Raw genomic sequence first — 144179 nt, 5'->3', positions numbered from 1 at the left:
CTTATAATCACTTAAAATCTATCTTTTGTAGTCAATAAACATGTTTTATTGTTTATCTTTACCAGTGAGTTTGCCTGAAGTGTTTGGCAAATTTTCTCAGTTTTACAAAGGCTGGTATATATTCACTTTCCATTGATGAAGTGAGGAACCAATTAATAAACTTGCACTGCTCATCTTGAGCAGTACAAGATGGTATATCCCTGAGGTACAAGGCTGGGAGCTGGGGGGATTTGGCTGATGCCTTTCTCTGTGGGATTCATGAGTGGATCTGGGAGCATTCTTGCAATCTAGCTGTGTGGGGGGGCTCCACATGAGGTTGTGCTGAGCGATAACAGCGCCTGGAGGGGTTTGGTGTTTGTCACTAGCGAAGCATTGTGAGAGACTGCCCAGGCTGGAGAGTTAAGGGGGCTCAGCAGTCCCACAGTCCCAGGCTGCACCCTGGGGATCCTGTCACACTGATCTTAAAGCATTTCAAACCCTAGCCCTGTTTGGGCCTCAAACCCACACCCTATGAACACCTCCCTCAGTCAGCTCTACCTCTGATACAACCAGCACACTCAGTATTAATATTTGAGTCCTGTGACTTCCTCCACCAAGTTTCTCTAATGTCAACATGTCCGCTAGGTTTTACTCCCCCCAATGCTATCGCATCGTAATCCTCTTATTTGTTTCTCATGAACATTTGTATATGGAGTAAGATGTTTGAATCCTTCTCTGATGGCATAATGTCCCTTCCTTTTGCTGCTCTTCATTCTTTACTTTTATCTTTTGGACCATCACAATCTTTACCCAATTTGTCTGCCTGAACTTTGATGGTCTGATTATTAAAAGCAATTGAAACTTTTTCTTCCTCACACATCCAGCCTAGTTTAAATAGCCATATCCCTCCATAAAATGAAAACAAAAGTCGTAAAAACAGCTCTTACCTAATCTTTGCCACTCACTATATTAGATAAAAGCAATAACTCCAATCTAAACAATAAAAAGCTTTCATTGTTTTTTAAACTCTAGTATATGATGTTTCAGTTCCCAGGACGGAGTGGGCGGGCAGGGATGGATGGGCTAGCACTATCAGGGTCTAGTCAAGCTCAGACCACAGCATGCTTTCCACAAACAGAAGGAGAAAGACAGTAAAAAACATTTCTGTCAAGTGTCTCTAAACAACTTGGGCCAGATATTGTCATTTTTAACCATGGCCAGTACTCGAGAGGATGCAGAGGTCGTGGGCTGCAGTGAGAAGTCACCAGGAGAATATCTGGCTACTGGGATCCCCAAGGAGCACATGTTACAGCAGCAGCTCCACCATCCCTTCAATGGATGCAGTGCATGCTCCCCTCTCCACCATGACACTTTTCTCACTGTCCCTCCCTGCCCTCTTTCAGGTCACTGGCATCTGTGGGAGCACAAGCATGGAGTAATGTCTGCACTCCACAGTATATTGTGACTTGAGCCTGTTCAGGGATGCAAAGAGTATAAAAGACTTGGTGCACCCTCTCCATCACCCTTTGAGCACTTTATTAGTAGCAATATTTTATTATTAATTATTATTATTATTGGTATTATGGCAGTGCCTAGCAGCCCCAGTTGTGGACCAGGACCCCTGTGCTGTGCACAGAACAAAAGGATGGCCCCTGTCCCAAAGAATTTACAATCTAAGGGGTTCTCTGCACAGCTAGTTAGTTCATGGCAAGCTGGAGTGTGAATGTACACTATACCAGCATGCTGCGCACTAACTGCCATGTAGACCCTGCTGCCGTGCATTGAAAGTTCCATGATGCACTTGACCTACTGCTGTTTGAAACGGGAGTAGGTCAAAGCACACTACAGAACTTTTAGTGCATGGTAGCAGGGTCCACACAACCTGCAGGCAGACTAGTGCATTGTACATTCATACCCCAGCTTGCCACACACTAATAGGTCTTGTCTATATGGCCAAAGTATCAAGAGACAACAGATGGGTACAGCTAGGCTGACAAAGGGTGCAAAAACCAATGAGTCAGTACTGGTCAGCATGAGAGGCAACCTAACCGTTGTCAAGGTGCACTGACGCAACACCACCCAAAATACAGCATTTAGGATTGGAATTACCCCAGCTGTGCTATGTGAGATGAGTGCCCTCAGCATCTAAATATGGCCTGCCTTGATTAGGCACATTTCACTGCTGAGAAGAAGCAGGTGGGTTCAGGGGAAGTTTTTGGAAATGGGAGATAAAAGGAAGTTGTGAGTCTTGTTTCACTTTCACTGCTGTAAATTGTGACTATCTCCATTGTAAATCCATTGTGCTACACTGATGTAAAACTGGTATAAGTGAGAAGACCTCGGAGAAGTAAGGGGCCAGGGGATAGTTATCTTGTTTGGAAATTACTATTTGCCTACACTAGGGGCGAAATTGTGTTAGTTAACACATTTTAAAGCACCACTCATTTTCCTAATGTACAGAAACCCTAAAGGTATTGGTACTTGAAGGACAGGGACTAAGAACTAAAGAATGAGGTTCGAGATATTTGTCTGTGGTTTAGTCAGTGTCAATGCCATCACTGTTGTTCCTTTTGTGCAGGGATTCATGATCATGAACATGATCAAGAACAAATGATACCAAAGCAACCTAATTTCCTTTTTTGAGAGAGTTACAGATGGAAATTAGGTTGCTCTGGCATGATTTGAGAGGGTTACTGAGTGAGGTATGGTGGCTGAGTGATTAAGCACTCCTGAAGATCGGGGCTTGAGACTTGCTTGATCTCATACTGAAAGGCTGCTGCAAAATGGGTATTTGTCTCTGTCTCTGGCTCCCTCACTTTTTCAGCTGAGAAGAGAAAGGAACCAGCCTTTAGACTTTGGGAGGGATTCTGACTTGAGAATTTGGTCCGCTCTATTGCTGAGAACATGGGATAAGGATTTTATCTTGAACCAAGTCTAGTTTGTTAAGTTTTAGTTTACAGGAAAGCATTTTAGTTTTATTTCTCTTGTAACCATTTCTGACTTTAGTGCCTTAGATGTGTACTCACTTAAAACATATCTCTTCGTAGTTAAATAAACTTGTTTTATTCTTTAAACAAAACTAATCCAGTGCTGTCTTTAAACTGAATTGTTTGGTAGCAAACAGAAGAGGACTGGACAGTGCAGAACACATGGTTTTCGGGGTGGAAATTGGGACTGGGGGTGTGTTGGGTCACCCTGGAAGTAGTAAGCCAGGCTGGAAGAAGCCAGAGAGTGACTCATGTGTGGCTGGCAGGCTGCAGCTATACACAGACACTCAGGGTGTTACCTGAATGCTGGAGGGCTGTTTGTGAGTGTTCCAAGTAGGAGCTACAGCAGCAAAGCATTGTGAGGCACCCAAGGTTGCAGGGCAGGTGGTGACACCCCGGAATGTCATAGTGGGTACACAACTGGTTGAAAAAGCACAATCAGAGAGTAGGTTTCAGAGTAGCAGCCGTGTTAGTCTGTATCCGCAAAAAGAAAAGGAGTACTTGTGGCACTTAGAGACTAACAAATTTATTTGAGCATAAGCTTTCATGAGCCACAGCTCACTTCATCGGATGCATTCTGTGGAAAATACAGTGGGGAGATTTATATACATAGAGAACATGAAACAATGAGTGTTACCATACACACTGTAACGAGAGTGATCAGGTAAGGTGAGCTATTACCAGCAGGAGAGCTGGGGGGGGGGGAAGCCTTTTGTAGTGATAATCAAGGTGGGCCATTTCCAACAGTTGACAAGAAGGTCTGAGGAACAGTGTGGGGGGGAATAAACATGGGGAAATAGTTTTACTTTGTGTAATGACCCATCCACTCCCAGTCTTTATTCAAGCCTAAATTAATTGTATCCAGTTTGCAAATTAATTCCAATTCAGCAGTCTCTCACTGGAGTCTGTTTCTGAAGATTTTTTTGTTCCAAAATTGCCACTTTTAGGTCTGTAATCAAGTGGCCAAAGAGACTGAAGTGTTCTCCGACTGGTTTTTTAATGTTATAATTCTTGACGTCTGATTTGTGTCCATTTATTCTGTTAAATAGAGACTGTCCAGTTTGGCCAATGTACATGGCAGAGGAGCATTGCTGGCACGTGATGGCATATATCACATTGGTAGATGTGCAGGTGAACGAGCCTCTGATGGTGTGGCTGATGTGATTAGGCCTTATGATAGTGTCCCCTGAATAGATATGTGGACACAATTGGCAACGGGCTTTGTTGCAAGGATAGGTTCCTGGGTTAGTGGTTCTGTTGTGTGGTATGTGGTTGCTGGTGAGTATTTGCTTCACTTTGGGGGGCCGTCTGTAGGCAAGGACTGGCCTGTTTCCCAAGATCTGTGAGAGTGATGGGTCGTCCTTCAGGATAGGTTGTAGATCCTTGATGATGCATTGGAGAGGTTTTAGTTGGGGGCTGAAGGTGATGGCTAGTGGCATTCTGTTATTTTCTTTGTTGGGCCTGTCCTGTAGTAGGTAACTTCTGGGTACTCTTCTGGCTCTGTCAATCTGTTTCTTCACTTCAGCAGGTGGGTATTGTAGTTGTAAGAAAGCTTGGTAGAGATCTTGTAGGTGTTTGTCTCTGTCGGAGGGGTTGGAGCAAATGTGGTTGTATCGTAGAGCTTGGCTGTAGACAATGGATCATGTTGTGTGGTCTGGATGAAAGCTGGAGGCATGTAGGTAGGCATAGCAGTCAGTAGGTTTCTGGTATAGGGTGGTGTTTATGTGACCATCGCTTATTAGCACCGTAGTGTCCAGGAAGTGGATCTCTTGTGTGGACTGGTCCAGGCTGAGGCTGATGGTGGGATGGAAATTGTTGAAATCATGGTGGAATTCCTCAAGGGCTTCTTTTCCATGGGTCCAGATGATGAAGATGTCATCAATATAGCGCAAGTAGAGTAGGGGCATTAGGGGACGAGAGCTGAGGAAGCGTTGTTCTAATTCAGCCATAAAAATGTTAGCATACTGTGGGACCATGCAGGTACCCATAGCAGTGCTGCTGATTTGAAGGTATACATTGTCCCCAAATGTGAAATAGTTGTGGATGAGGACAAAGTCACAAAGTTCAGCCACCAGGTTTGCTGTGACATTATCGGGGATCCTGTTCCTGATTGCTTGTAGTCCATATTTGTGTGGAACGTTGGTGTAGAGGGCTTCTACATCCATAGTGGCTAGGACGGTGTTTTCAGGAAGATCACCGATGGATTGTAGTTTCCTCAGCAAGTCAGTGGTGTCTCGAAAATAGCTGGGAGTGCTGGGAACGTAAGGCCTGAGGAAGAAGTCTACGTAGCCAGACAATCCTGCTGTCAGGGTGCCAATGCCTGAGATGATGGGGCATCCAGAATTTCCAGGTTTATGGATCTTGGGTAGTAGATAGAATATCCCTGGTTGGAGTTCCAGGGGTGTGTCTGTGCAGATTTGTTCTTGTGCTTTTTCAGGGAGTTTCTTGAGCAGATGCTGTAGTTTCTTTGGTAGCCCTCAATGGGATCAGAGGGTAATGGCTTGTAGAAAGTGGTGTTGGAGAGCTGCCTAGCAGCCTCTTGTTCGTATTCCAACCTATTCATGATGACAACAGCACCTCCTTTGTCAGCCTTTTTGATTATGATGTCAGAGTTGTTTCTGAGGCTGTGGATGGCATTGTGTTCTGCATGGCTGAGGTTATGGGGCAAGTGACGCTGCTTTTCCACAATTTCAGCCTGAGCACGTCGGCGGAAGCACTCTATGTAGAAGTCCAGTCTGTTGTTTCGACCTTCAGGAGGAGTCCACCCAGAATCCTTCTTTTTGTAGTATTGGTAGGAAGGTCTCTGTGGGTTAGTATGTTGTTCAGAGGTGTGTTGGATATATTCCTTGAGTCAGAGACGTCGAAAATAGGATTCTAGGTCACCACAGAACTGTATCTTGTTCGTGGGGGTGGAGGAGCAGAAGGAGAGGCCCCGAGATAGGACAGATTCTTCTGCTGGGCTAAGAGTATAGTTGGATAGATTACATTGGCCAAACTGGACAGTCTCTACATAAAAGAATAAATGGACACAAATCAGACGTCAAGAATTATAACATTCAAAAACCAGTCGGAGAACACTTCAATCTCTTTGGTCACTTGATTACAGACCTAAAAGTGGCAATTCTTCAACAAAAAAACTTCAAAAACAGACTCCAATGGGAGACTGCTGAACTGGAATTAATTTGCAAACTGGATACAATTAATTTAGGCTTGAATAAAGACTGGGAGTGGATGGGTCATTACACAAAGTAAAACTATTTCCCCATGTTTCTTCCCCCCCTTCCCGCCCCCCCACTGTTCCTCAGATGTTCTTGTCAACTGCTGGAAATGGCCCACCTTGATTATCACTACAAAATGTTCCCCCCGCCTCCTGCTGGTAATAGCTCACCTTAAGTGATCACTCTCATTACAATGTGTATGGTAACACCCATTGTTTCATGTTCTCTATGTATATAAATCTCCCCACTGTATTTTCCACTGAATGCATCTGATGAAGTGAGCTGTGGCTCATGAAAGCTTATGCTCAAATACATTTGTTATCTCTAAGGTGCCACAAGTAATCAAAGAGTAGTTATCAATGGTTTGCTGTCAAACTGGGAGGATGTATCCAGTGAGGTCCCACAGGGCTCTGTACTACATCCAGTACTATTTTCATTAAATGACTTGGCTCATGGAGTGGACAGTATACTTATAAATTTGCAGATGACACCAAGCTGGGAATGGTGTGAGCACTTCGAAGGACAGGATTAGAATTCTTGATAAATTGGAGAATTAGTCTGAAAGCAACAAGATGAAATTCAGTAAAGATCAGTGAAAAGTATTACACTTAGGAAGAAAAAATCAAATGTACAAATACAAAATGGGGAATAACTCGCAAGGAGGTAGTACTGCTGAAAAAGATCAGGGGTTATAGTGGATCACAACTGAATATGCACCAGCAATGAGATGCACTTGCAAAAAAGGCGAATAGCAGTCTGGCGAATAGCATTAACAGGAGTGTCATAGTAAGGAGTAAGTCACAGAGGTAATTGTCCCACTCTACTTGGCACTGGTGAGGTCCCAGCTGGAGTACTGTGTCCAGTTTTGGCCACCACTAGTTCTAGACAAATTAGAGATCAATTGTTCTCCATATACACTGAAAATAAGACAACCCCTAAATAATCTGCTTAATCTGCAGCAAGTGAGATTTAGGTTAGATATTAGGAAAAAATGTCTAACTATAATGATACTTAAGAACTGGAATAGGCCTGCAAGGGCGGTTGGGGGATCCCCATAATTGGAGATTTTTAAGAACAGGTTGGACAAACACCAGTCAGGGATGGTCTAAGCATGTTTGGTCCTGCCTCAGCAAAAGGGAGCTGTACTAGATGACCTCCCAAGTTCTCTTTCAGCCCTATGTTTCTGTGATAATATCATTGTCAGAGCTGGTGGATGTAGACCCAAAAGCTGACTACAAGAGAATTTATTTTATAATTTCAGAAAGAAAATTGAACGAATCACATTGTCTTGATAAAATTACCATTTCATTTATAGTCAGTGGTCCAAATGATCCCTCTAAAGATAACATGTTTCTTTCCCTCTAGCAAATGCTTTGAGAGAAGTCACAGTAGATTGAGCTTCCCTCCTTCCTGAATTACTGATCCTGATAATTATTATCAGCAGATACAAATGATGTACATACACTAGCAATAATGGTACCAAATATCCAACAATGGTGTTAGCTCAAGTGTTGCCTGGATACAGACATTTTTACCACCATGTCATCAGTTTAAAAGAGATATAAATCCTCCTGTAGAATTTACTGCTATAGGAATCTAGTGAATGATTTAAAACCTAAAGAAAACCTATTATTAAATTCTATAGTTTTTTTTAATAATACTATTAAATTCTGTTATATTTTTATAGAACCTGCTTGGGTTCTTCATAGATTCTTAGATTTTAAGGCCATAAGGAACCATTAAATCATCTAGTCCAGGGGTTCTCACAACAAATTTTTGGGTGGCCTCAGATTGCGGCCACCAACTGTTGCTGGTGGCCACTCTGACTATTTTTCCTAAAATTGGTTAGTCTCTAAGGTGCCACAAGTACTCCTTTTCTTTTTGCGAATGCAGACTAACACGGCTGCTACTCTGAAACCTAAAATACTTAATTAACTTTAGGAAAAACAAATAAATATGTACATAGACATGTCCAGATCACTGTTATTTATTTATGTGGGTTTTTTATTGCAAACTCAGTAATAAAAATAATGTACAGTTGTCTCTATTCTTTACTGGACTTAAACAGAACAGAAACACAAATAAGGTGCTTTGCATATTTTGCATTTTTGGTTGCTTTTTATTTTAGACTTGCTGGCTAGTACATCTGCTACTGTGAAAGTTATATTTGTATAATTGTCAATATCACATTTCACAGCAGACTTACTAGCTAGCTGGGAGGCTGTGAAAGTGATAGTAACAAACATACAAATATCATTTTCACAGCAGACTTACTCAGCCCCAGCAAGTTGGGGGGCAAATTAAGCCCTGGATGACGAGGAGGGTAGGGAGGCAGGAGGAGCAGGGGCAATGGGGGGATAAAGGAGGCAGCCGGGGAGAGGGGTGATGAAACCAGGGTTGGAGCCTGGGGTCCCGCTGCATGGCTGGGGACTAGATGAGGCAGTGGGGGCCATGGATGACGTGCGGGGGGTGAACCCAGGGCCAGACCCCTGGGATCAGAACCCAAAGCCCTGTGGTTGGGGGACAGAGCCTGCTGCCACATGGCCAGAGCCTGCTGCCCATTACCCCAGGGTTGAAGCCTGAAGCCCGAGCCCCACCTCCCCCAGGAAAGTGGGGAACTCACACTGGCTGCCTGCTTCTACAGTGTTCGTGGCTCCAGAAGGGCGTAGGGATCAGCCCCTCCTGCTGGCCCCTGGAGAGAAGTGCTGCTTCCCCACCCACTCCCAATCACCAGCCAGGAGGCTGTGGCCACAAGAATAGTGCCTGGTAGCTGCATGCAGCCACAGTGGCTGCATTTGAGAACCACTGAATTCTAGGCTGACCTTCTGCGTAACATAGGCCAAAGAATTTCATCCAGTTACCCCTACATATAGTGTGATAACTTTTGTTTCACTGAAGCAAATCTTCCAGTTTCCATCCCAATTAATTCTAAATAATTTTAATATAAAGGAGTTCTGGGTAGAATCCTTTTCAAAGTATGGAAAGAAAGTGAGTAGTTTGAACTGGGAAGAAAGGAGTCCTGGAATAGTGAGCAAAGGTCAACTTATGGCTTCACTTAAATGGGACCTCTCAAGTAAAATACCTCAACAGGAAGGAATCATATCTCATTATTATTACTGAAATGCCTTTTAATGGCAATAAACTGAGCTGGGCTGAGGCAGGTCACTGCCAGTCTGAAAGAAGATTTTTAATATTGATAGAACAAATTCCAATTCATTGCACAACACTGCATAGAGTTAATAATATTTAGACACAAATATGAAAATAACTTTATGTGGCTACCCTACAGCCCTCCTGGAGAGGAACAGATAGGAGGTTATCAAAGACATGCTTTTGAGAGAATGAGCACATAATGTGGTCTATTTAATTCAAATTACCCAGCTAGGGTGCAATAATGAAACAGGTTGTCAAGGTTCCTTCCCCACTCTGAACACTAGGGCACAGATGTGGGGACCTGCATGAAAGACCCCCTAAGCTTATTCTTACCAGCTTAGGTTAAAAACTTCTCCAAGGTACAAACTTTGCCTTGGCCTTGAACCCTATGCTGCCACCACCAAGCATGTTAAACAAAGAACAGGGAAATAGACCACTTGGAGATGTCTTCCCACAAAATATCCCCCCAAGCCCTACACCCCCTTTCCTGGGGAAGGCTTGATAAAAATTCTCACCAATTTATACAGGTGATCACAGCGTCAAACCCTTGAATCTTAAGAACAATGAAAAATCAATCAGGTTCTTAAAAGACGAATTTTAATTAAAGAAAAGATAAAAGAATCACCTCTGTAAAATCAGGATGGTAAATACCTTACAGGGTAATCAGATTCAAAACATGAATCCCTCTAGGCAAAACCTTAAGTTACAAAAAGACACAAAAACAGGAATATACATTCTATTCAGCACAGCGTATTTTACCAGCCATTAAACAAAAGGAAATCTAACGCATTTCTAGCTAGATTACTTACGAACTTTACAGAAGTTCTGAGACTGCATTCCTGATCTGTTCCCAGCAAAAGCATCACCCAGACAGGCAGACCATTTGTTTCCCCCCTCTCCAGATTTGAAAATATCTTGTCTCCTCATTGGTCATTTTGGTCAGGTGCCAGTGATGTTATCTTAGCTTCTTAACCCTTTACAGGTGAAAGGGTTTTGCCTCTGGCCAGGAAGGATTTTATAGCACTGTATACAGAAAGGTGGTTACCCTTCCCTTTATTTTTATGACATAGGTATTCAGGCAGCCTTTGGACATAGTTCTATTTGAACACAAGTTGACCTAATGTAGTGTCAAAAGAAACAAAAACCAGATGGACTTCATAAAGCATATAAAGCACTTCATATAAAACCCAAAGTATCTTCAGTGGTCATATTTATGTTTTACACCATGAACATGAGATCTCAATCAGGCACAGAGATCCTGGGATAGGATGCAGAGCTGTCCTGGTTCTGTGTCCATGATATACTGCCATGACATGTAAGACCAATGGCAGAGGTCCAGGGGCAAGCGCGAAAATGGTTTAACTCTTTCCTGGAGGGATGCTCCCAGAGTAGTGGAGAAGCTGCACCTCCATCACTAGACTCCCTCACTTGTGAGATCCCACCATGATCAGTTCTTTCCTTGTCCTATTCAATATCTACATGCAGCCACTAGATGAGTAGATTAGATGACATGACCTCAAGTGCCAGCAATGCACAGATGATACACAGCTCTACCTATTCTTCACCATATATGACCATATTACCACTACCAAGATGGCTCAGTGCTTATATGAGACCGGCTCATGGATAAAGAGCAGTTGGTCAAAGCTGAACCTTAGAAAAACTGAAGTGATGCTGGTGGGGAGAGGAAAGCATTTTGAAGTTTGCAGTCTTGGCGCAGTCTCTTTTGGTTAAAGGCACACACCCATAACTGGTCAATTTGGTTGTAGTTTAAGAGTGTTCCTGGATCCCTCACTAGTGTCAAACTCTCAAACAGCAGGCTGGCTAGGAGAGTCCATCCCATCCTGGAGAATGATGACCTGACCTCAGTTATATATCCCTTCATCACCTCCCATCAGAACCACATAATGCAATATACCTGGGCATAAAACCTTCAGCAGTTAGAAAAAATTTGGGCTAGTATGGTACACAGCAGCACATCTCAGCAACTTTGGTTACTGGAGCACATCAGCTCTGTCCTCCAGCTCTGATACCTGCCAGAACTTTGGTTGGAGTTGGAGAGGAGGTGGGGATCTCAGGTAAGCTTATTAGCATGGGTGTAAGTTCTACTCTTGTTTTTAATGTTTTCTCTGTAACATTTTCACCTTAAGAATAAATGTGCTTGCTTAGAAAGATCTGTGTGGTAACTTATAACTGGGGGCAATTAAACTGGCCACAGCCTTCGAAGAGAAGCAAAGCATACCCCTCTGGGGAGGGATAGCTCAGTGGTTTGACCATTGGCCTGCTAAACCCAGGGTTGTGAGTTCAATCCTTGAGGGAGCCATTTAGGGATCTGGGGCAAAGATTGGGGATTGGTCCTGCTTCGAGCAGGGGGTTGGAGTAGATGACCTCCTGAGGTCCCTTCCAACCCTGATAGTCTATGATTCTATGATAGACACAGTCTGGCTTGGTGAGGAATTCAGGCCAAGAACTGTGCAGCTTGAGAATACCCCAGTCAGGAGGGAGAGAGATGCGTGTCTCATAAGAGGTGACAGCTGGGGAGCTGTCCTGACAGTGGGTGCCCTCAGCTGTTCTGACAGTGGGTGCCCTCAGTGGACCACAGAGGTGGGGACTGCCAGTTATATCCACTTAGAACTCATTGTTCATGAAGCCTGCTTAACAGGGAGCACGCCATGGAAATAACAAATGTTGCTGAAATGAAACACATTGAAGTCATCAATGTCCTCGCTAGCTGAGCTGTATTGCTTCCAGCAGGTTTATTAATTATTATTAAATTTATTTATTTATTAAATAGTGCTTTACATTGCTAGACACCTTGCCAGTCACCAAGGGCTTAGGATCTAAATTAATCAAGACAAACATAAGACAAAACAACATTTATAGCGATTGTATGAGGGGATTACTAATGAGGAGAAGAAATCGTTTGAAGAGGTTGGTTTTAAGTCAGTATTTGAAGGAAAATGCATAGATTTTGAGGCCAGAGGGACCATTATGACCTGCACAGACCAAACTGTAGTAATGTACACACCACACAATCACAGAAATAGCTCAAAGACAGGATTTGAGGACAGGATTTGTGAATCCACAGCCTTAGGATGGTACTTAGATTCAGTGTCTAATTACCTGTTGCCCTGAGGTTTCAGCTGAGGGCTTGTCTACATTATCCACTGGATCAACGAGCAGCAACCGATCCAGCGGGGGTCGATTTATCTCATCTAGTCTAGAAGCAATAAATCAACCGCTGAGCACTCTCCCGTCAACTCCAGTACTCCACCAGGGTGAGAGGCGCAGGCAGAGTCGACAGGAGAGCGTCAGCCGTAGACTTACCACAGTGAAGACACCCCAGTAAGTATATCGGAACAATAGAAAAGAAGAAGAATTTTATCAACAAAGTATTTTGTAAATATAGGAGGGGCTAGAGGGGAGAGGCAGTGAGGCCAGTGAGGTCTATAACATCTTAGGCTCTACCATGAAGGAAGCCTTGCATCTGAGCCACGTGTAGCATAGTCTTTTATATTTCCTTTGTCTGGATGGGACAAGCTTGAACTTTTAATACTTTATTAGAGAGACAAAGTGGGTGAGGTAATATCTTTTGTTGGACCAACTGCTGTTGGCTAAAGAGTCAAGCTTTCAAGCTACACAGAGCTCTTCTTCAGGTCTGGGAAAGGCTCTCAGAAAGTCACAATTAAATGCAAGGTGGAGCAGATTGTTAAGGATAAGGCGTTAACAAAAGATGAAGTGGGTATTTAACACTTCTGCAGTCATAGAATAAAGGAGAGTAGTAGGTTACAGATCGTTGTAATGAGACATAAAACCACTGTCTCTATTGAGTCCATGATTTTTAGTGTCTAGCAAAGTTATAAGCTCCCAGGCTTGTCTTTTACAGGTGTTTTGTAGGCTTCCTTTGAGGACGAGGACTGAGAGGTGTTACGAATTACACCTTGTAGGACACGCACACAAGTGCTACGAATTACACCTGGTAGGACACGCACACAAGTGCTACAAATTACACCTTGTAGGACACGCACACAAGTGCTACGAATTACACCTGGTAGGACACGCACACAAGTGCTACGAATTACACCTTGTAGGACACGCACACAATTGCTGCGAATTATACCTGATAGGACACGCACACCAGTGCTGCGAATTATACCTGATAGGTCACGCACAGTTCGAATCTAGGCTGAGGCACAGAAACAAAGTCCACAACCGCAGAGTTCCCAAAAGACACTAAGTTTATTACGCTCGAGCGTGGTGCCCCCCTGCTAGCCAGGAGGGGACCCTGAATGCAGATTATACAAAGGTTATATACCTTTTAGCAAAGCATGTTGCCCTCGTGCATCGGAAACCTTAGCCAATAAACAAACCCTTGTCTTATCTACCACCTATCCCTGCTTGGTGCATTCCTCGTGCTATACCAGTATGTTAATTACACAGCATGGTCCTAAAGCCATGCATCAGTAACTTTTATTATCAGGATGGGAGGCCTCACATCAGGGCCAAGAGACAGGGAGTTAGAGACTGACAAAAACCAGATACTGGGAGTCAAGGCAGGCTGGAGACAAGGAGGAGGATTTTCACAGGGATTCAATATCTAAGGATTACTCCTCCTGGTGTATGATGTGCTGGCATTTAAACAATGGTGGGCCCCAAACCAAAATGGAGTCACATGTGCTAACTTTTCCTTAACAGAGGTCAGATATGGAGCAATCATTTTCTGAAAAGTGAAAAACTCCTCTTGTGGCCTTCAAACAAACCCCCAACATCAGACACAACATCAACTCAACTCAACGTCAGAAACAAACTTCCTACAGACCATGACACACCAACACAAAGCAGCAACAGATCCTGCCATGACAACAGGTGAAAACCCTGCAGACATGTCTTTATTGCTATGATGATCAACACCCCCTACAACACACCTTTTAAGATCCAAGGATCCTACACATACCTATCACAACATTTGGTGTACCTCATCCAGTGTATCAAATGCCCCAACAACAACAACAACATGGGTGAAACCAGACAATCACTACGCTCTCAAATGAATTCACACAGAAAAAGGATAAAAGAAAAAAATGCCTTATCACCTGTGGAAAACACTTTTCACAAAACGATTACTCTATATCTGACCTCTCAGCCCTCAAAGGAAACCTGCACAACACCTTCAAAAGATGAATCTGGGAGCTTCAATTCATAACTTTGCTAGACACCAAAACTCAAGGACTCAGTACAGACACTAGTTTTATGTCTTATTACAACAATCTGTAACCCACTAACTCTCCTTCCTCTTATAACTGCAGAGGTGTTAATTGCCCATTTCATCTTGATTGGTCTCTTGCAACATGTGCTAACTCCTTATGCTTAACAATCCGTTACACCTTGTATTTATCTGTGATACTCTGATTACCTTTCCCAGACCTGAAGAAGAGCTCTGTGTAGCTTGAAAGCTTGTCTCTTTAACCAACAGAAGTTGATCCAATAAAAGATATTACCTCACCCACCTTGCCTCTCTCATATATTGGGACTAACAGAGCTACAATAACACCGAAAACAATCATTTATTAGAAAGCCTAGTGTCTCTATTTTTCAGATGGTGATTTGATCTTACATTTGGACTCTTTTCAAGGATGATCAACCAATCATCTCAAGAGGAAAACATATGCACTCCCAATCTGTGCACATTTACCCCTTCTTCACCCTTCAGCACTGTGTAAACATGTGCAGCATCAACATCTGTCAAAGAGAATAAGTGAGAATAAGAGATCATTCCTAAGAGAATTGTTCCTGATACTTAAGTACCTTCTAGAATTAAGAAATGTGTAACACTTCTCCTAAAGTTGGTCTTGCAGTCCTCTAACCTTCTTTTTATGGTATCAAAGGTGTGGAAGTGTAATAGAAGAAATTCAGCAAAACTCAAAATAGCTCACAGACTATCGAAGCCTTTAGTCACATAAAGTTGGAATCTGTGGGTGTTTCAAATAATGTTAGAGGTTCAATCAGGTTTGTGAGGTGACAACACTATCTTAGCTGCCTCCTTATGCTTCATGGGAGGCAGTGCTTAGACATGTGAATTAAAGTTGAAATGCACAGGACAGATGTTTCAAGTATCCATTAATCTCATTGATGCTTCACTGTTCTGCATTACAAAGTGTGATAATTTGATCCCCAAAACTCTTTGAAAGGTCTTCCACTCCCACTGTGAACTACGTTCTTGAGAAGACAAAAGCGCGATCAGGGAAAAACCTCAAAACATTCTAGTCAGGATCTGATGCCTTGAACTAGGATTCTTAATTTTGTTTTATTTTATAGTGTGCACCATATTTTAATAAAAACATTGTTTAGTGGAATACGTCCTCTTCCATCAGTGGTGCAAACAGAATTCATTTCTTACCAGTACACTACACCAGCTAAAGGGGGGGGGGAAATGTGACTCCCCCCCATGTGACTCCTCACATGACCCCTGTAACAATAGCCAGTTCACAGTCACACTTGCTTTGGGAATTGCCAGCAGAAGAGCTTCAAACCAGCTCCCTCTGACAGCAAAGAATATTTTTTTCAGACACCCTGGCAACCGAGCCCCACGCCGGCAGCTCTTCTGCTATGGCTGTACCACCCCCAGCCCTTCCACGCAGCTGCGTCTCCTGAGTCCTGTCTGGGGGATCTGTACAGCAGCCCCGCCAGAGGACAGGGCTGCGGCCACGAGGCTGGGGGCAGTACAGCTTCCGGTGTGGGGTTCTACTCCTTTTGCTGCTGCGGTTCCCGGGAGAGCCCTGTACCATAGGGCTTTCCCAGGAACTGCAGCAGCAAAAGGAGCAGAATGTGGGACCACCAGGCAGCCCCATGCTGGCAGTTCCTCTGGCACGGCATATTGCCCCAGCCTCGCCCCCAGCCCTGTCGTCCGGTGGGGCTGCTGTACAGACCCCAGACAGGAGATGCAGACATGCTGGAAGGGCTGGGGGCGAGGCTGGGGCAATATGCTGTGCCAGAGGAGCTGCCAGCATGGGGCCGCCGAGCGGCCCCACGTTCTGCTCCTCTTGTGTCTTTCCAGTACCCTGTACCAGCTATAAATAGCTTACTGGTATGGCATACCGGAACGGACCGCCCTACTTGCACCACTCTCTCCTATTCACAACTGTGCAGACCAACTTCCTCCCCATCCTTGATAACATAGCGTCCCTGTGGCCAATTTCTTACATGAAAATACAATGTTAGAAAATTATTTGATATGTTTTTAGCCGCTTTTAATAAGATACAAGTGCTCTTTGTGGTCTGGTAGGGCCACAGATTACAATTTGGGAACCATTCCCTTTAACATATATCTTCTATCTGACAATGCCACAATCCTTCCTAAGATAGCTGCTTGTTCTTGTTTTGTCAGAGACTTCTTCCAAACACAACTTAAGGCTTATTGTACTGGGACACCTAGTTAGGGCACTAGTCATATTTTCCTCTGAAGAAGAAAACTATCTTAACTGCCCACGAGAAGAAATATTGAAAACCTGAGAGGGCTTGGAAGAGGTGATATTACTGGCACGGACAGTTATAAGAAAACTTTCTAAAATGGAAACAAATATACTGAGAGCTTTAAAGGAATTCAGTGTAAAAGTGTGAGGGAAATAAGGGAAGAAGAAAAATCTTAATTAACAACAATCTGATGATGCTGATCATCCAAGAATAGAACCAAGGATAGTGGGTGCATGTTACTACTATGCCACCCCAACAGGTGTTTATGCACCATCTACTGGTGAGTTTCTTTTGCCACATCCATTAATATCTGAGAACCCCATCCTGAAACTGGCTCTGGGAGCAAGGGGGATTCCTTTGCCTGCATGGCTCTAGTTGCAGTATCATGACCTAACACTGAGCATTAGTTCCAAAAATGGTATACTATTTTATAGAAATTTTGAAAACATAATAACCATATACAGCCCTCAGATATGTTCCTTGGAAATGTGTATATCTAAATAATATTTATAGAAAAGACTAGTGAAAAACACTAGAATAGTGCAGAGGTCACTATTTCCTAAAAATGTTTTCAAAAATAGCAACTAAATTTAAATCTGAATTTGTGTAAGCGGAGTCACTTTGATCCTTTGTCCCTGCTTTCTAATAAGGGCCACACCGGGTCTTGTAAAATCAGCATCTGGACAATAGCTGTTCCAACAAGATACACTATAATACATGCCTGGATACTAGGTGTCAGGATTAAGTCCTTAGCACTAGGATGAATAAAAGTAGTAGAAAAAGCAGGAATGTTACAGACACTAATTTACGGAAAATAAAGCTCAACCCTGCAAGGAGCATTCTGGGTCAGATCCAGAAAATCACTTAAGCACATTCTGAACTTTAAGCATGTCTATAGTTCCATTGGCTTCAGTGGGACAATGCATGTCCGTAAGTGCTTTGCTTTGAATCAGGGCCAGAGTGCTCCATACCTTGCAGAATCAAACCCCAAGGATCTGATCCAAAGGCTATATAAGTCAATAGAAGGACTCCCATTGATTTCCATGGGGTTTGGATCAGCCAATTGTGGTTTTGATATCATAATTGGCAGGAGATCTGTTCTGGGGAGAGAAGTTTGTGTTCTGCTGGCTGTTCAATTTGATTTAACTTTTTGTTGTTTGTTTTTGGAATTAATGTCAGGTTTTTACTTTTTTTACTTTTTTTTTTAATTTTGTGCAAATCTAAAGCCAATGAGTTAGAGATCAGTTTCTAACTAAACTTACAGTAAATATTGTTCACGTGCACAGGTTTGGCGGAGAAAACACTTTTAAATGGTCTGACTGGACAAATAAAAGGACTGCCCATAAAAGGTTAAGAAATTAAAACCAATATTGAGAAACCGTTCCAACAATTCTATCTTGTAATAAAAAAAATTTTTTTTAAAGAAGTGAAAAGCAAGGAGAAGCGAGCACACTGAAAACAGACTCAATAGAGACTCAGCAGAACTTCTGAATAAGAAACTTTGTCTTGCAACTGCCTTCTGTGCTTTCAAGTGATTGAGTCTTCCATCCTAGATCAAAACCTATCCTAAAAACACTTGCAGAAGCTTTACAGAAAAAAATTAAACAACGCCAACAATGGGATTTCTATAACAGAAGTACCACAGTACCACCTTGTGGGGAAATAAAAATGTATTTATCTTGAGTGCTGACTTCCTTCCCTGAACAGTTAGTTACAGAAAAGGGAGAAATAAATTAAAAATCCCAATTTAGGAAAAAAATATTTAGGCAGCATGAACACGTTTAAAGTATTATTTCTGCCAATATCAAATTACTTTTTAAAAAAACAAACATGTTTTCATCAAAATCTTTGGTAGGTCTTCAGTAAAAGCTTTCAAAAAGAAAAATATCTCCTTTTATATATGTTTGGATTCTTTTCTTAACTTCCATTCATTGTACATTTATTTTACTTGGAATATGGAATAGAAAGAACTAGAGATTAGGTAGTACAAATACCCCACCCCCACCAAAAGTAGTTTAAAAATACTGACATAAACCAACTAAGTCCAAGATGTTGAGACTGATTTTTCTTATTGCTCCTCTGGAATTGATGTAGAGATTGGAACCAGTCGTATTTCTGAGCAACTCTGAAGTAATATGAAAATTTGTCTAGCACCATTGGCATCAGAAGATAACTACATCGACTTCTGCCCATCTCTAATATAAAACACTTATTCAGAGAAAGAGATTTGCGATTGTCAGAAGGAACTGCTGCCCACTACCCAGAATTTAAGGGCTCTGTCGGGCATGTTTTTTCTTAATTTGTTTTTTCTTAAATTCATGAGTGGATTCAATGCTCCTAATTGTGAGAGATAAATAGCACTGACTTATGTAAGTATACTTCATGCTGGGCAAATACTGTGCAGGCTTCCCCACAAAGTTTTATCGATGTACATGATTACTGACATAAGATACTTCTGCTTTTTCATTTCCCAGCATTTCTTTAGTGGGTACTGACGAGTGTATTAATTTGTGAAAAACTGCTGTGAATTTTTTAATATGTACAGAAAAGACTTGCTTCTGTTCCCATTCAAGCCAATGGAAAAACTCCCATTGATTTGTATGGTCAAGATCAAGCCCATTAGAAGTAGAATGAGACTAAAATCATTCTCACTTTTCACTGAACTACAGTTTGAAGTCAGATATCTAGAGCTTAAAAACTGCATTAATAAGAGGTTGCTCCAACTCCCATTAAATTCCATGGAAAGATTGCCAGTGACTTTAGGATGACGCCCTAAATGCACTACCTATTATATAGGCTTTATCTCTATCTTTGAAAACTGATAAAACAATTTATAATGGAGAAATGGTCTGAAGTAAATAGGATGACATTCAATAAGGACAAATGCAAAGTACTCCACTTAGGAAGGAACAATCAGTTGCATACATACAAGATTGGGAAATGACTGCCTAGGAAGGAGTACTGCAGAAAGGGATCTGGATGTCACAGCGGATCACAAGCTAAATATGAGTGAATGGTATAACACTGTTGCAAAAAAAAGTAATCATTCTGGGATGTATTAGCAGGAGTGTGGTAAGTGTTGTATCCTCATGGAGGATAGGTCCATCAAGGACTATTAACCAGGATGGGCAGAGACAGTGTCCCTAGCCTCTGTTTGCCAGAAGCTGGGAATGGGTCAGAGTCAGGCCAGGGTCAGAGATCAGAGATTGTTACCAGCCTGGAATCACGAGGCAAGAGTCCAGGTCACAGTCAAGCTGAGGTCAGAGACTGGAGATAAGAAAGCAAGGTGAGGGCAGGAGTCAGAGCAAGCCAGGAGTCTGTATGGTTGCCCAGACAACTTTCTGGACCCCTACTGGGTAACATAATGAGCAAGAACCAATCAGAAGGCCACACGGTGCTGTCACTCCGGACCCTTTGCGTGGTACTTCCTGCAGCATCTAATCTCCACAGTAGTCCCTCAATGTAGCTCTGCATGACTTCCTGGTGTTGATGTGAACATCAGCTGTCCCAGAACCCTACAGAATTGGGTTCTAGTCCTTACCCCCATTCCCTTCAAGTAGCCTTTTAAAGGTTATTGCCTCAGCACCTATTTTGCTAGGTTTATGTTAAAATGTAGGGCTCTGTGAGGTCATTGGTTTAACACTTCTATCTTGCTGGGATTATTTGAAGACCCAGAATTCTGTAAGATCTCTACTTTCAGCACCTCGAGCTTGCTGGCTTGGTACCCCAGAACTAGATGGTTTTATGTCATGGGGTTAGCTAGTATGATGCCAAGGGGCAGTCCCCTGACATCATTGGCTCTGCACCTGTAGCTTGGTGGTCTGATGTCAAGAGGAAGTACTCTATGATGTCATTGGCTCAACACCTCTGGCTTGCTAGTCTGATATCAATCTTTGTGCTCCATATGAGTTTACTGGTTCAAAAGCCACAACTTGCTGAGGTGATACCAAGGGTCAGGCTCTGTCACTTCTATCATGCTGGGTTATGTTTATGAGCCAAAGTAATGTCAGAAGAACAACTGTTCCTGTAAATAATTTCTTCACTGATTGGTCAGGAAGCATCTAACTGGAAGGTTTCAAAAACAATGGTTAAATTTCAGAGGGCAATTTTTCAGTTCCTGTAGCATTGTGCTCTGTGGTCCTATCTGCTACCACTGCCTGGGGAGCCAAAAATTATAGCACTCTGGTAGTGTCATGAATCTTATGCTTGGGAGCAGAGACTCAATAATGAGAATCCCACAATATCATGTCTTCAAACAAGTAGAATTGCAATGTAAGCAACTTCTCTTTTTATTCCATGATCATATTAGCTTTATTCTTTATTAATGAGAATAAGAAATATAGCTGTTTTTAAGGTTCATTTCCTTTCAGATATTGTTCAGAAGGATATACCATATGAATAATGAATTCTCTGTTAGCAAAATAAAAATTATAGTCATTATCACAGTATTCTACAACATGTTTATTTTCACCACTTTTATTTGGTAAAATATGTAGATCAAATATTAACTAGAAATGGCTCAAAGAGGCACTATTCAGTTAGGGATACAATTTAAGGGTAGGTTAAGGTTCAGTGTCCAGGTTCAAAATAGAATCAGGGTTAGGATTTGGATTCAAGTTGAGGTTTGACATCTACAAAATCTCACAAGCTATTCTTTTGAAATTTTAGCACAAAATTGAAGTTACACAAGGACAGTTGATTATGTAAGATTTCCACCATGTTGAATGGCAGAAATCTTGCAAGAATATATATGTTCTCATGATCTAAATTGGCATCAGAAACACTCTTCTTTCAATTCCAGATCCCAAATGGAGCTAAAACTTTAGAAATGGATTTGAATGCAGGGATCTGAATCACACCTGACTCCCCATAATCTGAAAGGACCTGGTTTCAAAGTTCCAGTTTTGGCTCATCTCTAATATTCAAAATCAACAAGAGAAAACAAAATTAGTCTTGTGGTCTTCCAGGACTATTCGCATTCTTAAAATTAGAACCTTATTATCAGAATCGTAGAAATGTAGGGCTGGAAAGGACTTCAAGAGGTCATCTAGTCCAGCACCCAGTGCTGAGGCAGGACCAAGTAAAGCTAGACCATCCCTAACCTGTTCTTAAAAATTGCCAATAACAGGGATTCCAGAACCTCCCTTGGAAGCTTATTTCAGTGCTTAACTATCCTTACAGTTAGAAAGTTTTTCTTAATACAAAACCTAAATCCCCGCTGCTGCAGATTAAGTCCATTACTTCTTTTTCTACCTGCAGCGGACATGGAGAACAATTGATCACCACGCTCTTTATAACAGCTCTTAACATATTTGAAGACTATTATCTGGTCTCTCCTCCGTCATCTTTTCTCAAGATTAAACATGCTCAGTTTCTTTAACCTTTTCTCATAGATCAGGTTTTCTAAACATGTTCTCATTTTTGTTGCTCTTCTCTGGAATCTCTTCACTGTTTCCACATTTTTCTTAATGTGTGATGCCCAGAATTGGAAACTGTACTCCAGCTGAGGCCTCACCTATGCCAAGTAGAGCAGAACAATTACCTTTCATGTCTTACATACGATGTTTCTGTTAATACTCTCCAGAATTGTAGTAGCCTTATTCTCAACTTCATGATATTGCTGACTCATAATTGATTTATGATTCACTATAACCCCCAGATCTTTTTCAGCCGTACTACAGCCTAGCCAGTTATTCCCAATTTTGAATTTGTACATTTGATTTTTTCCTTCTGTCATGGAGTCGCAGGCCTGATGCTCTGGAACTGCTCTGTATGAAGCCAGATAGGACTCTAGGCTAGCATGACTCCACTCAGGGCACGCTGTCCAGGGCAAGAAGCTTTCTCGGTTATGACCTTCATGGGTCTGACCTTGGAGCATTCAGCATCCCTGTTCTCACCATGCACTTCTCGCAGCAGGTCCACCTGGACGGGACCTCTGGGCAAGCCAGTGGGGCCCTGCATCCCACTTCACCGTCAGCAATGAGTCTCAGCCAGCGTGTAAAACAGAAGGTTTATTAGTCAACAGGAACACAGCGTAGAACAGAGGTTGCTATGTTATGCTATACAAAGCACACAGGATCTTTTATAAGAGAGAAGGCAAATACACCATACTTATTCAAAATACAACAGTTAGCATATGCTTTTCAGTCACACAACATACACACAAACACACACACACAAGTCCTGCAGATGGTCTTTATAGTTACCAGTCTGTTGTAGCTCAGGTCAATCTAATGGCCAGTTAGATTGAGCATGAGTGAGGAGCTAGACTCTGTCGGTCATGATCCGATGCTCTGAGGCTTTGCAGGACTGAACCCAGAGTTCCATGGCAAAACACCCCATCTTTATAGTTCTAAATTCGCATTTGAGTCCATGAATTTTGCAATGTCATCCTGTAATCATTAGTCCTTAAGTGGTGTTAAACTTGGGGTTTTCTGCTGTTATCATTTGATGGTTATTGTCGGGCTTCCCATCGTTATCTCCTATTTGTTGTCTCGCCTTCGGGAGTGCCTGCCTCACCTCTGAGGTCGTCCATGCTGCTAACATGTTTAGCCTCAGATACAATGGATATTTTCTGATTGTCTCCTGGTGTTTCCAAGTCTCTCACTTTTTCTTGACCATCTGGACATTTGTGATGGCTTTCACACCTTATCTTTTCCTGATGCATGCATTCTTCATTCACACAGTCTCTCACAGAAACCTTCAAAGGTATACAGAATACATTGTAAATTAAGAGTATGTCTACACTGCGAAATTAGGTCGAATTTATAGAAGTCGGTTTTGTAGAAAGCGTTTTTATACAGTTGATTGTGTGTGTCCCCACACAAATGCTCTAAGTGCATGTAGTCGGCCGAGTGTGTCCACAGTACCAAGGCAACCGTCAACTTCCGGAGCGTTGCACTGGGGGTGGCTATCCCACAGCTCCCGCAGTCTCCGCCACCCATTTGAATTCTGCGTAGAAATCCCAGTGCCTGATGAGGCTAAAACATTGTCACGGGTGTTTCTGGGTACATATCATCAGGCCCCCGTTCCCTCCCTCCGTGAAAGCAAGGGCAAACAATCGTTTTGCGCCTTTTTTCTTGAGTTACCTGTGCAGACGCCATACCACGGCAAGCATGGAGCCCGCTCAGCTAACCGTCACCATATGTCTCCTGGGTGCTGGCAGACGTGGTACTGCATTGCTACACAGCAGCAGTTTATTGCCTTTTGGCAGCAGACAGTGCAGTATGACTGGTAGCTGTCATCGACGTAGTCCTGGGTGCTCTTTTAACCGGGCACCTGGGCAAACATGGGAGTGACTCAGCCAGGTCATTTCCCTTGTTTCGTCTCATGGCGATTGAGTCCAACCAGCAGTGCACTGTCTTTTAACCTGCAGCTAGCAGAAGATGATGGCTAGTCATCATACTGCACTGTCTTCTGCCGAGCATCCAGATGTTGACGATGGCTAGCCATCGTACTGCACAGTCTGCTGTCAGCAAAATGTATAAAGATAGATGAAGTGGCTCAAAACAAGAAATAGACCAGATTTGTTTTGTATTAATTTTCTCCTCCCTCCCACCCTCCCTCTGTGAAATCAGCTAAACCCAGTTTTGTGTTCTATCCTTGAGGTTTTGAGTTCTATCCTTGAGGGAGCCATTCAGTTTCTCGCAAAGCCACCCCCTTTGTTGATTTTAATTCCCTGTAAGCCAACCTGTAAGCCATGTCATCAGTCGCCCCTCCCTCCGTCAGGGCAACAGCAGACAATCGTTCCGCACCTTTTTTCTGTGCAGACGCCATACCACAGCAAGCATGGAGCCCGCTCAGATCACTCTGGCAATTAGGAGCACATTAAACACCACACGCATTATCCAGCAGTATATGCAGCACCAGAACCTGGCAAAGCGATACTGGGCGAGTAGGCGATGTCAGCACGGTGACATGAGTGATGAGGACATGGACACAGACTTCTCTCAAAGCACGGGCCCTGGCAATGTGGGCATCATGGCGTTAATGGGCCAGGTTTGTGCAGAGGAACGCCGATTCTGGGCTCGGGAAACAAGCACAGACTGCTGGGATCGCATAGTGTTGCAGGTCTGGGACAATTCCCAGTGGTTGCGAAACTTTCGCATACGTAAGGGCACTTTCATGGAACTTTGTGACTTGCCTTCCCCTGCCCTGAGGTGCAAGAATACCAAGATGAGAGCAGCTCTCACAGTTGAGAAGAGAGTGGCAATAGCCCTGTGGAAGCTTGCAACACCAGACAGCTACTGGTCAGTCAGGAATCAATTTGGAGTGGGCAAATCTACTGTGGGGGCTGCTGTGATGCAAGTAGCCAACGCAATCAAAGATCTGCTGATATCAAGGGTAGTGACACTGGGAAATGTGCAGGTCATAGTGGATGGCTTTGCCATAGTGGATGGGATTCCCTAACTGTGGTGGGGCCATAGACAGAACCCATATCCCTATCTTGGCACCAGAGCACCAAGCCAGCGAGTACATAAAGGGAAAGGGGTACTTTTCAATAGTGCTGCAAGCACTGGTGGATCACAAGGGACGTTTCACCAACATCAACGTGGGATGGCCGGGAAAGGTACATGACGCTTGCATCTTCAGGAACTCTGGTCTGTTTCAAAAGCTGCAGGAAGGGAATTTATTCCCAGACCAGAAAATAACAGTTGGGGATGTTGAAATGCCTATAGTTATCCTTGGGGACCTAGCCTACCCCTTAATGCCATGGCTCATGAAGCCATACACAGGCAGCCTGGACAGTAGTCAGGAGCTATTCAGCTACAGGCTGAGCAAGTGCAGAATGGTGGTAGAATGTGCATTTGGACATTTAAAAGCACGCTGGCGCGGTTTACTGACTTGGTTAGACCTCAGCGAAACCAATATTCCCACTGTTATTACTGCTTGCTGTGCGCTCCACAATATCAGTGAGAGTAAAGGGGAGACGTTTATGGCGGGGTGGGAGGTTGAGGCAAATCGTCTGGCTGCTAGTTACGCACAACCAGACACCGGGGCAGTTAGAAGAGCACAGGAGGGCACGGTGCGCATCAGAGAAGCTTTGAAAACCAGTTTCATGACTGGACAGGCTACGGTGTGAAAGTTCTGTTTGTTTCTCCTTGATGAAACCCCCCGCCCCTTGGTTCACTCTACTTCCCTGTAAGCTAACCACCCTCCCCTCCTCCCTTCGATCACCGCTGTCAGAGGCAATAAAGTCATTGTTGCTTCACATTCATGCATTCTTTATTCATTCGTCACACAAATAGGGGGATAACTACCAAGGTAGCCCAGAAGGGGTGGTGGAGGAGAGAAGCACCAGGAGGGGTGATGGAGGAGGAGGGAAGGACAAGGCCACACAGCACTTTAAAAGTTTAAAACCCCTTAAAACTTATTGAATGCCAGCCTTCTGTTGCTTGGGCAATCCTCTGGGATGGAGTGGCCGGGTGGCCGGAGGCCCCCCCACCGCGTTCTTGGGCGTCTGGGTGAGGAGGCTATGGAACTTGGGGAGGAGGGCGGTTGGTTACACAGGGGCTGTAGCGGCGGTCTGTGCTCCTGCTGCCTTTCCTGCAGCTCAACCATACCCTGGAGCATATTGGTTTGATCCTCCAGCAGCCCCAGCATTGAATCCTGCCTCCTTTCATCACGCTGCTGCCACCTTTCAGCTTCAGCCCTCTCTTCAGCCTGCCACTTACTCTCTTCAGCCCGCCACCTCTCCTCCCAGTCATTTTGTGCTTTCCTGCACTCTGACATTGTCTGCTCCACGCATTTGTCTGTGCTCTGTCAGTGTGGGAGGACAGCATGAGCTCAGAGAACATTTCATCACGAGAGTGTTTTTTTCGCCTTCTAATCTTCACTAGCCTCTCTGGGAAGGAGAAGATCCTGTGATCCTTGAAACACATGCAGCTGGTGGAGAAAAAAAAAGAGACAGTGGTATTTAAAAAGACACATTTTCTAGAACAATGGGTACACTCTTTCACGGTAAACCTTGCTGTTAACATTACATATACAGCACATGTGCTTTCGTTCCAAGGTCACATTTTGCCTCCCCCCACCACGTGGCTAACCTCTCACCCCTCCCCGTGGCTAACAGTGGGGAACATTTCTGTTCAGCCATAGGCAAACAGCCCAGCAGGAACAGGCACCTCTGAATGTCCCCTTAAGAAAAGCACCCTATTTCAACCAGGTGACCATGAATGATATCACTCTCCTGAGGATAACACAGAGAGATAAAGAACGGATGTTGTTTGAATGCCAGCAAAAATACACTAAAAGAAAAGGAGTACTTGTGACACCTTAGAGACTAACCAATTTATCTGAGCATAAACTTTCGTGAGCTACAGCTCACTTCATCGGATATATACTGTGGAAAATACAGAAGATGTTTTTATACACACAAATCATGAAAAATGGGTGTTTATCACTACAAAAGGTTTTCTCTCCCCCACCCCATTCTCCTGCTGGTAATAGCTTTTGTAAAGTGATCACTCTCCTTACAATTACACAATGTGTAAGGAGAGTGATCCCTTTACATAAGCTATTACCAGCAGGAGAGTGGGGTGGGGGGAGAGAAAACCTTTTGTAGTGATAAATGTGTAAGGAGAGTGATCACTTTACATAAGCTATTACCAGCAGGAGAGTGGGGTGGGGGGAGAGAAAACCTTTTGTAGTAATAAACACCCATTTTTTTCATGATTTGTGTGTATAAAAACATCTTCTGTATTTTCCACAGTATGCATCTGTCAAGGTTCCTCCCCCACTCTGAACTCTAGGGTACAGATGTGGGGACCTGCATGAAAAACCTCCTAAGCTTATCTTTACCAGCTTAGGTCAAAACTTCCCCAAGGTACAAAATATTCCACCCGTTGTCCTTGGACTGGCCGCTACCACCACCAAACTAATACTGGTTACTGGGGAAGAGCTGTTTGGATGCGTCTTTCCCCCCAAAATACTTCCCAAAACCTTGCACCCCACTTCCTGGACAAGGTTTGGTAAAAAGCCTCACCAATTTGCCTAGGTGACTACAGACCCTTGGATCTTAAGAACAATGAACAATCCTCCCAACACTTGCACCCCCCCTTTCCTGGGAAATGTTGGATAAAAAGCCTCACCAATTTGCATAGGTGACCACAGACCCAAACCCTTGGATCTGAGAACAATGAAAAAGCATTCAGTTTTCTTACAAGAAGACTTTTAATAAAAATAGGAGTAAATAGAAATAAAGAAATCCCCCCTGTAAAATCAGGATGGTAGATATCTTACAGGGTAATTAGATTCAAAAACATAGAGAACCCCTCTAGGCAAAACCTTAAGTTACAAAAAAGATACACAGACAGAAATAGTTATTCTATTCAGCACAATTCTTTTCTCAGCCATTTAAAGAAATCATAATCTAACACATACCTAGCTAGATTACTTACTAAAAGTTCTAAGACTCCATTCCTGGTCTATCCCCGACAAAGACAGACTATAGACAGACACACAGACCCTTTGTTTCTCTCCCTCCTCCCAGCTTTTGAAAGTATCTTGTCTCCTCATTGGTCATTTTGGTCAGGTGCCAGCGAGGTTACCTTTAGCTTCTTAACCCTTTACAGGTGAGAGGAGCTTTCCCCTGGCCAGGAGGGATTTCAAAGGGGTTTACCCTTCCCTTTATATTTATGACAGCATCCGATGAAGTGAGCTGTAGCTCATGAAAGCTTATGCTCAAATAAATTGGTTAGTCTCTAAGGTGCCACAAGTACTCCTTTTCTTTTTGCGAATACAGACTAACACAGCTGTTACTCTGAAGCAAACATACACTGCAATGCTTTGTTCTACAATGATTCCCGAGTACATGCTACTGGCCTGGTGTGGTAAAGTGTCCTACTATGGTGGATGGAATAAGGCTGCCCTCCCCAGAAACCTTTTGCAAAGGCTTTGGGAGTATATCCAGGAGAGCCGTGAATGCCAGGGCAAATTAATCATTAAACATGCTTGCTTTTAAACCATGTATAGTATTTTAAAAGGTACACTCACCAGAGGTCCCTTCTCCGCCTGGCGGGTCCGAGAGACAGCCTTGGATGGGTTCGGGGGTGACTGCCTCCAGGTCCAGGGTGAGAAACAGTTCCTGGCTGTCGGGAAAACCGGTTTCTCCGCTTGCTTGCTGTGTGCTATCTACAACTTCATCATCATCATCTTCCTCGTCCCCAAAACCTGCTTCTGTGTTGCCTCCATCTCCATTGAAGGAGTCAAACAACAAGGCTGGGGTAGTGGTGGTTGAACCCCCTAAAATGGCATGCAGCTCATCATAGAAGCAGCATGTTTTGGGCTCTGAACCGGAGCGGCCGTTTGCCTCTCTGGTTTTCTGGTAGGCTTGCCTCAGCTCCTTAAGTTTCATGCGGCTTTGCTTCAGGTCCCTGTTATGGCCTCTGTCCTTCATGCCCTGGGAGATTTTGACAAATGTTTTGGCATTTCGAAAACTGGAATGGAGTTCTGATAGCACGGATTCCTCTCCCCATACAGTGATTAGATCCCATACCTCCTGTTCGGTCTATGCTGGAGTTCTTTTGCGATTCTGGGACTCCATCATGGTCACCTCTGCTGATGAGCTATGCATGATCACCTCTGCTGATGAGCTCTGGCCAGCATGGCAAGCTGCAGGTGACCATGCAAACATGAAATTGAAATTCAAAAGTTTGTGGGCCTTTTCCTGTCTACCTGGCCAGTGCATCTGAGTTGAGAGTGCTGTCCAGAGCAGTCACAATAGAGCACTCTGGGATAGCTCCCAGAGGCCAATACCATCTAATTGCATCCACAGTACCCCAAATTCGACCCAGCAAGGCCGATTTAAGCGCTAATCCCCTTGTCAGAGGTGGAGTAAGGAAATTGATTTTAAGAGCCCTTTAAGTCAAAAAAAAGGGCTTCGTCGTGTGGACAGGTGCAGGATTAAATCGATTTAACGCTGCTAAATTCAACCTCAACTCTTAGTGTAGACCAGGGCTAAGTCTTGCTAAATCTTATAACTAAAACAATTCACATTGGGGCTTCAGGCCCCCAACATTTCTCTAATCTATTTATCATAGACACAATACAAAATCCTGCCTTTTATTAACTAAACTTTATAACAGGTCCTAATTATAATGCATATGGGAAACAGGATCCCAGTCTCAGACAGTCATTCCTTTCTGTAATTCAAAAAGGGTGGCTGTCAGAATGAAATCAAAGTTTACATCAATTCTTATAGTACAAGTATAAAATTTAGCCCTTACAGCTAGAACAGAAATCAGGACCTTTCAATAAAGTCCGTATTGGGGGGATCCAGGGCCTGGGGTCCCTGGACTCTCCTGTCTGAGTACCAAACAGGAGACTGACTCGCTTCCAGCGGCCTGATCTCAGAAATGCCCATTGCCCCTCCTCCAGTCTTTGTCTTGCTTCCTGGGCAACGTGTCACCTGGTCTTATCTCCCTCCTGGTTCTCAGGTTATGAAGGGATTCGGCCATCACTTACCTGCAAGCAGCTGAAGCAGCCTCACCTACCCCTGAGGGTCACAGAAAAAGTCACACACCCTTATTTCCACCACGTAGGCATTGATATAATACACAGGGAAACTGAGGTACACACAATATTCATGCAAAACAGTAAGACTCACATAGGCCTACCTACAACATAACAAGGGGGAAAACCCACTTCATCACACCTTCCAAAGTGACATATTTTGCACTTGTTTTTATTGAATTTCATCCAATTGATTTCAGACCAATTCTCCAATTTGTCAAGGTTGTTTTGAATTCTAATCCTGTCCTCCAAATTGCTAGCAACCCCTACTAGCTTTATAAAATTTGTGTATGACACAAACATGCTCTCCACTCCATTATCCATGTCATTATTGAAAATATTGAATAGTGCCAGACCCAGCACAGACCCCTGAGGGACCTCACTTCCACTTTATAATCATTTCAACTTCTAGATCACATTTTCCTAATTTTCTTATGAGACTGTCATGCGAGACTACATCAAAAGCACTGGTGCTGGAATCAGGGGAGCTATGGGGCCATGCTCCCCACTTTTTAATAAATGAAACATAAGCACAGAATTCATGTCCCCCACAGATTTTTCCCTCCTGCAGAATAATAGATTCTGCTGGGGAAGCACTGTAATTACACCTTTTGCCCACCAGTGACTGCTGTGGCACCAGAAGAGAGGGCAGATGGCTTACCGCCAGAGCAGCCGGCGTGGAAAGGGAGGGGGCACTATGGCCTTGCCTCCACCCCTCACTTCTACAAAGGTTCCAGCGCCCTTGATCAACAGCCTTACTAAAATCAAGATATATCACATCTACTGCTTTCCTGAATCTACTAGGCTAGTAACCTTGTCAAATAAGGTAATTAGGTTGGTTTGGTCCAATTTGTTCTAAACAAATCCATGTTAGCTATTACTTATAACCCTATTATCCTCTAGGTGCTTACAAATTAATTGTTTAATCATTTGTTTTAGTATCTTTCCAGGTATCAAAGTTAGGCAGACTGGTCTATAATTGTCCAGGTTCTCTGTTCCCTTCTCCAATCCTCTAAGACCTCACCCATCCTCCACGAGGTCTCAAAGATAACCACTAATGGTTCACAGAGTGTTTGAGCTAGTTCCTTAAGAACCCTGAAATGGGACCTTAAACTGGTTTACCTAGGGTGACCATATTTTCCCAAAAGCAAAACAGGACACCCCTGGTTCCAAATGGAAAATGGCACACCCCTGGGCCAGCCTGCTCTCTCCCCCGCAGACGGGGCCATCCCAAGCCCTCCCTGAGGTCCCCCAGCCTCCCCATTTTCAGGGCTGCCAGAGGCCCCCCTTAGCCCCCCAGCACTTGGGCCAGCCCGAGCCCTCCCTGCCTCCCGCCCATGCGGGGCCAGCCTGAGGTGCTCCTCCCCACTGGCACCCAGGGTTGGCCTGAGCCACCCTGCCGCCTGCCCATGTGCTGGGCTGTTCCTCCGAGCCCCCCACCACCCGCTGCCCATTTGTGATCCCCCCGCGGTCCCCTTTCCCCCCAGGTGCAGGGCTGGTCCGAGCCCCCCCACCACACAAACTCCAGTGGGGCTGGTGGTCTGAGCCCTACCCCCATCGCACGGCCGCACATGGGGCTGCTTGAGCCCCTGTCCCTAGCCCTCCCTTCAGCATGGGGCTGCCACTGCCACTCCCCACCACCCCATACCTCCATACCCTACTAGGGGTCCCACCTGCAGTGGGGGGGTCAGCAGTGAGATGAAATGCTGCTTTCAGCCTGCTCCCCCTGCCAGAGGGCCAGCGGAGCTTCATCCCCGCGGACTTCCCCAAGCACCAGGCAGGGTGCACAGCAGGTGCACGGAGGAAGTGGGGGCTGGCTACTCACCCATGCAAGGAGGGAGCTGACAGCAGGGAGGAAGCAGCAATGGGAATGGCGGAGCCTGGACTGATCCTGGGCGTGTTCTCGCTGCCCATCCTTAGCACTGCTGCCGCTGCCAATGCTGCTGCCGCTGGAGGAGGCGGCAAGGGAGACTCCAGCATGGGTGCAAGGTGGCGCGAGCGAAGGAGTGGGGGCACAGCTGCTGGTGGCTTTATGCTGTGATCCCAGAAAATATGGGACTATTTGCTAGTATTTAACAAAAAATCAGGACGCCTGGAAGAATGCTTAAATAGGGGACTGTCCCATTAAAAATGGGACATCTGGTCACCCTAGGTTTACCTTTACCCTTGCTTTTTATAGGTGGCAGAGGAAGCAATGCGTATTGTTAAGACCATTCAACTCTTTTCAGTATAATACCCTGTTTACAGTTGCTATAACTTAGTCAAACTTTAACTATTTGGGCTGAAAATTTCTACGCAGGGTGTCTGCCTCCGGCTGATTTTTTAAAATTTAATTTAAACAAAAATAACTCAGCTGTTTCTTTTGAAGGGGGTTTGGGGAGGGATTGGTTTTTTGGAATGAGATTAGAGAAAAATACATTGTTTTGCCCCCGTTAAAAAATTCCTATAATTGTGAACTGGTGCCTCCATGCTTTGGGGCTGGGACTTCAAATTTGGCAAGGGGAGAGCAGGATAGCTCTGGTGTCAAAGATGTGTTTTTTGCTCTCCCCATGAAAATTTGCCCAAATTTGCCTAAGGTATGTGTGACACTGAATCCCATATTCTTCACAGTGATATTATTATGGTATGGTTATAGCATAATTATGATGCATTTTATGCAAGATGGGTCATGTGAGATGTCATTGAAAAGGTTATGATTTGCTGACTATGATTATCCTATTTGTATGCATGTATCATTTTAGTATCTGAAGTTATGAATATTGACTATGCATCTGTACTTCAAATGTAGTTACACCTGCATAATGCCCACTAGACAAGACGTTTTCAGTCTAGATAGCTGGTTGGGAAGGGCCTATTCAGGGAAATGGGCCATTAAAAAGAACAACAGACCTTAGGAGAAGCTTATTTCCCACCTGGTGAGACTTCCTGAGAACCCTACAGACAGGCTGTGAGTGATGGCTGCTATGACTCTACAAGGACATTTGATCAGGCCACATGATGCTGGACTCCATCTTGGGATGTCAGTATTTTTCCACAGACTGGTCTGGGAACTGACCTTTGGAACAAAGGGTTCCTGCCATATGCAAATGCGATATAAGGGAGGGAGTAACATCATCTGTGGTTCTTCACTCCCCACACAAGAAGTCTCCTGGAAACATCTGAGGAACAAAGACTGAACTGGGGGAAGTGCTAGACCCAGGCTAAAGGGATTTCTAGCCTGTATATGAAACACCTGGGGAATCCAAGCTGTAAAGCAAGTGCAGCTTGCCCCTTAAGAATCTGCAGCCTGCTTGTATCATCTTTTAGGGTGAGAATCTGCTAATTCATATCCAGTCTATCTAATATATTAAGTTTAGTTTGTGGTTTTTGTTTATTTTCTAGGTAATATGCTTTGATCTGTTTGCTATCCCTTATTATCACTTAAAACCTATCTTTTGTAGTTAATAAACTTGTTTTTGTTTTAATCTAAACCAGTGAGCTTTGACTGGAGTTCCTGGGGAAAATCTCAGCTTGGTTACCACAAGTGTGCATTGTTCTCTTCACATTGAGGGAGAGGCAGACCGGGTATTAAACCCATATACTGGCCAGATTTGACAAAGACAGGGCGGTACTGTTCTGGGGTCCCAGGCTGGGAATCTGGTGGTTAGAGAGCCTGTGTATAACTGAAGATGGGTATGTCCCTACCTGTATGAACGCTGGTCAAAGTGCAGGCTTTGGAACTTATCACAGCAGTACAGTGTGAGAGGGAGACCAGGCTGGTGAGTCAGGGAGCTTAGTGGTATCCCAGTTCCAGGGGGCACCCCGGGGGGAACCCATCACAGTATGAACCTCTGAAAATCTCAATTTGCACATACATGGTAGAAATGTTTTAGAGTCTGGCACTGAATTTGCCAAAGATTTCATCGGCATGGAGCCCCTGTCCAGGGCTTAAGGGACTAACCAGTACTTACCTTGAAGTAATCAGGGATGCAGCCCTGCCCCTGCCTTGCCTCTTCGCCACCTCCTCCTCTGAGCACACCGCAACCCTGCTCCTCCCCCCCCCCAGAAAGTCCTAAGTGCCACCAAACAGCTGTTAGGTGGCAGGGGGAGGAGACACGGTGCACTGGAAGGGGGAGAAGGAGGCAAGGAGTGGGGAGCTTGACTGCCAGTGGTGAGGAGCACGCGCTAATTTTTCCCCCTGGGTGCTCCAGCCCTGGAGCACCCACAGAGTCGGCGCCTATGCCTCAGCATACCAGTTTCACTTTAGGATCACTGCTCCACTTACTCACAGCACTTAGATTGGTTTATAGTGAAAACTAGTATAAGTATATTTAACAAGGAACAGAGATCAAGTAATAACAAGGAGGTAGAAGTATTGGAAACAATTGGTTACATCTAAAAAAAATCGTGATATGTCTTCTAGAGCCTGGACTTAAATAATAAGACATCCTCCTGTCTCATAAAAGTTAACTCACTCAAAGTCTTTCTCCCAGCCAGGACAGCTGTGACCCTCTATTCATATGACAAGATATTGGAAGCTTGTCCCATAGATGAAGGATACTATGTGTCTCCTTATGCATTCTCCTGATACACCAGACTAACTCTTTAATCTTCATCATAAACAGGGCACCCACCTTTTCTGTAGTTTCTGTAATCTCTTGAAAAATTCACAGTCTTCATTAGTATGCAAATAGAGATACATTGCAAGATACCCAACACACAATGACCAGCCAGGGAGATAAATGTCTACTACCCCTGCCTGATCAGAACTTATTTATCACCTACTGGTGACCTGTATTAACTTACATACAATAAGAACACAGTTTTCAGTATAGATACATAACTTTTTAAATAATATTCTTGCATACATTTTGCACAGTGATGTTGGAACAATTTTTATAGTGGGGGTGCTGTTGGTGTTTAATAAATTTTTAAATGTCCTTTTTCAGTGCTGTACAAGCAATACTTAGACCCTGGCAACAGCGCTCCAAACTCATCATACTTTTGCCAGTCAAAATGTTTTAAAAAAACAGTAACTTAGACATTATAACATCTTGTCTGATCTTCATTACAGGGACATTCTATGATAACGATTATGATTTTGCGTTTGCAAACCGAGAACTCATTATTAGGGTAATATATTCTACATCAATTTCTTACCTTACAAACAACTATAACTGGAATTCATTCCTCTGTGTTCCTTGCTCTCATCAACAAAAATAAAGATAGCATGATCACAGAAGAAAAGCACAGCTAAAATATGAAAGGTAATAACTGTTACTTCCTTGATAAGTAGCCTCAAAAGAGGCCAAACCTAACAAGTCTAGTCTGCAATTAATGTGATGAGTGCCTCTGTTTTTCTAGAATATCTGGTTTTATATTTTCTGGAAAGAAATCCATACTCTAAATCTTATATAAATTGATTACCTACCCTGGTTTACTAAACCACCTGGGCAGAATTCATGGGGCACCAGATGCATAAAGACTCACCTCTCAGACTCCGTGTTATATATTAAAAATAATGCAAATGGTTATGCCACAGTCTGCCAGAGAAGTGAAAGGGATGTGTTCTTATAAATTTTGCTTCTGAAATGAAAGAAGGGGACTCAGGTGAGCAGCTTGACAGATGCTGGAATGGAAAAATATCTAACAGACATTTAAATAAACAGGATATTGCAATTTATTGTCATGTGGCTGTGAGCTGTTAATCTACAGACGCATTATTTAGAGTGAATGTAGAAGAGTAATCTGTATTTGCCATTTTGTAATAACTTTGAAGAATGGCAAATATTGCCCACATTTTTTCTATTTTGACTAAATTTCAAACTCTTCAAAATGTTAAAAAACTTTGTTATAAAGTACAGGAGTTATTCCAATGCCATCTGACTGTATTGTGCCAACTCATAACAACTGGTAGATGGCACTGGGACAAAAAAATGTGGAACCACACCATGGGACAGTGCAGGAAAATAGCTCAAGATCTACGGCTGGAATTTCAAAAGAACTCAGAACCTGCTGTTGGGGCCAGATTCTCAAAAGAAGTCAACTTCCATTTAGGCACCAAAATAAGTGGCCAGATTTCCAAAAAGAATTCATCATGTTGGCTCTTTCGATAAGTTTCACAATGAGAACTGCTAGGTGCTGAGCACTTGAAAGTTTGGTCTTCGTTGACCTAATGGGATTGGAAATGGCACAAAGACTTGAAAGATTGGATGGGAAAATCAACGACCTGCCTCATAATGAAGAAAAAAAAAAACTGTTGTAGAAAAGAATACATACTTTGTATATATTTCAAAGCACCATGACACATTTAATGGGATCTGACTGGAAGTACTTTTTTCTTTTCTTTGTGACTTTTCATGAGGAGAAAAGTCTTTTATTAATAATAATTATTATCCTGTTAGCTGTGGTAACACCCACTACTAGGTAGGTGCTTTCCAAACATTCAAAAAGAGTGGTCTCTCCCTGCTCCATACTGTCTTCCTTCCTTCCCCTGCTCCCCTCCCCCATGACATCACACCATAAACTAAGGACAGACAGACAAGCAGGCAGAGAATAGGGGAAGGTGAACACGTGAAAGTGTCTAACCCTTAACATGCCAGTCCAGACTGCAGGGTGGGAATCTAAGTGTAGGGCCCCACACCTGGTGATGACACAAAGACAGGCAGCCAGTCACAGCCCTCCTTTTATAGGGGAACTGACACTGGTTGATTCCCAATGTTTCTTACAAGTTATGGGCTTGGCTGTCAGGGTCTGAGTACAGTCAATAAAAGGGAGATGCAGGAGGACATTCCACTCCAACTTCACTTTCTTCTACCCTAAACAACAGTGAAAAAGGATATAAGAAGTGTTGCTAAAAAGGCAGAGGGCCTGATTTATCGCTGTATTACGCTAGTGTTATGCTGGTGTACGTCCATTGATTTTGCTGGAATTAATCTGGAGTAATATAATGATGGATCAGGCCCAAAAGAAGAGTGCCTGTGGGAAGGCAAAGCTCCCTATCCAATCACCAACTAGAGCTTGGCAACATTTTTCAGTCAAACCTTTTTTTCACTGAAAAATGTTGATTAGGATCAACTGAAACATTTCACTGATTTGTGCCAACTTCAATATAGAATCATAGAATATCAGGGTTGGAAGGGACCTCAGGAGGTCATCTAGTCCAACCCCCTGCTCAAAGCAGGACCAATCCCCAACTAAATCATCCCAGCCAAGGCTCTGTCAAGCCTGACCTTAAAAATATCTAAGGAAGGAGATTCCACCACCTCCCTAGGTAACACAATCCAGTGTTTCACCACCCTCCTAGTGAAAAAGTTTTTCCTAATATCCAACCTAAACCTCCCCCACTGCAACTTGAGACCATTACTCCTTGTTCTGTCATCAGCTACCACTGAGAACAGTCTAGATCCATCCTCTTTGGAACCCCCTTTCAGGTAGTTGAAAGCAGCTATCAAATCCCCTCTCATTCTTCTCTTCCACAGACTAAACAATCCCAGTTCCCTCAGCCTCTTCTCATAAGTCATGTGTTCCAGTCCCCTAATCATTTTTGTTGCCCTCCGCTGGACTCTTTCCAATTTTTCCACATCCTTCTTGTAGTGTGGGGCTCAAAACTGGACACAGTACTCCAGATGAGGCCTCACAATGTCAAATAGAGGGGAATGATCACATCCCTCGATCTGCTGGCAATGCCCCTACATATACATCCCAAAATGCCATTGGCCTTCTTGGCAACAAGGCACACTGTTGACTCATATCCAGCTTCTCGTCCACTGTAACCCCAGGTCCTTTTCTGCAGAACTGCTGCCGAGCCATTCGGTCCCTAGTCTGTAATGGTGCATGGGATTCTTCTGTCCTAGGTGCAGGACTCTGCACTTGTCCTTGTTGAATATAGCTTCAGTCTAAACAAAAAGGAAAAGTGTCTGCCAAAATGAAACATTTTGATTTTTTGTGTTAGATTCACAAGGAGATTTAGGTGCTATTCACAAATTTTGAGGAGGTCCCCTTATATCAACAGGCAGTGCACTCATTTGGGAGACCTAGCTTTAAATCCCTGTTCTGGAGCAGAGAGTTTAACCCAGGTTTTCCCATGCTAGGGAGTATCTTAACAACTGGGCCACTGTGGGATCTGTTTTCTTTAATAGCTCCTGTTAAAGCTGTTCCACTTTGTATAAAATACTTCAGTACTTCTTAAGCCAAGGAGTATGACAATGACTCTAGCCAGCTGGTTACGGCACTTATCTAGAGAGATGCAGGTTTTAGTCCCTGCTTTCGTGAATCGTTAATTATTTATACAAAGTGCAATAGTTTCAACAGGAGAGATTTCCCCCCTCAGAATAGCCTAGTGCCTTATTATTAGAGTACTCATCTGTAAGAGGGAAGATTCAGGTTCAAATTTCTGCTGCAGAGTAATGATTTAAATCTGGATATCCCACATTTCAGATGAGTGCCCTAACCACTGATAAGGGGAGGGGTACCATCTTCTCTGTTTTGTAAAGGGCACCTAAATCCCATTGTGAATCTAGCCAGAAAAATTGAAACATTTCATTCGACATTTCAGAATTTTTTTCTTTTTTCATTTTGACTGAAACTATTTGTCAAAATTGATATGATTTAGTGCCCTAATCTGTGTGCTATTAGGTATAACGGGGGCACCATCACCTCCTCCTCAATTCTGTGATTCTAGACCTTAATTTCCTTTACTTTTATTTAAAAAAAACTTTAAAATGCTCAAAATGAAAAAGTAATTTTCATAATCATGAAATCCTGGAATACAAAGGGCCCTGCGAGTGGTGTTGATGTGTCTATGAGATATATATGCTAGGAAAGTGGATAGCACTACATCTGGGACAGGAAGAGCCAAGATTTGTTTTTCAGGAGCCTAGGAAGGGCACAATCATTGCCTCTGTCCCTCAACAGAATATGACTGTGTGGCATCCTGTACTTAGGAGGCACACACTTCCACTGTACATGAGGGATATGTAATTCCCATTATAATTAATGGGGTTGAGATTGAGACTAAACATGTATAAAGGTGCAGTCAGTGGCCTCTGATGTACAGCTGTCTGATACACTCCATGGTAACATCATCCCACCACATTCAGTAACAGTCCACACCATGGGTTGGCAGCAGGATGGAACCCAGGATCTAAGCACTACCTGAGGTAAAAGGCTACATATACATGTTAGTACTGGTAGGCTCTTATCATTTAGGTGGGCTATCTATGCTTAGCTATTGTGCTATAGTCTCTCCCTATGTAGGACAGAGGGATGGAGGGGTGGTCACCACTGCATGCATTTGTGGCTTCCCCCTCTTTTTATTCTGCCTTCCCATCTCTCCCTCTCTCTTTTGAGCTCTAAAGGGAAGGAAGAAAGGTGGCTGTATGGGTTACAGCCTTTTTCCTCTGTGTCCAAAAGCACCCCTCTATTCATACCCTACGCATTATTATAATAATCTTTGTATAAAATATGCCTTGCGAGGTATCATTTGAAAACTAATAACTTGGTGGTCAATAATAACATGGTGAAATGTATGCAGCAATATTATATGTAAAGTTATGAAATCCTTCTGTATGATGTTCTCAGCACAGATTCAAAACCACACAGCCTTGTGTCAAAGTCAGATTCAGGACTCACATAATTTGTCAGACCACTCTGTTTATTAGCAAAGCGCTTTGCTAATACACCCAGATGTGAGCCCCTCTCTGAGGCTCAAGATAACTTATTTATACAGCTAAGCCAAAGCCAATTTAACATAAGAGACAAAAGGAAGCAGAAACTGACAAATACATATCTTATTTGCATACTAACGTTTACCAATTTCCTAGCTCAGTAGGAGCTCTAAGTTAATTAGTTTGAGGACCCATTGTCTCACACCCCTTAATGTTTCTCTTCCTGACAACTATATTTCAACAAACCCTTCAAGTAGCATTTCTTTATTGAATTATAATTTCAATATAATTCATTCTACTTTCACACTTGCCTAGGCAAAGATTGATAAACAAATCTATCCTAAACAGAGGAAAGTTTGCTTACCTCAATCTACATAAAAGTAGTAAACAGATTTCTCGAGAGAGCAGGGAAAGGAAAATGGCAGAAGACAAAGCATTTCAGCAAATGCAGCTGGGAAGAAAGATCATGGAGTCTTCTTCACCACCAGACTCCATATCACCTCCTTTACTGTTTGAATAAACTTTGCTTTGAGGGTAATCTTCAAAAGAATCCACTTCAAGGGTTCACTGGAGTATAAAAGAAAGGGGAAGAAACTCCCAAGTTATATTTCTCTCTTGCACAGAAGAAAACAAAGGCACAAGCACCTTTGGGCCTCTGGAAGAGATCTTGACTGAAGAGAGGCTCAGTCACCATCTTGCTGGAAGACTGTGGATAAGGAAGTCTATCTTGAACAAAGCCTTGAGTAGGGTTGCCAACTTTCTAATCACAGAAAACCGAATACCCTAGCCCCGCCCCTTCCCCAAGACCCTGCCCACAGCTCATTACATTCCCCCTCCCTCAGTGACTCGCTCTCTCCTACCCTCACTCATTTTCACTGTGCTGTAGCAGGGGGCTTGGGTGTAAGAGGGGGTGTGGGCTCTTGTGTGGGGCTGTGGATGAGGTGTTCAGGGTGCAGGAGGGGGCTGTGGGCTGAGGGAAGGGGTTGGGGTGCAGATGGGGGTGAGGGCTCTAACCGGGGGTGCGGACTCTGGGGTGGGGCCAGAAATGAGGTGCTTGGGGTACAGGAGGGGTCTCCAGGCTGGGGGGGGTGCAGAGGGTTTCAGGGTGTGAGAGGGGGCTCTAGGTTGGGGCAAGGGGTTGAGGTGCAGTGGGGGTGAAGGCTCCATCTGGGGGTGCAGACTCTGGGGTGGGGCCAGAGATGAGGGGTTTGGGGTGCAGGAGAAGGCTCCAGGTTTGGGGGGGCTCAGGGTCAGTGGTGCAGTAGAGCGGCTAAGGCAAGCTTCCTGCCTGTCCTGACTCTATGCTGTGCCCCGGAAGCGGTCAGCAGGTCTGACTCCTAGGAGGAGGCACAACAGGTGGCTCTGCACGCAGCTCTTGCCCCGATTCTCAACCAATGGGATTGCAGAGCCAGTGCTCAGGGTGGGGGCAGCCCCATGGCCCCACACCTGGCCACTTCCGTGGTGCAGCAGGGAGCCAGGATAGGTAGGGACTAGCCTGCCTTAGCTCCGCAGCACCGCCGACCGGACTTTTAATGGCCCAGTCAGCAGTGCTGACTGGAGCCACCTGGATCTCTTTTCGACCAGGTGTTCCAGTCAAAAACCAGACACCTGGTCACCCTAGCCTTGAGCCAAAACTTGCTAGATTAAGTTTTAGACTTTTAGATGTGTATCTTTACTTTTATTTGCTTGTAACCATTTCTAACTTTATCGCCTATACTTGAGTTCACTTAAAAGCCCAACTTCTTTGAATAATAAACTTGTTTTATTTTCTAATCTAAACCAATCCAGTGTTCTGTTTAAACCGAACTCTTTAGTAACAGCAATTAAAGTAGCAAACTGTTGAATATTGACTCTGCACAGGAGCAACAAACCTTCAATTTCTGACCTGTCCAGGAGAGGGCTGAACAGTGCAAAACACGGGGAAAAGCTAGGACTGGGAGCATGTTGTGATAACTCTACAAGTAATAATCAAGGCTGGTGGAAGCCAGAGTGTGACTGCAGTGTTATTGACAGGCTGCTGAAGTCAGACCCGCTGGACCAGGATTGCAGCTATACCCAGACACTCAGGGTGTGACTTGCACGCTAGTAGGCTCACTAGGCTGGTCGTGAGCAGCCCAGGCTAGGTGTTACAGAAGCAAAGCATTGTGAGGCACCCACGGTCACAGGGCAAGCAGTGTTGCAACCCCTCACTGGGCTGAACTGCATCCTGGAATGTGACACCCTCTCTCTGTGAGGCGGATGACTGGGGGAGCGTGCGGAGGTATTGGTACAGACTGTGTGTCAGGAAACGATACTACCTCGCATCCGCCTTTCTGTTTGCTGGGGGGTGGGGTCGGACGGTTGCTGTGTGTGTGTTGCAGCCCCTCCCACGGAGGGTTGGGATGCCACTTGTCAATCAATCCCCTAGTGTATGTGCTGCGCGCGTGCGCCCGCGGGTGGGAGTATTACGACGTCTTCCCCCAGCCTTTGCTGTGCACATTACACCACGCCCCCACTTCGCGGGATCCCGGCCGCCCCGCGCCTATGACGCGGGGCGGGGCCCTTCCAAGGCGCTCTGCGGTGCGTGTCCCAGCCGCCTGTGCGGCTCGGGGGGCGGCTCTCCCTGGCGGGAGGGCGGTCGCCGGCGGGGCGGGAAGGGGGGCGGGGCCGGAGCTGGGACGCCGCCGGCCTTGCGCGGGGGGAGGAGCAGCAGCCGCCGCCAGGCCATGGCCCCGCTTCGGCGGCCTTAGCAGCAGCCGCCGCCGCAGACCCACCCCCGCCCCTTCGCGCCCGGGCAGCAGGAAGCGGCTCCTCTGTCAGTAGCGGCGGCCGGAGCTCGGCTCTGAGCGGCTCCTTCCCGTCTCGTTCCCTCGCCGCCGGGGCAGGCGGAGGCGGCGGGCCCCCGCCCCCGGGGCCGTCCCGTCTCCTCTGCTGGGGACGTGCCGCCCAGGCGACTCCCAGGCTCCGGGGAGGCCGCGGCCTAGGGCGGGCGGAGCGCGCCAGGCGCGGGATGCGGAGCGAGGCCCCCCCGGCCGGGGGCTCCGCGCAGCCCCAGTAGCCCGGGAGCGCCGCGGATGCGGCCTCGCCCTGCGCGGCGGCCCAGGAGGCGCCTCCGCCAGGCCCTCGCTCCCCAGAGCCTGTGCAGCTGGGGGCGCCGCGGCGGCCCGCCTGAGCCGCTCCTTTGCCCCGGGCCGGCCGGCCCTGCTTTCTCCTGCCGCGGTTGACAGTGAAGGGATGTCTGCTGCCACCTCCGCTGAAATGATTGAAACGCCCCCGGTCCTCAACTTCGAAGAAATTGACTATAAGGAGATTGAGGTGGAAGAGGTGAGCGAGCCCCGTGCGGAGCCGGGGATGTTCAGAGACTCCCCACCACCACTTTCCTGGACCTGGCTCGTGGGGCGATCCACTAGCTATACAGCTCCCTAGAGCTTGTAGGGCAGTTTTTACCCATCAGGGCCCCAAAGCACTTTATAAACTACATAGGTATTCCAGCCCGGGCACTGGTAGGCGGGGGTGGGGGGTGGAAGGAGAGTGGCCGTCAGCTGGCACAAAGGTGTGGGGGTGGGAGGAAAGATTCTGCTCTTAGAGACTGAGACAAAACCCTACACTTATGAGAGAGGCTGTGGGACCACTAACAGGCACGTAGAGCTGTCCCTCTCTGATCTGTGTGGTAAATTCTGTGCTATTCTCCCTCTCAGAAATGCCTAAATAGTGCAATAATGGGCACAGTAAATATATATAGATAAACGAAGGTCTGTAAACCTGAGCTGCTAGGGAGCTTAGGTGTTCCAAACCTGAGGCACTGATCAGCTTTTTTAAGGTGAATTTTGAGTTAGTCTAAATTTAATCCAAACTTTGGTGGCAGTTGATAAGTTTGAATTAACTTATCACAGTCAAATGGAGAATTTTTAAACTATATTGTAATGCTTCCATATAATGTGTCTATTTTGTAGGTCTCTGTTCTCCCCCCCATCCATCCTATTTGATGCACTTATAATACATCCATTAATATGGTATCTAGCTGCTGATCATTATTATCCAAATTTTATATGCATACATCATCATGTTTACGCATAAAAGACTCTTTAAAAAAATTTATTAAACTAACTTAAATGATGCTACAATCCAGTGGCTGTTACACTAACATCAGTACTGCATTTGTGACCCATATTGCATCTTTGGTATTGATTACCCATGAAGTAAATTCAATTGTCCATTTATGTTTTACTTAATTTTAAGAAAAATTTTTTCCCGCTTGAGTATTATGTTGAAAGGTTAGCTATAGAAGAATTGCTTTAAATTCTTTGCAGTTGGTATGTAATTGATTAAGAAGGAGTTCCTAAGAGTATTTGTGGATCAGTTCGGTTTTTTCTGTGGAGGCAGAGTGGATTTTCTCAAGAGCAATCTATGTGCTTTCCAAAAAGGTTCAATGGAGATACAATATATTAACTTAATCATTAAGGCCCTTATCTTGCAAGTTGTTCCATTCAGCTGGATCCCGCTGCCCTTGTGAAGTCCTTACTTATGTCAAGGTGTTGTGTGCATGAGCAGATCCCCATTTAACTCAGTAGGATTTACACATGCAGAACGACTTGCAGAATCTAGACTTAACAAACATTGGCATCATTACAGTCTTTGTGCTGTTAACTCCTTAGCAGATTAATTACTGCTGAAAGAACAAGATCTTTTCCTCTAAACAGAGTAACCATACAGAAGTGAACTTTGCCTCCTATAGGACCTTTCATATATAAGATAACCAGTAGCTCAGAACTTTAGAGAGTCATTTGCTAAATACTGATAGTTCGCCTGTATCTACTGAATTTTGGTCCACATACAGTCTTGGAGACTATAAACAGTTTTAATGAGAAGGAATGTTTTCTAAAAACTGTATGTTCAAAAAGCAACATGGTATCTTTGACTTCCACCTTGAGAGTCACCAGAAATCTGTAGAAGGTACTTTGGCTTTAATCTCTCTTCCAAAGGATTTCCTTTTCTATAAACACAATAATCTAGGTTAGAGGTTCTCAAACTGGGCGAATAGACCCCCTCTGGCAGGGGGACTGCAGAATGTATTCTGGGGGGGCGGCATGAGACACTTTAAGGGAAAAAAAACTTACTGCACACACTTACCCACAGCAATGAATACAGTAGAACCTTCGTTACGAATACCTCAGGAATGGAAGTTGGTCACAACTCTGAAACGTTCGTAACTCTGAACAAAACATTATGGTTTGTTCTAAAGTTTACAACTGAACATTGACTTAATACAGCTTTGAAACTTTACTATGCAGAAGAAAAATGCACAGTCAACCTGTGGAACTCTTTGCCAGAGGATGTTGTGAAGGCCAAGACACTAACAGGGTTCAAAAAAGAACTAGATAAAGTCATGGAAGATAGGTCCATCAATGGCTATTAGCCAGGGTGGACAGGGATGGTGTCCCTAGCCTCTGTTTGCCCTAGCCTCTGGGAATGGGCGACAGAAGATGAATCACTTGATGATTACCTATTCTGCTCATTCCCTCTGGGGCACCTGGCATTGGCTGCTGTTGGAAGACAGGATACTGGGCTAGATGGACCTTTGGTCTGACCCAGTATGGCTGTTCTTATGCTGCTTTCCCTTTTTTTTTAGTAGTTTACATTTAACACAGTACAGTACTGTATTTGCTTTTTGAGTGTGTGTGTCTGCTGCCGCCTGATTGTGCACTTCCAGTTCCAAATGAGATGTGTGGTTAACTGGTCAGTTTGTAATTCTGGTGTTCCTAACTCTGAGGTTCTACTATAGTCCATGCCACCCTCACTTCTGTGCTGTTCCATCCAGGGCTTAATTTTGTCCCCCAGCTTGCTGGGGCCGAGTATATCTGCTGTGAAAAGTGATTTTTGTATATTTGTTAATATCGCTTTTCACTGTCTCCCAGCTAGCTAGCAAGTCTGCTTCTGTGAAAAATATTAACAAACATATAAATATCACTTTTCACAGTAGCAGACTTACTAGCTAGCAAGTCTTTAAAACAAAACAAAAAAACCCCCAAAAAGGCAAAAGAAAACAACATGCAAAGCACCTTATTTTTGTTTCTGTTCTGTCTTGATCCAGTAAAGAATAGAGCTGCTGATCATTATTATTATTAACTATACGTTGTTGTTGTTGAGTTTGCAAATAAAACCCTGCATAAAACCCTGTATGTAAATACAAAATCATTGTAAATGTGAATATTTATTTTTTTCCTAAAGTTAATTAAGTATTTTAGGAAAAATTGACAGAGTGGCCACTAGAAAGAGTTGGTGGCCACGCTGTGAGACCACCAAAAAAATTGTTGTGAGAACCCCTGGACGAAATAGTCTTACCTCTGTGCAGGGGACTGGACTAGATGACTTACTGATGTCCCTTCCAGTTCTATGTTTCTGTGACTCTATGAAATGTCTTGTGTCAGAATTACACACATCTCTTCCTTTTTAAACATTTAATTCCATCATTTCTAAACAGTTTTTCTGTTTTAAGGAATTGGAAGTACTTTTGTATTTGAAGAAGACTCTGAAATTTGTTTAACATTCGCCTACGGTCAGTAATCAAACAATTAAGTGTCTTTTGAGATATGGCTTGTAGCTAGCCCTTACCCTATGCAAAAAGTTAAGGTTGTGGTAATTTTAGAGATCATAAACAGGTGCCCAGTGAAGACCCATAAAAGTGAGTATCACATAGCAAATATAATGTTGTACTTAGCACTTTGAACAAGTAAAATACTACACAAATGTTGAATCCTCACAACACCTGAGGACTGTAAGAATTACGACCTCATTTTACAGGTGGGGAAATGCAAAGCTACACTGTGTCTAACTGGCAAAACTGGGAGGTAGAACTCTGAGGCTTGATATACAAATCTTGGCATCCTCTTATGTATGTACTTCTGTATGCATGCTGACACCTGCACAGGCAGGATTTGGTGCACCAAAAATGTGTGCCCAGATGGTGCCTAGATTGAGGCCTCAGCAAGAATTAAACTATAGGAGTCTTGAGTCCTAATATACTAATTGGTTTACTATATCACACTGTCATCCTGAGACTTGCCTCTCAATCTGAGGAAAAAATGAAGATGATCCATTCGTTTTAAGACCCAGGGAAGGGGACTTTTGTCAAAGGGTAGGGAGAAATTTTGGTAACAGTTGATTTAGCATTTTGAGTTAAATGTATGTGGCCCCTGGATACCACAATGCTGAGTGTAGTAAAAATACCTAGAGGATAAACTCATATTACAGTGGAAGCAACAAAAACTGCTTTCCAATGGAACAGGTGAACTAGAAATAGAACTTGTCCACTATTATGAAATTCTAAGATATATGAACCCCTTCCTTGACACCCCTTTCTTGTTGTGCCTTCATTGATTTCACAATTGCTAGTAACCATATGCTGTAACTAACGACATAGCATTGTGCAGTAGAAGAAAACTGGGAATACTTTACACCTAGAGATCAAGAATTCCAAAATAATCACCCTTTACAAAGAGTTAAAATGGTTGTTTTATTATAGTATGTAGACATCAGTTAGATGTCCCAAGATGAACATCAACAACTCTAAACTGAAAAATGCAAAAGAATTCTTGTATAATCCCAGCTTTGCTCTTGTATTATCAAGGTTGTCTGGTCAGCAGATAGCACTGCCACTAGTTTATTAATAGATTTAAGTTCTGGAATAGTTACAGGCCCCAAGTCCTAGCTAATAAACATAAGATCTGTGCTTGTGCTTTCAGTTTGGTTTGGGTAAGTTTTACTGGATAACACACTAATATACCGTATTTTGTTCATCTGCATGGCTATAATTTGAGAGGTGAGAGGCATACACACGCCAAACATATATCCAACTTCCAAGTGGCATTTTGTTGTTTAAAGTTCTCGAGTTGGGATCAGATGGGTGAATAAAAGTCAACCCAAAATTAATGTGCCGTAAAAGAATATTCAAAGCAAGAATGTAGAACAACCTAAAACTCAGGCTCAGCAGCAACCTTCTTTTCCTTTACCCCTGGGAAACTTCTGATTGCTTCTGTGATTCTTATTTTTAACTTAAGCCTTCAGATACAAAATAGTCTGAAAAAGCATTAATAACTAGGGAACAAAACTATAGATTTTACCCTAGATTTCAAACAGCAAGCAAAACAGCTAATTTTTCTATATTTTGTGTTCTCCACACATCTGTTTTATGATGCTAACTAAATTACAGAGGTCTCGTTTTAGTATTTTAGGAGTTGCTTGGAAAATGTGGCTTTAAATTTTCTTGAAAAATTGTGGATAAATAAGCCTTTAAAGGAATGATATGAAGTGCTTTATGCTAGAAAAGTCCAGAAGGATTTATAAAACAATATATAATTCTGAAAGTTTGGAAATGAACTGAAAAGTTTTGTCTAGAAAGTAGTGGTGATAGCAGTGCAGATTCAGTTGTCGAATAAAGGCCCATCTGATTAAATACTTAGTAATCTCTCTATTTGGGAAGTTCAGTTAACAGATGCTTTGCAATACAGTGTGTGGGGTTTTTTAAATTTTTTTTTGTTGATAAAACCTAATCTTAAGGGAACACATAGAAAAAGGTAAACTTGGCTTCTAATTATTTTATTTGTTAAAGTATACTTGCCTTCCTTTTTTGATGCTTTGTTTCTGGAGTATTGTCCTCATGACTCTGTTCCATTCTTTTCCCTAATTAATTTGCTTCTGTCACCACACATCCACTGTAACTAAATACCATCTGACTGATTTGTGCACATGTTTTGGTTGTTGTCTGTTGTTGGTTTGAATAGTGCGGAATGTACACAGCTCTCTTTTATGTTATATGAGCCTTGGCACCCAAATCCGACAATGCTGACCACCCCACTATGGAAAAATCTAAGCCCAGTACTAGGAGTGGGTGGGTGTGTGGTGATACAGCATGACCAGAAGGCAGCAGGAGAGTCATATAGGAGAGATGTGTAAGCCCCAGGATGAGGAGAAGCCTTATTCCCTGTAGAGGGAAGAAAGGTTTCTGTAGATTAATTAAAAGCACCTGAAGCTAGTCACCTGATAAACTTCTGCTTCAATCAGCTAGGGGAAGGAGTTGGAGCAGAGTGGTTTGGAGTTGGAGCAGAGAGCAATTTGAAGGAGTGCTGTGGCTGGCTAGAAGACTAAGACCCTAGGTAAAGAGACACCCGGCTTGTGCAGAGAGAGAGGGCAGGAAGCCCCACAAGCTGAAGAGCAGGAGAGGGAAGTAGCCCAGGGGAAGGAAGCACTAGTTCAAGTGGTTGACCACTATCCCTAGGGCCCCTGGGCTGGGACCCGGAGTAGAGGGCGGGCCCGGGTCCCTCCCTCTCCACTACCCTTCTCTGGCTTACTAGTGGGACAGTAAATACCCTAGTTCAGGGGCAGGAAACTGCACCCTGAACCCCCCCAAGAAGAGGAAGCGCGGGACCCATCATAATCGTACCAGCAATTTGCCCGTGTGTGTGTATACAGATATATATGTGTGGGTGTATGCAATATTATATATTTTTCTTAAAGTGACTTTAAAGCATATACTATTTGAAAGCTTCTGTTATCCTCAAGTACAGTAATCTGTGATCTACAGGGTGCTGGTGGCGTCTCCGCCAAGTATTCTATGCAGGTTGTTGCAGAAGTGCCAGTTCTCCAACACAATACCAGATCTATTGTTGCTCTCCCTAACCTTGTAGAATTCCTGGCAAATTTCCTTTACTCTCCCATAGTACTGCTGATGATCCCTGTCAGACCCCTTTGCCTGCACCTCCCCCATGCAATCTACTTATAGATGTCCGTGTTTCTGTGTCTGGTCCGTAGCTGTGCTTGCATAGCCTCATCTCCCCACTGGTTCAAGAGATCCAGGCAGGAGTGTGTCTAGTACCTCTCTGTGTGCATGGAGCTTGCATGGTCTATTGCAGTGGTTCTCAAACTTTTGTATTGGTGATCCCTTTCACATGGAAAGCCTCTGAGTGCGACCCCTCCTTATAAATTAAAAACACTTTTTATATATTTAACATCATTAGAAATGCTGGAGGCAAAGTGGAGTTTGGGTTAGAGGCTGACAGCTCGCGACCCCATATGTAAGAACCTTGTGACCCCCTGAGGGGCTCTCAAACTGGGGGTCAGGACACCCCGGTCTATTGGGTGGTTGCACACAACAAAGCTGGTCTGCTCGCCAAGTTGGGCAATGAGAAAAATGCATTTCAAGGACATGGAAGGCTTTAAGGGGGTGGCTTCTGGTCTCTCTGATCCCTGGTCAGTGGAGTTTCTAATTGTGATCAGAGTGGTCACTCTTGCAGAGAATGGGGCATTGTGGGACAGTAGCTAGAAGACTGTTAGTCAACACACATCATGCAGTGTCTTCACTCATATTGCATTGACCTAAGCCATAGTTGAACTACTTTACGCTGTTCGGTGGAGGGGCAGGGGTACTGTGTTGATGTAATAAGGCACTTGTGCTGGCTAGAGACGAATTTGATGTAGACACAACCTAACTTTGTAGCGTAGCCGAAGCCTTAATTTCAACAGTCCACTTGAACAAAGGTAGTTGATAACTAGAGTATTTTGAGGGAATCCTCTTACAAAGAAGAACTGATAAGCTTTCTAAATATATATTTAAGAATAGCTATTTAAGATTCCACACCACTAAGAGGACATATTTGTAATGTGTACACCTATACATAATACATTTTTGGAAACAGCTGAATATGATTTCATCTGCCCACTGGGGCCTGAATTTAGGGTTCTTTATCTTCTACAGCTAGGCAGGAAATGGTTTTCTAGTCCCATGAAATATAGAATATTTTTCTTGTCCTGAATCAGGACAAGAAGTCAATCTCAAATTTTTGTGAACCAATAATCCAAAAACATTTCAGATCAGGTTAATTGAAATACTTAATTTTGATTTCTCATCTTATTTTTAAATTCTTTTTAGTATAAATTAAAATTTCCAATGGAGGTTATTTAGAAACAAACCCCTTCATTTAGAAAATGTCAAAACATCCCATTTTAACAATTTTGAATTTTTTTCCAAAAAGTTTTAGAATCAGGGTATTCATCAAAGCTGATCCTTTTTCCTGCTAAAAATTTTGGTTTTGACAAATTGTCATTTTCTGATTTATAAAAAAAAATTCTGAAAATTCCTGACCAACTCTAATGTTTTCCTCGCAGCTGTTGATGGCCTGGAGTCTGAACTGTGGTCCAAAGTCTTGATCCTGTAATCACAGAATCATAGGACTGGATGGGACCTCAAGAGGTCATCTAGTCCAGTCCCTTGCACTCATGGCAGGACTAGGTATTATCTAGACCAGAGCTTCTCAAACTATCTGATGTGGGGACCGGCGATTTTTTTTTTTCCAATGTGCACACAGACTGGCAGCCGATGGCTCGCTGACCGGCACTGGTCCTCTGACCACCACTTTGAGTAGCACTGATCTAGACCATCTCTGACAGGTGTTTGGCTAACCTGCTCTTAAAAAATCTCTAAAAAGAAAAGGAGTACTTGTGGCACCTTAGATTCCACAACCTCTCTAGACCATCTATGCCAGTGCTTAACTCCCCTGACAGGAAGTTTCTCCCACTCTGTTTATGCCACAGTGGCAGCTCCTGTCCCACAGGGCTGGGTTTGGCTCCCTACTCTGGGCATTGCAACCTAATGCACGTAGTCACAGTGCCACTGAAGTTTGGCACATCCGCCCTGCCATAGATGGACACGGAGGAGTGGAGGGCTATATTGCAATGCCACTTAGTTTGGGGACGTTTTACTCTGATTGTGGATATTTCACAGACTTTATTCAAATTAATCGTTTCCATGATTAGTGTGGCAAAATCATATCCCTATTCATGTTCGATAACCAAAAGAATGTGAGCCCCCATTGAAGTGCTGTGGCTAAAAACTAATATAGTTCCTTGTGTATCCAGGAATATTGAGCAGGAGTATGGAGGTGATATTAAGTTAGTATATAGCATTGCTGAGACAACTGCTGGAATATTGTAGCCACACTCTTTAAAAAGATATTGAAAATTTGGAAAATCATTCAGAAAAGATACAAAAATTATTTGAGGTCTGGAAAACAAATGACAACTGACTTCCTGTATGCCCAGTTTGAGACAATCAGGTCCTGGTTTTGAGGAGTGCAGTGTACTCCAGTTGAAGTCAATGATAGCCATAAGTGTTCAGCATCTCTGAAATATTAAGCTCTTGATGTTTTAAGCTGGGCAGCACGAAACAAAAACACAGGAAATTAGACACTTGAAAATTTTGGTTTTGATTTCTGTGGCCTTGGTTAAATTCAGACATTTCACTGGTTTAACTTAAAATCAGTTTTTAAACTTATTGAGTTAAACTGTTGGGAGTTTGTGTGAAGACACTTAATCAGTTTTTTTTTTTTTTTTTTAAGTTTCAGCTGAAATAAGCAATTATTGAACCAAAATAGTATTGTCGTGGCATGGCTCCCACCTGGGCTGCCCTCTTGCAGCAGGCTGCACCATGATAGGCAAACCTGCCTCAGCTTCCTTCCTTCAGAGGCGCCGGTAACTCCATGAGCACTCCCTTGCATAATAATACACTTCCTTAGGCTGGTTTATTATAAAAATATAGTGCAAAATAGTCCATAACAAGTCCCCAAATATAGTCCATTTATCATTGTCTGCGAATGTGCATGGCATGTAGTCTTTAAAATCCAACATCTTCTAGTCCATCCACATAGCACGTATCATTCTACTGTGTATTCCACCACACCCAAGCTCTTTGATCCCCTCCTGTCCTTTTACCAGGACAGCCACTCCAGCCCATCCAGCTTGAGTGCAACCCTTCCCTTCCCAGCAGGAATCCCCCACAGCTTCCCTGCTGGGAGTTCATCCTCACTAAGGGAGCATCCCTAACTGTCCCTGGCTCTCTCATTGTTTCCCTGGATGCAGCTCCCAAGGTGTGGAGACATGAGCATGTAGGCCCCTGTGCTAAATACTAAATACTAAAGCTGTGCTGTTCCCGTCTTTCCAGCCCTCAGCATTGGCTTTTAGCCTTAGAAGTCAGCAAGCAATTCCCTCTTGCTGTTCTGCTCCCTTCAGCCCTCTCCAGCCCCCTGGCTCCTCTTCTCCTAACTCAGGCAGTTCTTACCTGCTCCTTTTCCTGACTGACTTGGGCAGCTCTTAGCTGACCCATTTCCTCACTGGGCCTTCTGTCTCAGTCTATATCCATTTATATGGCTCAGGTGCCTTTTCTTAAAAGCCAATTAGCAGTCAGTTGACCATTACAATTGTCAAATTGTCTTAAAGGGCCAGTGTCATCCTGCAAGGAAGTGTCTCTACACAAGCTTGCACCAGTTTAACTAATCTGATTTTAAAACATAGTTATGAGTGTAATTTTTTGTGTGAAGTTCCCTGTCTGTAAAATGTGGATAAAACATCTCTCTATGTTAGGGTGCTAGAAAGTTGAATTCAACAATGAATGCAGGGCACTCAATATTATGGTGATGAATGCAAGACAAGTGTTTGAGGAAATAATAAATTCTGTGTTCAGTGTAGTGAATGATGAGAGGATAAAAGAAAATCTTGAACGAATGCCTTATTCTCTGAGCACTGTCCGTCTTATGCATGGAATGTGCACAGGGTCCTGTGGGGGGAAAAAAAATGTGATTTGGGGCCTTTGGGTATCACTGAAATAGTAGTAATAACAATAAAGTGCACCCTTTTTTTATAAAGCTCTGGAGGTGTATACATAACGTACACACATACAAACAACTTCACCTCTGTTGTAATAGAGATCCCCTTACAAAAAAATCCCCCTTCTTCCTACCCAACTTCCCTCTGAGAAATGCCTGCAAAATGAAATGGATCCTGCAGTGTGCATTGAAGGCCTGTAATGTTGGCTCTGTCAGACCAGCAAGGGGACTGAGTTCCAGAGTTGAGTCCTCTGTCAATACCTAGGCACCAGCCTTTAATGTTTAAATCTAGGGCCTGTTAGTTTGAGCACCTCAGATATCATGACAGAGGATAATGATCCATTCCAATATATGGAAAACAGATTTTACCCCAATATATTTAAATTACTACTGGGTATAGTGAGTTTAATCCTTAAAACATGTTACTGTACATTAAGTTTTCAGTTAACTTATTTTTTTAACTGTCTTTTTATGAGGTTTTACCCAGCCTCTTTTGAATACATAAAATGTACTGGGTTCTAAAATAACCCTTTGCTGATAAATTGTTACCTCAGTCTGGGATACAGATGCTTCCTGGAATGAGTAAACTACCCAAATGCTAATAAACTCTTCAAAAAGAATTGAGTTTAGACCAAGCAGGGAAATGGCTGCTGTTTTAGGAATGCTCCACAGAATGTTTAGATAATGATTAATTGCATATTCACTAGACTCTTTAATATGAGCATGTAAGCCTTCATATACAATTACACTTTGAAAAGGAAACTCCATTGGAAAGTATGGATTTGGGTGTTCTTAAACCCCCACTAAGTCCTCAAGATGATAATTAAGTTGATGTCTTATGGGCCTTCTTTTGTACATACTGCAGTTAATAAGTAGAATTTTCCAAAGAATACTAAAGCTGTTAACTGGAGAAGTATTCTATTTTATTGTCCCTCTTATGCCCAGCAAGGCCTCTTTAGAACAAACAGCACTGTGCATCTGAATAAGAGTCGAAAGTGAAGAGTTGTTCTTATTAATGAAGATATGAAATCTGTTAGTCTCTCAAATTTTGGAGAATAGTAAAAGTATATGTATTGGCTAATACAGTTCAGAAACAGCTGAATGCTATTTATTTTTCTTTACTCCTGGGCTTGAGAACTGGGATCTAAATAAACATGAGTTCATTTTTCTTGTTTGTAGTATGAGTAACTAGCATTAAGAATATCCTTTTAAGATGAGAGAGAATTTTAAAGACCTTTAACCTAGGACCTCTAAAATATATATATCACCCATGGTTTATACTCCACGTATTTTCAAATCAATGTGTGTTGTTAAGCAGCATTGGCAGTGTGCTTAATACTGTGTAAACACAAAGAAAGATACAGTCTCTGCCCCAAGCACCTTATATAGTTTCTAATTCAAGGCTTTATTTAGATGATTTTTTAAAAAATGTTAGAATGAATTACATTGGAAAAAGTACAAATACAACTCTTTTAAGTTGTATGTAATTGCAGTTTTGTTAGTGTAGTAAAAGAGGATATTCCTCTGGAATTCTTTTTTTTTGTAGGAGATCCAATAAGGAGCAGAGAGCGAAAGGGAGAGAACTAAAAAACAAGTTATGTAGATTAATGACTCTTTAAAACTTTCTAAACAGCCTACACTTGTTTCTTGAACCACCTATTTTATTATTGACAAACATTTGCTACAGAAAAAGTAAGAGGATTTCCACTATACACTGCACATTTCCTCCCCTTCTCCCACCCCCCCCCCCCTTCTCTTATGGTACCCGAAGGTAAAGGTGAAGAATCTTTTTCAGACCAGTATGTTTATTTTTAGATCATTTTCCAAGACTCCAGTGCCACAGAGCAACTGCTGTTAATGGAACTACTTAAGTAACAAGTCAATAATGTGGGGTTCATGTAAATTGAGAATGTGTACTGTTACCCAAACAAGTGTAGTTGTACCAGCAGTAGGAGATATGAAGGAATCAGCGTGAAGAAACTAAACTTTAGACAACTCTTCTCTCCTGTGGTATTAAAATAATTGGTTCTTGTGCATATCAGAAATGAAAGCTTTATTTCTAATGTTTAAATTATTCAGGCAACTTTTAAGACTTTCCTTTCAAAAGAAAATTGGAGGGAGAATGCTAAAAGTAACTAGCTATTTTGCTGTTGTTAGTTTCTCTCTCATAAAAATTGTCCGTGAATAAAATAGTTCTGCCACATACTCCAGTGTCATCTTCTGCTCTATCATACTATAAATCTGTGGGTCTTATTGGATCTATCACTACTTCTGTTTGTTAATTTGTAATGGTGTCCCAGAGCTCCTTTCTTTCATGGCTGGCCAAGAAGCTGAGAATGTCTTTCTAATGTGGACCTAAAAATGGTAATTCCTTTATCTGTAGCCTAGATCAACATATGCATCTGTGTGCTCTCCTTAGAGCTCAAGTTTTGGCATTAGCTTACAGCTCGCTTCTAGGTGCAATGAAGATGTTAACACATTGTTTCAAAACCCTGACCAATCTTGTACACAGTCATCCAGTAATTTATATTGGCGAACACTTGGATGCTATATATTTCTCTGACTTCCTCTCATGGTTCTCCATTGTGCCCATTAAGAGATTCTGTGAGAGTCTTCCTCTTGGCTCCTGACACTGACCTCTCCAGAGCCATTGGCTGGACTTAGTAAAGGGGGTCTGCCTTTTAGAATTTATTCTCCTTTTCCACTAGAGCCTTTTTGTAGTGCATTTCATGGCACAAAGCAAAGCTGGTTGAGTTAGCATGCACAACCGGAAGACAAGTTTCTTTTTTCCTTTCTTAACAGCATGGTTATTTGTGTTTCTGGCAGCAAATGTTTTAATTATTACTCAGTTGAAGCAGATTTATTTAAACTTAGAAGCTTTAACGTAAATGTTTAGGTTCCCTGGTGATGAATGCTCTTAAGGGGCAAATTTTATCATAACTAACACAGTATGCAACTGACTGGGTTGCAGAATTTGTCCATTAGTCACTTACAATTAAATTAAAGGGACACTGTCATCTTTTTTTAAATTGACTAATAAAAACAAGTTTGAGTTAACATAGTAAGTTTCAAAACTTTGTAACTCACTCCTTTTAAAAAAGAAATATATATATAAAATCACTTTTTTCTGCTGCAGTGCTGATTTTTGTAAGGGCCTTCTCAGCAGGAAAGGAGTGAACTGACGACTAAACAGTAAAACTGACTACTCCAAAGTCTGTCAAATGCACAGTGCAAACAAACTGAAAAATAAATAACATTTTCACTAAATTCTTCCAGTTACAATCAGTAGTCCCTCTAATTTTTCCCACTCATATGCAGAATGAATTTTGTTACGTGCACCAATATGACGGATATGTGTAACACATCACCTCCATATTGGTGCACGTAACAAAATTCATGTGGTGGCGATGGGGCCAAAGAGGTTCAGAGTGTGGGAGGGTGCTTAGGGCTAGGGCAGAGAGTTGGGTTGCAGGATTGTGAGGGTTCCTGCTGAGGGTGCGGGCTCTGGGGTGGGGCCGGGGATGAAGGGTTTGGGGTGCAGGAGGGTGTTCTTGAGCTACAGCGGGGAGAGAAGATTCCCCCAGCGCTCTGCTCCCGCAGCAGCACCTGGGTTGTGGGGGAAAGGCTTCTCTCCCCACCATGGGAGCTCTGGGGCTGCAGGATAGGCGCCCTTTCCTGGGCCCCAGCAGGTCAACACCTGGGTTGAGCGGAGATGTGCCTAGGGCCATGCCACTTCAGGGTTGGGCTGCTCCAGCTGTGCCGCAGGCTGAATTGGTGGCTGGGGGAGGGGTGCCCCTCCAATGGTTGGTTGGGAGCCGGGGGAGGGGCGCCCCTCCCGTGGTTGCGGCAGGTCCCCAGGCGGGTTCCCTGAGTGCCTGTGCTGTGCAAAATAGGCTGCTTTGTGGCCCCGCAGCTTATAGGGATCACTTGTAACTATACTGTGTACAACATTTTCAGACAGTGATTTTTTTTTCGAGTTGGTGTCCATCAAATGTTTAAATTAGCATTAAAGCAACAAAAAAGAGAGGAGGATAAAGAGAGGAGAAATCTTTTTTAAAAGGCTATTTTCTAAGACATGCTCACCAAGTAAAATACTAGAGAGAGTTATGTCTTTGAACATGTTTTATTACTGTTGATATGTACTCATACCCAATGTATACAGCTTGGAAAGGAGGAGAAATCAGGAATTTCCAAACATTGTTTCCACTGAATCATTAAACTCATTACATAGTAATTTGTGTATGTTATGTAACATTAATAGTAATAAGGCCTTGCATTTAATAAGGATATGAGAAATAGAAATTACTGCCTTTATGCAGTGTAGTAGAAGTAACTTTTCTGTAGAAAACTTACTTTGCATTTCAAAACTTTTTTATAGTGTTTGATTTCTTTGCAACTTAAATAACGTTCATTTTTGTTTTGTAATTTCTTTTTTAAGGCAAATGGTAAAATCAGATTCTATTGTATGTAATTATAGTAACCCCCAATCATGTATAGCATTTGAAGCATTGGCCTTCATCACTGCAGCACAAATTGCTACAACTTGAACTATAGGATTAACTGTGTTAGCCGGCATCAGCAGAAAGCTGTGATCCAGGAGGCTGGGATGGACTTCTGGGGCCAGGTGTTAGGTTTCAGTGGTGGTTGGTGGTGGTTATTTTGGCATGCTTCCAGGACTTTTCCTGAGGAATGCGAGCAAGAAAAGGGAAATTGAACTTTTCAATAGTTTATATCGCCACCAAACCTGAATAGAATTGGATGGGTCCAAGGAAAAGGCATTTCTATTGCTAGGGGGCCCCCCTGCTGAATTTCAAGGGCCTGCTCCAAAAATGGAGGTGTTAGAGCTTCTCCCCAAAAAAAAAAAAAGACTCAAGAATCTCTTATGGGAAGTATTGTGAAATCTAAATATAGGGATCTCTATCTAACCCCTTCTAGTGAAGTCAAAGTGCAGGATTATATCATCTACCCACTCTTACAGAAATAATAGTAAAAGTTAAAATTCAGTATTATGGCTTCATTAGAGGGTTAATTGGAGGTAAACTACTAACTGGAGAACTGGTTTTAGTGCACATTTTGCTCATGAGAGGGAGTGTTAAAGGAAATGACTGGGTAAAGTTCTCATTAGTCTGAAAATATCAGTATTGAAAGTATTGGGCGGGGGGGGGGGGATACCTTGGCCGTATCTGACATATATCCCTTACTCTGTCTTCTGCTACACTTCAGCATAGTGCCAGAATACATGCATTTATGTACTTTTATTCCAGAGGTCAAACTTTATATAACTAATAAGCAGGAATATGTGCAATAAGATACTATTTCCCAGAGCGAGTTTTATAAAAGTAAACTCTATGTAGGAAGGATGAAGAAAAGAATAAGGGGGAAGCAACTATTCTTCCTTTTTTCCCAGGTTCTTTTTGAGTAGAACTTGTGTGAAATAAGTAACTTTACAAATTTGTATGCAATATAAATATTTCAGAAAAAATGTGAAGAATTTAATGCATATAGTTTACTGTTTTTCCCTGTAGGTGATCTATGGGAGAAGCCTTATGCACATGCCATTTATCAGAATAACCCTATAATTTGTAACTGTGCTTTATGACTGCATAAAATTAAAGTTTTGTTATAAACTTGGACTTCACTTCATATGCCTGATATCTTTATATTAAATTTTTGATGCTGCGTAACATGTTTCTTTAAATATTTGTGAAGTGCTACAGGCAAGCTGGAATTGTTTTCTTAACTACAGTATTCCTTGCTATCTTGATCTAGGTTGTTGGAAGAGGAGCCTTTGGTGTGGTCTGCAAGGCAAAATGGCGAGGAAAAGATGTAGCCATTAAACAAATAGAAAGTGAATCTGAAAGAAAGGCCTTCATTGTGGAGGTACAGTAAGCTTCCTTGAAAAGAAGTTATGGGATTCGGTATGTTCCCCCCCCTCCCCCAACTAGTAATGTGGTATGGCTTTGCCACTGACATACCCCACACCCAGCCACGCCACTTCCACCAGAACTTGTAAGAGGGTCCTCAGAGGATGGCCTGTGGCTGTCTTCTCCAGTTCCTGCACTGAAGGAATTCTTCCCAGTGAGGTCTGGGGTATTTAGAGCTTCTTTATGCCACTCCAACCCTTTTTAATCTGTGTAGAGAGACCAAAGGAGGAGTGAGAATCTCATCCAGTGTCATTTAACATTGGGTGGGGGGGGGCATACTATGAAAAGTTTGGTTTATGTTTCCATTAATGTAGTAATTTATTTTTAATTAAAATTGTAAAAATCTAGAAGAAAATACATGTAACTCATGTATTTGAGAACACATCCCTCATTTTCTCCATTCCACCTCTTAATTTAGCACCTCACACATAATTCGTACATTTCCGAAAGGAGAGAACATTCTAGGATCCAGTGTTGTTACTACATAACTTCAGTGAACTTTCATTATGCCAGAGTTCTGTTTGTTTGCATTTAAAACACAGTAGATAAACATTTAGGGTACCCAGGATATATGGAGTAAAATAAGAATAAATCCCTAACGTGTTACAGTTTCTTTAACCATACGACAATTTTGTGACTAAAATGTATTTATAATAATCTCTCTGCTAACAGAATATGTATACTGTGCTCATTGTCATTGTATGTGAGTGCAGAATAACGTTCACATAAATCTAAACATGGTTGAATGGTAAGTCATTTTGGTTGGGCTTTATATGAGAGAGAATCTAAGAGAAAATCCTCAAATTATTTTGAATTGGTTTCAAGATATTACATTTTTGAGTTCTCGCACTGTGTAGATTCAGTTCTTTTTCTAATATCACTTCAGACTATATATAAAGAATTTCTAGGAACATAGGGTCATGTGCTCTATCGACTGGATAGTGAAATTCAGAGGGTACTATTAAAAACTCCCTCAAAAGTCTGTGAAAGTCAAAACTTCCCACAAGTTGGTTTATTTTCTGCCAACTTGCAAATAAAAAATGGTTCTTAATTTCTTCAGTGGGTGTATCAACACATGCCTACTATGAATTACTACAAGCAATTTTTTCTCGTGACTGGATGGCATAAATGTTAACTTGTAGAATTTATTTTATAGTTCATTTTTGTGGCATTACTCCATTTTGCATTAAAGTGAAGTATTTTGCCCATAAGATTTTCTGTAGTAATTCAGACCATTTGTCCCTGAAGTCAGGTAACCTTGCTTCCAACTGTGAGCAATAAACAGTGCTACAGAAATATTGCAAAATCCTCAGAATGTCATATCTAGTTGCACAATGCTGTACTTGGAAAGTGGATGATCTGCTTGTTCAGCAGCTTACACTCTGGCCCTGAAGCATGAGACTTAATTATGTTCTTAACATGCATAATTAAAAATTTGATTTCAGTCATGACATTTTCTAACCCAGTTTAATAGGTCTGCCTGGCTAATATAATCTGTTATGAGACAGGGGAGTGCTATTATCTCCATTTTACAGATGGAGACCTGAGGCACAGGAAAACTCTGATTTGTCTTTCCAAGGTCATGCGCGAAGTCTGTGGCAGAGCCAGGGTCCCAGGTCTCCCAAGTTCTAGGCTAGTGCCCTAAGTATTAGATTTTTAGAGGATGGTCCAGTTTTAAAATCCAGGCACAGTATGTGACATAAATTTGCTAGTTTACAACCTAATTTAATTATCTAAGACATCAACTTTTTCACACGAACGAACCATGCTATGTAAATAATTGTGTTGATTTAATTGTTAACTGTGTATATGAAACCAAATGGTAACTTGAAGTATTTTGTGGTTGAAAAAAAGTGGTGAACTTTTGTGTTGCAGCTTCGACAGTTGTCACGTGTGAACCATCCTAATATTGTCAAGTTATATGGAGCCTGTCTGAATCCAGTAAGTTGTAATCCTCCAGTTTTTGTCACCTTGATAAAGCTCACTATAATCAAGCAATAATGCAAGAAATACATTCAGCCAATATATTCACCTTAGTATTGTGTCTCTAAAATGGTTTCTGGTTTTCTTATTAATGGGTTGATTTTTTCTAAATATTAATTTTTTTTTTACTTGAAGCAAAGTGTAGCCTCTAAAAACCTATTCACACTTCATCTTGTTCATTTGCTCTCCCTATGCTGATTTTTTTGATTGCAAAGAAATTAGTGTGGTATATATGTATGTAGTGTGCAGCCCCCATATTGAATCCAAATCAGCACTACAAAAAATGATTTATTTACAGATGACGCACATGATTGGAAATCAATTCCTTTACATTTACCTGCCAAGGTCAGGATTCTGTTTTTACCCTGCAACAGCTGAGAACCCTACAAATGCCTCAGGTGATGCAGCAAGTACTGTAGCAGGACAGATATGAAATCTTGAACTCACAACGTGGTAGGCTAACTTAGACGTATTTTATTAGTGGTCTGGGATATTAAATTGATTAAAATAGTTTATTCAGGTCTAATAAAAATTGGCAATTTTAGTTAATTTTTCTAATCCACTCTTACAGTACATCCATTCTAACTGTAATTTAAAGGCAACCTTAGCCTTAAGGGGTATACAGTGATGCATCCTCTCCTCTTTGCTACCCTTTAATAGGATCTCAGCATCAATTTAATTCTGCATCTGATAGATCAGTGCATCAATTATGGACACTTTGCAGTTCTTCTCAAAGAACTTTCCTTTCAAATTACAAAACCTATTGTCCGCCCCTACACTGCACTTTAAAACATCCCTATTTTTTGTCCCCTCCCCAAAAGGTGTGTCTTGTTATGGAGTATGCTGAAGGAGGTTCTCTGTACAATGGTGAGTATCATTTAAACATGGTGTCTCCCTGCAGCTAAAGTGTTAGTGTTAGGAGAACCTTTTCTTAAAATATAAAATGGGTTTAATATTTATTTTAAAGAGCATTTTACAACCAGCATAGTTTAAAAACATGTTTTAATCATCTGATCTTTTGGTATCAAATAAATGGCTTAAATTTTCTGACTCCTTTCATTTTTCCCTGTAAAAATCTGACTTTATTAAGTGACCACCTTCAACTTGTTGTCAATTTCTTGAGTGATCATTTAATACAGGCCACAGTAGATACAGCTGAAAATGAGTGATTTTATTTTATAACTAGCCATTAAGTGGCAGAATTTGTGTGTGTAAATATTTGCTAATGAACTAAGTACCCTTTTAAAAACTTTGGAAATCACTATTCAGGTAACTTCCATTAATAGTGATATATAAAGTTAAACAATGTAAAGAGAGATTTCAACAGCAACGCTAAAGGATGAGAGTAAATAACTAGTTGAATGTCATACAGCTTGTTACTGGTGTGTTAACTCCATTGTTTCCATGGTAATATGCAATAAAGTTCTTTTTAGTTTGTGCCTTTGTTTTGCAGTACTGCATGGTGCTGAGCCTCTGCCTTATTATACTGCTGCACATGCAATGAGTTGGTGTTTACAGTGTTCCCAAGGAGTGGCATACCTCCACAGCATGAAACCAAAGGCTCTAATTCACAGGGACCTGAAACCGCCAAAGTAGGTTTCTAGTCAGTGTTAAACCTTTTTTTCTTAAAAGTGCAATTTGGGGTTTCTCATTGTCCTGTTACTTCCAGTGGATTTGGAGGAAAACTTTTAATTGATAACTTTTATTTATTAGCTATAAAGTAAATGAATCTAAATAAAGACTATGGGTTTTAAATTTCAGTTATAAAATCAAGACACGCTGATTGTTTTGTGTACCACTAACTGTGTGTTCAGCACTGCGTGTTGTGCAGACATAAAGCCTGTTCTTGCCCCATATCATGGAAGTGGGTTTTTAGCAGGGACTTGGTTACCTGAATGGGGAAACTAAAAAGGCCTTAAGGTCTACTTCTAGTGACCTGCACTGTTTTGCAGGAGAACCTACATTTGATGCTCCAGTTCCTTCTTCCTTCCCCAATGCTCATCCATAGGCACTGAGACCACATGGTCAATAGCAACCCTTCCATTTGAAGAAAAAGCAGCATTGGCTGGCTCTAATGAGAGTCCTGATCATTCCCCTTCTGGCAAGATAGCAGCCATGATGACTGGGCTTCTGTCTGCAGAGCCTGTATAAAATGTTTATGAATCAGCATATAAAAGGCTAATTTTGTCTCCATTGGGTGCTTAGTGGATTGAAATAATTATGCCTAAAGAAACTGTTTTCTGTTTAAACATATTTCAAATAGAGCTATAAAGATTAAAAATTAAAATTCAGCAGTTTATCATAATTAGGAAGTCACAACCTACTGACATACTATAGTAAATTTTAAGAATATTTTTATACTTAGATGAACAAGTTACTGCCAAGTTACTGTACACTACTGTGAAGCAAGGCCTCAAGTGAAAGTTGTTGGAATAAAATAGTAATGTTTTATTATTGTAACAAGACTACTGAATTCTATTAAAAAAAAAAAATCTGGGATTTTCTTGACAGCTTGCTGTTGGTAGCTGGGGGGACAGTTCTAAAAATCTGTGACTTTGGTACAGCCTGTGATATTCAAACGCACATGACCAACAATAAGGGAAGTGCTGCTTGGATGGCACCTGAAGTTTTTGAAGGTAACAAAATAATGTACAGTTTGACATGTATTCCTCTACTTAAGGACATTATTTTGAATGATTTGATATAAGAAATCAGTTGAGAGCATCATTTACATGCATTGTTTCTGTTAAGTTGCATTAAATACAGAAATAAATTTTAAAGATTAAAAATAACTTGGGGGAAGTCTTTAATTTACATTTAAAAACTAGGGACAAAGACTGCTGTACAAGTATCTTTAGGAAAGGAATTCACACACATGGGGAAAGTTTGATACTTGAAGTTCACAAATGCCAAAACTGAATAGACTGTAACAGTAAATTATGCATCTTGTTTGGTGTTACCATTGTGGGATATTGTTGTTTCTGAGATTACAAAATAATCCCAGATTCTGATTGCACTGAAATATGCTGTCATTCCTTCCACCCCATATTCTGATTCCCCATGGTCTTCAGAATTCACCATGTATGTGTCGAACAAGCATAGCCACCTCCATTTTTGATCCCTCCCTAACTTGTAACTCCGCCTATCCCCTTTTTTCCCCATATCTCCCTTCTCTTCCTTATCCCGTGAAGTTTAGTTCACCTCCTCTTCTCCTCTCACCCTATACGTAATTCATGTTTAAAAATTAATTTGTATTTAATATTTAAGTGGGGAGAGGAATCAAAAGCAATTTGTTGGCATATGGTGGGGAAGCCCAGTGATGGTAAACAATAAAATCACAAGGATTTGTATAATTACTGTGTGGTTAAATGGTGAATAGCTTGGTTGTTATGCACATCAGACCAGTGATTAACTGGTGCTGATTTTGCCCCCTGTGAGTGAGTAAAAGTTTCATTAAGAGTTTAGTTGTGGATGGATAGAGTGAGTTTTTTGAGTATGTGTTTTGTTTTTTCCCTAGAGGTCTTAATAGTGAATTAAGTTCTCCAGAAAGGTATCAAATTGATAATACTGTAAAAAGAAGGTCTGGGTAGCCACCTGAAAAAAACACAGACAACCACCAGGCTTTAAAGCTTCTCCACAACAATATTAGTAGGCTCTGGTCAGATGTTCTGGACTTCTGAGCATGAACATTTTAGAGTACGTCTATACTACTGAGACTATACTGTCATACTGACATCACCATAGCTATGCCAGCATAAACCTGTAATGTAGACATAACCTACACTGATGGAAAGGGGTGTTTCCATTGGTGCAGAAGCACCACCTGCCGGTAGTTAGGTCAATGGAAGTATTCCTCCATCAGCATAGCTGTATCTACACTTGGGGTTAGGTCAGCAAAGCTACATTGATCTGGAATCAGTTTGACACCCCTGACCAATGTAGGTATGTCAACCTAAATTTTAAGTATAGATTATGCCTCTAGTTAAATCACCATGGTCATTCAGTGCTTGATCTCTCTAAGACTTGCAATTGTATGTCAGTTTCTGTGCTACAGATACCAGTTTACTAGAAACTGTCCTTGTTCACTTCAGATATTGGCCATAATTTATTCTTAACGTTCATTTACCACTAGAAGTTAGTTTCTTTTCCTTTATTTAAAAAAAAAAAAAAAAGGTTGAAGATCTGATTTTAGAAAAGGGAAAAAAACCACAGGAAATCCTGATTTTAAATTGGATTAAGGGCTACATTTAAAAGCCTTGCTGTTACAAGGAATTCCAGTGCAAATGCTAAGTCATCCATTTCTTAGTGACTCTCCAGTCCATAAATTATACTAAGTAGGAACATGTAAAATTTCAGTTCTAAATTTCCTGCTTTTAGTACTGCAGCAAGCCTTCTATACAGCAATTTTTATATATTTTTGTTTCCCCAAATTTGTATTGGCACCATTGAAACACATTACACAGAACGATTGAATACCTTATGTCCAAAAACGGTAAAATTTCAAATGAATATCTTGAAATAAAATTGTCATTCAGCTTTATTAAACCAGTGTTATAAATTGTTCAATTTTAAAATTTTATGCATTAATTACTATCTCAGATATCGACAATAAAATCAGAACAAAACCTAGGCCTATATACATCTAACTCAACAATTTCTAAATTTTCTCATCTGTTTGGTAGGTCTTTGGAGAACACTGAAGGTATTCTTATCAAAATAAGAGTAGAAAAAAGCTTTTATTTTGTAAATGGTAGTCTGTCAAAATTCCTTTTGAAATAATTACTTCAATGGGGCTGGGGTTTTGTTGCAATATTAAATGCGCGTCTGGGTTCCTAGAGATTTATATTTGTGCCTTTTTATTATTTAAATTTAAATAAATAAATGTCATTCTAAAGTAAGGAGGGAGGAAGTACTATAATCTCAAAACTATAAAAGTAAAATAGTTGAGCAAGCTGTAGTGCAGTGTGTATATGCCACTATCCTATGTCACATGGTGTCTTCCTATATAAAGAAATTCTGTATAGAAGTGTCTCTTTAAATTATTAGATTGTTTTTCCATATGCTTCCTGAGAAAATAGAACAGACTATTTATTAGGTTCTTAATGTCATTCTTGTTTCAGATATTGACCAGAAAGGATAAATCATAGTGCTGACTGTTGTTTACATACTTTCTATCTTGAATTTGTTTATCATTCATGTCTATTTAAGAAGTTCATGGCTTTCTTTAATTAACAAAGTATTTATCATTTTGTAGTCTCTTGTCTCCTTCTCTGAGCTTTATTATTATTCATTATTTTATATCACCCAACATCTGCTGTGTGCTTCATGAGAGACCGAGAAAGGCTCAATCCCAGCCCCAAAGAACTTAAAACTAAATTTTAGGCATGACAAAATGAGTGAGAATAATAAACGGGGAGGCACTGGGGTGATGGAGATACAGTGAGATGATCACATGGTTACTTAGCATAGGCCTGGGCACATCTTGCTAGTTCTTTTAAGGACGTCTTGTTTTTAAATATGAAAGTGATAGGTGATGGTGAATGATGACTGATTTACTGTGGCCATCATGGAAGAAGTGAGTTTAGGAGAAAGATTTAAAGGAGGACAGGTAGTCAAAATGACAATGAAATAATGCTAAATTTTGAGAGATTGATCATAATATCACATTTGATATTTCAAAACGAGACTGTCCTAAGCATTGTGTTTTATAATTTCAGTGCAGGTCCAAGCTGAAGGAACTAGTTTGCAAAGAGGAGAGCTCTTGCGTAAACATATTGGCAATAATAGCAAAAGGGTTTTTTAAAACCTTGAAAAGTTTTCTATAAATTTTTTTCAAATTTACTTTGGGTGAATTAGAAGTTTTAAAAAATTGGTGTCAGACGGCCTTACAACTGCTGTTTTCTGTGTGTGAAAAACAAGAAGACGTTCTACTCTGAAGGTAAACTGAACCATGCATAGCTATTTCTCTAAACTTGTAGGCACATTTCATGTAGAAAAGACCAATTATATTGATTATTTTTTTCCAGGTAGCAATTACAGTGAAAAATGTGATGTATTCAGTTGGGGTATTATTCTTTGGGAAGTGATCACCCGTAGGAAACCTTTTGATGAGATTGGTGGCCCTGCTTTCCGCATAATGTGGGCAGTTCACAATGGTGAGTTGAAAATAATTTTTCATTTTAGTGCATTTAAAGTTAAATTGTATATTTGACATGTAACATTATTAAATATTTAATCTTTGCAAAATTAGTCATTATTCAGTAGGTGGCAGTTTGATACCTCACTGTAGATTGCATTGTCATTAATAATTAATACTTAAGCACTCTTGCTTCTGAACCAGTTCGTTTTTGGTTTTCTTTCTTGTCTGTTAGACTGTGCTTACTGACAGTGCTACATGTAATTAGCATATATGAATTAATAAGGAGAAGAACCATCAATTTATTTTTGTTGTGATAATGAAGTATTCCATTCATCCTGAGTGAACAATAAGTGAGATCCAGATCACCTACCTCAAAAAATAAAATGGCCAAAATTGAAGTTGAATGTAATGCTAGCTAAGATTTTCAAACCAGGACACCAAAATTTTGTGTCCAAAGTGCTAAATAACTGGCTTGGTTTTTCAAAAATGCTTATTTGATTACGTTACTGGGAAATCTTGTTGCTCATCACTTCTGAAAATCCAGCCATTTACCTAGGAGACATTCCCTGCAGAGATCCACTAAACTAACTCATTTTCCTCCTTCAAATCGCTCCTTAAAACTCTACTTTTCTGAGAGACCTATTAAAAAAAACCTGACACAGTTAGACTACTGTTGTACTGAAACCACTGGTTATCATGATGACCAATATTGTCTCATTGTTTCCCTGTATCTTCCCAACTCTCTGTATCGATCTATTGTCTCTTGTTTTAGACGAAGTTCTTTGGGTCAGGGACTATCTGTCTGTTCTGTGTTTGGACATCACCTAGCACAATGGGATCCTGGTCCATGACTTGAGGCTCCTAGGTGCAACAATAATATAAATATTAGTTTGAAGAAGTAAAGCACTGTTAAATTTTCCACTGTGTCTGCAGGGGAAGCTAGGTGAGGAAAACACTATCTAAAGTGCTGCTGTTACTATTTTTTCTGTTTTCCTCTTGTCATTTAAATATGTTCATAAACTGACCAGACATATAGTGCATTCAGAGCATTATTGAAAGACAGCTCTTTTTACTTATGCTTACCTAGATATAATTTTCTAATTTGTATGTAATATAAACAAATAAGAAAAAATAGAATAAATGATTGGTGACACTATATTTTTTTTTTTAAATACAGGTTGGTTTTCTCCAGACTATAGTTATCATGCATCTTTAATGCTATAGTTTAAATAGCAAAATAGGTTGTTTAAAAAATTCAGGCAATGACAGAATTTTCAAGAATAGTTTGATTATATAAATTAAGATTTGTCTAATTTTAATTGTAGGTACTCGGCCACCACTGATCAAAAATTTACCTAAACCTATTGAGAGTTTAATGACTCGTTGTTGGTCTAAGGATCCTTCACAACGACCTTCCATGGAAGAAATTGTCAAAATAATGACACATTTGATGCGGGTATAACCTTTTCTTTTAATCTGTAAATATTTTAACAGGGGTTATGTTGTAGTATTGGCTTTTGAAGGTATGCCTTTCATGAGCCCAGTGTTAATCTGTTGTTCTAAGTTGTATCTCCAGTCTCTAAAGATTTTTCCTCAATGCTTACATCACATGACTTGCTGAAAAGACTCTAAAAACAGTTACAGGCTGTAGGATCATGTGTGAGGTTTTTTACAGATGTTCTGGTTTGACCTTACAAAGTTGTAGTTACTCAAGTATTTTACTATTTTAGTTTCTCTGCCATTTTTGTGAGCACTGAGATGTTGATAGCTGCTCTGTAGTTTCAGGACCTTTATTGGCTCCTTTAAGGAAAAAATAGGCACTAGCATGGTAACTTTGCAAATGTCAAGGAATAGAATCTATCTAAGGGTATATTACCTATCTTTGTCAGTATCACTGCTATTTCAACTTCATTTCCTTCAGAAATCTGATCCTGAAGAATAACAGTATTCATTTGTTTTGCTAAATCTCAGAAATACAAATCAAAATCAAAATACATTAGCTAAACCAAACAAAATGCTCTTCATAGAGGTAGCACATGTATTACTCAGACATTTGCCAATATGAATATCTTTACACTGAATGCAAGTGAACAAGAATAATTGGAAGTTTAAAAGTAGTTTTTATTTGCATTATTAACCCCAGCAGATTTGTTTGTATTAGTCATATTGGTGATCAGGTTCACAGAAATTTAGCCATTTTTTAGGTAGTGAACACTACTTAAGCTAACTGCCAGGTGTCTAAATAAGCTAAACGAAAACAGTGTTTGAATGGCTCGTTCCATTAAGCCATAGAGGGTTTATTCACAGACACTTTCAATTCTCCATCCTCTCTTCTTAACTGCTACCTTACTTTCCCTGACAAAACTCCCTAATATCCACTAGAATTGAATGTGATTCATTCCATCCTTATGCTGAATTAAACTGTACGTTGCCTGATTTATGCCATTGTAAATGGCTTCCATTATGCTGCATTGTTCTTAAAATACATTACATATCTGTCTGAAGGCACTTAATAAAGATAGGTTTCTGTGCTTTGTTTTTGGGAGGTGTGGGGAAGGAATGTTACTGAAAAGCAAGATGTTGCAGATGGTTCTGCAGTTAAACAAAATAGCATTCTCAAATTACCTTTTTTTCCTCTGCATTTATTCAGACAACCAGGATCTGTTGAGGTGTATGCTATCTCTGTAGCTGCTATATGTGCTCTGAAAGCATTAATTATGTTAATATATAACAATTTACTCTCTACACAGTACTTTCCTGGAGCTGATGAACCTCTGCAGTATCCTTGTCAGTATTCAGATGAAGGCCAAAGCAACTCTGCCACTAGTACAGGTATGATTGTGTAAATATGGGGGGGGGGTGCCATGAGGAAGGCAAAAATACCCACCAGACATTCTACCAATCTTGCCCCAAGAGAAAAATTCTTTCCTGGTGCACAAAACTGATGATCACTCAGACCCACAGCATTTTGCATAGGAAAAAATTTAAATGCTTCCTTTATGAAATTTTGCCCTATTTTCCTCATTCCCTTAGGTTCTTGTAACTTAACAACTACAGTTGTCCATACGTGCCTTCTTCCCTCTGCCCCAAACTCTAAATTTCTCTCACACAGAATATTTTGGACATAAGGTACTTTTGAATTCACCTGTACATTTTATTGCAAAATCCCATCAACTTTGTCATATACTTGATGGTCTTCTTTAGCCAGACTACATGAAACATGTTTAGCACATAAATTTAAAACATACTTAAGAAAATAAAGTCTTAAATCTATTACTTGCAATTTGTAAAGCAGTGTTTTAATTTGTTTATCCTACAAATATATTTTCATTATACGTAGGATTCATAATGGATTTTATGAGCAAAACTGCCAGTCGTGTTCATAATCGAAGATTTTTGTTAATGATTTGGGATTGATAGCTAAAGCTTGTCTTTAGGATCTGGGTAAACTTGCTGTTCAACATCTTGTTCTGAATTGGGTTTTTTGGTTTTTGGTTTTTTTTTTGCTTTTGAGGTATATTCTGAATTTTTTTTGTCAAATGTTTTAAAAATTTACTTTAAAATTATAAGGTTGGTATTGGGGAATGAAGAATGGGTAGCTAAAGAATTTTAGTTTGATTTAATGTTTTCAAAGAAGTGATTTAAATACAAAAAATGTTTATTTTGGGGGGGGTGGGCGTTTAAATAGGCTCATTCATGGACATGACTTCTACAAACACCAGTAACAAGAGTGATGCTAACATGGAACCAAGTGACTTTCAAGGAACTGCTACCAATGATACCATTAAACGCTTAGAATCAAAACTGGCACAGCAAATGAAAAATCCAGCGAAGCAGTCGGTAAGCAAGTGAATAAAATCTTGTGCCTTAATGAAGAAATTGCCATTAGATGGATAAAATCACTATAGTAAAATCACACTGCTCTAAAATACAGGAGGTTTTCTTTCTTAATAAGCTTTCCTATTCAATAAAGGGCAGTAAGTAAGTAACGCTAAGGATAATGTAGTACATCAGCATCTCTAAATCTGTGGTCCACTCTGTACTTATGGTCCATGGAGAACATATGATGCTGACTCCCATTTACAGCTTTTTACAGAAAAATTCTTATCAGTGGTGAGGCTATCTGTAAAAGCAGATAGAAATAAGGAGCACATCTAGTTGTCTCCATAGAACCTAGGGGTGCAAAGGGGGAAGAGAGGAATGTAAACAGTTGTCCCCTTCAGGGTCTTTGGCCACCACTGAGAGAAGAGCCAAGAGATTCCTCAAGGGAGGTATATGAGTGTGGGCAGTGGGAGAGTAGAGTACAGTGCCAGCCAGCCAGTTAGCTAGCATGACTATGGTAGTGGGGAAGGAGCAGGCAGAAAGCAGCAAGTGCAGGGGAGCAGAAAGAGAGAAGATGAGAAAGTCAGGGTGAAATTAAGAGCAAAAGGAGACTGTTCCTTTGGTGGAGAGAACAAAATACATCCTATTACATAGCTAATCATGGAAGCATGGGATCTCTTAGTTCAGGGAGGAGAGGAATAAGGGGACATGAAAGAGGTATGCCAAATCAGAAATGATACTGAAAAGATAAATCTGGGAGCACCTAGTTATCTTTTCTCATAGTACACATTCAGTGAAAGCTTCAGTCAGCAAATTTAAATTGATGACTGGAAATGCTTTATAAACAGTATGTAAGTGACGTGGAACTCATTGCTACAAGAAGGCATTATGACAAGAGATTGGTACGAGTCAAAAAAAAATTAGACATGTATTTGAATAATGAAAATATGTCCACAGTTTGTTAGGATGGAAAAATAGAGCTACAGTAGAACCTCAGCGTTACAAACACCTCGGGAATGGAGGTTGTTTTTAACTCTGAAATGTTCGTAATTGAACAAAATGTTATAGTTGGTCTTTCAAAACTTTACAACTGAACATTGAGTTAATACAGCTTTAAAACTTTATTATACAGAAGAAAAATGCTGTTTTCCCTTTTTTCAGTAGTTTACGTATAACACAGAACTGTATTTGTGTTTGTGTCTGCTACTGCCTGATTGTGTATTTCCTGTTCCAAATGAAGTGTCTGGTCGACTGGTCAATTTGTAACTCTGCTGTTCATAACTTTGAGGTTCTACTGTATATCTTCAATCAGAAGATATTAGTGAGAGCAGAGTTAGGTCAATGTTGAGTGCTTTTCAAAATCACAACATATATGGTGCTGTCTATATATACTATAATTATTGGTTACACAGTTTTTGTTTAAAAAAGTACAATTTAATTAAAAATACCACAGTATAGGGGTTCTCAAACTGGGGGTCGGGACCCCTCAGGGGGTCGCGAGGTTATTACCTGGGCGGTCGCGAGCTGTCAGCCTCCACCCCAAACCCCACTTTGCCTCCAGCATTTGTAATGGTGTTAAATGTATAAAAAAGTATTTTTAATTTATTAGTGGGGGTCGCACTCAGCAGCTTGCTATGTGAAAGGGGTCACCAGTACAAAAGTTTGAGAACCAGTGGTATAAGTATTTACTACAGAAATATACTGGGGATATTTCTCTTATCACTATTCTTAGCTGCTGATTTCTGAATACAGGTGTAAGCTCAGAAGTCACTTGTTAAATCTTCTGGAGAAACATTTGTTTTAAAATTAGGGCTGTCGATTAATCACAGTTAACTAACTCAAGAAACTCAAAAAATTGGTCTTGATTTAAAAAAATCAATCATGATTAATTACAGTTTTAATTGCACTGTTAAACAGTAGAATACCAATTGAAATTTATTAAATATTTTGGATGGCTTTCTATATTTTCAAATATATTGTTTTCAGTTAAAATACAGAATACAAAGTAGACAGTGCTCACTTTATATTTTTATTACAAATATTTGCACTGTAAAAATGATAAACAGAAGAAATAGCATTTTTCAATTAACCTCATACAAGTACTGTAATGTAATCTTTGTCCTGAAAGTGCAACTTACAAATGTAGATTTTTTTTGTTACATAACTGCACTCCAAAACAAAACAATGTAAAACTTTTTAGAACCTACAAGTCCACTCAGTCCTCCTTCTTCAGTCAATCACTAAGACAAATAAGTTTGTTTACATTTACGGGAGATAATGCTGCCTGCTGCTTCTTAACAATGTCACCCGAAAGTGAGAACAGGCATTCACGTGGCACTTTTGTAACCAGGATCTCAAAGTATTTATGTGGTGTATATGCTAAACATTTATACGGATGCCCCTTTGTGCTTCAGCCACCATTCCAGGGGACATGCTTGCATGCTAATGAAAAAATGTGTTGTTTTAAATTTGTGACTGAATTCCTTGGGAGAAAATTGTATGTCTCCTGCTCTGTTTTACCTGCATTCTGACATATATTTCATGTTATAGCAGTCTCAGATGGTGACCCAGCACATGTTGTTAGTTTTAAGAACACTTTCACTGCAAAAGGCAAAAAAGGTACCAATGTGAGATTTCTAATGATAGCTACACCACTTAACCCAAGGTTTAAGAATCTGAAGTACCTTCCAAAATCTGAGAGGGATGAGGTGTGGAGCATGCTTTCAGAAGTCTTAAAAGCGTAACACTCTGATGCGGAAACCCATAGAACCAGAACCACCAAAAAAAATAAATATATCAACCTTCTGCTGGTGGCATCTGACTCAGATGATGAAAATGAACATGCACCGGTCTGCACTGCTTTGGATCTTTATCGAGCAGAACCCAACATCAGCATGGACGCGTCTCCTCTGGTATGGCGGTTGAAGCATAAAGGGACATGTGAATATTTAGTGCATCTAGCACGTAAATATCTTGCAATGCCAGCTACAGCAGTGCCATACGAATGCCTGTTCTCACGTTCAGTACACAAGAAGCAGGCACCATTTTCTCCTGCGAATCATAGAATAGAATCATACAACTGGAAGGGACCTTGAGAGGTCATTTAGTCCTGCCATGAATGCAGGGGTCTGGACTAAAGTATTATCTAGACCAGTGCTACTCAAAGTGCTGGTCCGTGGAACAGTGCTGGTCCGCAAGCCATCGGCTGCTGGTCTGCGCACACATTGGGGGAAAAAAAAATTGCCCGTCCCCCACATCAGATAGCTGGAGAAGCAGAGATCTAGACCATTCCTAACGGGTGTTTGTCTAACCTGCTCTTAAAAATCTCCAATGACGGAGACTCCACAACCTCCCTAGGTAATTTATTGCACCCTGCTTAATGACAGGAAGTTTTTCCTAATGTCCAACCTAAACCTCCCATGCTGCACTTTAAGCCCACTGCTTCTTGTCCTATCCTCAGAGGTTAAGAAAAACAATTTTTCTTCCTCCTCCTTGTAACAACCCTTTACATACTTGAAAACTGTTATCATGTCCCCTCTCAGTCTTCTCTTTGCCAGACTAAACAAACCCAAGTTTTTCAATCTTCCCTCATAGGTCTTGTTTTGTAGACCTTTAATCATTTTTGTTGCTTTTCTCTGGACTCTCTCAATTTGTCCACATCCTTCCTGAAATGCGGCGCCCAGAACTGGACACCATATTGTAGCTGAGGCCTAATCAGCACGGAGTAGAGCGGAAGAATTACTTCTCATGTCTTTCTTACAACACTCCTGCTAATACATCCCCAGAATGATGTTCCCTTTTTTTGCAACAATGTTACACTGTTGACTCATATTTAGTTTGTGGTCCACTATGACCCCCAGATCCCTTTTACGCAGTACTCCTTCCTACGCAGTCATTTCCCATTTTCTACGTGTGCAACTGATAGCTCCTTCCTGAGTGGAGTACTTTGCATTTGTCCTTATTGAATTTCATCCTCTTTACTTCAGACCATTTCTCCAGTTTGTCCAGATCATTTTGAAATTTAATCCTATCCTCCAAAGCACTTGCAAAGCACTCCTCCCAGTTTGGTATTGTCTGCAAACTTTAAGTATACTCTGTGTGCCATTATCTAAATATTGAACAGAACCGGACCCCTGCAGGACCCCCTCTCTCCCCCCTCATTATACCCTAGCTCCATCTAGGTTACATTTCCCTAGTTTGAGAAAGTCATGTGAGACAGGTTTCAGAGTAACAGCCGTGTTAGTCTGTATTCGCAAAAAGAAAAGGAGTCCTTGTGGCACCTTAGAGACTAACCAATTTATTTGAGCATGAGCTTTCGTGAGCTACAGCTCACTTCATCAGATGCATACCGTGGAAACTGCAGCAGACTTTATATATACACAGAGAATATGAAACAATACCTCCTCCCACCCCACTGTCCTGCTGGTAATAGCTTATCTAAAATGAGCATCAGGTTAGGCCATTTCCAGCACAAATCCAGGTTTTCTCACCCTCCACCCCCCCACACAAGTTCACTCTCCTGCTGGTGATAGCCCATCCAAAGTGACAACTCTTTACACAATGTGCATGATAATGAAGTTAGGCCATTTCCTGCACAAATCCAGGTTCTCTCACTCCCTCACCCCCCTCCAAAAACCCACCCCCATACACACACAGACTCACTCTCCTGCTGGTAATAGTGAAGTGAGCTGTAGCTCACGAAAGCTCATGCTCAAATAAATTGGTTAGTCTCTAAGGTGCCACAAGGACTCCTTTTCATGTGAGACAGTATCAAAAGCTTTACTAAAGTCAAGAGCTACCACTTCCCCTCCATCAACAAGCCTTGTTACCCTGTCAAAGAAAGCTATCAGGTTGGTTTGACATGATTTGTTTTTAACAAATCCATGCTGATTGTTACTTATCACCTTATGTTCTAGATGTTTGCAAATTGCTTAAATATTTGCTCCATTATCTGTCCAGGTACAGAAGTTAAGCTGACTGGTTTGTAATTCCCTGAGTTGTCCTTATTTCCCTTTTTATAGATTGGCACTATATTTGCCCTTTTTTCAGTCTTCAGGAATCTCTCCCGTCTTCCATGACTTTTCAAAGATAATTGCTAATGGCTCAGATATCTCCTCAGTCAGCTCCTTCAGGATTCTAGGATGCATTTCATCAGGCCCTGGTGACTTGAAGACATCTAATTTGTCTAAGTAATTTTTAACTTGCTCTTTTCCTATTTTAGCCTCTTCTGGTCCTAACTTATTTTCACTGGCATTCACTACATTAGATGTGCAATCACCACCAACCTGTTGGTGAAAACCAAAACAAAGAAGTCATTAAGCACCTGTGCCATTTCCACATTTTCTGTTTTTCCTCCCTCATTGAGTAACGGGCCTACCATGTCCTTGGTCTTCCTCCTGCTTCTAATGTACTTGTAGAATATTTTCTTGCTGTCCTGTATGTCTCTAGCTAGTTTGATTTCATTTTCTGCCTTGACCTTTCTAATTTTGTCATTTTATGTAAATAAACTTGTTTGTCTGAGCGATTGGTTGAACAAGTAGTAGAACTGAGTGGACCTGTAGGCTATAAAATTTTACATTGTTTGTTTTTTTAATTCACTTATTTTTTGTACATAATTCTACATTTGTAATTTCAACTTTCATGATAGAGATTGCACTACAGTACTAGGTGAATGAAAAATACTATTTTTACAGTGCAAATATTTGTAATATAAAGTGAGCACTGTACAGTTTTTTCTGTATTATAATTGAAATCAGTATATTTGAAAATGTAGAAAACATCTAAAAATATTTAAATTAAAAGGCATTCTATTGTTTAACAGCACAATTAATGCAATTAATTTTTTTAATCACTTAACAGCCCTGTTGAAAATGTAACACTGTTTCAACAGGGTGACCCTGGCCGTTTGAGTTTACCTCCATCTCGCGGGAGCAGTGTGGAAAGCTTATCAGATGTTCGTGGGAGACCACAGTCAACCCTTGTTTCAGGAGAAGGCAAGAGGATGAGTGCTGACATGTCTGAAATAGAAGCAAGAATTACTGCTACCGCAGGTAAAAATAAATAAAGTAGGGGGCAGAGAAAGGTGAAAGGAGCTACTTTTACTAAGATGAGCTCTGTGAGGTAACTCTTAACTGGGCTTGGATTCTTTATTATTAACTTGTTATATTTTAAGAATTTATATGAATAGGCTTGGCAGAATTTGACTTATTTTTTTGTAATTTTGACAGTTCTTGTACTTTTTTTTATTTTTTATTCTATTTTTTACTCTTTATTTTTACAGTTGCAGGAAATTAAGGGTGGGTTAGAGTTAGGGCAGTGCTGAAAACAGAGTTGCAGGAGGCTCCCTGCATGGCTAAGGGGCCCAAGACACCCTAGTACATGGTGCAGATGAGGTTGTGGTCCTGGCCAAGGTCTCTGCTCCACTGGGACAGGGCTCTGAGGAAGAAAAGACCCTTCAGCTGTCAGGGAGGCCACACCTTTGCTGAACAGCTCTTGCCCAGAAATGGCCCTGGTGCTCCTGGCTGCTGAGTGAGTGAGCAAGGTCAGGAGGGCCTACCTGCAGAGGACTCCCAGCGCTGCTGTGGAGCCAGGGACACCCAATCTCTGCAGGCACAATGTGCGGGGAGGCTATGGTCCTGGTGAGGCTGAGCAGAGACCCCTTGCACTCCCAGCTGGTGAAAGAGCATAGCTGTGACAGTAGGGCTGTAGAGGGCTCCCTACACTGCTGAAGGGCAGGTGACTCCCAGTCTGTGCAGGCCCAAGGTGCAAGGAAAGTTGTGGTCCTAGCCAGGCAAAGCAGAGAGCTCCTCACCAGGACTGTGGGGAGGAGGAGGATTCCTTGAGGGAGGGCTACCCCACTGCTGAATGGCTCCTACCTAAGGACAGGTTTCAGAGTAGCAGCCGTGTTAGTCTGTATTTGCAAAAAGAAAAGGAGTTCTTGTGGCACCTTAGAGACTAACCAATTTATTTGAGCATAATCTTTCGTGAGCTACAGCTCACTTCATCGGATTGTTAGTTTCTAAGGTGCCACAAGTACTCCTTTTCTTTTTACCTAAGGACAGACATTCAGCAGCAGGTTAGCTTCCTCCCCAGCCGGGGGCTTGTCCTCTTCCTCTTTGCAGTCCTGGCCATGGGTCTCCACTCTGCCCCACATGGACCACAGCCTACAAGGATCCAGTGTCATGGGCCCCACATCCTTGCAGAGGTGCCCTCTGCAGCTCTACTGTCATGACCCCACTTGCTCCCTCCCATGACAGCAGGGCTGCAGCAAGCTCTCTGCTGCTGTAGCGCCAGTGAGATCAATTCCTGCAGGCACAAAGTGTGGGGGAGAAGCCAACTGTTACTGATGGATATTTTTTCCTCAGTTTTAGTGTGTCAGCTGATCTCTGTCGAATTTAAATCAAATCCTGCAAAGTCTAGATATAAAGAGACCAGCTCCTTTCACATTTGTGCACTCAGGTCTGAGAGGAATTTTTTTAAATGCGTGTAGTTTGAGATTACAGAAAAGATTACTTTTGATTGCCTTTAAAATGGTTAAATTACATTTTGCTTATATTACATAAATTTGGGATTCTTTGGTATGAGCCTTGTTTCATTAATACAAGTTTCTCTTTGCTTCTGACTGAGTGTTGTTCTCCATCCATTGTCATTTTTATTATTTGAATTACATTTCATTCAAAACTACATTCAAACTATTTTAATATTTTAAAACGCAGCAGGTGGATTTAAAAGCAGTATTATTTCCACCGGTAAATTGAAAAACCAGTTTTGACAGAAAATAGGTGCAAACTGATAATTTAGTTATGTCGTTGGAAAGATCAGATATGAATATAACCCTCTGATTTCTCCCCAGAGAAGCAGAACCTGGATGTCTTTGTAAAGCATTTTAGCTATACACAATTTGCCAGGTTGCAAAAGCTGCTCCTTTTATTTACGTGGTGGATCATTGATGTAAGATGAAGTTTAGGATACTAGCAACATTAAATGCATAATTTTATGGTGAAAGCTGAGCAAGTGAGTGTGTTTTTCCCAATAAGCAAATTAATAAAACGTTATACCTGGTGGGCAAAAACTGCTTTCTAGTCCCCATTTTCACTGTTTGTTAACTTGTTTCATAATTTTAAATGGTCCTTTTTATTGACCTACATCCTTAGATTTACAGAATCCAGGCATAATAACTACCACTGCTAGTCAGACTTTATCTAGTTGAGTCAATATTTTTCCATCACTCTGAAAATTTGTGTATTTACTTTTTTTACATATTGGGTATATTTGGTGTGCTGACTCTCTTGTGCACCATGACTAAACTTTTATTCAACTCAAAAAAAAAAAAAAAAAAAAAAAAAAGTTTTTTACTTTGGTAATGTCTAAAGGCATATTGTGATAGGCACTGTACATACACATGGGATGACCTAGTTCCTCTCCTAAAGAGTTTACAATCTTACTTGAACATTATAGTATCAATCCAGGATGGATTATTTTGTTTTTTTATTACTCTTATAGCTAGTTGACTGCAAATACTTCTTGATAGCCTTTGCCCCTATATCGTTCAGATATGTATTCATCAAGGGTCTAGCCACCACAAGGCAATTGTGTCCTTACCCAACAATAGTCTGCGGTGTTTTGATTTATTTTAATATTCTGGGCCTCATTCAAGTCTCTCATTGGTTCAGAACAAATGAAACTCATTTGACCACCCAGTGTGAGTATGGAATCAGTCCAGTCTGCCTTCCTTCACTAGATTCTTTTAAGTACTGCCAGTAATTATCTCCAAGTACGTTGTTCGGAGATTTTGCTATGGCTGTTTTTGTTTTTTTTATTTAATTTCTTCTTCGAACAAAAGATACTTGTCCCATTCAAATCAACTATAAGGGAACAGAGTTCATTTCAGGCAATGGCAAACTAGTAGAAATCAGGCCACATTAGTCTAAACAAGTTTTTGTGACTTAGGTTGAAAATAGCAAAAACAATGGTGGTTTCTTAGTCTCATTAACTACGTTACAGAGAACAACATACTATGATCCTGGACAAAAAAAATTGTGTTGCTATGTGAGGATAAGGCTATTGTCAAGAATAAATACACTGAAAATTATTTTAAGAATTATCTAATCCTCTTGTTCCGTCTATTATTAGACTGGTCATAGAAACAAATCAGGCAGTGCACATTTATGTCAGTCACTGAGAGTTCTTTCAGGTAAACATGCCAGAGCAGTTTTCTTTTGGGAGCTGCATTCATAAATCTATTTCAAATGGGACAGTTATTTAATTTTTAAACTACAGACCTTTATTTTGCCACCGCTTCCTCTTACTAACTGTGGCAAAATTAACATTTGTAAGTATGTTTTATGATGTTTGATGTGATTAGAATAGATACAAATTCCACTTCAACAAATATGGGGGTTTTGGGGTTTTGTTTTCAATAGTTCCATGAATGGGATGCTTAATTCTAAAGTATTTAGGTTGGTATGCAAATTGCTATTTTTACAAAACAGCAAACATTTAGTCAGAGGGCACCTTACCAACGCTTGAAGCAATTCTTCAAATTTTCTCATATTAAAGTGAGCTTATCTTAGACATTGATTTGATTTCACTTTACAGGAGATGTCAATTAAAGAAAATGAAAGCATCCAACATGAAAATGTAACTTATTTATAAACAATTTTAGCCTGAGACTAGAATAAAACTATGGAGGAAGTATTCTATAACTTAAAACAATTAAGGAAATACATTTATTAGTAATATGCAGGTGAACTGGAAGAAGTCAATATTTGTCTTCCATTCTGATGGTTGCACTTTTCCCTTCCTCATTGCCATGCTGCTTTGTCTGTTTGAGTTTTGTGTTGCTAACTACAGCTAATTATGTTGTATTGACAGCCAGTTCTGTTTTGCTTTTAACAATTTCTTTACTATTTTTAAGCATGAATAGAAAGCTATGCAGTTTGTTGTGTGTGACATGTTTTGCATGTACTTTAGTTTAACAGTATATGAGAATTGCAGTGTTAGGTATTTAATAATTTGTTGTGTTACCATTGTAGCTGTTTGCATGTGTATTGTGTATGTGTATTTTTTCAGCCTATTCCAAGCCTAAACGGGGCCATCGTAAAACTGCTTCATTTGGCAACATTCTGGATGTCCCTTCAGTCATCATACCAGGTATCACAGACCATGTGAACGGCTCTATTGACTAAGATGCTGGAATAATGATCACATTATTAAAATAAAAAAATACTTTTTGCTCCAATTCATATAGGGTGCAGATGGAGACCATCCAGTAAGATTTTTCATGATGTCCTTCTTTTTTTAAGAAAAGAGGAGGGGGGGGAAAAAAAAAGCTTGCCAGTGTGCAGTCCTCTTCGCCTTGTGTCTCATAGATAGGACTGAGCCCTTGGCTGGACCGATCTCTTGGTACTAAAAACTATCTCACATATAAAGAAAAGGAGGACTTGTGGCACCTTAAAGACTAACCAATTTATTTGAGCATGAGCTTTCGTGAGCTCATGCTCAAATAAATTGGTTAGTCTCTAAGGTGCCACAAGTACTCCTTTTCTTTTTGCGAATACAGACTAACACGGCTGTTACTCTGAAACCTATCTCACATATGAAGCAAAATTGCAGAGAAATCCTGTATGTGCAGTATTTTATATATACATGTACATATATATGTATAGTCATTGAAGCAGGGATGTGAACTTGTCTCCCACATCCTAGGTGAGTGCCTACCCACCACATTGTAGAATCATTCTCACACTCTGGCCCAATAGCTATTCACTGTCCTCATGAATGACCACACTGCACTTTTAAGCAGGGGGGGTGTATTTTTGGCTGGCTGGCCAAATGAAGGGAACAGTGCTTTATGGCTGGAGGGGATGAAAACTGCTGCAAAAGGGTCAGCGTAGTCACTGACTCATCCCCTGGGAATGCAAGGTTTACAAGGAGCAGCTCAGTGCCTGAAGCCTCCCTTTTACATGGAGCGGCTGAGGCAGGACCCTCCCTCCCTCTACTTTAGTTGGTAAAATTCCATGTTTGGTCAAGACCTGCTGTGGGTATTACGTTAGCCACCCCTTTTTAGGGGGGTTGGGAAGGATTTCCCCCTTCCCCCCCCCCCCCCCCCGCCTTCCCGACAGCGAGTTCAGGAAGGGCTCTGTTCATGCATAGAGTGAAGGGCGGTAGGCTGTATCTCGCAACTCCTTAAGTGTAGGGTGGATGTCCAGTGCAGGTACTCCATAGGATCGGTATACAGTGACCAGAGAAATGGCTTGGAAAAGGACTTAAAAGAGGCATTTGTTAAAGGAACGAACAAGGGGCAGTTGCTGACTCCCATTCTTATAGCCTGCCTTAACCCTCCTACGAGGAGAGGAGGGTGATAAGGTCCCAGCAATGGATTTGCTGGAGGGATCTGGATGGAAAAAGAGGGGGAGCTGGTAAAAGCCCCCTGGGTAATTACAGCATAAACACAGGGTTACCTGCACTGTACGCTTTTTTTATCCGCCGGGTAGTCCTAGACATCTAATATTAAAGTTGTGGCCTGATTAAACCCATGTCATATATTTCCTGTCCTCCTTTCGGTATAGCCAGACAATGACTATGAATGACGATGAATAGTCATTGGGCCAGAGACCAAGAATGGCTCTACCGCTCAGTGGTTAGAGCATTTACCTGGGATGTGGGAGATGCAAGTTCAAGTCCCTGCTCCAATGACTGGTTTTTTTTCTTTATGTATCATGGAACAGCTTCAGCAAAATAGACTGAGAACCCACATCAGGATATTCCATTTCCTAGTGTTCAGGGCACCTCTCTTGCAATGTGGGAGATCCAGGTTCAGATTCCTTCTCCACAGCAGGCAGAGGGGTAATTGAACCTGCTGAGACCACCGTCTCTGGCAGTTCCGTGACACCAGCCCAAAAATGTTACGATAATGTTGAAACAAACCATTTAGTTTCAATATTACCGAACAGAACATTTTCAAATTTTTGTTTCAATCAAAAAAATTTTTTTGACAAACTCAACAAAAATTAGTTTCAGGTCACCCAAAACTGCATTTATCAGCAAATAAACTAGTCACTGAAATTTTTTCCCAGCTCTAGCTCAGACTCAGTGTTGTCATCTATAAGCAGTATATTGGGTTGCAACTGTTACAGTGCAGCCAGGTTTTCCTCTAAAGCCCTCAAGATGGCAGCCCCAGCATGCTTTTATTTTTACCCATCACTTTCCCTTTCCAGAAAGCCTTCCCTCTCATTTAACTTCACCTTATAACAAAAATATCAATTTTGTTTCAGACTTCCCCCAGTGTTGAGATATTTACTGAGATCATTAATAAGAAACTGACATTTTGTATATTCTACATATAATCATAACTTTTTATCCAAAGAGCTTTGCAAACTAGATATACCGATCTCTTCCTCTGAAATACTGCCTTGTCCAGGGTAGATAACAGCAAAACTTTACTATGCTTTGGGACAAAGTGAAGACTACCCTATTTAAATAAAGCTTTCAGAGGAATTTGATGTAGACCAAATGTATTTTGCCCGAACTAAAATAGGGATAAGACCCCTGCTCCTCTACAAGTGTTATAGGATTTCAAATGGCCACACAAGTGATTAAGAACTTCATTTTGCATCTTATCCAAAAGATTACAGAGGTGCTCCCTAAGGAACTGGGAGAGTACTGGCTTAGTACAAAAGCTACCTCCTGAATCACCATTTCTTATATTTGTGTTTTCCTTGGAGGCCTCCCATTCATGGACTAATCAGGCTGCTTAGTTTATTTAATGTAAGTATGCAAAAACTCAAAGTGGTATGTTTGCAAGATAAAGAGCTTGATATATATTTTCCAAACTCCCATCCTTTCTAAACACTTTTTGAAATACCCTGCATAAGTATAATTCTCATTTATTTGAGACCCTGACATTTAAAGTAGGTAAAACCTGAGTTTTCCATTAGTGTGCAAAGCTTTAAAAACAAAAAAAAAACAGTAAAATGGATTTGAGAATCATTTCCGGTTTACAGTTTGGTAGCTAATCTTCCAGGGTTGTTGTAGGCATGTATCCATATGAACATACAGAAGTACACCTTTCTTATTTTTCATTCCAACAGATATAGCATAGACACTGCAAACCAGCATTTTAAGAAAGACTTTAAAAAAGAAAAAAAGCCTGACCCACCAAAGTATTAATAGCCAGGTGTTTTAAAGTGTGTATTGAATGACCATGCAAAATGTAACCAAGATAAGTAGGCAAACGGTTTTAGAAAGCTAGTCAGTCAGGAAGTATCTGATAAATCTTGTTTACATCACAGTATTCTTGCATTGGCAACTCCATTTATTAGACAGTTTATGCATATACATTATGTGCTTTGGGCTGTATGTTACATCATCAACTAAAAATACTGGACTACCAAAGTGAGACTTATTGTATTTATAGTACTGTGGTCCTTAGTTTAAAAACTTGATTATCAACTCTCTATTAGTAGCACTCTTTTTTCATACTATATTCCAAATGGCCACAAATAACTGCAATAAGGCTGATTTTACCTAGGCTCTGTAGTTTTAAATTTTTAATAGTGGATGCTCTATATAGTGCCATGTAAAGCATAATGTGTCAAACAACAAAGTCCCTGCCCCAAAGAAGTTAGTCAAGTCCCAAGTCAGTGCAATACCTAAGTGCAGCACAGAATAAATAAAAGGAGTACTTGTGGCACCTTAGAGACTGACAAATTTATTAGAGCATAAGCTGTCATGAGCTACAGCTCACTTCATCGCTTCACTGCATCCAGTGAAGTGAACTGTAGCTCACAACAGCTTATGCTCTAATAAATTTGTTAGTCTCTAAGGTGCCACAAGTACTCCTTTTCTTTTTACGGATACAGACTAACACGGCTGCTACTCTGAAACCTGACACAATACATACAGAGCTTTGCTGATTTTATACAACATCAATGCTATAATCTCACATGTGAGTCTTGGCGATGGAGATTAAGGGAGTTAGTTGATATTTTGCAGAATATCTATAGAAAAACTATAGAAAGCCATAGATGCTTTAGAGGGTGCTATGCCAATTTCTATAATTTTGTCTATCAGCTGATCGCATTGTTATGTAGTCATCAGTAGTACCTCCACAGTTTTTCAGTTTAAATAGCTTTAAACTTTTGGTACACCATGAAAACAAATGTTCACAACTAAAATTACACCACTCACTGCTAAATGTGATTTGGAGATAAATTACACAGTCAATAATTAATACAAAAATAGAAAATGCTTTTATAAATTTGCATTCCTTTTATTAGAATGTCCAGCTTTTCCCCCTTCAATACCTCTCATTTACAAATGACTTAGCTTTAACAGTTTTTCAGGTGAGGTATAATCTTAAACAAAATCTTTTGCATAGATTAGTTTTAAAAGAAATAGTTAAACCAAATTATTAGATACTTTATTAACATTACATCAGGGCTTTTATAATGTCCAGGGTAGCTTTTTTTTTCTCCAGTGGCCTTAAAAAATGTTCACCATGTTTTCATTAATATTCCCTTTTTAAAGAAGGAAATATAAACTTGTGTTGGAAGCATAATTTTCTGCAGTGGTATGCACCTGAGAAGGTGCACAGGATGGGGAGGAGGGGACCCATTTCTATGGATATGTTAAGGTCCTTAAGACAGAACATGTCTTCTAAAAGAATGCAGTAAAGGAATCCTCCTACCACAGACCTATGGTTTGCAGGAGAGGTACTCCTCTTCTTTGTACTTGGAAGGTATGCCAGAAAAGGTGCCCTGAGGAACACCTTAATTAAAATAATTTTACTTTACCGGCATCAGGGGGGTGTGTGTCAGGGAATATTTTCAGGAGAAAGTGCCTGCCCATAGGAGCTTCAAGCTCCACAAAAATCAGGATCTTACTCCAAGTGAAGTGAGGACTTCCTCTTTATGTAAAAGTTAACCAAGTTTTATGGCGGGGTTTCCTTTGTAGTGTAGATTGATTAATATTAGCCTTATGCAAAATACATAGCAGCATTACCATTTAAACAAACCACAAACCCTATACGTTAAAAAGGCTGACAATGATCTGCTAACGTAACCTATTGCATACAGGAAAAAACTACCTTAAAAACATTAAGGTTGCAAAATGAAGCATTCAGAAATTAGGAAATGCTAGATTTAAGGTTGCTTGTGCAGCCTTATTTCTCCCCTCTTGTGTATATGAACTATGATGATGGGAAGTCTGTAGCAGATCCAGGAATAGAATCCAGCATTTCCCGGATTCCAGATTCACGAATTCCAGAATTCTTTAAAATTCAAAAGAACACATCATTTTTTCTCTTGTAACCCTGTGCTTCATTCACTCACCATGCTGCATTGAATGAGGAGTGGGTCTTTCTAGAAAAATAGTGTGTTTGTGTAATTGAAAACAAAGCTAAAGGAGAGTGAAAAGGGAGAGAGCTTGGAGAAAGGAGACAATCTGGGCAGGGGACAAAACACAAGGGAGTTTCTGTGGAGGACAGAAGCAGATGGGTGAGAGAGCCTTGGGAAGGTTAGAAGGGGGGAGAGTGTGCGGATGTAGGGAGGATCTACCTATGCAAGACGGGCGGAGGGGGAGGGAGGAGGCAGCATGTATGTGTGAGTTGTTGCTGGAGCAGAGAGAGAAGCAGGGGAAGCTGCGGATATCAGTTAGGGGAGATTAAGTTGCATGTGTGTGGACTTTTGGGGTATGTCTGCAATGCGATTCCCAGTGAAGGTAGACAGATTTGAGCTAGCATGCTAAAAACTGCAGCATAGACATCAGAGCAGTGGCTTGGGCTAGCCACCCAAGCTCAGATTCAAGGATTCAGGCAGGTTTGGACTTGGGCGGCTAATCCAAGCCACTGCCAGTACCACAACATCCACACAGCTGTTTTCGAGCTAGTTCAAGTCTATCTACGCTGGGAATCACACCTCCCAGCTATAGTGTGGACATATCCTTAGAGGCTAAGGGGGAGCCCGGATACTTTTTAAAAAAAAAAAAAAAAAAAAAAAGAGGGTAGGAAGTGTTTTGGGGATTTTAATGGGCAGGGAAAGTGTGTGAGAGAATTTTTTGGGCAGAGAGGCAGGAGAAAGGTAGAAATTTCATTGTTCTGTCAACTTCTGTGTTCACTTTTTACCCTTACAGTTTATAGTTTGTTTAATGGCAGTATTGACATGTTTATGAAAATACACTATACTCATTCCAGTAACCTTAACTCTGACCCACAAGATTTATGTAGACTCTTGACATATGCATAACTGCACAAAAATTTAGAAATGGTCCTTGCCCCAAGTATTTTATAAACTTTTTATGTTACCTCAACTACCATACCATAAGTGGTATATACTGCTCCACTCGTTTAGTTACATGTTGGTATTGGCATCCCATCTTTTTGTTTTTTTTAAAGCCGCCTCTTCTAGTTCATGAGCAAATACATTCCAAAGAACATTTTATTTCCTCCCTTGGTGATTCAGGCACCTGAAGTTTCTTTTTCATTACAGCTGCCGTTTTCAAACCAGATGAGTAATTGGTTGACAGTTGAATTGTAATCTTAAAATCCAATAAATTGTTAAAATCCTGCCGCTGTGCATCACTTTCTGCCTTTCGGTATTGTACATAACTGATGTGTATTGACTTTTTGTCAATTTCATGAAATTATTCTAGGTTCCTGTAAAGAGAAAATTTTAAACCAGTTACTTTAAAAACTAGAGTAAGAGCAAGTTCAAAACAACTTCAAAACATGTACAAAGACTAGAACTAATTATTTAAAGTCAAGGAAACGTATTCCATCTTCATATTCCTAAATTGACGTTAATCTTCATTCTGGAGCAACAAGTATTTGTTGATTTGCTGTCTTTGTTTCTGCTTTGTGTGAACGATTTGCCAGATGTCTGTAGTAGTTATACTAATTAAAATGACATTGCATAATAGAGCTTGCTTTTGCCTCACTAACTTGGAGATCTCTCATTTAAAGACATTCTCATTCACTGTAACACAATCAGTTGGTCTCTTCCTGCCCTCAAAAAGTGTTGATTTTTACTTCTACACAACCCTGATTATTTTAACTTTTTGGCAACCATGATCTAATGTTTCAGCAACACATGTGCCGGGTTCTTTAAATTCACAAATGTTGCTAATCTGAAATGAGAATTCCAGATATTTTTTGCAAGCTTATTTCAGACAGGCTAATTTTAGAATGGTGCTGTTGAATGAAATGTGCACATAATTGTTGTATCAGTCATGAGTAGATCATCTATATCTTGAGTTCCAAGATGAGTTGCAGCTACTATCACCAGCATAATTCTTCCTTTTATGAATAATCCTGTTTTAATGGCCAAGTAGTTATATTAAATGGAAGAGTTTAATAATTCTCACCTGGTGCCTTATGGGATCTCTTTACAAGGCTTTACAAACCTTCATTAAGCCTCACAACATCACTTTTACATTGGTAAGTATTTATTTCCCCAAATTACTGATGTAGAAAACTAAATTACTGAGAGATTATAACTCGTTTATGGTAATACAGCAAATCCGTGTCAGAGCTGAGAATATAACCCAATTTCAGACAGATTTGTCCCATTCTCTAACCTATAAACTGTTCCTTCCCTTAGGTACTTCTAGAATTTCTTGAATTTAAATGTCAGGTGACAAATTGGAGAAGATGGTACTGAGAATTTTTCACTTTCTGGTAGTGTGTTTCTAAAACACAGGACTGCTGCACAGAACTACTGGTTAAAGGACTTCATAATTTGTGATATCTTAAACTGTGTAGATGAGATTAGGTAGCCATTCTCACTTTTTTTGTTTTAATTGATGTGCAAATTATAAGTTCTATCTAGAAAGGCTGCTAAGTCATATTGAAATGACCCAGCATAAATATCTAAGAGTTTAAAAAATGAGCCACATGTTACAAAATGTTGATTGAGTACTGACTGTTGAATACTATGGGAGTATGAGGCTGTAACTGTTATAGTACATGTTCTAAATGCTACCTACTGGTAGAAAAGTTACATAATGCAGGTTGAAGACCAAAAATTTTGAGCATTGTCAGCTGTTACTCATGATGTTTTGGTGTTTCCTTTTGGACAGCTGATCTGTCATCTCAGGAGACACTATAAACAATATTAATAAAAATCAAAGTACCAAGGGAAATTCTGTTACATAATCCATTGTATTTTACATAAGACTTAGTTTCATAAACATTTCCTTGATGGACTAGCAGTATTAAAATTTAAACTATTTTCTATAGCTCTCGGTGGATAATGTTAATGGGTGGAAAGAGAAGAGGAACGATTACACCACTATGTTCAGTGGATTGATAGCAAGATGTGACTTAGCTAGAGAACAACTTCTTGCCCTGATTTTTAGAATATGAAGTATTTTTGCTCATAAAAGGGTGACTAAGAGCTTTCATTTTGACTTAAAGTGAAATAAGTTTTCTTATAGCTTTTTGATATATGTGAGAGGAACATAACACAGACCGCTTTGCTGTGTGCTACTTCAAAGAACAACAGGTTAGAGCTGGCAGCATCTTATTGTACAGCCTTGCTCTAGAAATGCCCATAACGTAACTCACTTGAAATAGATGTCGTCATCAGCCACAATCCCCAAGTGCTAAGCCTCTTCAAACACATGTGACAGAAGATGGTGGAGTAGAGTGCAGAAGCTATTCATGTGGTAGGAACGGTTATTGTATTAGGATATACTTTCTCTTGACAGGCCAGCATTTTTTGAGTTAAAATTCTGCAGCTGTCTCTCTCTCTCTCTCTCTCTCTCCCACTCCCACTTTCTCTCTGTGGATTTGTACAAATTCCAAGCTCCTGCTGCAACAGTCGCACCCTTCTTATTTTGTTTCTGAGCAGATTTTAGTGTTTTGTTTTGTCTTTTTTTCCAAGCAGGAAACGGACAACAGAGGCGGAGATCCATTCAAGACCTTAGTATTGCTGGAACAGAATCCAATCAGGTAAAATCTTTCAGCCTATGGCTTCTTTGTCTTTCATGAACATTTAGGTGAAATCAGCAGTATACTTACACTGTGTAGAGCTAGTCTTTAAAACTTCATCTATGTGATTAGGGATCATTTAATTTACAAAACATAGTGTCTGCTGTTTTACCATCTAAAATAAAATCTGTGAAAGGGCAGCTTATGAAAGATGTCTAGGTGACAAGTTTCTTGATTACAACTTGCCTAAGCAGCACATATAATATTTATCAAAAAAATCTATTTTGTTTGTGCATGCTGCATAATTTTGTATGTACTGGTAATGAACCTCAACATAGTATCATCTCTCAAATCTAAATGGTTAGTTATGGTGGTCTCTCTACTTTTTGGAAGAAGATGTAATAGCAAAGTACTATAGCAAGGTCTTGTTACGAAGACTTCATTACTTTTACAAAATATTTACTTGTAATTATTGCTTTTTGTATCATGATGTCTGGATACCATGGTAACAAGCACAGTGATGCACTCTGAAGTATGAAATATTAAAATTAAATGAGATGTCTCAAATGACCAAAGTACAGTTAGTGGTGCCTTAGCCTTGTTTTGTGTTGTTCATTTAATTGCTAATTTGTCAATGTCAGTAATTCACAGTAGGTTTTTGATCATTAGTGTGAATTAGCAAGGTTCTATTATAATTTTAAGATCCCTGCTGTAGTTTGAACATGGAAAAATAGGAGCTCAGTGTGTTAATCAGGTTAATCAGGTTTCCATATTAAACAGCCTACTGTAGTAATTCAAAGTAGGTGGTAATTTTAGGGGTATACACTCATCAAAGAGATTAACATTTGATCTCTCTTCCGTTTCATACAATGTTGTAGTAACAGAAACCTTGTCCTTTCCCCAAAATCTAATTTGTCTGGTTTATTTGGGAATGTGTATATATCAGAAGAAAGCATCAGAATCAATTTTAAAATTTCAAAACGTTTTTATTACATACCGAACATAGGGCTTTTTAAATAAAAGCATTCTACAGATACAAGCACAGTAATAAATAAATCTACATTTACTTAGTCAAGCAGTGTAATTAGAGAAAAGACTTAATCAAAATTGTTTCAATTTTTCATTATTCTGTAACATTTAACTATTTTGTGATTAAGGTTTCAATGCACTTCTGTCACATCTGTGCCACTATTTTATGCAATATTAAAATATTCTTATTTAAGTTCTTTTATTTGTAACTTTTAGTTCCTTCTATTACCTTTTAAAAATGATTGTTTGCTGATACCAGATTATAATACTACTAGACTAGATATATAGCATCTGTATTAGAACTTTTTAACTTTCATGTATCCTGCCTTTGAAAGTTGCTCTGTGCTACTTTCTTAGAGATTCTAGCTGTGTTCCTGCCAAATAATTGCTCCTTTGACCAGGAGTAACAACAAAAGGCTTTTTCACCTCAGTTTTCTGCTGGTACCTTTATTTACACCAGAGAGCAAAACATGATGCTGGTGTAGCTTTCACCATTTTCCTTTTCTTCCCTCCTACCTGTGCCAACCTAAGGGTTAGAAATCTGTATATCTTTTGTTTTACATTTCTGCTAGGTCTGTCTGAAATTCTATTCATATTCAATTTATATTTTGAAATACAATTTATATTTTGCATTTTGAAGTGCCCTATTACAAGTATGAATCATAGTGTAGCATATAAGGTAAGCAGAATAAAATAATACCTCAAAGGTCATAAATACATTGTGGATAATGTTAAGTCACAGGTTTTTGTGTTCTTGCTTTTGAGGCCTGTGAATGGGAAGTAATGGAAAAGTCTAAAACTAATATTCTTGAACTTGCAATACCAAGTCAGAACTTTTCAATCACACAACACATTAGTGTAGAAAGCAAGCAAATTTGTCTCCTAGATATGCCCACTGCAGTCTTCACACAAGTGGGTCTAGCTGGAAGAAACTGTTGATGTGCCTTCATCCACTCCCTTACAGCAGGTGAGGAGAAGGGGGAAAAGTTTACAGAGGTGGACAAGAAGGGCAAGAAGCATTTGGGGCCATATCAGGAGAAGGTCACTGCATTGTCCTTCCCGCTGACCAGAAGAGTTTGGGGGAAGAAAGTGGTATTTATTGCCCATGAAGCCCTGGAGGACTTCTTTACTAGGGCTTCGGGCACCCATGTTTCATAGAGTAGGGAGCCAACCCCCTCCTTTTCCTAGCCCCCTTTAAGCTTGATGAGGAATGGGTTTTGGTTTCCTACATCTGGAAAATTGGGGAGCCAATCCCCACCTTCCCCTACTCCTTCCTGCACTGTACGATTCGTTGCCAGGTACTCCGATATTTTAATTGAATGAAGTTGTGGCCTAATAAACCACATTCATGGCCTCCTGTCTTGTGTGAATGGACAGAAGGACCTGAGACTGCTCCTAAAGTTCAAGGCCTATATTTATGGATTTCTGTAACTCTGAGCTGAGCTCCAGCTATCCTTGAATTTTTTAATTTAAAGCTTCAAAATAATGATTATTAGCAATATAAACAACCTACTAGATAAAGGAGAAAAATTCAGTTTATAAAGAGGTTAGAAATCCACACAGCTCTGATCAGTTCACTGTGTTTCTGCACATATACCATTTCAAATTATATATAAATGTTATCCTTCCCCCACCCCTTACTTCATTGCAAACATCCTTCTTCTCTACATCTCTGTAGTCTCTCCTTAAACCCACTTCTTTCACCTAGCCTTCGTCACCTAGACTTCACCACTGTTTGCATCCATTGCCATGCCCTTTAAACCCTTGTACTCCACACACTGCATTGGTTGCCAGTGAAGTGACAGGTGATTTTCAGAATGCTGGTTACAATCTATTAAGCCTTAAATGGCCTAGGCCTGCTAAATTGGAGATTGCTTCTTTCTTTCTCTGCTCTGTCATGCTATTTCACTATCAATTCAGAGGAAAAAATTGGCAGGAGTTTGCAGTAGGTTATTCTCCATACCTAATTGCCTGCTCCAGCATTCGTTCTTATTAGAAACCCACTAGAGCCCAAAAATGGGAAAACTTTAACAGGAGATACAACTTTTTTTCTTCAGGCTGAGTGAACGTAAATGCTAGAACCAGCACCTCTTCTGTCGTTCCCAAAATAGGGCATATGACAGCCTTGTCCTGGAGGAAAAATATCAGTCTTTTCTTAATAATGGGAAAATATTACATTGTTCTGTTTTTAATGTAGTTTAAATACCATAGTGATTACTCCCTTTATAAATGTATTTCTATTGTCCAATTTAGATTTGTAAGCTTTTCAAGGCAAAGAGCGCTCTAAACCGCATATTTTATTAAGAATGTTGCACAACTGTGGTGCTATAATAAATAATCCAATTGGGACAAGCAGGATGAAAATGAAAGTGCATATAATCCAGGCTAAATTTAGTTTGTATACCATTTTTTGAAAAACTATTTTTAATTTTAGTTTACCATGTCTTCATATACATTTGCACAGTGCCAGCACAATGGAGCCTCAATCCTGATGGGCGCCTCTGAGCACAACTGAAGTATAAATATTAAATCATGCATAATCTTCATTGTCCTATAGTTCCTTCGCAATTCTCATTTCACCATTGTGATAACGGAAGAGCATGTATCAACTAGCCCATGGTTAGTTGTGTTTGGAAAAAACTAATGTGCAAGAGGGAGGTCTGTTGTGTTTTTTTTTCTCTCAGACTGATCACAGCCATCGGAGATTTAGTGTCTGTATTTTGCTGATTTTTGTCAAGGGAGATCACTTCTTCTCCCCCTCTCAACAACAAAATACAAATTCTGGTGTGTTAGACTTGATTTCCGCCATTTGCAGCCGGAGGACTGACTATTGTATTTTATTGTATTGCTGCTGTGATTAGAAATGTTGTCCAACACTAATTCCTGGTATTGAATGGCATTATCAGCGTGGTCAGTCTAATGCTCTGCAAATAAGGATTTGCTGTTTGGCTGAATTTTGCATCCAGGGCATGAACAACTGAATCCACAAAGCCAGGGGATTTCAATCTATTCCAGTTTGTGACACCCCATTTTATAATAAAAAAACTGGGACATCTGCTCCCATAAAGAAAGGGTGGGTGGATCTTCTGGACCTCTTGACAACCCATGCACTGAGTCACATTTTGTTCTAACTTTTTCCAGCACAGAATTCAAGTGCTTGCTCATGTCAGTTCCATTCTAGGTGTGTGCATGCCCACGTGCACAGTTGTCAGAAACTTTTGCCTTAGCAGTATCCGTAGGGCTGGCTGTGGCACCCCCTTGAATCCCACACTCATGTGTCAGTATATCAAGCACCGCCAGCCCTGTGGCCTCTCAGTTCCTTCTTACTGCCCCGGTAGTTGGTCGGAGCGCCTCTTGCCCTTGCTTCACAAGTTGTCAGCGTTTTTTTCCTACTCAAATCTCAGGTTCCAGCTGTAAATAGTTTATTTATAGTAGATTTGTTAGTAAGTAGCTGTTAAGTACTGTCGGGGTCCTGGCAGGGACTTTGCCCCAGGCCGGGGCATACCTGAACTCTGAGTTTTAAGCCCTGCTCTGACTGCAACAGGCTTCCTATGCCTGTTAGTGACCCGCATGGTAGCTGTCTGAAGTGCCTGAGGGAGTCCCACATTAAAGAGAAGTGTCGCATCTGTAAGAACATTCATCCCAGGATACAGAACTAACGTGACAATCGCTTGAGGACCCTCCTCATGGAGGCTGCTCTTCGCCCAGCCTTGGAGCTGGCCCGGACGCAACACCTAGCACTTCACCTCGGTATGTAGCACGCCCACGGCACCAGGTTCTTACCAGCACCAATCCACTTCACCGGTGCCCAAGAAGAAAACTAAGAAGAGGGACCCGATACCAAGCAAGTTGGATCAAGGGGAATGGGGCACAAGACTCTGCTCGGGCTGTCCGCCCACGCTGGAGCTGCAAGGGGGCACGCCGCTGAGGGGACCTTCTTCCCCCCTCCCAAGGGATTCACCACCAACTCTGGAGAGCAGTAGGGGACCCAGGCTGATGGCACAGTCAATGCACTCCCAGCACCCAGAGAGCAACGGACTCTCCCACCATAGCCAGCACTGCTTATGGTGATGGACCCAGCGAAAGATCCCTACAAGGGCAAACCAGCCATGAAGGCCTCCCAGAAGGTGAGTGAGCGCTGCTGGAGTCTAGGCAGATCCCTTTTTCTCCACATCCTTTGTCTCTGCGTCAGCTCAGGCCACCAGTTTGCCATTACAGGTCGCCGGCACCGTGCTGTGGTCTGCGCCCTTGCACTGGGCCTCACCCAGGGGGAGGCGCTGGTCGCCTTACAGTCAGCAACGGTCATCTTCACACCAACGGTCACCATCACCAAGACCTTACGGATGCTCTCCAACACGGTGTCGCTCCCCATACTCCCGGCACCGGTCTAACGATTTGAGGCACCGGTCACCTGAGGTGATGGTTAGCCACCAAACTCGGGTGTCAATGGTCTCGCCCTGGTCACCAGAGGAGGATTTCTCTGGCACGGAGAGGGAGTTCAGCCTCTTGCCAAGACAGCACCGTCGCGACTGGGCTTCGGGGGTTGCATCCACCGCAGTGATGCCAACTTGGCAGCAGGGCCAGTGGCCAGCGCAATGGCCTTATTGGAACACCTGGTGCATGCCGGTTATGCTGATGCCCCCATCTCCAGTCCTCGGTCACTGTGTTGGACAAACCCCAATTGGCACCGGTGGCACCAGGCTCGGTGCAGGAGGCGCTGACAGGCGCTGTGGTGGAGGAACGGGTGCCCACCCGGAGACCTCCTTCCCCTGCGAAAGATGATCCCCTGGGCCCTCCCCCGGTGGTTCATTCATCATTGTCCTCTCCAGATGAGGCAGTAGCGTTGACCTCCTATGCTAGCCCACCGGACGACTTTAAGGAGCACCAAGCCTTGGTCTGACGGGTGGCCACTAATGTAGGCCTCGAAGCAGAAGAGATGGCGGAGCAATCAGATACGTTATTCAGTGTACGCTCCCTGTCCACCCCCGCATGTCTCTCACTCCTGGTACACGAAGGGGTCCTGAACATTGCCAGAGCCCTCTGGCAAACCCTGTCCTCCATCCTGCTCATTTCCAAGAGGGCCGAGAAAAAGTATTTTGTCCCGCCAAGGGGTTCAAATACTTATATACCCACCCGCCCCTGGGGTCATTGGTTGTGTTGGCAGCCAACAAAAAGGACAAGCAAGGGCCTGCTAATTCCACCCCCAGAAATACAGAGGCTAAGAGACTGGATCTTTCTGGAAGAAAAATTTATTCCACGGCCAGTCTCCAGTTCCGGGAGCGAACTACCAGGCTCTTGTGGGACATTATAATTTTAACCTGTGGGACTCCCTCCATAAGTTTAAGGACCCCAGGCCCCAGGAGGTGGCCCAAGAGTTCCTCTTGTGGAGGAAAGTACCGCAGCAGCTCGGTGCTCCCTCCAGATGGTCTGGGATGCGGCCGACTCGGCGGCCAGGGTGGTCACCTCGGTGGTGGTCATGAGGCATAGCTCCTGGCTTGAACCTGCTGGCCTGTCCCAGGAGATGCAGTCCTCCATGCAAGATCTTCCGTTCAGTGGAGTCGGGCTCTTTTCCGATCAGACAAATGCAAGGCTGCACGGTCTGAAGGACACTCGGGCCACCCTCCGCTCCCTGGGGATGCATATGCCTGAATCTGTGACAGTCATTGCGGTCACTGCTGCCCTTTCTCCGCCCTTTCACCTGTGCAGCCTGGCCTGGCAAAACACCATGGAGGCCAGAAGCAGGGTGTTTTGAGGGCGCACTCGAGAGCAACACCCCAATCACATCCACGGATCCGCCCATTCTTTTCCTCAACCATCTCCCTCCCTACCATTCAGACTGGTTGAGACTCATCTCGAACCCTTGTGTCACTGGGCTGTACCCTTGTGTCACTGGGCCCTCCCTCCCACACCCTTCTTCCCCATCCCTCTTCAGGAACTCTTCTCATGAGCAACACCTCATTCAGGAGATAAACAACCGCCTGCAACTTGAGGAATTGGAGGAGGTCCCTCAAGAAATATGGGGGGAAAGGTTTCTACTCCTGCTATTTCCTGATCCCAAAGGCAAAAGGGGGCCTGTGTCCCATTCTGGACCTGACACGAATCAGCAAGTTTCTCAAGAAGTTGGAGTTTCACATGGTATCCCTGGCCTACAGCATTCCTTCCCTGGATCCAGAAGACTTGAAAGACACTTTTCCATATCTCTCTCTTCCAAGGGCACAGACTGTTCCTCAGTTTTATGGTGGGCCAGTGCCATTTCCAGTTCACGGAGCTCCCCTTTGGCCTCTCCTCGGCCCCACAGGTCTTTACAAAATGCATGACCCCAGTAGCCACTTACCTGAGGCGTAGGGGAGTCCAGGTCTACCCTTATCTCCATGATTGGCTCATCAAGGGCAGATTACAGTATCAAGTGCAGAGCAGTCTCGATCTCCTGCAGTCCACATGCTGCAATCTGGGCCTGTTAGTGAACCAAAAGAAATTTGATCCTCGTACCAGTGCAACATACAGAGTTTACTGGGACCGTTCTTGATTCTATGCGGTCCAACTGATCCTGGACTACCTTATGCATCTCAAGCTCCAGGATTGTCCCTTTCATCAGTTAAGGTCCACTTGGCCACTATATCTGCCTTTCACCCTCCGTTCCAGGACAGATCAGTCTTTGCTCATAGCATGACAGTCCCGTTCTTAAAGGGTCTGGAGCGGCTCTACCCCCAAGTATGGGACCCAATCCCTCCGTGGGACCTGAATCTGGTACTCGTGCTGCACATGAAACTCCCTTCAAGCCCTTGGCATCCTGTTCCCTTCTTCTGCTCTCCCAGAAGGTGTCATTCCTGGTGGTTATAACTTCTGCCTGAAGAGTCTCTGAGATTAGGGTGCTTACATCGGAGCTGCCCTATATGGTGTTCTTCAAGGACAAAGTACAGTTGCGGCCGCATCCAGCTTTCTTGCCTAAGGTGGTTTTGCAATGTCATAAAATCATAGAACTGGAAGGGACCTTTAGAGGTCATCTAGTCCAGTCCCCTGCAATCATGGCAGGATTAAGTATTTCACACAAGCCAGGACATATTCTTGCCAGTCTTCTGCCCAAAGCCTCATAAGTCTGAGGAGGAACATACGTTGCCATTCCTGGATGTCAAGAGAGTGCTAGCCTTCCACATTGAGAGGACGAAGCCATTTTGCAAGTCGACGCAGTTGTTCATCGGGGTGGCAGATAGGATGAAGGTTCGTCCACTATCCACCCAGAGAATTTCATCTTGGATCACAGCCTGCATCCAGTTCTGCTATGATCAGGCAAAAGTGCCTCCACCAGCGATCATAATCACCCATTCAACTAGAGCACGAGCATTGTCGGCACCCTTCTTGGCCCATGTGTCAATTTCTGATATCTGCAGGGCTGCCATGTAGTCATCTGTACGTGTGTTTGCATCTCACTACATGCTTAACTTTTGAACTACTTCCAGTTGTGTGCAGTCATTTAACTTCTTATTGCTGAAACACTGGAAATGAACTGGGTTCCTTAGTTTTCTCAGACCTGAAGCTGATGTGCTAATAAATGCAGCTTCTGACTCTACTGTGACAATTGTTATGTAGAATCGTAACAGGATGCTCAAAATGCAACCTCTCGAGTACATTGTATAAGGCCAAGCCCAGCCGCACGGGGAGGTGGGGCTCAGGCTTCAGCTTCCGCCCTAGGTGGTGGAATTCAGGTTACAGGCCCCCGGCCCACAGTAGAAGCCCTTGGGTTTGTCATCCCCGTTTCTTTCCCCTTCCTCCCGCCCTCTCCTCCCCGCACAAAGGGCAGTAGGGCTCAGGCAAACTCGGGCTTCAGTCTCCCCTCCTGGGGTCGTGTAGTAATTTTTGTTGTTAGAAGGGGGTCGCGGAACAATGAAATTTAAGAGCTGCTGTTATACTTCAAAGATAAATTTTAGGTGCGGGTGAAATGATTCCTATATAATTTCTATATATGCTCGTAAAGTTTATCAAGCATTTTGAGAACTTTCCGGATAAAAAGAACTATAGAAATGAATGTTCTTCTTTCTTTGTATCAGTTAGCCAGCTCAAAAAGGGCTAATAAAACAAACTCTTGAACCAATCTTCCCTTGTTTTGGTTTCGTCACTGTCACATGAGAATATCAGTATCTTATTTAAAAATCTTGTTTTATTTGTGCAGGAAAGCAGAAACAGCAGTAGGTCATCTAGTCCTAGTGTGAGAATGATCACTACCTCAGGACCAACCTCTGAAAAGCCAGCTCGGAGTCTTCCATGGACACCTGATGAATCTACAGGTGATGATTGGTTTTTTTTTTTTTTATTTATTGTCTTAAAGTTCTAAGAGAGGTTTATTTTATAATTTATTTTGATTAAGATCAATGTGTGTGTAAACTTTACAAAGAACTTGAATAATAGAGCAATTGATTGGTTTTAGTTTTCAGACTCATTAAAACCGTTACTGCATTTGCTCACTGGTTGTTGTACAAATTCTTTAAGTAGACTCAATGAAATTAAATAAACTCTTAACTATAGTTCATTAAAAGCAAAATATGTAATTTTCCTATGATGCGCCTATAAATAGAATATTCTACTTAAGAGTTTTGAACATGAATTTTGATGCTAATTTTTTAAAACACAAGGCAACATTTTATTGTGTGTGTACATTATAAATACACTTGTCTAGATTTCAGTGAGCCACCTTTTTGGATAAAGTACTATTCAGGATAAGTAAGGGTGGCAGATTCAGGCCCAGATCTGGAGAGGCATGGGGGGAGGAAGAAGGCATGTCCACACGTGCTATTGCAAGGTGTTTTGCAAAAAGTTATCATAATGTTTTATTTCAGAAGTGTGTAAAATATTTGTTTATCAGAGTATCTCTCTTTTTTTTGTTATAACACATGGTTGAGTGAGTGTAATGTAATAGTGGAATCTAGTTAAAGAATTCTTATACACTTAGTCCAGTGCTTACAAACCATTATAAAAGGATCAGAACTTCAACACACTAACACCATTTGTTCTCTGTGACATCCTAAGATCAGAAGTGGGAAGACTTTCTGACATATTTGCCTCAGAAATTATATGTAGTACTGGGAGTCCAGAGTCTCAGCTCCTTTTCAGAAACAGTCTTTAGTTCATGGCTTGCGTAAATCTGACTTGGGGGGGGAGAGGGGGTGGAATATATCAGAAAAACTATTTCAAAAAGTTCTCATTTTAAGGCAAGGTTGGTTACACCATGACCTTGGATAGCCCTTTTTTGGTACTCACTGTCTGCATGCGAGTCATTATCCCTAGTTCTCATTTTGTTGTTTGTTAAGGAGGAGAAAGGCAGTTTCTCTTTTCTCACCCTCCCATTTCCTTTACCTTTTTGAAGTTGCTTTTGGAGATAGGTAATCTTTGGGAGGCAACACCTTTTCATTTTCGCCGCCACCACCCACTACTTTATGGCAGATGCTTTTGGGGCAGCCTACTTCTTTCCCACCTATCCTCTAACATTTGTTCTCCTGATAGCAGTCACACACAGTGCTGGAACCCAGTAGTTTCTCCACTTAACCCTACTGCTGTATCTTAAGATTTAGCAACAGGCTTGTGTCCCTCAGATCTTGGGCTTCTAAAGATACAAGCATGTGAGATTCCAGAAGCATGCAGTGTAGTTTGGAGGGAAAGTTCTGGGAAGGCCCATGGTGTTACTGTTTTGGAAGAGAGCAGCAGCAGCCAGGTCCAGCAGAGCTGCTATAAGTTTCCCACATTACTCATCAGCTATCCCTAAGAGTACTGGGGAGAAAGGTGTCCTAGGGCATATTGAGTGGAAGAGGTGGTATTTGCCAAATCTTATAGGTTTGGTTTCATGTCTGACCAAAGTCAGTCATGTCATGATTCAACAAAGTTTGTGTTCATTTTTGTTTTTCAAAACTGGTTTTGCCCAGCATTAATTTAAATTCGGTTGATGGGTAGGCTGATTGGCTGATCCCTCATAAGCAAGAATGGCATAGCAAATAACTTCATAAACAGACGGTCAGAATGCAAACTCTGTGCAAAAAAACCTATGTTCAACTAAAATGGCCTCTAGAAATTTATAGAAGTGTAATATTTAATTTTTGTTTCTTTTCAGTACAATAGATCATACTCTAATAATGTTGTCATTCTCAAATAACTTTACAAAACACAAACCAAAAAAACTGATATTTCCATATACCATTCTGCATATTGATGTTTAGTTTTGTTTAAATAATAATCCTTTTTTGCTAAGAAAGTATAGTGTCTTATGGATGTCGTACATGGAAATGTACAATTAACAATATATTACAGTTGTGGTATTGTTGTTACAGATACCAATGGGTCAGATAACTCCATCCCAATGGCATATCTTACACTAGATCACCAGTTGCAGGTAATAATTGTATATTTTACAAGCAATCGAATTTTAAATTGAGTCTAAACAGTCGAAAAGCATTTTCATATTTTTATTTTTCCTGAGTGACATAAAAAAATATTGTTTTGCATATTCGTTGATGTTTGTGTCCTGCCTAACTTTTGAACAAGGCTAAAAAAAAATTATTCTGTAACCTGAGATTGGTTGACTCAGATTTAATCAAGCTATTAAAAACAAGCCCTGGGAAATATGATCCTTAAAACAAATTGAAATCTTAGTTTAAAAGCATGAATAAGAAATTAGCTCGAGGTCATAGAATAAAATTGCTACAGTCTCATCCAAACTTTTTGTTCTGTGCGTGATCAGATAGTGTTTTTGATCATCATCCTTTGTAACAAAGAATGTGGTAGAGCAATAAACGTAGATGTTAGGTCTGATTCAGTTTTGGCAACAGTGCACTAAGATTTTTCCAGGGTATGGTTTAGCACTTATTTTTAAAAGCTTACTAGTTTCTGAAAGCTGGTATAAATATATTGCAGACACATTCTAACACACTATGTATTGAGATATCAGTTGATTAGATTTTAACGTCTGATTTATTTCCAGCCTCTAGCACCATGCCCAAACTCCAAAGAATCTATGGCTGTATTTGAACAGCACTGTAAAATGGCACAAGAATATATGAAAGTTCAGACAGAAATTGCATTGCTGTTGCAGAGAAAGTAAGTAAAATGCTTGTAAATGCTTTCTGTTCTCATGTACAGATTCCTTTTGCACCAGCATAATAATCCTAACTAATTACGTTGTATTTTAATGCAATAACTTCTCCTACAGAAAAATCAATGCACCATTCCCAAACTTAATATTAATTCCCAAAAATACAGAATATTTGTGCTCCTGACATAGATCTATTAGTAGTAGTTGAAAAACTTTTATTAAATGTCACAATTTGTCTTCTGTACAACTTTTACATTAAAAAGTTTCACACCTATGTATGGCGATCAGAAACACCTGTTTACATTAGCTGGAGGTCACCTTTCTGTCAAGGCATATTGCAATTTAATATAATAATTACTGTATATACTCGATCATAAGCCGGCTTGTTTATAAGAAGACACCCTCCCTCCTCCCCCCCCCGATGGATAAGTAAAAATGGTAAAAACTGTGTGACCCTTTCATAAGCCAACCGTATATTTCAGGGTTGGCAAACTTCAGCTCCTGGCCCATCAGGGTAAGCCACTGGCTGGTCAGGATGGGACGTTTTGTTTGCCTGGAGCGACTGCAGGCATGGAGCCCCTCAGCTCCCAGTGGCTGCGGTATGCCATTCCCAGCCAATGGGAGCTGCGGGAAGTGTCGCCACTTCCTGCAGCTCCCATTGGGTGGGAACGGCAAACTGCGGCCACAGGGAACTGAGAGGCTCCATGCCTGTAGATGCTTCAGGTAAACAAAACGATGATATGTTAGATATTCAATTCAGTGCTTTCATAGAGTTGGGAAGCAGTGTTGGGGAGGCTGCATGCATGGAGCATTGACGTTGGAGATGGGAGTAACCAACAAGTTGCCAACCAGTGACTGACGTCAGACAGGTAGGAAGCATGAGGCTTTCAACCCTCTAGAAAAGGAGGCTGTCTTTTTATGTTAGTTGGGGGTGGACCAGAGAGGAGAATAGAGGTGTCTAGAGCTCTTGTACAGTGGAGATAGCAGGAGCCAGGGTACAGAATGGGACTTCTGATTGCCTGGTTTGAGAACAGGAGAAAATATGGGCAAAGTTTGCTCCTCTGTTTTTCAGCTTAGCATCCTGAGGACAAGGTTTCCGAAATATTTGTCCTTGGGGTTCTGAGTTTTAAAACTAGATAGTATTTTTTTAAATAATATTAATTCTGAAAATCCTTAAATTACCTATTGTGTAAAATGAGTTTCATTTTCAGGATGATTTTATTTTCCCTAACTTTAGGATCTCACCCTGCAAGAGTATAGTTTTATTCATTTCACCTTCCTTTTCCAGACAGCCCAAACAGAAAATTCTTCCATTTTTATTGATAAATAACATTTGTTTGTTCTTTCCTTATCCATAATATATCTATCCATGTGTATTCAAAGAAAAACATTGTTTGCGTTAGTGATATTGTGTCTTTATTGGTGAATGAAGTAATTAAAATAATGTGTTGTGGAAAATATTCCATCTTTCATACAGTAATTACAAATCGTTCAGTGGGAATTAGCATCACTAACTTTATTCTTTACCATTTTGTCTTTAAATATTGATGACAACTTGCGTGCCCCCCCCATCAACCCATAAACAAATGGTAAAATAAAATACGTTCTAGTTAGCTGCCAGATAAATGATTTTGTAAAATAATTTGTAGTCAGCCTACTGGAATTTTTTTGCTCATCTATAAATAATTATTGGAACACATTTTGAATACTTATTGCATCAATTATCTGAAATGAAAGTTGTGAAAATAGTCTGCCTGACCCTTGTTTCCACTATTTTAACAAGGGTGCAGCTCAAAATAGAGAATTGCAGTGTAAAAATGAAGAGATTTAGTTCAACATTTTTTCCCAGAAACAGTTAAACAACTTTGTGACATCTTGTACTAAAATTTCTTCCTTTTTTTCATGTGTTTCTACCACACTACTTTTTTAATGACTCTTGCCATAAAATTAAACTTTCACTTCTTGTGAAGAGGAAAAATAGATTTAGAAATAGTGAGATGAGACAAGTGAAGTGTATCTTTGTGTACTGGAGTATTATATCTGTCTCAGTACCTTTCATTTTATGGTTTTATTAGAAAGAAGGGTTTGAGTGACAGAGCATAGCAGTTACTAATAAATATTCATTGAAAAAAATATTCTTGTCTGAAGTGGGAGTGTTGCTTTTAACAGATTTTACTTTTTAAGGTCCCAATCCTTCATTGAAGTGTGTAAGATTACTCCATGTGCTTAACCTTAAACACATGTACATTCGAGCAGGATCAGGGACTAAGGGCTGGTCTCCACTACAAGGAGATCAGGGTTGCTGCAATCGATACAGCAAGGATTGATTTAGCAGGTCTAGGAAAGACCCGCTGTATTGATGGCAGAGTGCTGTCCAGTCGACCCGGTACTCCAGCTCTCCGAGAAGAGTAAGGGAAGTCGACCAGAGAGTCTCCCATTGACTCAGCGCCCTGAAGACCTGGGTAAATCGACCTAAGCTACGTCGACTCCAGCTACGTTATTCACGTAGCTGGAGTAGCGTAACTTAGGTTAACTTACCCCCGTAGTGAAGACAAGGCATTCGTCTGAATAAATTGTGGCAAGACATTAGGCTCCCGTTATGCAATGAGCTCTGAGCAATCAGACTCCTTCATCCATGTCGAGTCCCAGTGATTTTGAGTGACAGTATGTAGGATGCAGGTCCCATTGCATGGACTTTATTGTAAGTTTGGAGCCTTTACTTAGTGAGATTTTTAAAAAAAATGTACAGATTAGAATAATGTATAGAAAAGCTCTGTGTTTGCATTCAGTATTCAGTTCATGTACTGAGAAGTATAGAGAATAATTTAAAAACCAAATCTGCCATCTCATGAGTTCAGGTTGAATCCCGTATTTCAAAAGTTGAATGGATTTTAAAATTAACATCTAGTTTAAAACTTTGTAAATGTGACTTCTTTGCCATGAATCTGGGGAAACTGTGGCTAAATATGTTTAATGAATTTATCTGCAGTACTTTGGCTTCAGTTGAATTGAACTTAAAAGCTATTATAAAAAGGCATGAGATAAGGAATCAGGATTTTGCTTTGCAGTTAGTTTTAATTGCATAAATGTAGCTTTGATTTCGGAATAGAGCATTACTTCATATGTTATATCCAGACTGAACCAAAGATTAATCAAGAGGTTTTGGTTGTTGTGAACTCTTAGGCCTTTCTGTTGTACTAAAAAGTAGACCTGAGACACGTTCTTCATAAACTCATAGTGACAAATGAAATATAAAAATTTTTATTTGGTTAAAAATAAAAACATACAATAGTGACTACTCACAAAAACAAGCAGATTATGAATCTTCTCAGTCTCCATAACATTTTAATGCTAACATTTTTTATCTTTAGACAGGAGCTAATAGCAGAACTGGACCAGGATGAAAAAGACCAGCAAAACACATCCCGTCTGGTACAAGAACATAAAAAGCTTTTAGACGAAAACAAAAGTCTTTCAACTTACTACCAGCAATGCAAAAAACAGTTAGAGGTCATCAGAAATCAGCAACAGAAACGGCAAGGCACATCATGATTCACTGGGACCTTTCAAATCAAAAATATGCACAGAAAAGACTTTTGTATTATTCCTTATTATGACAGCTCATGAGTGTTAGCTTCTTGATGTGTTCAGAATGCCTATATTTGTCTGTTGCACTTAGAACGTCATTTATTTTCCTTTTCTTTTGGTGGATATTCAGTTCAACAGGTTTATTGAACAAGGTGGGAGAACAGTGACTTGAATTAATCACCAGCACTCAGCTTACACAAATACAGTGAACTGTGGCTGTACACGTGCTCAGTGTGTGAAGGCTAGCCTAACAAAAGCATTAAAATGGCTGCTAAATTGTAAGATCTTGTTTTAATTTCTGATGTTACCTCAATAAGAGCAAAACAAAAACTTCTGTTTTAGAATGGTTTTGTTCTTGTGTCTCATCTCAAACAAATTTCCAACAGTCATTTTCTCATGCACTATGCTGCAGAGCTGATGTTGATTGACCAGAGTAATTCATGATGCATTAGTGATGCCTTTTACCTGTAGATTTAGTGCATTTTTCCACATGCAAAATGGTAGTCAGACTGATGCCAACATCCTTGGTTCAGTGCTTGATAGCCCTGCATTTTGACTAACATGTTCCTTGTAATCTTGCATTCATAAAATATTTGAAGCAAAATGCTGTATTTTCTTTACTTTTTTTGGGTGAGGAGTGGGGTGTCATGCAGTTCCACCTAATCATACTGGACAAAAAATTATGATGGTGATTCATTAAGCAAAGTGGGTCTCTCGTATAAAAGAAAAAAAATCAAAATGTGTGGAAGCATGTGTTAATCTTTAAAGCTTTTGTGCCTGTAGCATCTTTGGAAGTCAGTTCAGAAAGCAAATGAATATAAAGTTCTATATAATCATTCCCGTCATATTAGTTATTGGGATCTTTTTGAATCCTTACTGAAATGCTGAAAAGAAAACATCCATATTCACCATACATGTAAATAAGTTTGTTTTGGAAAAAGAGATGAGGACTTGAGTGATTTTTATTTATTTTTAAATACAAAAACATGATATGAAGTAGGGAATGCAGATGGATGAAGCTGGTAAGAAAATGAGAGAAATGGCTTAGTCTCCTTCATAAATCCTAGTTATTTCAGTTGTTTGAGAAGTGTTCAAAGCAAGCCCGCCACAGAATGCCTTCTGCCTTTGTGACTGAAGAGTTGCATTTAACAAACTCAAACAAAACATGGAATGGTCAGTATCTGTATTTGCCATGATTATGTAGGCAGAAATCAGCGAAATTGTTTGGATTATAAACTAACTTCCAACTGAGTCACTTTTTACTAGAATCCTAAACTATTTTTAAGTTCTCAGACTCAGGTTTTAATAACATTAATCTTTTGCAAATATAAATTTTGCAAAGAGAAAATATAAAATGAAAACTTAGTCTCTGTATCATCAAAATACCAGCAAGATGATCAAAAGTTTATTGTGATGATTTAGTTGTTGGGCTTCATTTCAGATGAATAAATTAGTGCAAGAGTTCATTAGTAGCGCTTGGTAAAATACTTAGTGGTAAAAAAAAACTCACAACTTTTTTTCTTCCCCTCTTCCTATCTGATAAACGTTGATATTATTGTGAATGTATAAGAATATCAAAGATGAAGGATAACTTACTGAAGGAACAGTGTCATTCTAACTTTAAAATAAACCTATTATTGGCAAGACTTTCTGGAGTTAAAACCCTTCCCTCACTTTATTTAAATAAAGGAAGGGTTATCATTCCCGAAACCTTAGCAGATAATTTGATTAGTTAGCTGAAACTGATATTGGGATCAACTTAAGGGCACACATATTTATAGCAAAATGTAATTGGCAGAGAAAATAACTGTAGTATTAGGAATAGCACAAGTGATCCAAAGCATTGCTGTTTGCCTACATCTGTCCATCTACCAAAATGGACACAGTCAGTGTTCAGCAGCTTCTTAGCATGTGTTTAAGCATGAAGTAGAGTAGAATGAATACTAATGCTTGACTTCACATGCATGGTTAATAATTGCGAAATGATTTCCCAGGACAGTTAGAGGTTCTTCTGTGTCATAATGAAACATGTTTAAATAAATTAATATTAACACTTCTTGTGCAAAGTCACTTTATGGCAAAATTGGAATAATGGAAGTGAAAGCAATGCTAACTTCATTTAATGGTACATAATACAAAAGCCTAAGTTAGAACAGTTGCTTATAACCTTTTCAGTTTACATTGAAGAAGGTCTCAGATTGTAAAATAAGTACTGTACACTGTGTGGAATTCAACTCCATTCACTTCTTAGATTGTGTTGCCATTCTAACTGTATTTTCCAGAGGGAATATAGAGTTCATATCCTTTTGCCTTTCAATCTTCCCTTCCCTAATTCCACCAAAAATTTGAACTATTTGCCTCCACTTTCTCAGTGAAGTCTTCTGTGTGGGCAAAATCCTTGTACATCTTACCCAGCAAACCTAGAGGATAGCAATGGCTATTTGAGCCAAGGAGAATTAATCTATCTTGTGACTACAGCATTTTCAAAAGGCTTTTGTTTTAAAGTTGTTTACAAACGTACTTTTATTTTTTCTATTAAATATTTTGGAGGGTTCAGGACATATTTTTCATATCTTTTACTCAAAGCTATCCCTCTGGTCATGGATGTGAAATATCTAGGTTTGTCTGGGCACTACCTCCTCATTCTCAAAACAGTAACAGGTTCTGCTTTTTGTGAAAGTATGTGTTGTGTAAGACATTGTGTAATGAAAGTATGCTTCTGTATACTGAGTGGTTTTACCAAAAATGCTTTTTCAGGCTTTATTTTTGTTTTTTGATGAAAAGTTGAAGATTGTAATTCAAAACTTGTACATAAAATGGTGAATGATTTCATATGATGTGGGAATGAGCAGTGTGGCTTTCTGCTGCGGGGTGTATTACATTACCAGGAATCGGATTAATAAAAGCTGAGAGACTTTGACAGACTTGTAATGCCCCACCACTTGCCATGACATCTTTGATCTGTGAGGGAATCCTACGGCTTGTGGGACACAGCCATCGGTACCACCAAGCGAACACTCCTCTGTTCATTGCTGTTTTCCTTGATACATGCGAAGGGACAGCTGTGGACAAACAGATCCTACCACAGCTGCATGTCAACACTGAATCCACCTCGGACAGCCCTATCCTGGAGACATTTGCCTGGTTCTGTTCCTAACACACACTTTACCCATTTGTATGAGAGGCTTCGTTGGAATACATAAGCAGTTGCAGTCAATCCATTGAGCATCCTGTCTCCCTGGATAACAGTAACTTTATCCCAACTCTGTCCCATTGCCCCTGGACCGCCTGTCCTACCAAGGGGTTCCCAGATGCCGTGCTCAAACATAATTTTTTTTTTAAAGTAACAGTAGGAGCAGTGTGGGAATAGCATTTCCAACCCCTGGAATGGGAGTTCCCCACACTAGTGGTTGGGGAGAAAAATCCTGCAAAGCCAGGTCTCATACGTGTGTGATGCTGTTTAAAACAGATTAACTTTTTTAAGGACTTAAATATATTCCAGAATTGATTGTTGTGAAGTAAGTTGTCTGTAGTCAACTTTAATACTTTCACTGGTTCAAATGCATGGGATTTTTTTAAATTAGTTCCAGTCTTCTTCTTAGGCTCTTTATTTAATTACTAAATCCTGACCCTATGGAGTTATATCAGGAAAAGGTGCTGCAGTTGTTTGCATTATGCCTATCAGTAAGAGTGTGTCAGTTTATTATTTATGAGCATTTTTAACACCTATAATCTGGCAAATTGAGGAATTAAGTCAGGTTAGTGTGCAACAATTCCTGCCATCTGCTCCACACAGTTGAACTGTGACATCTTTCCCTTCCTCCTGTACTGTACATGGCTGGCTGTTTTAATCAGTGTGACGCAGCAGAATTGAATTTAGACCAAATAATGACTTTAATAACAATACTGCCCTACTGAAATCACATCAAATTCTTATTCACAAATTGCTTACACCTTGTAATAGGTTTGTGTTCATTAATTTATGCTTTGTAATTACATTCCTGCATCTCAAAAGTATTTTGCAAAATTAGTTAATGGAGCTTCAGAAGGGTTTTGGTCTGATTTACATAAGGGTAAATAGAGGCATGAAAATGTTAAATGACCAACATTATATATGGTCAGTGGCAGAGCTAGGACTGAAAGCAGGAAGATCTGAGTCTGTCTCCTGGTTGTAAGAATGGACTAGTCTCCCTCTGTCTAGTTTTAGTACAAATGGAGAAAATCAAGTTGGGTGGGATTGTTCTTCAAGATGCACTCATATGGAGCAGAAGGGTCAGCTACCTCTTGAGCACCAGCTTCCCGATCTGTGCCTATACTAGGTTCTGCATGGATCTAAAGATCTGCAGTAGGATAGGACTGATGGGCTGCTTGGTTATGCCATCACTATAGAGGTTGAACTTGAGAATGCAATCTCTTTTCTGCAAAAACGCCCACACCCTAGAGCGGCTACCAGGACAGGAGGCAATTATGACGGTCACAATCTGCCTCCAGCTTCCACTAGTTCCCAGATCAGGGCCATACCCTGAACCTCACACAGCATAAATCCATCGGCACAGGAGTGCCCAGCTGGTGTGAAGTCAAAGTTGTTCCTATTCTTCGAGTGCTTGCTCATGTCGATTCCATTCTAGGTGTGCACATGCCCACATGCGTGGTCATCTGAGATTCTTGCCTTTGTGGTACCTGTACGGTCGGCCCTGGCACCCATTTGAGTGCCACGTTTATATGCCAGTATATCAGGCGCCGCCGACCCTATACCCTCTCAGTTTCTTCTTACCATCTGTGGGGGTTAGTTGGAGCGCCTTTCCTTGAATTGCAATGGCTAGCGGTTTTTCATCTACTGACTTCAAGCCTTAGGGCCTTGTAAATACTTTGTTTATAGTAGTTTACAGCTGGGGGAATTCTGTGCCAAAAAATCACAAATTCTGCTCATTTTTTGGCAAAATAATACCGGTTATGGCGATGCCCCCCTTCACACCGCTCATTGCTGCCACCTCAGAGCAACAGCTGGTGGTACAGACTGCACCAGGCTCAGTGCACGCTCGGAGATGGAGGCAGAGGGAATTGCACCCACCCCTAAGCCTTCCTCCCCTGTGGGGGAAGATCCCTGGAGCCTCCCCCAGCAGCGCAGTCATCATCTTGGCTGAGGTGGAGGAAATGGGTGAGCAGTTGGACACCTTGTTTAATGTCCTGTTAGCCTCTACCCCAACCCCCGTCGCACTACTGGTGCATGACAGCGTCCTTAAGATTGCCAGGGCCCTCTGGCAAACTCCTTCCTCCATTCTTCCCATCTCAAAAAGGGCCGCAATGAAATACTTTATCCCGGCCAAAGGGTTTGTATACCTCTACACCCACCCTTCCCTGGGCTCGCTGGTGGGCTCTGCGGCCAATGAAAGAGACAATCGGGCATACTAGCTCGACCCCACCCCCCCCAAATAGAGACCAAATGGTTGAACCTGTTTGGAAGGAAAATTTATTTGACAGCCAGTTTGCAATTCCATTGGCAACCCATCAGACCCCCTCGAGCCATCCCAATTTTAATTTATGGGACTCCCTTCATAAGTTCAAGGAGTCCCTCCCACGGGGTTTGCCCCAAGAATTTGGAACCCTGGTGGAGGAGGGCACTGCGGCTGCCAGGTGCTCCTTCCAGATGGTATATGGCATGTGGCAGACTCAGCAGCCAGGGTGGTCATATTTGCAGTGGTAATTAGGGGCAGCTCCTGGCCTCAGACTGCTGGACTCTCCCAGGAAATGCAGACCTCCATCCAGGGCCTCCCATTTGATGGAAACGGTCTCTTTTCGGACCAGATGGATGCTAGGCTGCATGGGCTAAAGGACACCAGGACCACCTTTTTCTTGCTGGGCATGCATACACCACAGCCTGGGAGAAAGCGTTTGCAGCCACCCCTACCTCTTAGGCCTTGGCAGTCTCATCCAGGTTCTGCAAGGAGAAGGGACAGAGATGTTAGTTTCAGCCGCAGTCATCCTTCCTCCTCCCATTCACCCATGCAGCCTGGGGCCTGGCAAAAGACACCAGTGGCCAGAAGCACTCATTTTGAGGGTGCAGTAGAGAGTGACGCCCCAGTCACCTTCCAGGATCCGCCCCACTCTTTCCTCAGCTGTCTTTGTCCCTTCCCTTTGGCCCAGTCCCAAGCCACCTTGGTCCATTGGGTTCTGGACATAGCATTTCAGGGTTACACCTGCAATTTACACCTCGAATGGAATGGACAGGAGCAACACCTCTCTAAGACCAACAGTTACGAAAGGTAGGGAACAGTTTTTCCCCAGCCGCTCCCACCCACACATGGGGGTCCGAGGGGGCGGGGGGGGAAAGAGAAGGGAATATAACACCTGCATGCAGGCTGCTCTCTCCTGGATATTGAGTGCAGGAAATTAAAGAGTGCTTTACGTCTGTTTGCACACCATATTGGCCACAGTCTAGCTGCTCACTGAAATTGTGAAAAATTCCCTAGTACTACAAGAGACTGAGATAAATTTGACAAGGGGGTGTGCCCATTCTCACTGGTTCCATCCTCCCCCATTTTCAGTAGGACACTAAAGCATATTGCTTGCATACAAGGGTTTCTTTGCGTGGAGTGGAGCATGCTTTAGAGTCACTACATTCATGTGATTCTCCCAGATCTTCCTCATGCACTGCTGCCATGTCTACAAAAGTCTTGCCGATGCAAACCACAGTGTATTGCTTGGGCGTATGCATGCTTGGCTCCTTGCATCAGAGCTGCACATACTCACCAGAAGTATTTGCGTTGATGAATAGTGCAGTGCACTGTTGGTGGGCATCCTAGCATACAACCTGCCACCGTTCATTGTGCTGTCTCTTGGGTAGTTTTGGCCAATGCAGGGTGGGACAGAAATGACTCAGACGAGGGTGGTTACCTGGGGTTTTATTGTACACATGGTCAGCGTTCCCTCTAATTTTTAACATCTATGTGCGGAATTAATTTTATGTGCACCAATCTGGAAGTGATGTGTGGTTTGGGGGTGGGGCCGTGGGGGTCGGAGTGTGGGAGGTGGCAGAGGGTTGGGGAGTGGGGGAATGCGGTCTCGGGTGGGGCTGGGGATGATGGGTTCAGGATGAAGGAGGGGGCTGAGGCAGAGGGTTGGGTAAACAGGGTGAGGGCTCCGGCTAGGGGTGAAGGCTCTGGGGTGGGGGCGGCGATGAGGGGTTTGGGATGCAGGCTGCCCTGGGGCTGCGGTGGGGAGACAGTACAAACAGTAGTAAAAACCTACTTTTGTCAGTAAGATAGAGGGAGCACAGATGTGGAATAGGAAGATGTCATTTTTCCATAGTCACTTTTCTGTGTACAGATGCACTGACGGAGTGCAACAGGAGGAAAGTTAATAAACAGACATATTGGTAAAGTCGCATCAACCACAACCCCAGCTCTAAACTGGAGAAGTGGTTGGGGAAGTTTGTATCTAATTTTATGGTTTGGGTCCATCGCTTTTGTGTCCTCAGAAACTATGCTGCAAGATATGACTGATTAGAGCTTTTTGAAAACTAAGAGTAATGTCATGAAACGTATGCAAGACCTCAATCCTATTTACTCTATACCTTTCCTGAAGCTCAGGAAGTGTATCCATAGCACTGGCTACAAACTTAAAGTAGGGTTGGTTCTGAAAAGCGAATTGGTAAAAGTGGCGCAGGTGGGGGTTTGAATACGTCTACACCCACCCTTCCCTTGGCTCACTGGTGGGCTCTGTGGCCAATGAAAGAGACAAACGGGCTTACTAGCTTGACCCCACCCCCAAAATAGAGGCCAAACAGTTTAACCTGTTTGGAAGGAAAATTTATTCGACGACCAGTTTGCAATTCCATTTCTATGTTTGTCTCTCAATGATGCTATGTTGAATGTACTTGCTTTACAAATGCGGGGAGATATCTTTAACCGAGAGCCCCGCAAACTTCACAGGGGATCAGAGTGTCTGGGATCAGAGCAATAAAGGTACTTCAGACCAAGTTGAGCCCTCAGTCTCAGCAGTGTAACTCCCATTGTATTCAGATTGCATTTTCAGTGACAACTCCTTTGCCCTCTGTGGCTTTGTCAGATGTAACTGATTGGAATGTAATAAGCCATTCTGTTGATGCATAAGGAGGAGTAGAAGACCGTGTTGGCTCTGCATTGTTAACTAGCAATAGCAGTAAAAAAAACTGTTTTCCTCAAACTCGGCAGCTTTGGCTCTGAATACATACAAGGAACAGATCTGTTGGGCAAGGTGCCCTTTTTACATAGTTACTTTCTAGAGCAGAACTGTACTTATAAGTGATCTTAGCCTAGTTTGAATTTTTTCCTAGAGTGGCGAGAGACCACTTGCATCCAAGAAGGCTAGGATTGTGAATCTGATACAAAAGAAATAATGTCTGAGAGCTCTAAACTGTCTTTCCTCTGCCTAAAACTCAATCACATAGCAAGAAAAAGATAGATAACTGGTAAGAATAGCCTTTCTAGTCAAATATATACCCTCAGCTATTTATATCCTTTTAAACTCCATTTACAAACAGTATCGGGGGGTTTCTTGTAAAAGATTCTCTCATAGGCTGATTAAAAAATATTAATAAAAACAGCAATGAGGATGGTTGCAGCAAAGGAAATCTTAGAGTCTCAGAAGTTTAACCTTCCTTAATTGATTTATTTGGGGCAGCTTTTGTAATAGTAGTTTTGATCTCGTGTGACCAAATTTAACGTGAAACTTTGAGACCTTTATAACACCCTGAGGAGGGACAGTATCAGAATCTGTATACAAGATATGTTAGATTTTAAAAATGACCTTGTATGCTACAAGTTCTAAGGCAGTACTGCATTTCCTGTCTTCCCCGACTAAATTATTATTTATGTTACACTCTGACAATCTCTGCTAATTAGAGCCGGTTGGGAAAATGGAGTATCAGTTTCACAGGGAATGTAAAAATCCTTGTCATTCAGGAATCATGGAATCATAAAAGTGTAGAACTGGATGAGACCTCAGTACATCATCTCGTCCAGTCTCCTGCACTCTAGACAGAACCATGCAATAACTAGACCATTCCTGACAGGTGTTTGTCTCACATGTTCTTTAAAATCACCAGTGACAGAGATTCCACAACCTTCCTAGGCAATTTGTTTGGAATGGAACAACATGTTGAGATTTAAAAATTTCCTGTCAAACACAAAATTCTGACTGTTTCAGAAGGAAAAATGTGGAAGTTTTCAATTAAAAAATGACTGACATTTCTTGTCAATCTGGTATTTTGGCCCAGATGACCAAAAATGACCATTTTGAGTTTATCAGTGAGCAGAGAAGGGAGGCAGACCCCAAACTGCACCCAATCAAAGCAAAAATGCACCGTAGTCTGTAGTGGAGGTGGTGATGTGAAGGAGGTGGTGGAAGGGGGCAGTAGCACTCTCTCCTAAGCCCGGGACAACAGTGGTGCTCCCACTGTCTGGGAAAATTTCTCTGTTGAGGGGAGTTTCCATCCTTGGATCTGCAGAATGAAGAACTAGTCAGCCTGCATTAACCCATTGCACCAGCAAACCTTATTATGCCCAAATTCTCTCGAGAGAAGTATTTTCCAGAGTCACTTTAAAAGACAATGCACAGGAAAGGGAATGTGTTAAGCAGCCTGATTAGATAATTTTGTAAAATTTCATCAGTTTCAATACTGATTTTCAGGGTAATGCAGTGTGAGAATTACCTACAAAACCCCAGTTACATGGCTGAGTCCTGCCGGGTGCTGGGACTCTTCTGCTGGGTACTGAAACCTTTCAATAGACACTCAAAGCCTTACAGGATCAGGCCCGTACTTAGTAAAAGCTGAGAGATTTAGCTTTGGCTTAATGTCCTTCTAACTCTGGAATGAACGAACACTTATCAATTAAAGCCAAAATATGGAAAATCTCTAGGAAAGAAGTTTACAGGCCTGGATTTAAGCCAACATAACATAGTCTCTGCATGGGGAAAATATTTGTAGGATCAGCACAATGGACAAAGCCATTCTCAAATAATGTTGTTACCAACTACACTGTTTGTCCTGTTGTCCAGCCTTATTGTGTTAAGCCTGGAGGGGTAGAGGGGAGAAGCAGCTGCCTCCAAATACGAGTCAAAAATTGAATGTAACACTAAACGTTGCTGTGGTTATTTGCATGAAAGCATAGAGATACAGAATGACCAAATGAGTCATTTATAGACTATGTCTTCACTTATTAACTTGGCATAAATTCAAATCCCTTAAGAGTAAGATGATGAACACTAATCGCTTTGAGCTCTCGTGACCCTCTATGATCCCGTGTCTGGTATTTACTTAGGCTAATTTTCCCAATGGTATCTGAATAGACCTAATCATTGCTGTGTGAGTTATGATACTGCATGGCAAAATATTCAGTAATAGTCTCTCTTTTCCTGTTCTCTTAAGCCACTCAGTCCAGGCACAAAATGTTAAAGTTCTCAACATGTGACACAGTTTAAGAACAGGCTGTGGTTCTGTGATTCAGGCATGGTTCCCTGTAGCTTGGAGATTCTTCATAGCAAGGACAGTGATGGATGGAAGGAAGTTGAGATGTTGCATCCCCAGAAATGTGCAGTCTTAGCCGTGGGATGGATTAGAGCTATAAGAGAGAGATACAGGGTTCCCTGTAGTGGGTAAAGTATGATTTGAGACCCTGGTGTTTAATTCCCATTTCTGCCACTGTGGCCTTGGGCTAGTCACTAAAACTCTCCATGCGTCAGCTTACCCCACCAGCAAAATAAGGGTAATACTTGTACTTATCTGAGCCAGTTGGGCCGTGTTTGCAATGCATAGAAATAATCTGACAGATCAGAGAAGCAGAAATTAGTGGGAATACTACTAACATACAGGACAAAATTCCACAGGTCTGACTAGACTTTACATTAATTAAAAACATGCAGTTAATACTTTTAAGGAAATTCTCTATTTATCCACATAACTGGTATAACACGGGGAGCAGCCAATGCAGAATCTGCACTTAAGCAGCATATCTCAGGCACCAGTGCAAGAGGGACCATGCACACAAGAGAGAGACTAGTTCAATCACCATGCAGATGGAGTCTTTTGGCCTGGCCCTTCACACAACCAACAAGGTTGTCTGGTTTTGTGATGTGACTAGCTAACAACTAGACTAAAAACTCCAGCCACCAAGTAGATAAATTAATGGTATTAGTCACTACCCAACTGGTAGTAAATAAACTAGTGACCTAGACATGAAAGGCTCCATATCCAAATTGTTTTCACTAATTATACTCTGGACAAGGACAGATTTAATTGCAAGGACAGGAATATTAACTTCAATTCACCTCCTTAATCAAGTGTGGAGATACAGGAGGCATAAGCAAAGGAATCATGACATGGATCATTAACATAGTCATGTGCTTTCACAGGCAGCAGCATCTTGTGAAAATGTCACTGCAACTACCAGAAGCCAAGAGTTTCCAGGGCAATGTGTGGAACATGGGCAAAAAGAAGACAGAATCCTGGGCTACATTTTCAAAGGCATTTTGGTGCCTAAAGATGCTGATAGGTGCTTTTGAAAACCCCACTAGGTGCCTAAGTGCCTGTGCAGTGCTTATAGATTTCCTGGTTCTCCACAATTACCAGAGGGGATGAGAATGTGTTGCAGGGGGAGTATAATAAACAGAGGGACTTCCTGGTCAGGCAGCTCTCTAGTAACTGCTTAAGGCATGGCTTTCTGTGTTTATGCTGACACACTACAGTGCCTAATGGGAGTTAGGCCTTTGGTGCTTTTGAAAATTCCATTAGCTGCCTATGTGCATCTTTAGATGCCTAAATACTTTTAAAAATCTGGCCCACTATGTGGTACTACAATTCAGCCATCAAATGTTGCAGTCAGGCTTTTTACTGGTTCAGCAGGTCCAAATAAATAATCTGGAGAGGTCAGACATAGTGAACCAAAGGTAACGCTCATGGTGTTTGTTTAAAAAAAAATGCTGATTTGTGTTTCATCTTCTAATAAGGTTACCTACCCGGATCCACCAGAATGTTATTTCTTACCACCCAGCAACCAGTCCTGCCACTGTAACAAGTCACAAAAAAGGAAGATCGTTTTGCAGTTCTTAACCAGTTTTAAACATCATAAAATAAAAGACTTGAATTCAGTGATTAAAGCTTTCCTCCTTTGCATACTAGATTGCGGAAATACATCTTTAGGTACATTGTTTTATAATGATTGCACAGCATGTTCCTATAATAACATGCAGTCATACAGGGGGAGACCTCAAATATATAATGCATTAATAGCTCTCTAGGAGCCCCTTATTTCAATCAGAACCTTATTTTTAATTTTTAAAATGTTTTTACAGAATTTTTAACAAGTAGCCGTGTTACTTTCTTTTGGGTTTGGGTTTTTTTAACTACCCAATCTATAAAGCTTTTTGGGCCTTCCCAAAATATTGAGTCTTGAGTTATTTTATATCATTGTCATTATTTCAAAGAGACTTAGTGGGACAAGTCTCCTGACTGGAATATTGGCATAGAAGGGCATAGCTTGTTTAGGAGGGACAGGTGGGATGAAAAGGGAGGAGGTTTTGCATTATATGTCAAGAATATATACACTCGTTTTGAGGTCCAGAAGCAGACCAGTAGAAAGTCTCTGAGTAAAGATATAAAGGGTAAAAATAGGGGTGATATCATGGTAGGGGTCTACTGTAAACCACCAAATCATGAAGGAGGCATTTCTAGAACAAATAATAGAAATATCCAAAACACACACGAAGACCTGGTAGTAATGTGGGACTTTAACTATCAAGACATCTGCTGGAAAAGTAATACAGCAAAACTCAAAAATTTCAGTAATGTAGATGACTTCTCGTTTCAGAAAATGAAGGAAGTAACTAAAGGGAAAAGCATTTTGGATTTGATTCTGACCAACAGGGTTGCAAATCTGAAGGTGGAAGTCATTTAGGGTGAAAGTGAGCATGAAATGATAGATTTCATGATTCTAAGAAAAGGAAGGACAATAGACTTCAAAAAAACAGACTTATAGACTTTAAGGCCAGAAGGGACCATCTGATTATCTAGTCTCACCTGCACATTGCAGGCTACAGGACCTCACCCACCCACTCCCGAAATAGACCCCTAGCCTCTGACTGAGTTACTGAAGTCCTCAAATCATGATTTACATACTTCAATTTACAGAGGATCCACCATTTACACTAGTTTCAACCTGCAAGTATTCCGTGCTACATGCTGCAGAAGAAGGCAAAAAAAAAAAAAAAAAAAAAACCCAGGGTCTCTGCCAATCCAACCCAGGGGAAAACTTCTTTCCTGACCCCGAATATGATGATTAGTTAGACCTTGAGCATGTGGGCAAGACCCACCAGCCAGACACCTGGGAAAAAATTATCTCTAGTAAATCAGAGCTTTCCCCATCTCAAATTCAGAGAACTGGTAGGTAAGGGCCCATGAGAAGAAAATCTAAGGGAAAAAAGAGTGTAGGAGACCTTGCAGTTTCTCAGGGAGATAATATTAAAGGGATAACTGCAAACAATCCTGATATGAAGGGAAGATAGGAAGAATAGTAAGAGGCCAATTAAGCTCCATCAGAAGCTCTTTAGTGGCCTGGAAATCAAAAGCGAATCCTACAAATAGTGGAAACATGGATGAATTGCTAAGAAGTATAAAGGAACAGCACAAGTATGTAAGAACAAAATCAGAGACGTAAAGGCACAAAATGAGTTATACATAGCAAGGGACTTAAAATGCAATAAGAAGAAGTTCTTTAAATACTTTAGGAGCAAGAGAAAAATGAAGAACAATGTAAATCCTCTGCTTATGGGGGAAGGATAGCTACTAGCTGATGACAACAAGAAGGCTGAGTTGTTCAGTGCCTCTTTTGCTTCAGTCTTCACTAAAATGTTAAGGGTGACCAGATACTCAACACAATTAGTATTAACAACAAAGGGGAAGGAACGCAAGCCAAAATAGGGAAAAATTCAAATATTCTTTAACCATTAAGTTAGATTAGGTTAGATTCAAGTCAACAGGACCTAATTAATTTCATCCTAGGGTACTTAAGGAACTAGCTGAAGCTATCTCACAACCATTATCTTCAAGAAGTTGTGGAGGATGGGTCAGGTCCCAGAGGATTGGAGAAAGGCAAACATAGTACCTAATCTTTAAAAGGGGGGAACAAGGAGGACCCTGAGAATTATACACTGGTCAGACTAACTTCAATACCTTGAAAGATACTGGAACAAATTATTAAACAATCAATTTGTAAGCACCTAGACAATAATAGGGCTATATTAGTCAGTATGGATTTGTACACAACAAATCATGCCAAACCAACCTAATTTCCTTTTTTTGACAGGGTTACTGTCCTAGTGGCTGGGGGTGAAGCAGTAGATATATTATATCTTGATTTTTAGTAGGGTTTTTGACACAGTCAAACACATGACATTCTCATTAACAAATTAGGAAAATGTGATCTAGATGAAATTACTACAAGGTGGGTGCACAAATGATTGAAAGACCATACCCAATGGTTTTCTGTCAAAAAAGGCAAGCGTATCAAGTAGGGTCCTGCAGGGGGTCAGTGAGGGTTGCTGTAATATTCAATATTTTCATTAATGATGTGGATAATGGAGTCCAGAGTATGTTTATAAAATGATGACACCAAGCTGGGAAGGACTGCAAGCACTTAGGGGGATAGGATAAGAATTTTAAATGACCTGGACAAATAGGAGAATTGGTCTGAATTCAACAAGATGAAATTCAATAAAAATAAGTTCAAAGTACTTCACTTAGGAAGGAAAAATCAAATGCACAAACACAAAATGGGGACTAAATGGCTAGGTGGCAGTACTTCTGAAAAGGATTTGAGGGTTATAGAGGATCACAAATTGAATATATCAGTCAACAATGTGAGGCAATTGCAAACGAGGTTAATACCATTCTGGGTGTATTAACAAGAGTGCTGGATGTGAGATATGTGAGTCCCGCTCTATTTGGGACTGCTGAAGCCTCGTCTGGAGTATTGTGTCCATTTCTGGATGCCACACTTTAGGAAAGATGTGGAGAAATTGGAGAGAGTCCAAAGATATGTCAAGCCTGGCCTGACATGAGTAATTAACATATGGAAGGAGGCCTCATTTTTTGGAAGAGAGAATTAGGGAAGGAAATGAATCATCAGTTTGAAAACAGAACATTTGTGCTAAATAAGATAAGTAAATAGGTCAGTAAGCTAAGAAAACAGAATGCCTAAGCCAACTAAGATAAGAGACAGAACATTCAGGGAAATATTTACTATGAACTAGATAATTCAGGAAGTTAGAAATGTAGCGATGACTTGCATGCTGCACAGGGATTGGTTCTTGCAAAGTAGCCAATCCAATCCAATCCAAAAATGTGTGATGCAAATGCAATGAGATGTGTATAAAGGGAAAAGGTTTCTGTGTAACTTTGTAACTGTGATGTACCCTGCATCCATTCCCCCCACTGAGCATAGCACAGCTATATGCCAAATAAAGATACCTGAATGACGAAGGCTGGAGTCAAACTGAGTTCGTGGGAAGCTGAGTGGAAAGAGATCTCGGAGGGAGTCCCAACGCCAAAGGAGAGTGACAAAAATAATTAAAGTTTAGAAAATCTGACCTCTGGGGAAAGGTTAAAAGAACTAGGCATGTCTTCTCTTGAGAAAAGAAGACTGAAGGGTGGCCTGATAACAGTCTTCAAATATGTTAAAGGCTGTTATAAACAGAATGGTGGTCAATTGTTCTACATGTCCAGTGAAGGTAGGACAAGGAGTAATGGACTATTTATCTTACATATTAGGGAAAACTTTCTAAACATAAAGGTAGCTCAACTCTGAAATAGGCTTCAAAGGGAGATGGTGGAATCCCCATCATTGGAGGTTTTTAAGAACAGATTGGACAAATACCTGTCAGGGATGGTCGAAGTTTACTTGAACCTGCCACAACTCAGTTTAAATCAACAAATTGATGACTTCTCAAGGTCCCTTCCAGCCATATATTTCTGTGATTCTATTATTGTTTTTAGAATGCCAAGCAAGACCAAGCTGACTTACCAGTTCCCTCATTCTGTAGCAAACCTGAGACCCATGGTCTTACATTAAGACGTGTTGGTTAGCATACACTTTATACAGTTCTGGTATTAAAATGTTACAAAGAGACGGTCGTGTCCTACCACCCAGTTCTGTGTGTGCCTAAAGTTCATCCCTTCACTTATTACTATCCTGTAGCTGCAGGGTATAATACTATACTACATATTTTATAATTGGTTGATTTAAACTAGTTTAGATTTTTCTTTGTCTATTTTACATACTTTAGTTGAAGAAAAGGTAAAAAACTTTCTGACTAGAATGAACAACACTGAAGTCAAATTAAATGATACCAATCCTGATTTATGCTGGTTAACTGCTCTTTAATGAAGCGGTGGAGGCAATGTGGTCCCCTGGATAGGAATCAGGCTAATTCTGCTCCCATTATCCTTTTTGTTTGTACCAGTGTAGCGCCACTGACTTCACCCATGATTTACACTAGTGTAAGTGAGAGGAGGGTGCACTGCATGGCTGGAACCTTCTCTGTCGAACATAGCTGTAGATGTAATCTCCTTGACCAGCTACTCAGTTTGTTGACTTGTATAATGAATTTTCCTTCTTCTCAGTACAGTTTGAAAAGAAGTAAATGTAAATATTTTTTTTGATTACAGTAGGCATTTTATTTTAAAAAACAGTAAAATACTGTGTGTGACAGATATGACAATCTTGTTTAATTAAGTTAGTGTTTTAGGAGTTGACTGTGTTTTCTAGGCACATGGACTGAGGATATAAAATAGGAAACAGTGGCATCATGTTTTGGCCTTTCTCCTCGCGCACCTACACTGGAAGAAACAAGAATGCTGAGAAGATAAAGACTTTAACTGAGGAGACTGGTCCCAGGCTTAAAAGGGGAAGCCTGTGTATTAAGAACTGTAATATCCAGTGGGGTGACAAAAACTGCTTGATCTAAATACTGCCTAGTATAATAAGGTTTAAGATTAACTTGTGCACTTACCTTTTATTTTCTTTGGTAACTATCTCTGACCTTTTGTGCTAACCACATAATCACTTAAAATCTATCTTTTGGTAGTTAATACATCTGTTTTTGTTTTACCTAAAACAGTATGTTATGGTTAAAGTGCTTGGGAAATCTCAGCTCAGTTTACAAAGGCTTGTTTGTGTCCTCTCCACATTGAGGGAGGGGCAGACAGGGTAATGAACTTACACCGGACAGGTTTCCAAGGTGCAGGGCTGAGAAGATGGGGAGAATTGGCTGATGCCTTTCTCTGTGTGATTTGTGAGTGGCTCGGGGACCATTCATGCAATCTAGCTGGGTGTGGGGCTCCACATGCGGTTGTGTGGAGTGATAACAGATCTTGGAGGGGTTTGCTGCTTATCACTAGCAACGCATTGTGAGAGACAGCCCAGGCTGGAGAGTTAAGAGGCACAGCAGTACCCCAGTTCTAGGTTGCCCCCTGGGTATCCCATGGCATCACCTGCTGGTGGTCTTCCTACTTAGCTTGTAATTTAATTAAACTTTGTATGGGCTCAGGCTCAAGCCTGAGCTGTGGGACCCTGTGAGGGTGCAAGTATGATTGTAGCTTGGGTAGGCATACCCATACTATCTTTAATTTAGCTATCATGGATAACAATAGGAGATAGCAACCAGAGTTCAAGCCCTCCAAATGCTCTAGGTATGTAGCCTGGTTGCTAGCCCATGCTGAAGCCTGTGCCACATCTACACGGCTATTGTTACCAGTACTAGCTAGATTAAGCATGGGTATGCCTACCCATGCAACAATCACACCTTCATTTCCAGTGTAGATGTACCCTTAGGTACTTTTGAAAATTTTACCATAGGTTAAAATCTCTCAAAACTGACCAGGATTGCATAAGAGTTATGAAACCTAGTGAACATTTTTTATAAACATAGTCAATGTTTTGAGTCTGTAATAAAACCCCTGGTTGGATTTTACCTGGCTTTGGAGTTCCTTGTAAGTACTTCTCCCATCATTCTTTTACCAATAGATACAAAGAATAAAGGATCAGCTTTTTATTGGGAAGCTCACTTTCTGGGATGCTTCTGAACTCTGCATGAGTTCAGAATGAGGTCTTGGATATAGCGAGGGAGAGTGGTTGCTGCTTTCGTCTACTCATAAAAGGAAACCTAAGTGAGAGTTTGAAAAAGAGCTGTCTGCTTTATTTCAGTGAACCTGTATTAAAGCAGGTGGGAAACTTTAAACCTACAATCCATTTTTATAAAGATTGTTTAAACAACAAGAATGCCTGGAAGCATCTTAACTCTAAACAACTGGAAATCATTTTCCAGTGCCTCTTGTTCAAGGAGAGACATTTAATTCTTTGAAATGTAGGCCATTTTCAAGTCATTTAGTACAACAAATGGGACCAGCTCAATCTGTTCTGCACATTTTAGTAATTTAAAAGGACATAACTGAATTTTATTTTAATGGTAATTGCAAGCTCATGCAGAAAATGTAAATGCACATTTCACAATTAGCTTGCAGCATAAACCATAGCTTCTATTAATGTATTCCAATTTGTAATTCTTTGCACAGTTTGAGATTTGAAAGCTGTGATTAAAATTAATTAGGTTAAGTAAAGTTTATCCCCCCAGAGCACGGCTATTTCAAGAAAGAAATGGTAAAACACTAGCTACATCTGGCACTGCGGGAAGTTAAAGCTTCACAAGGAGCATCAGCATTGCTTTTCACAGAAATTGCATGCTGCTTATTTGGCACACCTAAAGAGCTCTTTCAGAAGCTAATTGAACTATTAAGCTATCTTTGCCACATGTCAAAGCTTCGGAGGTAATAGCTACACTATCCATCTGTAGCTATGGGTATCGGACAAATGAATCAATGTTTGTAACACAGTGGGTCACAAAACTTTATGATCATTTCTATCCATCTTAGGGTTTTATGCTGTTGCCCATCACCATGGTATCTGAGCTTTTTCCAGGTAAAATCAATAGCAATCGCGAAGTCCCTAGTAAACTTGATGGAATCTCTGGCATTTCTCCCCTCTTGGGGTAAAAACTCTGGGGTATTTTTGCTTATTAGTTTGGGTTTGGTTGTTGGTTTTGGCTGGTTGATCTGTTTATTTCTTCATGTGGTGGGAGCGTTCGGGCAAATGGGGTGATGTGAACATTATCCTTGTTATGGTGGAAAGGCTTTTTTCAAAGAGGAAGGTTTTGCAGTGTTTCCTAAAGATAGTCAGAGTCTGAATTTACCTCATTTACTCTGGAAATTCATTCCATTGACTGGGAATGCTTTATGCCTAGCTCTCATGTGCTATGTCCTGGCCTTTGTGATCTGCATTGTCTCAAAGGTTCATAGACTGAAATCTGGTCATTCATGTAGCTGAGCCTTGAAACATTAAGTGCTTTGAAGATTAGGATCAAGGTCTTACTGGCATCTGAAACTGACTGGAAGCCAGTGGAAGGACTTGAACAAAGACCTGATGTGCACTCAACCGTGGAGGCCTACACCATAGAAAAGGCAGGCAGCCACATTCTGTACCAGTTGGAGCCGTGTATCATCTTCACGTTCAGCTTCAGACACACTGAATTACAGTAAACCAGCCAGGAGGGGATGAATGCATGGATCACTGTAGTCAGGTCCTCATCTGCGGGTAAGGTTTCCTACAGAGCGGGAGGAGAAAAAGACACTTTTAGATACCGAAGCTCCCTGGCCGTCGAAGCTTAGAGAGGAGTCATACAGGACTCTGAGGTTTCACACCTCTTTGGTGAATGGGAGCTGTTTGCCATCAGTGAAAGGTGCGAACAGTATCTCAGCTAGATCTTGAAAGTGTTTTCCCTTTTCACCCAGCATCACTTCCATCTTGTCTAGATTCAGCCTGAGCCAGCTGCTCTTCACCCAAGAGCTGACTTCCTGTAGCCATTCTGATAGCTTTCTAATGGTGGTGGTTGCATCAGTGGCAAATGAACTGTAGGGTTGGGTGTCATCTGCATATTGTTGGCAGCTGAGCCCAGGGCATCTCAATACTTCTCCCAGTGGTTTCATTGAAGAGAAGCAAGGATAATATGGATCCCTGTGGGATCCCGTAGATGCGAGCCTTCAGAGAGAAGGAACAGTTACCCATCACCACTCTGCGGTCTATTGGAGGGGAATGATTGGAGCCACTGTAGTGCTGAGACATCTACTTCTGCTATGTCATGTAGATGGGTTAGCAGCCGTACCTTGTGGGCACTGTGCCAAAGGCTGCAGAGAAGTTTTGCAATATAAGCATGGAGATCTGCCTGTGTCCATGAAGAGGTTGTCAGTTAGAGTAACTAGGGATGTCTCAATGCTGTGCCTTGCTGGATCTTGGTGGTTACTACTTTCTCTATTATTTTATCCAGGAATAGGGGACTGGCGATGGGATGGCAGGAGAGGTCTTCAGGGAAGCATGTTGGCTTTTTGAGGACTAGGTGGACTATTGCTTTTTCAAGGCAGTTGGTAGGTGTGCGTCTCTGAAAGAGGCATTAACAATTTCCATGAGACAGTTTTTTTCTTTACCAGCCAAGAAGGGTACAGAGCTGTTTCACATGTTGTTATGCTGACATTTTTCAGGGTGCTTGAGCTTTGGCCAGTGTGATGGGGCCAGACTCAGACAAGGAGCCCAGCCCACCGTGGGAGAAGGGGAGCATGCAGTTCCTGAACTACAATTTCCATGAGACATAGCAGCAGCTCAGGCAGACACAGACATCAAATCGGCCCCAAATTAAAAATTTTGATTGAGTACCACAAACCAAAATATTTCAATTTGAGTCAACCTGACCCATAGGGAAAATATTTCATTTAGATTCTCCCAATGGAAAAATCAAAACATTTCTGAAAAATTGAAATTTTCCTACATAAAATTTACATTTTGCTCTTGTCAGTAAAGTACACTGACAGCTCTTCTGAGCAGCAGCTTCTCAGATCCAATAGATGAGCGGTGCAGTCTGGGTTAATTAGCCAGTTAACTATGCAGAATAGTTCTTTTGGTTGTGATTCTGCTACCTTGATTGCTGTTTAGTAATAAAGTATATTAAATAATTTTGTGATCTCACTTGCTGTGAGATACAAATTATGAATAATAAAAAGAAACCCACCACCATAATTAACATTAATTGGACCCTTGCTGCCACTCTAAGGGTGGGTACTGATATGGAATCTAAAAGACACTCCTTCTCTGGAGGGGCTGTGTGGTGTAGGTGGTGGAACACTGGCTTAGGCCTCAGAAGACTTGGGTTCTATTCCTGGCTTTGTCATTGGCCTGCTGGCTGACAATCGACAAGTTACTTTACTGCTCTCTGCCTCAGTTTCCACATCTGTAAAATGGGGATGAAATACTGACCTCCTTCCTAAAGCACTTCAAGATCTACTGATGAAAAGTACTATATAGGAGCTAGGTATTATTATTGTTTTACTGGTGTTCTATCCAGGTAGGTAGTGAGGCACATTGTAGGGAAGCTTACATACTGCTGCATCTCTGGTATTGCCTGGATATCTGGTTAAGAGAGAAAGAGGGTTCTTGACTATCTTTCTTGCTCAGCATGGTTGTGACATTCCCCTGGTGTTATCTGGATCGGTGATCTGCTAGGTCACTCCAGTCCTCAACTCTGGGAGCCAGCCTTACCCTTCTCTGCTGTGAGAACCCCTACTCCCGGGGTTGTTCCCACACAGCCGCTAGCTTGTAAGCTGTTCCCAGATACATGAGTGAGCACTTTTGGCCAGCCATGCTTGGACTGTACAACCGAATGACACTCGTCAGTATCTCTGGTCCCAGACACAACCCTAGGAACCTTCATCTTGTAATGTCCAGTTATGCCCACTGGACGCTGCAAGCTTATATGAGTTCATCAATTTAACAAAGAAATTGATATGTACCAGGCTTGTTATCCCAAGGGGAGCCTCCAACACGCTTCAAAGCAAACGCACTACTTCAGATAGAATAAACAAACAAAATTTATTAACTACAAAAGATAAATTTTAAGTGATTATAAATCAAAGCATAACAAGTCAGATTTGGTCAAACGAAATAAAAGCAAAACGCATTCTAAGCTGGTCTTAACTCTTCCAGTGCCTTTACAAACTTAAACGCTTCTCACCACAGGCTGGCTCATTGCCCTTCAGCCAGGCTCTCCTCTTTGATCAGTGCTTCAGTCACGTGGTGGTGGTGGTGTTATACCAATAAATTAAAAACCAGCATCATTAAAGGGGAAAAGGCAAAATACCACATTTATTGTGAATATAGAAAGAATCATAGTAAGTAGTTAGTTATAGCTATAACATTCCATTCAATCTCATATTTATTCACACATTCATTCATGCAAACACACACACACAGGTTCTGCAAGGTTGTTATCATAGTTACCAGCCTTAGAGTTGCTCATGCCAAGCCACTGTCCAGGTGGCCTGGACATGAGGAGGGAGCAGGGCCTCATCAGATGCACATCTGATGCTCCTGGAAGTTGGTTTGCAGAATCAGACCCCAAAGTTCTCACTTTCTAGAGCCCATTTTTATAGGAATTTCTTCCTATGTCAGTCTATGGGAATTGCTTCATCATGCTGTTGCTGAATCAATCAGCAGATAGCACATTCCTGACGGCTCCGTGCTGCTAGATGTTATCTTATTCTTTGGTTCTCCCATTCTTGAGGCAGTTGGGTGGATTCCAGTCTGCCCTCCGGGGGTCCTCTGGTTATTTCCACTTGATGCCTTCTTCAGCCGATGGACACTGGATTCTTAGGCTGGCACCTCCCTGATCATTCAGTTATTATCCACACCAAGCATCCATCCACATACATCCTCTATCTCTATTTTAATCACAATTGTTAATACAACAAAAGGGCGGGGAGTCTCTGGGTGCTGTTTCTGTTGTTACAGAGTATTGCTTTGAGTCTCTCTCTGTGTGAATGGCTTTGAGAACAGACTCTGTCTTAGAATGTACTAACACAATTAGCAGCTTGCAAGTTTCACACATAGAGGGAGAGAAACAGTACCAAAAACCAAGAGACCTCTTAATTAATATTACCCTGGAATTTAAACTATGGGGAATCAAACTCATTTGTGATTTTAATACAGAACTTCTTTAATATGATCCAACAGTGTCTGTAGATACAGGTGGAAGAGAGAGAGCATGGCAAACGTCTCTCCCTTTTATCATGTTCTTTCTTCCCTCTTGGCTGTCATCTTATAGAGTCTGTGGTCCAGGATCTGGAGTTGTGGGTGGGCCTGGGTCCCCCCCACTCACCACTGGGGAAGTGGCTGGACAGTTGACTGCAGTTGCCGCTGGGGATGGGGTGAGCACAGGTTATGACATGGTTGGAGGGCTGTGTCATGAAGAGGATGCTGCAGTCCTTGGAGTGATGTGGGTCCAAGTGCTGACATGGTGGTGGGTGAGGCACCATCAGGACAGGGCGTAATCACCAAGATGGCCAACAGGAAGCGCCAGCGTGGTGAATGGAGCCCTGCCACCTGGACGTTATAGAATTGTATAAAGAAGTTGAATAGATTGTAAAGCCAAATGGGGACCTGACTTTCACTACACGACCATGTAACCTCACCCAGTAATATCTGCATCAAGCCCATAAGTTCTGTTGGCACTATGGCATACCTTTTAATCAGAAGGCTGGTCTTTGGAAGAATATCACTGTACTTGACACTATAATAAATTCTTACTCTCAAGTTGGCAAAAGATGTGTTGTCTAATATGTCCCCAAGTAGATTGATGACCAAAAGAAGGAATATCTTGGCATTCTATGAAGCCAATACTGATCTTCATTTTCATCTCACCCATGAACAAGTGGAATTCTCTCTGGCTGTGTCTGTCTTCTTGGCTTCCAACTGGAAAATGTGAGTAGTTTTACTTTTTAGGCATGTGCTTTCCTGATAGTGTTGTTGTTTATATTGTGGCAGTGCTCAAAATAAGCTAGAAGATACTTTCCAGTCTCAGTACAATAAACCCTGCAGTATATCTCTAAAAAGATATAGCGTGACATCCTGTGCTGCACCTCATAACCCAGGTCTGGGAGGAGGTAGTGGAGGGAGCTAAGATGTCTTTAGGCAACCTTTGTGCTAGAGCTGGTCAGAAAAAATTGAAAGAAACATTGTTTTGTCAGAATTTGCTAATTTGGCAAAATTGAAACATTGTGCAGAGGTGGTTCGATTTCACCAAATTTCCAGTGGAAACCTGGGAGGTTTCAAATCCTACCAGCCAGGCAAGTTTCCATCAGAAACCTGACTGGTTTTCTGCCAGCTCGCCCATTCAGCTTCTTGGCAGTCCAGGCTCCCAGGGTCTGTGTCTCCAGTTCAGCTAGGGTGACCAGATGTCCTGATTTTATAAGGATGGTCCCGATATTTGGGGCTTTTTGTTATATAGGTGCCTATTAACCCCCACCCCCTGTCCCGATTTTTCACACTTGCTATCTGGTCACCCTAAGTTCAGCCCACCCCGTGGTCTGTCCCAGGGCCAGAGTCTCTGGGGCTACAGGGTTCACAGCTCCCACCAGGGCAACCCACCAGGCAAACTTTTTCATGAAGTCATGGACCCAGGGGTTTCCAGGGCCCACAGCTCCAGGGCAGGACCCAGGGCCCTATCTAAGTCATAGTAGATTCCTAAGGCTTCCTAACAGGCTTCAGCAGTACCTGGAATCTCTGAAATGCTGTGTGACATGCCCATTCCAAATCCTGCCTGGCATGCCCCTATCCTAGAACTTTATGAGGTAGTCCTCCAAAGACAGCCTTACAGCTGTCAGGCAGTCTTATGCAGTGCCCACACAAGGGGAATTCTCTCCAAGCTGGAAGTAGGGCTTTTTACACAACTCCACCTTTTTTTCTCTGTGGTACCAGGGCTGGAGCAGGGTTGAGGATCTCACTGAAACAGTGGCAGGAAAGGAATGCAACATACAAGGGGAATAATCACAGTGATGAAAGACACATATCTTATTAGTTACAATGGTGTTCTCTGATTGTTTGTTTTTTAAATAACGCAATAAATTCACCTCCTTTCAACTCCAACCTGCCAATAACACTAGCCTGTTTCTGGAAGGCAATCACTGTCCTGAGAGAAGAGTGCCTAATTGTGCACTGGGAACGAGCAGGACTGGTTCATACAGTTGCTTGGGAAGCAGACTTTTGCCAGGGCTGCCAAAAAGTCATAACAAACTTGCAAAAGCTGGTTCAGATATCATGATAAACAATTCTTCTCCCTCGTTAGTGTCTACACCCTTCAAATACTTAAACCACAAGAAACCACAAACCACAAGAAATATGCAAACTGAATAAACATCTGCCGCTCCCCACTCAAAATCGAATTTACAGAAGGTTCTGCTAATGGCCACATATTTGCTCTGCAAAAGTGGAGTTCACTTCACCTGTATCCATACCATCATTAGGCTAAAATGAACACTTTTAAGTTTAAATGAATGCATCATTAGTTAAGAAACTAGTACCTTTAAAGAACAAACTTTTTTTGAATGTCAAAAGCCAAAAAGCAAGAGGTTGTGGATGTTTTTACATCTCAGGTAGGTAGGATTTACTAGATAAAATATACCACATAACAAAGGGCTCCATTGTTTTTTAGAGCAAGATATCTCTAAGTCCTTTCCAATATTATTGGTTAAATGCTTATAATACAACAATTCAGTAGGTAAATGGAGCAGCCGTTGTACTTGAAAACACCTGATGTAGTGTCTTGGACTTTGGAACTTGTTTTTGTGGGTATGGGCAGGTTGAGACCCTACTTTTTCTGAAAGTTAAGGACTGGAGGCAGGTGTTACCAGAAGCTGGAGCAGAGGATCAAGAATCAGGCCTGATAGTCTAATCCCATCTCTGACTTGTTGTGCATAAGTTTTAGTCATGTTGAGTTTGAGATGATGAGAAAACATCCACAAACGGATGTGAGAAAGAGAGGCCATAGTCATCAGGGCAAAAATGTTAGTCAAAGCAGTGCTTGTAAATAAGGGGAGAAGAGGACAAAGGGAGGGGGCTAGATGACACCAAATCTTAGCAATTTTTTTCAGAGAAGAAATCTGTAAGATTCTGAACAGAGAGGGAGGAGCAGGGGAGGATTGGGTACAGGGCAAATGTAGCAAAAAGGCAGTTGGAGTTTCAGGTGCAGGATTCAATGAGGAAGGGGAAATAGAGCTGTTTGGCTAATAAAATGATAGAATTAAAGGAAAAGAGAGTGAGTCTATAGTGGAGAAACTCAACATGATCTTAAGATTTGATCATGTTGAGCCATGATGCTCAGCAGCATGAGAACAAGAGTGGAGAATATGGGTGTTAAGGGCAAGCTACAGCTCAAGATTGGACATTGTGACAAGGCTAAGTGGCAAAGGAGTCAAGAGTGGCAGAGAGAGTGGACTGGAAGCAAACAATTACTAAGTCAAGGAGGAGCCATCTGGGTAACAGTGTTTCTTTTGACTGAATTACCTCTCCTTGGGTCACCCTACCAGCAACAGATCTACTGGGACAGTTCTAAGACCCTTCCATCAGAGATGGACTTAAACCAGAAAAAGTTATCTGCCACCACCTCCCTAGCCCAGAGCGCTAAACATTCAGATAAAATGGTACCTGAATCTGAACTACCCCAGCTTTGCTTTTTCAAAGCCTAAGCCACTCCCAGGCTTTGCCATCTCTAACTCCAGTTATTTTCTTAACTAAAACAAGGACTTGATTCCAGAAATCCCAGACCGGAGGACCCCTGTCCTGTGGAAATGTACTTCGATCCCATCTTCCCCATACCCCTCCGTCCCTGCCTCTTCTAGACACAAATCTAGATTTCTTTGAATTCAGTTAAATTCTCCGATTCAGTCCCCTTTAAAATGACTAACTACAAGACAAAAGTCCAGTGAAAAAAAAATCCACCGGAAGGTAAACCCTGGACAAAAAGACATACAGCGAGTGTTATACAGACCTCCCTGCCCTAAAGAAATCACTACAGTGTGTTTATAATTAAGACTGTGAGTCTGTCATGGAAGTCACGGATTCTGTGACTTTCCCAAACCTCCATGACTTCTGCAGCTGCAGCAGCCAATGCGGCTGGCCCCAGCAGCAGCACTCCCAGAGGCAGCCCCAGAGCAGCGGTCCCAAAGCAGCAGCAGTGCCCCCGGGGCAGCTAATATCTAGTCATGGGTATTATAGTAAAAGTCATGGACGGGTCAGGAGCTGTGAATTTTTGTTTATTGCCCATGACCTGTCCATGACTTTTACTAAAAATACCCATGACTAAAACATAGCCTTACTTATAATCTTACACAAGGACTTGCTCCTGTCTAAACATCCTGACCACAGGATGGCAGTATTATCATGGCCTTATATTTATCACCAAGATAACAAAATCAAAATATCGATCCACAAGATACTTGCTGTGTCAAGTACAATCATTTGGAAACAGTGTGAGTTATTCAGAGCGTTCTTTGTACACTCCACTTTTGTCTAAATAGTATTTTACTTGGTGATTTGTCTGCATGTTTTGAAGCATAATAAACATGTATGCAGTGTTGTTGTAGCCGTATTGGTCCCAGGATATTAGAGAGACAAGGTGGGTGGGGAGGTAATAGCCTGGTCACAGAGTTGAACCGAAGCCAGGAAATGTGACTCCTCCTGTTATACGTACTGTTTTTGGCTTTTCTGGGCCACTCTCCTCAGCATAATCACAAGTAAGCTACTCCCATTAATACCAATAAATTCTGTGTAGACATAGACCCCAAAGTCTCATCCTTTTCCCTTTGTTCTTTGGTTCTACAAGTCAGATTTGAAAGGAATTACAGAAGCGTGGTGGCTAAGCCCTGCTAAAGTAAGCCCTTTAATACTAGGTTACATTATTCACACCCACTTTTCTCACTCCTGCTGTGAAGAAAAATACACTAAAGTGTGGTTTAAAGCAGAAAAGACTTTTTGCAAAACTAGCATGCCATCCCATACTCGCTGTCCTTTGGTTATTACATCCCCTAGCAAACTGGCCAGGTTTTCAACTCAGTGGAGAATGGCTAGGACTACATCTGTCTTCGCTCTAGAACTGGGTAGCAGCTCTGCCTGCTGCTAACTAGGGACCCAATCCTGCCACTGTCACACTGAGAAGCACTTTCCTCCAGGAGCAGTGCCACTGAAAGCAATTCAGTGTGAGGGCTGGAAATGGAATTGAGCCTTTGGTATGCAGCATGTATGCAATGAACCCAGAACAGCTCCCTGCTCGCTGCAGCTGCATCACAGCTGTTCCCTAGTGCTCCCAGTCCCTACTCACTTCAGCTGCCTGGGCGAGACACTCCCCACCACACCCTTCAGCTGTCCCTCTCACCACTAGAAGGGACTTATTCCACCCCTCAGATGTCTCATGCTACTAGGAAGAGATCATCATCTACTCAGTTTCTCCAGCCCTCCACTGCTTCTCACCACGAAGGGAGGACATCCATACCTGACTCACAGGGCAACCTAGGGTGACCAGAAATCCTGATATTAGGGCTTTTTCTTAAATAGGCAACTATACCACCCTCCCCCTGCCAATAAAGTGTCCTGATTTTTCACGCTTGCTATCTGATCACCGTTGGGCACTCAGTCTCACTGACCTGTCTCCCTGCTCTCAAGAAAAATATCGTAAATAAACAGGAAGAAAACTCCACCCCCTGCAGGCTTTCCACACTCTTCATACCTGGCTTGACAGCCAGTGCTCTCACCTTCGGCACCAAACAGCCAGCTCAGTGTCCGTATGGGGTAGGTGGTATGATTCCAGCAGCCACAGAGTTGCCAACAGCATATACTGTAAGGATCGTTATCTTTTGTTCCCTCTGAGTCCTACCACAGCAAACTCAGCCTGGTATCTGAAAAATCAAGTGATGTTGTTTCTGTCTCTTGTGTCTTCACCAAATATAAAAATTCTGACGTCATCACAATTTAACAGCCAGCGGGATTGTTTGTGGGAGGAAAAAAATAATCCAGTTTGCTCTTCTGCGCTGTAATTATACTGGCTTTTTTGTGCTAACAATAATCACAATTGTTATGCCAGAAAACAAACCAGAGTGCTGTTCAAAATGTTCTAAGTTTGAAATTTCATCACAATTTCAAATTTTGAAAATTCAAAAACTAAAGGGGGAACTTTTGATGAATTGTTCACAATCCCACCTCCCCAGTTGTTGTGAAACCCTAATATTTATAAATTGATACCAAGAAACAATGGTAAAACTGTATCAGGCGAGCTAGAACTGATCAGAAAAGGTAGAAACGTTTTGTAGCTTTCACATGGGTGAGCAGATCAAGGTAAACACAATGAGAAGCCCAGTCCTTACCTCAACCTGCTAACCTCATGTTTGTTCTTATGTCTTAACTAACATGAGATAAGAACGTAACTTTTGTCCTTAATAACTTTTGGAAATGGGATTTAGGCTCCCAAGACACTTAAATTTGATCCTAGGTCATTAGTTATGTAATTGTAAATTCTAAATCAGAAATCCTTTCCCAATGTATCGAATGCTAGAGCACCAATAAAAACCTTAACACAGAGACGTTGAGAATAACAAAGATACTTCTTGTGCTGCCATCTAGTGGAATTACACTTAATTTAACATTTTTGTGGGTTTTATTGTTTTTTTTTCCCCCCACTGATGGTGTAGGCACAGAGGACCTTCTCATCACTTTACCCTGTGCATAGTCAGTTGATGTTGACTAGAAAGGTATCCATTTTTAATTTTGATTTTTAATAAAACCAGGGCTCTTTTCCTTGCAGTTCTGAGATCTTCCTTCTGTTTTAGGGACTTGAACACATGCCTAACTTTAAGTTTGTGAGTAGTCCCTTTGAAATCAAAAGGAGCAACTCACAGGCTTAAAGCTAGACCCATGCTTAAGTGGCTTTCTGAATTGGGGCCTAAAAGCTGATCTCCTAGGAAGGGCTAGATTATGGCTACAGCCCATGCAGGGGGGAAGGTTGGAGGGCCATGCTGCAACAGGAGCTCCCAGGAGGATATCTGAGTGGTTGCAGAAGGGCATAGACTGCAAGGGCAACTCCACCACTCTCCATTCATCGCCAGCTCTGCTTCTTGGTGAATAGGAAGGAATGGCAGGAGTTCTGGAATTATGGGTGCTGAGGGTGCGGCAGCTTCCCCTGGCTAGAAGTGGTTTCCATCGTATACAGGGTTTACAGTTCTGTCCATTGGCTTTCCGCAGTTCCATTATAAAATTGTTCCAGTGTCACTGAGGCATAGTCCAGGTTTCCACCATCACTCTGCTCCTTTTGGGAGGGCTCGCACTGATGGTACGCTCTTTATCTCCTTGTGCACTTTCCCAGCCCCTGAGCACCTGCACAGAGCTAACCACAGTCTGACCCCACATAATTGCACTGTCATCAAAAGATGCCCGATATTAACCTTTCAGATTCTTTTTCAGCTTCTTCTCCCTTTCCGCAGCCCTCCCCTGAAGTTTTATGATAGGAACATAAGAGGAGATCAACAGGAGCTCAGGACTTTGGGACAGATATTTTTACCTAAATTTTATCTGCAGCGAGGGCTCCCTGGTTTTGGTTAAGTCGGTTAACCGCCTCACTTTCCCACCCAATGATAACAATTATAGGAGTGTTTTGAGAATAAATTAAGCTAATGTTTATAACGCATTCTGCAGATAAACACTGTATAAATGTTAATTACTAGTAGGACTTAGCACTTATGCCAAACTTAAGCCGGAACAGCGTACCAAGGAGAGGGTAGGGGCCCCGACAAGGTAGATGGCACCCCCCAGCAGCCCCAACTATCTGACCCGCTGGCAGACTATGTTGAATGGAAGCTTCCCGCCCAGTATTGATGGGGTGGTGGGTCCCCCTCGCACCCCCACCCTGGAGGTAAGGTGCTATGTAGTGGGGGACCACTGCTAGACCAGAGATCTACTGGCCTAGCGGGGGGCGACAACGAGTAATGGCCCTTGTGGACACAGGAGCAGAGGTGACTATATTGCATGGCACCCCGCCCCATCGGGGCCGGTCGGTAACGGTGAGCGGCCTCGGAAAGGTGGATGTTCGGGCTGCGCCGATGCAGTTACAGCTGGCTATCGGGAAGCCCCCCCCCCCCCATACGAGTCACCATTTTAATCGCCCCCATTCATGAATATATATTGGGTATAGACCTCCTCCGAGGGCAGACCATAGATACCCAATGGGGATCCTTTTCCTTTGGGCGCCCGCTGTATGTCCGAGAGATTGTAACCATGCTGCGGGGGCATCCGCGGTGAGAACCCATGGTGCTTCCAACCCCCACCACAGTGGTCAGAACCAAACAGTATCGGATACCTGGTGGCCATGAGGAAATAACTGCTACCGTTAAAGGTCTGCTCCAGGCGGACATTATTCACCCCGCCATGAGCGCATTTAACAGCCCAATCTGGCCAGTCCATAAAAAGGACAGAACCTGGCACATGACAGTAGACTACCACAACCTGAATAGGGTCACCCCAATCCTGACAGCGGCAGTTCCCGACATGGTCTCCATCATGGAGCGCCTCGCGATGCGGGTAGGGCAGTGGCATGTCATGGTGGACTTGGCAAATGCCTTCTCCATTACCATTGCCCCACAGAGTCAGGATCAATTTGCCTTTACATGGGAGGATCAGCAGTACACATTCACTGTGCTGCCTCAGGGCTACAAGCATAGCCTTATCATCTGCCACCAGTTGGTTACTCGAGACCTGGAGCAGGTGACTCTTCCGGAGGGAGTGGTACTAGAGCACTATATCGATGATGTCCTGCTGAGCGGGCCCCATGAGGCGGCACTCTCCGAGGCCAAGAACAATGTGTTGCAGGTTCTGGAAGCCAGGAGATGGGCTACCCTACTAAAATCCAGGGGCCCAGCCAGGAGGTGATCTTCTTGGGAATACTTTGGTCAGGGCCTCAAGGTAAGATCCCACAAAAAGCCATCGAAACAATTACCCACTTCCCAGAGCCCACTAGCATAAGCCAAGCCCAAACTTTCCTGGGCCTCCTTGGGTATTGGCACACATTTATTCCCCATCTAGGATACATCTTGCAGCCCATACAAGCAGTAGTCTGCTTTCGTTGGGGGGGGCCAAACAGCATGCCGCATTCCAGCAGGCTAAAGAGACGTTCAGCCAACACGCAATGCTGAGCCCAGGCAGGCAAGACAAACTCAAGGTAGTGGTGGCTGACCTCGTGGGGGCTGTGGCAGCAAGCTTCGTCTCAAAAGGAGCCCATAGGGTATTGGTTGCAATCCCTGCGAGGCGAGGCTGATCCCTTGAACAGCAGCTGCTTGCAGTGGTGTGGGCCCTGCTGCAAACTGAGCCCATAACTGGTGCAGAGCCTGTAAAGGTGTGCACCTCGCTTCCGATTATGGATTGGTCCAGGATGAAAGCCCGCTCACACGGACTGGGGTAGCCCCGACTCAGACCCCATGGAAGTGGAAACACTACCTGCAGCTGCGTATGCAAATGACCCAGGCAAGCATTACCGATGCGCACGCGCGGCTTTTGGGTGCTGTCATCTTTGAGGAACTGCCCTCCAGGGGCCAGCACACTTATCCCCCCCTGGTCGAAGTGCCTCAAACCCCCCCGTCCCCGTATGGAGGCCCCTCCCTACGCCTCCTTAACCGAACAACGAGAGGTCGTGTGGTTTACTGATGGATCGGCCTCGTACAGAGGGGCAGAACGATGGTGGCGAGCAGCCGCATATAATCCCTGCCTTGAGGAAATACTGTTCGAAACCGGTCCTGGCCTGTCTGGCCACTGGGCTGAGCTAGGGGCAGAGTTCATGACCATCACAGAGAACCCAGGGGCCCTTTATCTGTATACGGGTAGCTGGGCAGTCTACAAAGGCATGATACAGTGGATGGCCATCTGGCATGGTGCATGACAAACCCCTTTGGGGTTACGACATATGGCCTGCCATTTGGGATGCCTGTAGCCAGAGGCCCATTGCTGTTCATCATGTAGACGCCCACCTGGTTTAACAGAGAGGTTAGATGACATAGTCACGGTATATGTAGTAGCTGCCCCCGGCCTGGCTGGGTGGAGCCATAATCTCCACCAGACCATGGCTGCACTCAATGACTGCCCGCTGTACGGCTCCACCCCGTACGCTAGGTTCAAGGGGGAGGTCATCGAGCAGCCCCGTGTGTTACGAGTGCAACGCCTACACCTGCAAGCCCACCTCCCCATTCGGGCCACCCCGGGAAGCGCTGGTCTCGATCTGCAGGTCCCTCAAGAGGGCCTCACTCTACAGCCCAATAGCCAGAACCTTGTAAGTACTGGCTTAGCCATAGGACTCCCACAAGGCTATTATGGGCACATTGCCCCACACAGCAGTTTGGCCCTTAACAGCATAGATGTTGTGGTGGGAGTAATTGACGCTGACTATACCGGGGAGGTTAAGGCGCTGTTGGTTCACAATGGCCCACAGGCAGTAACCCTCCCCAAGGCGAACATATTGCGCAGTTGATTTGCGAGCACATTGGGTTGCCTGACATCCAGGAGGTGGATGCGCTTGCACCTACCACTCGAGCGGGAGGATTCGGCTCAACTGGACTTGCAGTTTGCATCCAGGACCCCACCAAACATAACCCGCTCGAAGGGGAAATCCTAGCTGATGGTCCCAGGGACACTCACCTCATATTGCTAAAAGGAGAAGACATCCCAATTTATATGCCCTTTAAGCGTCTTTCTTCCAGGCAACCATAACCGCCGCACTACAGGTTGGGTGGGTCCGTGGAGCATCCTGGTTGCGCCACCCAAAGGCCGACACCTGCGATGGCCCTACGGCGTGTTCTCTACGGCATGCTCCTCTAACTGATTTTAGCTGCATAGGTGCCCAAGCCACATGGCACCACAACTCGGCCGTCCAGTGGATGCAATCGGTGGCACTAGCAGGTAACAAGTTGGACTGTTGGTACTGTGCACATGCCCCCCAATTGGCAAGCGCTGGCATTCCATGGGCCGCAGTGCCGTTGAATGAATCCTGGGCCCTTAACGACACCACTTTTCTCACTGAGTATAATGAAACGCCCCCTTACCGGCACCAAGGGACACCGGTCGTGATACTAGGGGACGCGTATTGGTGTGTTCAGTGGCCTTCGGCAATGGACGCCGCTCATCCCATCGGAAAACTTCCCTGTTCCTCGTGCGCAGTGATAGCAGAATACCTTTCAGACACTGGGCAGTTTAAAATTACTGCTGGCCCACCAGAAATGCACAGTGAGTGGATGGCCGGAGAGGCGTGACAATTTCTCCGGTTCCTCCGAAACCAATTTGACTTATACCAATGGCACCACCCTCTGCCATCGGTGGTGGCGTTGGGGTGAGTGGGGACTACATACCCGTGGTTTTCTGTATTTCTACAATGCCAGTGCCCCTGTATGGAGAACGCCCCTCAGCACAATTCGGCACGGGCAAACCCCGCGTGCACATTACTGGTCTCAGTGTGACCAAAGCTCCAATAGCTGGTGTCTCAATGCCTCAGATAGCACATGGCTCCCCATGGCAGGATTGCCAGGGCTGTGTGGCCATTGGGCATATAAAACCCTACCCAACCAGTGGTGTGGACGGTGCACATTGGGACGGCTCCTCCCCTATACATATGGAATGCAAACCATGCATGCTCATGCAGTGTATAATTACATATTGGTGGCACGTCCACGACGGAGCCCAAATCCCATTGTGCAGAGACCCATGGGCTTCCATTAGTTTGTCTGCGCTTTCCTCCCCTGGCTAGGGGTGGCCGAACTGGAGCGGGCTACTGTAAATATTTCAGTCATATTAGAGATTATAGAGAATAATACCATAGATGCAATCCAAGCCTTGCAATTAGAAGTAGCTTCTTTGTCGCAGGTTGTATTACAGAATTGTATGGCGTTGGACTACTTATTAGCCGCTCAAGGTGGTATTTGTGCCTTGATTAACGAAAGTTGTTGTTTTTACTCAAATCAGGATAAGCGCATTGAGACTGATGCTCATAATATGATGGACCACTTGAACGTGTTACATGACATGGGCTCTGAGGCTTCTGTATGGGATGACCCTTGGTGGTGGCTAACCTCCTGGCTTCCGGATCTCCGTGCCTGGGAGAGACACATTGGGCTCTTGCTATTGATTGGACTACTGGGCTTTGTATGTGTGTTTGTCGTTCTTCAATGCTGCGTGAATTGCTCCTCCGCCCTCCTGGCCTGACTGGCAACCCCCACACCAGTGCGCACGCTCGAAGTGCGCTGGTGGCAGTAACTAATACACCTCAGTCCGTCAAGGGGTGGAGCGTAGGGGCAAGGTTGCGGAAGATTGGCGAGGAGCTAAGTGGTGGACTGAGTATGTGACTGGATGTAAGCGGAGGATGCAGGCAGTTTCAATGAACTTTGTCCGACAGACCCTGCCAAAAGATATTGTAGCATAGCTCAGCATATTTTTGCCTGTAAACAAGTCAGTTTATGTAATAAGCATAAATCATACATGTAAGACTGTAACCGGCTGTTGATCCCATGTAACCCCAAGATAAGCGCAGAGAATATAGCGCCGCAGAGGACTCCCCCCGCGGCAGAGTCCTGCCTGGTCAGCTCTCCCGAACGGCCAGAGTCCCCTGCAGCTCCTCCGTGCATCCTAGGGGCTCCCCGCGCAGATTGGAGCGTAAGTTCTTCCTTCCTTCAATAAACCATAGTTTACTATTCTTAGGCCTGAGTGTCCTCCTTTCGCTAGTATCTTCCCCCGCAGCCCTTGTAGGCACAATGGCTAAAGCAGGTCAGTTCCTGCCCCTCAGGTTTGGCCTTGCCCCCGATAATGGAGTGGCCAGGCCAGATTTGAGTGAGTGGAGTTGTGACCCCATATGCCAGAGGCCAGGTTGCAACACCTGCAGTAGAAAGCCAACCCCAGGCAGCCCTGAGGGACAGGAGCTGCAGGAGTCTCAAGACCCCCTGTGGCACCCTTTCATTGGTCACAACCCACAGTTTGGGAAACACTGTCCTCGAGCAGATGTTTTAGAAAAATATCCAATCTTGATGGAAAAATTGGCCGCAACGGAGAATCCACCACAGCCCTTGGTAAATGGTTCCAATGATTCATTACTCTCACTGTTAGAAATTTACACCTTAATTCCAGTCTGAAGTTGTGAAGTTTCAACTTCCAGCCATTGGCTTGTGTTTATACTTTTTCTCTGCTAGATTGAAGAACCCATAATTAAATATTTCTTCCCCATGTAGGTACCTAGGGACTGAGATCAAATCACCCCTTATCCTTCTCTTTGTTAAACTAAATAGTCTCGAGTCTATCACTATAAGGCATGTTTTCTAATCCTGTAATCATTCTCACAGCTCTTCTCTGAATCCTCTCCCATTTATCAACATCCTTCTTGAACCGTGGATACGAGAACTGGACACAGTATTCCAGCAGCAGCCACACCAGTGCCAAATACTGAGGTAAAATAACCTCTCTACTCCTACTTGAGATTCCCCTGTTTATGCGTCCGAGGATCGTATTGGCCACAGTGTCACTCTGGAAGCTTATGTTCAGCTGATTATCCTCCCCTTCCTCCTGCCTCCCCCCAAAAAAAATTTGCTTGCAGAGTCACTGCTTCCCGGGATAGAGTCCCCCATTTTGCAAATAGAGCCTACATTTTTTCTTCCTAGATTTATACATTTGCCCAGTTTACCAGATCGCTCTATATTAGTAACCTGTCCTCTTTGTTATTTACCACGCCCCCAGTATAGATGTAGTGCAATAGCTCCTAGTTTCATCACTGCTCGCCAGATGCTCTCATATCTCTTGTGATATGGATAGTGTGATAGATCAAGTCCAAAGTGCAGGACAGTGTCACTTCCCATAAGAATATTCTCCTTGATGAGTCACTTCATAGAATCATAGAATATCAGGGTTGGAAGGGACCTCAGAAGGTCGTCTAGTCCAGCCCCCTGCTCAAAGCAGGACCAATCCCCAACTAAATCATCCCAGCCAGGGCTTTGTCAAGCCTGACCTTAAAAACTTCTAAGGACGGAGATTCCACCACCTCCCTAGGTAACGCATTCCAGCGCTTCACCACTCTCCTAGTGAAAAAGTTTTTCCTAATATCCAACCTAAACCTCCCCCACTGCAACTTGAGACCATTGCTCCTCATTCTATCTGTTCTCAGTGGTAGCAGTCTAGATCCATCCTCTTTGGAACCCCCTTTCTGGTAGCTGAAAGCAGCTATCAATTCCCCCCTTGAGTACACACTTCTTCAGGTGTAGTTGTTATTGTGCAGAGAGAACATTGCGGATTAAACTCTGACATGAACAACTCCCAGACTTTGTGGGCAATTAATCTTAAGATTAGGGTGGGTTGCCCACAGCTTGACCGATGCCTATCAACTTGCCAAGGCCCAAATGCAGAACACAATGTGTGACAAAGGCACATAATACATTTAAAGTAAAAAGAGTGTTGGGAATAATCATATTTGATAATGTGTATATATAAATACAATATATTAAATTCATTGCTATCAACTCAGCATGCACTGTAAGAAACCCTACAATAACAATCCAGAGTGGACAGAGGAAAATAAATGGTGAGGAAACAAAATGTCATTTTCAAGTTTCCAAAAGCCTGTTATCAACAGAAGTGAGTAAAAGAATGGCTTTAAGTTGTGATGAAAAACACCTTGTCGGTGATCAGTAAGTGCCAGGTGTACAAAGCTTGTAAAAATATGCAGCATGTGATCAAAGTGTTTTCAGCATGCAGCAAGACCCAGGAATCTGAGTGAGGCATGGCTCCATTTTTCAAGTCTTGTTCGTCCCTGTCCTTTGTCCTGAAAAAATGAGGATATTGCTGTATGCTTACCTAGTGACGGTCCGGTGCTCTAATTCCTATTGTGGTGGCTCACATCCATAAAATCATAAACAAGCAGAAACTGAATTACAACTACATCACACACCTCACTTTAGCTTTTCAGAGGAAAGATGAGCTTGTGATTAAGGTATCTGAGTGGGGTTTAAGATAGAGGTGGGCTAACTACAACCTGCAGGCCACATCCGGCCTGCGGGACCCTCCTGCCCAGTCCCTGAGCCCCCGGCCCCTCCCCCGCTATTCTCCCTCCCCCGCAGCCTCAGCTCTCTGCACCG

The 144179-nt window shown here is 42.0% G+C and overlaps 1 protein-coding gene across 7 annotated transcripts; it reads left to right on the top strand.

The window, feature by feature from the left end:
- Positions 1 to 42652: 42652 nt before the first annotated feature.
- MAP3K7 (mitogen-activated protein kinase kinase kinase 7) lies at positions 42653 to 109004 on the top strand. Of its 7 annotated transcripts, none has more exons than XM_077812827.1 (17): positions 42653 to 43269; positions 59367 to 59477; positions 61397 to 61462; positions 62326 to 62371; positions 62958 to 63096; positions 64016 to 64140; positions 67531 to 67659; positions 68969 to 69099; positions 70394 to 70475; positions 71332 to 71483; positions 77356 to 77515; positions 81537 to 81617; positions 90350 to 90414; positions 99590 to 99704; positions 101736 to 101797; positions 102386 to 102501; positions 105868 to 109004. In XM_077812827.1, the coding sequence occupies exons 1-17, from the start codon at positions 43180 to 43182 to the stop codon at positions 106046 to 106048; spliced, it is 1851 nt and encodes a 616-aa protein (XP_077668953.1). In that variant the 5' UTR covers positions 42653 to 43179; the 3' UTR covers positions 106049 to 109004. The 7 variants fall into 7 exon arrangements, with proteins under 7 accessions (XP_077668953.1, XP_077668952.1, XP_077668956.1 ...); XM_077812826.1 differs by having other exon boundaries at positions 90347 to 90414; XM_077812831.1 differs by lacking the exon at positions 42653 to 43269 and adding an exon at positions 61803 to 61902 and having other exon boundaries at positions 59405 to 59477; positions 90347 to 90414.
- Positions 109005 to 144179: the final 35175 nt, after the last annotated feature.

Source organism: Eretmochelys imbricata, chromosome 3 (assembly GCF_965152235.1).
Source record: "Eretmochelys imbricata isolate rEreImb1 chromosome 3, rEreImb1.hap1, whole genome shotgun sequence".
Classification (NCBI taxonomy): domain Eukaryota; kingdom Metazoa; phylum Chordata; order Testudines; family Cheloniidae; genus Eretmochelys; species Eretmochelys imbricata.
The sequence above is the reverse complement of the archived record's forward strand: the minus strand, read 5'-3'. Positions and strand labels throughout refer to the sequence as shown.

Coding starts and splice junctions, on each gene's coding strand:
- MAP3K7 (XM_077812826.1), top strand. CDS start 43,180: ATGTCTGCTGCCACCTCCGCTGAAATGATTGAAACGCCCCCGGTCCTC. Junction 61,463..62,325: donor ATGGAGCCTGTCTGAATCCA/GTAAGTTGTAAT, acceptor CCTCCCCAAAAG/GTGTGTCTTGTTATGGAGTA. Junction 99,705..101,735: donor GACACCTGATGAATCTACAG/GTGATGATTGGT, acceptor TTGTTGTTACAG/ATACCAATGGGTCAGATAAC.